We start from the raw sequence: 144,179 nt of genomic DNA on the forward strand, positions 1-144,179 counted from the left end.
CTCGTGCCGTTCTTTCCGAGGCGCTCCTCCTCCCCCTGCAGCGCTGCGGACGAGGCGACCACTCGGGCCAGGCCGGGCCGGGCCGGGCCGCAGCTGGCGCCTCGGACGCGCTCCACGGCTTCGCCCTCTGCCCCGCCTCACAGCCCACTCGGGGCGTAGCTTCGGCGCTCCTCCCCGGGGTGTCTCGAAGTGGGCGGGCGACTCCGCCGTCCTTCCCCGCCCCGCGGGCTGACTCCGCTCGGGTAGGAGGTGCGGTGCAGAGCTGCGGCGGGGTCGAAACGGAGCGCGGTAGAATGCGCGCGTAGCGGCAGCTCCGGCTCCGCCACCCTGCTGAGTGCAGGCCCCGCGGCCGCGCCTGCACTGCGGTGTCGGCCATGGAGAAGCCGGAGGAGGGAGAGCCGCTCTCCCACCCGCTGGAGCAGCAGCCCGAGCCGCCTCCGCAGCCGCCTGGGGAGAAGCGCTTCAGGCTATGGTACGTGGGCTCGGCGTGCCTGGACCGGCGCACCACGCTGCCCATGCTGCCTTGGCTGATGGCCGAGATCCGGAGGCGCGGGCAGCGGCAGGAGCCCGGCGGCGCGTTGGGCGGCGGCGTGCCGGCCCGCGAGGTGCTGCTGCTGCTCGGATCGCCCACGCTGCGCTGCGTGCCCGCCGGCCCCGCCAGCCCCGGCCCCGGGCGGCCCGCCAGCCCTGCGCCCGCCGTCTTCATCTTCGAGCACAAGGCGCAGCACATCGCCCGCTTCATCCACAACAGCCACGACCTCACCTACTTCGCCTACCTGATCAAGGCGCAGCCCGACAACCCCGACTCCCCCATGGCCTGCCACGTCTTCCGGGCCACCGACCCCAACCAGGCGAGTGGGGTTACGGGGCGGGGGCGGTGCCTGGGACTGCGAGGTGCCGAGCGACCCCCGCCCCGTGCAAGGGGTTCGGTCCGACCCTTGGTGGGCAGCTTGCGTTGCCCCGACCGCAGTGTGGCGTGGGAGCTGGGCAGTCGGGTGGTGCTGAGCACCGGTTGTGCGGAAACTGTTTTTTTGGGGCCCGGCGGGTCATACTAAGGACACCTGGCTGTGCTCAGGCACACTCCGGCAGCTCTGGGTCTGGGTGGAGGCATTGCTGGGAAAACGCCAACTGGGAAAAAAAAAAGCGAACAGTAGGGCTCTTTTTCTGCCTCTTGAACGGGCTTTGGCTCACGCATCACATGTGCAGGAGCAGCTCCTAGAGGTGTGACAGGCAGGTTCGACCATTGGTTTAGCATGGCGGCAGCAGAGGCCTTTAGATAAGAGTACTTGGTCTGAGAAAGGCAAGACACCTTTCCTTGTTTTTTCAGGGGCAAAGAAGTCAGTGCCAAAAAAACAAAACAAAACAAAAAAACCCACCACAAAACTTAAAAAGTGGAGGAAAACAAGAAGGATGTGGAAGGAGTATTGTGATATAGTGATAGGACAAGGTGTAATGACCTTAAACTAGCAAAGAGGAGATTTAGGTTAGGTGTAAGGAAGAAATTCATCATTATGAAGGTGGTGAGGCACTGGCAGAGGCCACGCAGTGAAGCTGAGGGTGCCACATCATGGAGGTGCTCTGTGCCAGGTCGGATGGGGCCGTGCAGCCTCACCTGCTGAGTGGCAGCCCTGCCCATGGCAAGGGGTTGGAACTAGCTGAAGGTCCCTCTAATGCAAACCATTCTATGAAAAACACATGCAATTAGAAATACTACTATTTACCAAAACCACTCAGAGGACTTACCAAAAGTTTTTAGTGTATTTATTTTTATTTGAGCAAAGACACTGCCAGAGCTTGTTATGTTGGAGAGATTTAGATTGCATGTGTAGCTGTGAATTGATCTGCCCTCTGGGACAGGACAGGAGGCATCCCAAGCAGAGGTGACTGTGTAGCTTGTTGGCAGCTGCAGCCCTGCTGAGCTCTGCCAGGAAAAGGGGTCAGGAGGGAGCACGCGTAAGGAGCGTGGAAAGGAGGCACCGTGGCTGGTGATTGTGCAGCCAAGATGTCCTTTTATGAATGTCGCCATATGGGCTGAAGGAACCAAGACTGCTGGCAGGACACATTGGATTGAGCATTATTTATTCGATAGCTCTGGTCTGGTGCCGTGACGTGGGACCTTGTGCTGTGAAGTACTAGCTGTAAATTACTCTTGCATGTAGTATTTCTCATGGTTGCATTTACACTAAAGGTGATCTTTTTGATTAAGCCATTTTAAAGCTTATAAAGCCATGTCTTTGTTCCTTGAGGAGAATGTCTTTACATGCGTAGTAATAGTGCAAGTTGATACAGTAGATAAAGACTTAGTATTGAAGAAAGGTATTCTGAATCCATTCCCTTTTGTAAGTTCCTATGTTGTTCTGACAACTTAGTCTAAGTTTTATCTGCAATATGTTTTTTTAACCTTTTAATCATTAATAAAGAATAGGAGGCCCTCAGACAAAGATTGTGTGGCTCAGGCTCCTAGACAGATGAGCCCTAACAGGGATAGTAGATGCACAGCCAGCATTTCAATTCATGGGTTTCTAACAGACATTTTTTTCAGGTACCAAAAAGGAAATAATACAGGAATTTATTTCCTTCTTAAGTTGTGCTACCAACTGGAGAGGCTTGGTTGGCTCAGTCAGTGCAGCTCTCTGTCCTGGGTCTCTGCTTATTCTCAGTTCTGAGTGGATGCAGCCAGGCTGCATCTCACCTCGTGTTGTTAGGAGTTGCTAGCTCCTAAGGTCTTCTTTTGGAGCTCATTTATTATAAAACAGGTGTTGTTCTTGCACATTTTCAAGATCTTTCCACGTGTACACACTTCATGAAAAGTGCATGCTTCTGATTCATTGTGGTTATGAGCTTCATGGTGCGTATTGGGTTAGAAATTAATTTTCATGTCTGTTATTTTAAGGTGATTTTGTTTTTGATCTTGGGCTGTGGTTCCTTCCAGTCAGCACAAGCTGGCACTGCTGCTGAGAGAAGGGGTCCTGCTCTCCTCCCCTCTGCTGCTCACCCTTTCCTTCTGGCCTTGTCCTTGTGCCAGCACAGCATGCACAGTGAACAGGGGATTTGCCAGGTTGGCTTTTGAACACTTTTCTTGAACCATGGTAATATTGGCACAGTGGTTTAGAAGCACACTGGGTCGCTCTGGATGAAGAAAGGGTGCAGGAGCTGTTTTGTGGTCTGTGGGTTAGAAGACAACTGCCCATTGTTTTCATTGGTGGATGAATGCATCAAAGTAAGATGGCAACAACAGGTTTTCAAGATAATAGTGCTGGTGAAGTAATTCAAGATGCGGCATGGTGGAAGTTTTGGCTTTGAGCCCATTGCTTTGCCCACAAGGTATGTTCCACCATGTCTGAGGTGCATGTGCATTCACCGTTCCCATGAAATGAGCTGCTATTCATGAAGGAAACCAATACGTCTTTCCAATTCCTGCACATTTTTAAAGTAGGTGATCAATCAAAAGCCAATGCAGCATATGTTCTGATAACATCAGGTAGGAAGACAGCATGTTATTTGTCTTGACTGAGGAAAATACTGGTGTGAGGTGGTAGGTCCTTATGTTCTAATTGAAAACCTGCAACTTGTGGTAGAGCAGAAAAGCAGGAGTCATTGGACGAGTTCCTGTTTTGGAGCAGTACCTTGGCTTCAGACCAGTTCTCAGCAGTCCGTATGGTGGTGAATGCTAAGATACTTTTGATAGGGGGTCCCTTTCTTTTACTCTTTTACTCCAAGAGGAGGGAAGCCTCTGGAGCTCTCTGGCTGGCTGGAGTGGGAACAGAAGGTTTTTTTATTCTTTTCCTCTGCAATTGCTGCAGTGTTTGCTGCTCCTGATAACTTTTGAAAGCAGCAGCCAGCTGAAGAGGATGAGGGTAGTTGTCTAGCTTAGTGCTGGCAAGCAGCTTCTTAACAGCAGCCAGAGATGTTTGTTCTGTGCTGCTGTCATTTGAGAATTAGGTAGGATGTACAGAGTCTGTCTGTAGACTTAGATGACAGCATTGTCTCTTTTTAAATCTGGCAGATTTTCTTCAGAACCACAGGAACAGATTGGTTTTTTTTTTTGGTTGTTGTAAAGCAAGTTAATTTCTAAGTAGAGCAGACATACCTTGCTATCAGCCATCAAGAAAAGCCCTTCTGAGTAGTGATTTCAACCAAACTGATTTTTTTTTTTTAACCACAGAACACCAAATTTCTTGCATAAAACAGATTTTGATTGAAGCAGAACGATATTGTTTGACAGTTGCCTTGAGTTCCCTGATCGCTGGGAGGAGGCAAAGGACTGATGTGCTTTTACACTTTTTTTTTCCTCACCCTTTTCTAGTTGTTATACTTTCTTCTCAATACATGAGCCCTTCAAATGAGCTGTTTTGTTTTTTTTTTTTTTAAAACTTCAACTTGCATCTTATATCTAATCATACTGTGAATGACTGTTATCAGCGAAGATACATAATTGTGCTTCCTCCAGTTAAGCAAAAACTTACTTGGTGCGTTTTGTTTTTATTGTAGAAACTTTTTGAACAGTGATCTGTGCATACTGCCATGGGGTTTCAGGACCAGTCTGAACTGACCTTGAAAGAAAACTTCTCTATTGAATGGACCTCAGTATGGTTGAGCTTCTGTGTGTCTTGAACGGTGGTTTTCTGCTGTAGCCACAAGTTTGTGGGACGAGGCTGTCTCAAGCCGAAGTAGAAGTAGTGGAGCATTTTGCTGACCAAGTAAAGTTGTGGTAGGAGCTGGAGAGGCAGAAGGCTAGAGATAAGAGCTGAATGTAGCCTGCCTGTAGCCCGGGTCCATGCTCAGTTGTCACTGCCCAGGGTCAGTCAGATTGGCTTGTCTATCACAAGTGAGTATTAGTTGTCTGTGCAAAGCAAGGCCATAGGACAGTGTGTTGTGAAAAGCAAGACAGCAGTACAAAATGTTTAGGTTTCGTTGTCTGAAGGAGGCATCTATACTATAATAAAATGACACCATGTAAGGTTTATGATTAGAAAAGACAAGTTAGAAACATTTGAAGAAGGTTAGTGAACTTCCTATTCAGATTTGTTTTGTGCTTTAATTTTCACGTGACTTAGGAGCATGGGTTGAATGCATGCAAATTTTTGGAATATTCAATTACACATGTACAGCATTGTTTCAATTAATATTGATGAATCTTGCACAGGTTAAGTCATCAGATAAGTTGTTTTTAATAGGAATAACAAACATGATGGAAAAAAAACCATGGGCTTTGACGGTAATGAGAGAGATGCATGGCTTGGTTAAAGTAGACTTGAGCATATTTGGATTGCAGAAGAAAGAGGTGAGCCTTGCTTTCCCAGTCTTACCATGAAAACAAAATTTGGAGAGATCAAAAATAAATGTTTTCTAAGATTATGTGGGTTAGAATTTAATTCATTAGTTGAGAAACTGACAAACTGTGGCTCAAAACAAAATGGATGCTGAAGACTTGCAGTGAATGCAGAATTGTTCTGCAAGCACCCTCATTATCTCCAGCCTACATGGGCTACAAAGGCTCAGATGCAGAGTCTTGCTGTCATTGCTGTGGTTTGAAAATGTCAGACAAAGTTTAGAAACTGAAAGTTGAGAGCTTAAGGTTTCATTTTTTCCTTAATGTCAGAATCAGTACTTTTTTTTCTTAATAGGGATATTTCACTTTAGGCTTGTATAGCTATCTTTAATGTCCAGTTCTGAAAAAAAAAATAAAATTGTCCATAATAATTTTCTGCCAAGTCTCAAATTGAGGGAATAATAAAACCAAATTTGTTAGCTGTTCCTTTGTGCTGCTGTGTAGCCTTTTATCTCTGATTAATGTTTAGCAAAAAGGAATGATTTTGAGTGCTCTCTTACCTGTTTAATTCATGTATTTTTCTTTTTTGCAGTTCCTGAGAACCACCCAATTATTTGGGAACAGAAGGAATGTTACTGGGGACTGCATTTTTCAGAAGGATAAAATAAAAGATAGAGTGATAAGTATATGAAATGATATAAGCTCAATGAAAGTGGCTACAGGCAACTTACTGAAGGCTGTTTGTTTTAAAGAAAGCAGCTTTTGTGCACACCATCAAATTTTATTCTGAAGTTGTTTCTGTTTTTCTATTCTGTTTCTCAAATTTCAAAAATAATTAAATAGAAAAATAACTGCCAGAAAGTTTGGCTACGTTATGTGTATGATGACAATGGGGAGAACCTGATTTCTAGGCTGATTTCTCAGACCAAAGTTGGTGTTTATGAAAGTGAATGTTTAAAAAAAAAAAAGTTTTTATTTCTGTCAGCCATTGTAGAATGGTAGCATGACTGACTGCTTCCCATCTCTGCTTTGTCTTAGAAGTTGGTATTGCTTTTGATGTGTGCAGTCCACCCTTCTTTGCATCTCTTCCACTCATTTTTCCAGTTAACTTGGATCTCTCTGAGCATCTTGAGTTTTTCTGAGGCAGTGAGGTGAACTCAGATGAATTTCAGAGGCCAGGCATGAGGGCTGCTGTCTAGGCTGTGGGTCCTGGAACTTTTAGCAGCGCTGATTTGGTCCCCTCATGGCGCCAGCTGTCTGTCCTTTGCCACCTGGTTCTGGTTTTGTGCTTTCACTTACTCTCTCGAATTCAGAGAAGAGGGGGAAAGGGAGAATTTTTCTGTGTAATAAGTTGTATTATTTGTCTCATCTGTGAATTATGGCATTGTCTACCTCCACTGGCTGCAGTGTTCTGGGGCATCTTTAGAGGCCACAAGGAGATCATGGGGTACAAAGGCCAGACCTGCTGGATCTCTTGTAGAAGTCATGAACTGTGGGCAGCCAGACAACAAAATGAAGGTTAAACAGGACCTGTGATGTTCTGTTCTGTAGAGTCTGTAATACCGTGCCTACCACCGTATTCTTTTGGGCACAAATAGGTGCATCCAGACTATATATAATAACATGCCTTCCAAATAAATCACGGAGTCAGTAATGCAAGAAACTGTATGGTTATGTCATAAACAATGTATTTGCTCTGAAGAAGTCTTCAAAATAGGAAGACAGTAAGGAGTGTTAGAAAGGAACCGAAAGCTTGAAATGCAGAGGTGGTTGCATCAAGGCTGCACAAAGGATGTGACTTCTTGTGGTTACCAGAGAATGCACATTGCTTTTGTGTATGAATGAGTTCTTTGGTGAGCATATTTCCCCTTTCCAGATGTTTTAATTAGGTGACAACTGGTAGATCAATGAGGCAGGCAAACAAACAGAGCGGTTGTCCTGTTGGTCTGAGAGTAGTCTGGTAATTCAATCTTCCTCTCAGCATTTGTCAGAGGTAAGCCTGTTTGTACCATCAGGGATTAGTTCTAGTAGTATATTTAGGGCTACAGGGAAAACAATGTTAAACAAACAAACAAGCCACCAAACAAACAAAAACACATGCAGACATCCCCAAGGGCTCATTTAGCCCAAATCACAGTCTAACTTTTTTAGTCTTTGCATGCTTTCAAGGCTTGAAAAGTGAAGTGACACCTACTTAAAGCCATCTCTCTTAGGAGTGAGGCCACTACTTGGTCCTGCCCTCCCTGCCGCAAGGAATTAGGGCTTCTGTGAAGTTAATTGCTCTGTTTTCTGGAGTGGTGGTGCTGGTGGGATTCTTCTGTTCTCTGAGTGTTCTCTCTGAGCAGAGAAGAATCATGCAGCAGAGCAATGCCCCGGTATCTTCTGTCCCTCCTGAAGTGCAGTGTTGTATGCTGACTTCAGCTGCAGTACTTAACGTATCTTTTCTGTTCTTATACCTGTCTTCAGTTCCTTAAGTCAACTGAATAAAAACCTGAGGTGTACATCAAAAGCTGTCATACCATGAAGACTGTTTAGACAGTGCAGATTATGTATAGTAAGTACATGTAAAACATGTCTTAAATTATGTTTTTCTGTTCAGAGCTTCTGAAAAGTGTCACATTAATAAGCAATTACCTGCATGCATTGCAATTCTCTTCAGCTTGAATAAGACAGGCAAAATATTTCAGCTGATTAACTGCAAAAAAAAAAAAAAAAGTGATGTTTTGCTTCAATGGATTCTCAGTTGCATTTAGAAATTCTAGTTATTGCCTCCAAGGAATTCTAAATCACATTTTGTGGCTTTGTTAGTTACTTGCAACAGTGAGTTATCTTCATCTCTGTTTAAGTGGGTTGCTTTCTCACAGAATTTTTAATTTGGTTTTCTATCATTCTTTTTCTTTGCACTTAAAGAATTTCAGATTTCTTCTGAAAATGTGAAAGGGTACCATGGTAAGGTTTACCTTGCTTTGCATTTCTGGAACCACTGATTGTACAGTATTGGGCAGGTATTGCACTTTACTGGGGGATTACATTAATTTAAAATGCAAACATGACAGAGGATCCTTGTTCAGAGTTCAAAGGCTATATGAAAAGGCTTGTAAAAGCTCCTAGATGGTGAGATAAAACCAATCCCATACAAGCTTGTATTTTTCCCTGCTTCCATTCTTGTCACTGTGGTTTCCCTCCTGCTGTTGCAACTTTTATTTACTGTGAATTTCAGTCACGTAGTTCATTTTTGTGCACTGATAAACCATAACAACTAGTCTGCTCAGTTAAAATGACCAGGGTTGTGTTTTAATTCATTAATCTTCTTGACAAGAACACGTAGATCTGCACAGTGCTGTTTAGAGATCTGCTGTTTAGAGATCTAAAAACATGTTGTGGTAAGAATATTATCCTCTGGGGCATAGCAATGACTGGCTTTCAGACCGTTCACAGTTTTGTTTTTCCTAGTGAGACTAATAAATATTTAATTTTTTAGGATGATGTTAAATATACTTCATGTACTCCGTGACTTGGATATGGGTTTCCTGTTGTGCTCATTTTAAACAGGAAGAAGTGTCCCATGAACACTGTGAGCAGCCAGTGGTCTGTGGGTTCTTGAGTATTCCTAAACCAGAGTAAATATTCAGACACAGAGCTGTGAAAGATTAGGATGTGTGATGTTGTAACTCATTGAAACATTTATATATCCCTTCTAATGGGTTGTTTCTTGCTTTGCCTTAATTATTCTTAAAACTGGAAATCAAGTTGTGCTGGAGCTTCCAAAGAATAATAGAACTAGGGTAGCACATACTAATAGGGCTGTGTTTGCCAGAGAGAAACAAGTTGCTTTCTTTAGGACCACTCTTCTGGAAGTGTAGAAACAAAGAAGCACACAGATTCTGGTTGTGCGCTGTGCTGAAGTTTGGTGTATGAAGTTGATGTGTATTGGGTGGGCTGCAGTGCCCCAAAAACTCAGCGATTCCCGCCTGCCCTACTCAGTCATAGCATGAAAAATTATGGACTTGGTAGTGTGTGATACAGAAATTAATTTTTCCTAGCACACAGATTTGAAAGAAGCAGTACTGTGTGTACAGAGTGCTTCTGCACTTGGCAGTGAAAATAAATATCAGACTGCAGTCAATATTATGGTACTTTTGTGGCAATTGAGGCAGTTTGGAACACAGATTCCCTTGCAAGCCTTTAGAGTTGCACCAAGGAAAATAAACCAGAAAAAAAACCTGAAATAAGCAGAAAAAGGTAATTTCAGATGTTGATGTCTTTAGTTTGCAGATTCTTTAGGATCTTTAGGTAAGATTTCAAGAAACATGCTATTCTTTCTGTAGCATTTGGTTTAGGCTTACATACAGGACTTAGTTTTTTGTAGAGGAAATTTCTAAACAACATGCCTTTTGTAGAAAAAACTTCTGGTCTGATTCCCCTCATACTCAGTGGGAGTCGCTTAATTTTCTGTGCAGCAGGACTGCCAGCTTGAGCACTGCAGAGCAGTTTGTAAATAGGATCATCTTTTTTTGTAAACCATCTGCAGGTTGGATGGGGCCCTGAGCGGCCTGGTTTAGTGGTTGGCAGCCCTGCCCATGGCAGGGGGTTGGAGCTCAGTGATCTTTGATATCCTTTCCAACCTAAGCCATGTCATCATTCTATGAAGCACACGCGGCCGGTGCGTGGCATGTGTGTGCATGTGCTCAGATTTAGCACTGAGGAGAGTTAGCACTGGGGAAATGTGCTGACCTGAAGATGAGAGCAATTTGGGTGCAAGGCAACATGACTAAAGCCAGCTCAGAAGGAGAGGGTTTACATCCTGGCACGATGCCTCCTCACGCCTCAGATTCCATCTCTGTTTAGTGCAAGGAAGAACTAAAAATAATACCTGCAGTTCAGTGTGGTGGCATGAAGTTTGCAAAATGAATGTGTTTCCCCCACAGCGACCTTCCCTCTTCAAAATCTTCCAAAGAAGAAGGAGATGGAAAAAAAAAAAAATTACAAAGAGCATATCAGTCCATCTGTATGAGCTTTGTTTCTTGAATTTCTTCTCTTTTGCTCAATCTGCAGTTGTCTTTAAAATAGACAGTAACACAGTTGGGGTATGAGAAATGTGGAGACCAACCCAAGGTGCTGAATTAATGGGCCTGGTGTTTCTCTGTTAATACTCTGTGTGAGTATTTTGTTTCTGTGTATTCATCCAGTGTTCTGCATTTCAGTAGTTTTATTTCATGTTATATCCTTGCTAATTTTTGTTGTTGCTGTGTGGGAATTTGAAAGTGAAAATTGTAGACAGCTTATGTGTGCCTACGCAGCCTCATATACCTAATAAGGTAGAAATGCACTGATAAATTGCTTATTGCTATACTACATATTTCAGTCTTTTTAGGTAATGTTTTGAAGCGTGCTCACATCTCTATAATAACTTTCATTTGGATTAGAATACTGGCTGCAAGCAATACTGTGTGAAGTGTAAGGTTTGAACTTGGGATCACCTGACTTTCTTGACTGAACATTCGAGTATTACATATGATATTCTTCTTTCCATCATTTTTAAGGTACTCAAGTCTGCTATTATTTACAAGATACAGAAAAAACTTCATTTTAGCCCTCTGCTGGCCAGTTCTGTGGCAATAAAGGACAAGCTCCAAGGTGTCCTGCTGCTGAAGTGTCATAATTCACTTGAGCATCCTGTTGCTATATGGGCTCCTGTGTTACAGAGAGCAGCTTGCGTAAATTCAGTGCATCCTTGTTTCTGCCCAGGGAGGTTGTGGATGCCCCGTCCTTGGACGTGTTCAAGGCCAGGTTGGACGGGGTCCTGGGCAACCTGATCTGAATGTGTATGTTTGGTGGCCCTGCTAGGCAGGGGGGTTGGAACTACATGATCCTTGAGGTCCCTTCCAACCCGGGTGATTCTCTGATTCTGTGATTCTGTGATTCTCAAGGGCTGTTGTTGTGTGGCAATGAGAATCTGTGCTAAGCTGTGCAGAATCTGCTTCATGCTTTCAATACCTTTTGGTTTCAGACCAGCACTCAGACAACGGCTTGAGTCTGTGTCTTGAGGATCCTGCTCTCAAATCAGGAGTCACTTCCAGTAGTCATTCTGCCAGAATTGTGCAGTGTTTCCCAATAAGTTCACCAGCTGCTGGAAGGTGATGTTTTACTGGTCTGTAGCATGTCTCAGTTTTTGTACTGCTTTAAATATTACCCCGTAGTCAAATACGGCAGTCTCTTGCTGCTACTCTGTCATAAAAATTATAGTCTTGATGTTTTTTGTTCCTTCTGGTGCTATTGCTATTAAAATGTCAAAATACCTTTCAGTTCTATTTGATAATCAGGTGAATAAGGATTTGACATGTTTCCAACTCAGATGCAGTGAGTGGTGTTACTGTCATTTGGAGCCCAGTGGAGACCTGGGGGAATGTGGCAGTTTCAGTTGGCACATGGATTAGCTGGCCTTGTTTGCAGGCACCAGGAGCATTCTTCAGCAGGAACATGCCTGCTGAAGGGTTGTTTTCTCTAGCTGATACGCATGAATGGCCACAGTGAAGTCAGGAGTAAGAACTTTATGGCATAAAGTTAGGGGAATCTGCTGCAGAAATCAGAGCTGCATGCAGAAAAGCAGGGAATGCAGATTGGCTGCATACTTGTTACCAACACGTGCATTAGTTTTCAAATTTGCAATTGTCTACAGTCTTGCTACTATATGGGCATACAAGGCTGCTGTTTGTTATTTTCTTGTGTTAAGACTCTTGCTCTTCTGTTTTCTCAAATCGTTGAAATTGTCCCAATCTAAGGACTAATCTATTTGATGCAAGAGTTTTCAGTAACTTCACATAGTACTGTTAGCTATGAATACTCACCTCTGTGCCTGGGAAGATCATGGAACAGATCCTCCTAGAAGCTGTGTTAAGGCACATATGAGACAAAGAGGTGATTCGAGACAGCCAGCATGGCTTCACCAAGGGCAGATCTTGCCTGACCAGTCTGGTGGCGCTCTGTGATGGAGTGATGGCTTCAGTGGACGGGGGAAGGGCAATGGATGTCATCTACCTAAATTCTGCAAAGCCTTTGATGTGCTCCCTCACCACATCCCTTTCTCTAAATTGGAGAGGTGTGGATTTGAAGGATGGACTGTTCAGTGGATGAGGAATTGGCTGGCTGGACACAGCCAAAGGATTGTGATCAATGGTTCTATGTCAGGGTGGAGGCTGATCACAAGAGGTGTCCCTCAGGGGTCGGTCTTGAGAGTGGTGCTCTTCAACATTTTCACCAATGACACGGACGATGGCATCGAATGCATCCTCAGGAAGCTTGCAGATGACAGCAAGTCAATACATTGGAAAGCAGGGAAGCCATCCAGAGGGACCTGGACAGGCTGGAGAAGTGAGCTGATGAAAACCTAATGAGGTTCAATACAGCCGAGTGCAGGATGGTGTACCTGGTTTGGGGCAATCCCAGGTATTTATACAGAGTGGGGGAAGATCTCCTTGAGAACAGCCCTGTGGAAAAGGACTTGGGGGTCCAGGTAGACAAGAAACTGGGCGTGAGCCAGCAGTGTGCGCTTGCAGCCTAGAAGGCCAACTGTGTTCTGGTCTGCATTAAAAAAAGGGGTGGCCAGCAGGGAGAGGGAGGTGATTGTCCCCCTCTACTCAGCTCTTGTGAAGCCCCATCTGGAGTACTGCGTCCAGGCCTGGGGTCCCAGTACAGAAAGGATGTGAATCTCTTGGAATGAGTCCAGAGGAAGGCCATTATGATCAGAGGGCTGGAGCACCTCTCCTATGAGGAAAGGTTGAAGGAACTGGGCTTGTTTAGACTGGAGAAGAGAAGGCTCTGTGGAGACCTCACTGTGGCCTTCTAATACTTGAAGGGTGCATACAAGCAGGAGGGGGAACAACTGATTATGAGACTGGTTATTGATAAAACAAGGGGAAATGGTTTTAAATTGAGGTAGGGGAGGTTCAGGTTAGATATTAGGTGGAAGTTTTTCACTCAGGGTGGTGACGCACTGGAGCAGGTTGCCCAAGGAGGCTGTGGATGCCCCATCCCTGGAGACATTCAAGGCCAGGCTGGATGTGGCTCTGGGCAGCCTGGTCTGGTGGTTGGCAGCCCTGCACATAGCAGGGGGGTTGAAACTAGATGATCATTGTAGTCCTTTTCAACCCAGGCCATTCTATGATTCTATTATATAATTCTGATCCAGGGGGAAAAAGGGAAGGAAATTTGCTTTTTCCCACAACCCTCCAGGATTCAAATTAAAAGTTGAAAGGAGAAAAAAAGCATTCATTCTTTTGTATATTGCTGGTAGTTGAGCTTTTCAGATATAGTTATCAGGATGATGATGATTTTGAGTTATTTCATGTTGCATTCATGAGGGTCATTTCTGTTTGAATAGCGGTGTTCTAATGTTTTACCACATTAAGTCTACTTTATGTTTGAAGTTTATATTTTCACCTTCACACCTATTAAAAAAAAAAAAAAGAGAAACAAAAAACAAACAAACAAAAAAACCCACTACCTTGGCATATTGTTATTTTTAAATCAACATCACGTGGCTGATAAGCGAAAGTTTGCTTCTTTTATGACCACATCACTCATATCATGTTTTAGAAAGTATGGTTAATAAAAAAACAGAAAACAAACACAACAGCCTGCTTTGGAGGAAGGAGATGCTGTGCTGTGTGTTAAAAAGCTGTTGTGTTAGCAGAGTAACTCCTGGAGCATGGCATGAACAGCTGAGTCATTTACTGCTGGTACTGAGACAAATTGCTGCTGAAGGATGCTTGTTACTGCTTGGCTGCCCCTGCAGCTGGTAGATGGCCAGGCTGAGAGTAAAGTAAACTTGAGCCTGGTAGGAGCTGCTGTGGAAAAAGTAAACCAGATAAGAGTAGTCTAATCTCTGGAACATTTAATTGGTTCAGCAACATTCTCTAATGGCTGAGCTTTTAAAATGTGCAAATATTCATGACATTGAGATAATCATGGATTTCTCATTTATTTTTCAGTATGAACTGTCAAGTAGTAGTAAAAAAGTACTGTTTTTTCCTTTGCCGTTTATGCAGTTACAGTTGGTATATTAACTTGTGTAATCATTGGAGGTATCTTAACAACTACTTCCGTGCATCTTAATGTCGTACTGAACGCGAAGAATATCATAACCCTCTGCCCCAGTGCACTGTGGCTGCAGGAGAGCAGTAGAGGTTTTCATGAGCCCTCTGTTCTTTCCCTGCTCTTCAAGAAATGTCCAAGTTCACAAAGAGCTGAAACAGCATATCACAGAATTTCAGAGTACCATTTCTGTTCCATTTCAGAGACTCTGTGGCAGAGTAGGTTAAAATACTGGGGGAAGAGGGAGCAATTAGAAATCTGTAATGTTTCTGTAGTTGTGTTTGTGCTGGATGAACCTTTAGAGTCAGCATGGAGGAAGGGAAGCTTGTAGTGTTCTTTTTGACAGTCAGACTCCTGATTAATTATCTCTGACAAATACATTTATTCCAGTTTTTAAATCATGTTATTGCTAAAAGCAGGCATGGTCAGTCGCTTGTTTGCTCACATAGGTAACATTGCAAATTTGCAGACTAAATAAAAACTGCATATGACTTCTTGTGAATCATGCCTCCCATTAACTTCAGTAGTTTATTCACATGAATTACATCTGGACCTTCATACCTTCATAGATTGAAGTACTGTGGAGAGTCAAATGTATGCTTATGTCCAGTAAGCTCAGAGTGCTACAGTAAATCTTCATCACACATTTCACCTAGTTACTTCCTTCTATTGACTAGGACATTCTCAGCTTGTAGTAGAAGAGCATGTGACATTATACATCAGTGCATACCTCTTACTCCAGCCCAGCTAGTAGGAATTAAGAAATGGCATAATCTGAAGAAAGAGAAGACAGTAGCTACAGCCATAAAGTGCATATTTTCTAAGGATGCTTTTGCATGAAAACATGCTTGAATGAGTCAGATGTGGAATTAGATTCATGAAGGTATTTTTTCTCCGTGACATTGCAATTTTTTTTTTTTTTTTTTTTAAGTTGGAAATAAGTTTAATTACAGTAGATACAATCTGTTAGAGCTGTGTACATTTAGAAGGAAGTAATAGTTTTGTGCGTGTACTCTTTGTTTTTTTTTTTTTTTTTTTTTTTTTTTTTTTTTCTTTTTTTGCTTACGTGTGCAAATGCTTATTAGGCCTTATAAAAAAAAAATAAAAATCAGGTATTTGCAGAAATGATAGTACCAGTAATAGTTAATATTCCAATGTAGCAAAAGTGGCTCTTTAGAGCCTTTAGGGTTATCTCATGCTCCAGCATTTCTCTAGCTTTTCTGTGAAGGAAGATTTTGTCTCTGTTAAATTTCTCTGCAGCTTCTGCCATTATATTTTCTTAAATAATTTTGACTTGCTTCTTTCTGATCCTAAATCTGTAACTTTACCTGAAAGAGTCGCACCCTTCCATGCATTCTCTGACAGAACAGCATAGAACAGAAAAGTCCACGCCTTGCAAAAACAAATACATGGGAACATCTAGAACTTGTAAAGTAATTTGAATGCTGTCAAGCATAACTTAGTGCACAGGGTTGATCTAGCTGGTTCTGTAGTTTAACAAAAAGGAGTCTGCAAAACGCAGTGCTTATGCCTGCTTTGAATGAATGTAGAACTCTTGCTTGTACAACAGATCTTAAAATGTTGAGCTCCCTGTATGTCATGTAAATAATTCCTTTCTGTGAGCTAGAAGTCTAGAACATGCTGCAGGAATTGTTTTTGTGGTTTCTAATACAGTATTTTATTGCAGGTTATTTCCCAGTTTAGAAACAACCTTCTGTGTGACCTTGCAGTCGTGCTGCCTTGTTCAGAGCTGCAGTTCCTGTTTTGACGTGATATGTAGTTACCCTGTGTTATAGCTGAGCTGACTCTACAGATACAGCTATTGTGCAGAGCTCTCCTATTTTGGCAATGTTTTATACACTTAAGTACTTAGAAGTGATGATTCTTTCAAAGCTTATTTCTAACGGTGCTGACCTTTAGGTGTTCTTGTGCAAGTCTGGTTGTCTTCAGGGAATTTGCTTATGGGTATAAATTTTCCAGAAATTGGCTGGAAGCCTGAGATTCAACTTGGGGGGTTAATCTGAAGAACAGTGTAGTTAGGGGCTCTTTTCTAAATAAAGTCCAGTAAGGTTTATGAAAGATTGTATTAAATCTTAATTTTTACAGAGGCTTTTAAAAATTAATTTATTCACTAGCTGCTTTGAAATATGCTTTAACAAGAATGTATCTAGAATTCTCCCAGAGAATGCATGGAAGGTTGCGACTCTTTCAGGTAAAGTTATAGATTTAGAATCAGAAAGAAGAAAGTTAAAATTATTTAAGAAAATATAATGGCAGAATAATCTCCTAGAATTCTCTTCACTTGAATATGAGTAGTACTTCACTATCACAGAATCACAAAGCTGGAAAGGTCCTGCCAGATCATGTAGTCCAATGATCCTCCCATCACCATTACTACTCACTAAGCTACTAAACCATATCTCATAGCTCCTCATCCAGACGCCTCTTGAACACTGCCAGGGACGATGACTCCACCACCTCCTTGGGCAGCCATTCCAGTGCCTGACCACCCTTTGAAAGAAAAAGTTTCTCCTTATGTCTGATCCAAACCTCCTCTGGTACAACTTGCAGCCATTTCCTTGGGTCCTGTTTGTTCCCTGGGAGAAGAGGCCAAATCCCTCCTCATTACAATGTGCGTTCAGGAAGTTGCAGGATGCAATGAGGTCTCCCCTGAGCCTCCTCTTCTCCATACTGAACAATCCCAGCTCCCTCAGCCGCTCCTCATAAGACTTGTGCTCCAGACCCCTCACCAGTTTCATTGCCCTTCTCTGGACATGTCCCAGGGCCTATGGAGTATTAACTTGAAGAATACTATGAAGTATTAGCTTGAAGAAAGTACAGAAATATTCTAAAAAGATGCTATTATTTGATTGAGCACAAAGTCAGGTATTCTAGGACGTACTTTTGGCTCTTTCTTCCAAATAGTGTGTGTTTGTGTTATTTTCATTTTTTTGGATTGCAGTTTTGTGACATTTTTATAATGTTGGGTTATCTGCAGACTAAATGTTTTTGATCAGAATTCTGCCATAGATGTTGACAGTGATTGTAGCAATACCTGCAGATGGCAGAAAGCACAAAAAAAAAATCCAAAGTGAAGCAAACCAAAACTGTAGAAAACAACTAGGAGGCTTTTTTTTTTTTTTTTAACAAGCATTACAAATGCATTATGCACTTATGAAGTGCCTCAAAGAAATTTCTGAGCTACTTGTTAGCATCTGGATGTTCTACAAGAACTTGATTAAATTCATTGTTCCATTTGTGGGAATAAGGGAGGAGGTGCCTCAATTTAAGAAAGAAAAAGAAATCTCAGAAAGGGATTTCTTTGACTGAATAGGCATAAAAAGTACCAGTTACTTGAATGCTTGACTTCAGGTGTTTAGGGACTGTCTTGTGAAAACAGCTTGCATACTCAGACTTTCTACCTTTGTCTGTTCCTTCTGTAACATCCCAGCTCAGACTTCAGGACTTCAGGTCAGCCACTTAAAATCTGAGAAGCTCTCAAAGCATTTTGAGCACTTTATTTAACACCACAGAGGACCACAGCAGTAGAAGTGGCATTCTCTTTCACTACAGTTTATCTTCTCTACCTACAAATTTCTGTTCCCTAGGCCGTGTGCAGCTAACTTGCTTATAACTGGAGCAAGAGGGTCGTCTTCCGATGCAGTTCTGGTTCTTTCACAGGTCTTGTCCATTTTTGTTAGGAATGAACCAGTGTTTTTGTGGGGAGAAAAGAATCTTTCTTTTAGCTACCAGTCTCTTCATGTGAAGTCCAGAGCTTAAGTAATCTCTAGCTTGATCACAGAATGGCTTGGGCTGGAAGGGACCTCAAGGGTTATCAAGCTCCAACCCCCCTGCTACGGGCAGGGCTGCCAACCATATATAATCCATATCTAATCACCAAGCTTTTAGAAAAAGAAATTTAGAAGAAAAAAAACTCAACAAAAACAAACAAAAAAAAAACCCTCAAACCACCAAACCTTCATGTCAGAAAAAGCTAATGCCCTAAAAAATTGTCAACAACCTCTCTGTGAATCTGTGTCCCTTTTGAAGTATTTGGATAGCTATTATAGACTGTCATCCTTCAGAGCTAATGGGGGGCGGAGAAGGAGACATTAATATTTTCCAGATGTTTGGTGAGAAAAAGCATTTCAGATCCTGGAGTGAGAATTCCAGCCTGCAGTAGGTTCTCCTTGTTCTCATGTAATGCATTCTGCTTCCAGCTTAGCTTTGCCTAATTTTATTCCTTTGTCATCATGCCTCCTTTTCTGTTTGCCGACTGCTGCTGTTAAGCTTGTTTGCACTCTGTATGACTCAAATGTCTCAGATCTTTTTCTGACCTCTGTTTTTGTCAGTGTTTCTATTTTGGCAGTTCTTCATCTGTTTCAGGCCCTCATCAATCTCTGAGGCTAATTTTTACCATATTCCTTCTGTGAAGTCTTTAACCAGTCTCTACTATTTTTCAGCTTCACCTGCAATTCAATGTCTTTTCCCAGTCCTCCTTCCCTTCCCACTCCTAAATTTCTGGACTTTCAGTATTATTCTGTGATTAATTTCACTCTCCCTTGTCTCTTCACCCTTCTCTTGCAAGTTTTCTTTTTCTTTTTCTTTTTTCTTAGCCATAACTTTTTTCCCCATATCTCTACATATTTGGTTTAAATCCTATCCCTGCAGTGCTCAAATCATATGCATTCTTACAGAAATAGATTGCTAAAGGTTGGCTGAAAGTATTTCCAGGGTCTAGTGAGCATCCAGGGCATCTTCCCACTTATACATATTTATTTATTATCAAACATCTGTTAGCTAATGTCTTGCCAAACTGAAGAGCCTGAGTATCCAGATGCCATGGAGGAGTTGCTTGGAGTGAGTTTTTAATGTGAACAAAAAACCAATGAAAAATGTGATTCTTTCTTAGCAGTGATTGAACTGTTTTGAAGATGTCAGTCCTGAAAGCTGGATAAAATTGTGGTCTAAATCCAGTGCCTTGCAGGATGTATTAATGGCTAACCTGAGCATGCTTTCATTGCAGGAGTCATATGCAATCCTGATTTTAAAGCTATGGATTGGAAAAAAAAAATCTAAAATGATGCTTTTTTGTAGAGAAATGTCCATTATTTTAGTTTGCTGAAGATGTCATTCTTCATGCAGATTGTCTGGGATGTGGATGCTGTCTCTTCCTCAAGACATTTTCATCTCAGAAGTGATGAGGATTTTACTAAAAATGTGGGGGGAGGAGTGAGGGGGAAGGAAGAATGAACATGAGTGTGTTCTGAATTAATTTAATCTCAGACATGGGTATGTGGAATGAGCAAGCATGCTTGTACTTGGATTAATATAGCAGATGTTTCCATTTTGTGCTTGAGGTTATGAAAGGACTTAGGAGGACTTGAAGTCCTACTGTTTCCCTTTAGTACTTTGAACGTTACATAAATATTTCCATCTCTAATACCAAATGCTCATTACTAAAAGACTCTACTTTTCCCTGAATTATGCTTACAACTCCATAATACAGAATGATAAGCCAATTTTTGAAACCTGACAAGTAAAATCAATTACAAGCTCTACTCTTTTAGATAAGATTTTCCATGCTGTGAACACAGGCTAAATAGAATTTCTGCTTGTTCTAAAATCTGGATGCTAGATGTCATGGAATCATAGAATCATAAAGATTGGAGAAGATCTCTCATGTCATGTAATCCAACCACCTACCCATCACCACCATGCCCACTAAATTACATCCCTGAGCGTCATATCTACACGTTTCTTAAACACCTCTAGGAATGGAGTCAAATGGATCTATACAGAGAGTTGAACCCATCAAAAGATAAGCAGCTTGTCTGTCTGGCCTCTTGTCAGAATGCAGGTTTCTTCTGAGAAAGGAGAGTAGCCGTTTATAAGGATTGGGTGTATTTTCTCAGATGTGGGAAAGGTGTGTGTGTGCCCACTTGAATCTCTGTTGTTAGATATGGTAGGGTTGCTCCCTAAGTGTGAATATGAGAAAGGGAGATGGGGAGGGGGCCAGAACAACCCTTATTTTGTCTCTTAAAAGACAGTGTTGAAATCCACAGATGCCTTTAGTGTTTGGAAACTAGCAGGCTGAAAACAGAAGTTATTCTTAAATACAGTGGTGTTTCTTTGAGTTCACCAAAGCGCTGCACCACTGTGACGCAGCAGCCACAGATCTGGTGAATGATTGGCTTTGTTAAGTGGGTCTTAGTGCCTGGCTTATCAGATGCCGAGATTTTTAGTGCTGCAGAAATTTATTGATTTAGAATTATCATTTCCATTAATGTTTTACAAGAATAATGTGCTTTCTGATGTACTCTGAGCAATAATTGCGTATGGTGTTTTAAACACTGGAGTGCCATATGTTCTCTTCACATAGACTAGCAGACCAGCTAGGTCTAGGAAGGAACTAGAATTTTCATTGGTTCATGAGGGTCTGGAAGCATTGTGGGATCACTTTCAGAAGGGACAGAAGATGATGATGCAGTTATCTGATTGTTTTACTGGCTGTCTGCTAGCTGCATTTTGGAACTAACACCAAATGGCAGAGCATCTTTCTGGTGTGACTGTGTTAGTAGAGAGAAGGGAAGGTCATCAGAGCTGAGCTCATCCCTTCTGCCTTTGAACTAGACATTGAAGATAGAATATTGGGTCTATATATTGTATGCAGCCTGGTGAGGCAGTGAAGCCTGTATATGTGAAGTCTGGTGCTCTTATTGAAACTAGAGAGTTCTTCTAAAGAGCTGCTTTTCAGGTCAGAGCAAAATGAGGTAACATGGGCTAAATGTATTTAGCCGTGAGCTAAATACAAGTTATTTATTTGGTGCATGATACAAATTATCTTGATTCATGGAAAATAGGAGAATCCAATTGCTTTCCATAATATAATATTTCAAAACAGCAAAACTGCTAATTTAGAGGTGCTGGGAGATACTACAGTTGATGAATCCTCTATTCAATTCAGTAAATATAATTTTGTTTTTAAGAAAAAAAGTATTCCGATAGCATTAAAAGTATTTTCATGTGTATTTTAAATTACTTGAGTCGTGCTTCTGTTAGGAAAGAGCTATTGTAGTCTGTAACAATTTCTCTTAGCTGCATTTGGATTTGAGACACTATGGTAAGACTGCTCCATGTCTAGCTGAAAGTAACCAGTCTCATTTTTGAGAATAGAGTTCCTAGTAAATACATGTTTATTAAACATAATTTCAAAAATGATTACTAATTTACTGAGTTTCACTAAAAAGGGCACCTTTTTGTAGCCCACCGCGTAGCGATTGGCCTAAATATGCAGTAGCTACTTTTAAAACTCTCAGTATGTTTTAACAGCAAATGTAGTTCTCTTTTAGAGAAAAGGACTGCCAACTATATTCTTTTGGGACAGCTATTGAATTTTTGAGACACATTTCTATCATTTTTTCAGATATCTTCATATCTCAATTGTAACAGCTCTAGATTGTATCTGTAATTACAGAGGTACCTGTCTGCACAAGCTTCATATCTCTTGGTGTCAACGTTCTACAGGCTGGTTCGGCTCAGTTCCGTGACCAGTGGGGTGGAGGAAAAAAATCCATGGCTCTGGAAAAAGGGAACAGGGGACCCCAAAATAATTAAAAACAGTGGCAACGATCTGAGGAGAAACAAACTAACTTAGTAAATATATTATTGGAATGGAAGATAGCACACTATAATACAATGTAATTAGAATTGAAGCCAATAAATCAAATATAATGAGAGAGAGAATGTCTGAAAGGTGGATAGGCCTCATCACAACGCTGAGGTGAGATGCGCAGTGCAGTTGAGCAGCAGGGAGACGGGAGGAGAGCCGACGAAGAAGAGCGGACGAGAAAGAGCGCATCAGGTGACCTTGCCAGGAGTTGTATCTCCTCTCTGTGACTGCAAAGTCCCCTGGGGAATGCAGTTCTTCTTCTCTTCTGGGCAGGTACCCAGGAATTGAGCATTAACAGTTAAACTCCCAGTGCCCCACATGATGTTATGATGTGGAATAGCGAAAAGCAAAAATCACAAAACCGTGACACTTGGAAGATTCCTTCTATATTTATTGGTATTGACTGCTCTATTCATTTTCACGTATGTATATACATATAATAAAAGCACAGTGGATGATGTTCTTTCATTTTTCCTAACTTTTGAAGGTCTCAATTGTACTACAGAGCTACATCAAGATGTTGCTGCCTTGCATCCAGCCAACACCCTACACTGCAGAGTACCATATCTTTATCCTATTAGAAATAATCAATTGACAAGGAATAAAAACTATCATGAGTTATGATTTCTGGGTTTTGTATGTGTGTGTATATATATATATATGCATATAATATATATACACAGACTGTGGTATATGAAAAGAGGAGACTGACCATTCATTAAGATTCCTTTACTGTGATTTTTTTTTTCTTTTTTTTTTTTTTTTAACAGATAATGAGCCAATGAGGTTTAGAAACCTTTGGATCAGGCTATGTAGTAGGAGCAGTTGAGTGTTCAACAGTTACTTACCAGGTTATCATTTCAGTTAGGAATGCAACAAGGAGGAGTTTTGTTTTGTTTTTTTTCATAGGAGGAGGCTGTGGATGCCCCATTCCTGGAGGCATTCAAGGTGAGGCTGGATGTGGCTCTGGGCAGCCTGGTCTAGTGGTTGACAGCCCTGCACATAGCAGGGGAATTGAAAGTAGATGATCGTTGTGGTTCTTTTCAACTCAGGCTGTTCTCTAAGATTGCCTTACATACCCAACAGATTATCAGTCCATTTTAGCTGCTCAGAACAAGTTCTATAGAGCCTTAGTGTAAGTCGAGCAAAAGTACTAAATCTCGCACAGACATTCTGCACAAAGTAGTCTATTCCAGTTTTCACATAAAAGATTGTGACAGAGATTTATCTTTTTGGGGAAATATCCCTAGGTATTGCTGTCAGAAAATAAATGAGCTTCATAGTTGGTATTTGTAACATGGGAGAGTCAGGGTGTTTTTCAGCTCATAAACCTGTTTTCCTCCATCTATGGGTTTTCACCACTTCTTCCACCTCCTACATCCTTTTTTTTTTTTTTTTTTTTCACTAGGCGTAAAGCCCACAGAACAGGAAGGGAGTCACTGTGAAACCCAGAAGATACCCTGGCCTGAAGCCCAAGTCCACCTGAGCATTCAAAGGGTGTTGCGGATTAAACCCACCTGGCAGGTGTATTACTGCTGTGTTGTCATGATTTGTCATGTGTTACAGAAAATAATCAGGATCTGCCTTGGGAAACAAGACATACCAAGATAAATCCCTCTTCCTTAGCAATTGGGCTTGTTTTCTGATCAGAATATTTTTCATCTGCTCTGCTTGTTTTTGGAAGCAGCTGTTTGGCAACCAGCTGCTCCCAGATTCCCAGTGTGGGAAGATCCAAGCCACATCCCATGTCAGTGATGCTGTTCTCCCAAGCTCCAGTCCGATCTTCAGAGCAGTGAGTCAGAGTAGAACTCCTCACGTGCATATCCTTAGGCCATCACTCGTATATTATGATTGATCAAAAGAAAGCCCCCAGAACACCAAAATACTTTTGTGGAACATAACCTCCAAGCATCCTGAGCAAGTATTCATTTTTATGCAAGAACTGTTCCTAATGTATTAAAGATTAATGTCTATATAGATATATAATCCAGAATAAACATCCTCTGGTGCTAAAGTAAAAAATTCCTCTCCATTTAATGATAATCACTTGTATTTTTAAGTGTTCCCCAAATAGCTCTAAAATTTAGTATTTAGCTGGACATTGTCCCATGGAGTAGCCAGAGAAGAATATGATACTGTTCTAAATTACGTCCATTTGCTTTGAATTTTCATCAAGGAAATCTGTTCATTTGCTTTTCTGTTGTACTTTCAGTGGTAAGGATAATTAATTATTCAGGCTGATGAAAGTACTGATTAATCTCAGAAATATTAACATAATTGAACTTTCAAATATTTGTTGAAGAAACTGTAAGTTTGCCCCAGAGCTTCTGGAAGGAAAAATATGCTTTAGTTTTTTATGTTGATGCCTTAAGGTATGAACTGTGTACTCCTATTCCTCAGTGCATGTAGCACACTTCATTTTAGGCTAATTTATTTTAAGGCAAAGCATGGGTTTAGGTAATGAGTCTCAGTACAGGCACAAATTACTAGCTGTGTAGGATTAGCTGTGTAGGATTAGCTGTAGTACCCACCACCCTGAAATTCGTAAATACAAGATAGCCATGCTGTGTCAGAAAAGGTGATGTTACTGCTTAGACTCAGAAAATATCAAGAATGTTTTTTTTTTTAATTATTATTATTTTTTAAATTAAAAATACTGAACAGGAAAAAATACACTAAGGAACAAAGAAAGTAATATATCCATATGAGTGAATTCAGACATCCAGTTTTTTAAGGGAAAAATACCCTGAAGTCTAAGGTAACATTGACTGTGATGAATTTTCTTTGACATCTGTAGCATGATGCAGCCTGAGAAACAATTTTTCATTTTGCAATATTAATTTGCATTGTATAGATCCCCATGAATTAGGGTTCCCAAAGTTTACATAAAAAAATAATATTATAATGTTAACCAATAAGGAAGCATTGGCCAGTAAGTCATTCTGAAGGGTTTTCTTTCAGTACAACTTGAGAGTCTGATCGTAAGATTATTAATATTTTCACAAGCATCAAAGCTCCAAGAATCCAATAAATTTTAACCTAAAATGAAAAGTTCATATATAATTAAGAAGAGTATGGTGTAGGAGTGCTTAGGTCTGATGAACTTTTCTTCGTCCATTTCAAGTATGTGACAACAGAGAAGTGATATGAGTGCTTACTTCCCAAATTTACTCAGGCTTTCAGCATCTTTGCTCACAATTAGCTAGAGATTGCAGGTTCTTTCACAGTCAAAATATACTTCCAGCTTTCAGTAGGGAGATTGAGGTTCGTCACTTGTACTCCCGGGGTTTCTGTGAAGCTGAAAGTAAACTGAAAATAAACCATCTCATTCACATAAGTAAGGGGGATGTTAGCATTAGCCCAGAATGGTAATATTTGCTTTTTCTCACATACAACAGTCATGAAATACAGCAAGTTCTGCATGTTTTGATGATTTTTAAATCCTCATGGATATAGCCACTTCCAAGGCAACCTTTTCGCTCACTGCTTAAATGTATGACAACACACAAAAAACAAGTGAGAGTAAGAGGTAGTTGGAGGCAGTGGATCTTGGAGCATTTTCCCCATCTGGTACCTGTAGGAGAAAAACATGTATTGCGCTGCTTACTGTTGCTACCTTTATTTCAATATTTCCCTGTTACAGCCCATATACTACTTCTCTGTTGGAAAACTTGGGAACATTGGTCAGGATTTTACAAGGAAAATACCTTTGGACATGGGGTATCTTCACCATGAGACAAGAAAAAGATCAAATGAACATCACTGGAGTGACTTCCCTTCAGGCTCTCTTTTACAAGGAAGATGCTGAGGGATGCAGGAAGGAAGTGAGGAAGGCAGAAGCCCATCTTGAACTCAGATTGGCCACTGCAGTAAAAGAGAATAAGAAATCCTTTTATAAGTATATCAACAGTAAGAGAAGAACCAGGGAGAATTTCTATCCTTTACTTGATGCAGTGGGGAATGTGACCACTGAGGATAAGGAGGAGGCTGAGGTTGTCCACACCTTCTGTACATCTGCCTTTAATAGGCGGATCAGGGCACTTTATCCTCAGGGCACTTTGTGCCTTGATCTGGAAGTCTGGGATGCTACACAGAATACACGGCTGGTGATTCAGGTGGAGACACTTAGAGAGCTCCTCTTCATCTGGACTGCCACAAGTCCAAGGGACTGGACTGGCTCCACCCTCGAGTGCTGAGGGAGTCGGTGGGGGTGATTGCAGAGCTGCTTTCTGCCATCTACCTGTGCTCCTGGTTGCCTGGAGATGTCCCAGAGGATTGGAGGCTTACTGATGTGACTCCCATCTACAAGAAGGGCCATAAGGAAGATCGGCCTGACCTTGGTACCAGGGAAAGTTATGGAGCAAATCATCTTGGGTGAGATCACATCGCACATGCGTGGTGTCCAGGGGATCGGACCCAGCCAGCATGGGTTCATGAAAGGCAGGTTGTGCTCGAGCAACCTCATCTCCTTCTATGACTGGGTGACCAAACTGTTAGACAAGGATAAGGCTGTTGATGTAGTCTACCTAGACTTTAGCAAAGCCTTTGACGCGGTCTCTCACAGTATTCTCCTGGGGAAACTGGCTGCCTGTGGCCTGAACAGCTATACCCTTCTTTGGGTAAGGAACTGGCTAGAGGGCCGTGCTCAATGGGTAGTGGTTAATGGAGTTAAGTCCAGCTGGTGACCCGTTTCAAGTGGTGTCCCCCATGGGTTGGTACTGGGGTCCATCTTGTTTAATATCCGTACTGATGATCTGGATGAGGGGACTGAGTGTACCCTCAGTAAGTTTGCAGATGACACCAAGCTGGGAGGTGGTGTTGATCCGCCTGAGGGTAGGGAAGCCCTGCAGAGGGATCTGGATAAGCTGGATTGCTGGGCCAAGGTGAATAGGATGAGGTTCAACAAGGGCAAGTGCCAGGTCCTGCACTTTGGCCACAACAACCCCATGCAGCGCTATAGGCTTGGGGCTGAGTGGCTGGATGACTGTGAAGAGGAAAGGGACCTGGGGGTGTTGGTTGATGCTCGGCTGAACATGAGCTGACAGTGTGCCCAGGTGGCCAAGAGGGCCAACAGCATCCTGGCCTGCATTAGAAATAGTGTGGCCAGCAGAAGCAGGGAGGTGATCATCGCCCTGTACTCAGCACTGGTGAGGCCGTACCTCAAGTACTGTGCTCAGTTTTGAGCCCCTCACTACAGGGAAGACAGTGAGGCCCTAGAACGTGTCCAGAGAAGGGCAACGAAACTGGTGAGGGGTCTGGAGCACAAGTCTTATGATGAGCTGCTGAGGGAGCTGGGATTGTTGAGTCTGGAGAAGAGACCTCATTGCACCCTGCAACTTCCTGAACGGAGGTTGTGATGAGGAGGGATTTGGCCTCTTCTCCCAGAGAACAAAGAGAACCTGAGGAAATGTCTACAGGTTGTACCAGAGGAGATTTAGATTAGACATAAGGAGAAACTTTTTCTCTGAGAGAGTGGTCAGGCACTGGAATGGCTGCCCAGGGAGGTGGTGGAGTCACCATCCCTGGCAGTGTTCAAGAGGCATCTGGATGAGGAGCTATGAGATGTGGTTTAGTAGCTTGTGGTAGCAATGGTGATGGGAGGATGGTTGCACTAGATGATCTTGCAGGTTTTTTCCAACCTTGAGATTCTATGATTCTCTTTCTTGCAAAACAATCTGCAGGACTATCTGCTAAGTTCCTAATATTTCTAACAGTCAGCAGGCTGCTCGCTGTGTTGTTTCAGTTTGTAATTCAAACTCCTGTATTTTGATTGAAGGAGAAGAATGTCAGTTACTTGAGACTTCCTCAGAAGTTTTTTCAGAAATTAAAATGCTTTAACAGCGATATCAGTTACACTGATAAATATTTGCGTTTAGGCAAAAGCCTTAAAAAAAGCCTGTTTTGGATATATTGATTTTCCTGTTGCTCTCAGTTGCCTAAGTTATTTGCTTGAGGGCAGTCAGGTGGCTTCCCATACTGGCCAAAGGCAGTATGTCAGCTAAATACACTGGAAGGTAACTTGACACTTTAAAAACCAAAGTTGTATGAAATAGGGATAAACTGTGAAGATGTTTCTGCTGTAGTAATTGAGTTGATGTTATTTATACATCTGCTTCTGTATTTAATTATATTGCAAGATAAATTCCAGTTGGAATACAGTTATAAGCTGACATATGATGCTTTTAAGCAATAACACAGTGCTGTGCTTTCCTGGAAAAAATAGAATATCAGATAAAAGAATATAAAATAATAGAATATCAGATAAAATATGCCATAGTTGACAGGCAGTATTAATTTTGACAGTAAGTTTTAAAGCTGTGTCGTTGGAAAGAACTCTAGCAGATGTGCACATTTGCTGAAGAATATGGATTTGCAGATTATCGCATGTGTTATGACTTGCAAATTGACAACTTGAAAGCTTCTCCCTTTGCTGTGCCTGCAACTGTGTTCTCAGTCTCCACGATCTGAAAAGCTGAAAAAATGCTAACAGAGGATCTCTCAGATTTGTTAGCTAGTTTTGTGATGCAGTTCCATAGCTTCAACTGAGTAATGGCACATTGCAAAAGGGTACATTTGCTTGTTACCATGCAAAACAACCCAAAAATGAAGAAAATATTTCTTTGAGAAGGAGAGAAAAGTGTTGGATTATATGATATCCATTATAATGTTTTTATTTTAAAATAAATTTGAGAGTTTCTCAGGGATAGACTGAGGTGGAGGGAGAATGAGCCAGTGCTGAAGATGGCAGGAAGAATTGTAACAGCAAATGCCAGAAAGCTCTGGACAGCTCAAGAGGGGAGAACAGCTCAAGAGCAGCTCAAATCCAAGTCTGAGTGTCCATAGACCTACTCACCATGACTCCACAAAGCTGTAGAGTAAGAGAAGTGCAGACATCTGTTTACAAGAAATGCTGAGATTCCCTAAGCTTTATACTTTACTATTTTTGTTTTTGTTTTTTTTTTTACAATATTATTTCATGTTCTTGTGAGTGTATTGGATATGTACCATACCTAATTAAAAAAAAAAAAAAAAGCTAAATGGTTGTCTTCAATCCAAGCTCAATTTTCTGAGGTTGACTTAGCAGCTTGACTTACTGCCAACTGGGGAAAAAAAAAAAAGAAAAAAAGAAAAAAAGAAAGTTGGATTAAATCATAGTATTATAAAGGTTGGAAAAGACCACTGAGATCATCTAGTTCAACCACCGACCCATTACCACCATGCCCAATGACCATGTCCCTCAATACCACATCTTAATATTTATTGAGCACTTCCAGGGACGGTGACTCCACTGCCTCCTTGGGCAGCTTTTGCCAATGCCTCACCACTCGTTCTCAGAAGAAATTTTTCCTGATATCCAATCTGAAAAGGCAGCTAGCCAATGAAGTACTCAAAAGGAAACTGCAACTTTTAGCCAGGCCCTTGGATTATCAAGGTAATTTCTTACTGCTGACAGAAAAGTGTGCATTTTAAGGAAAATCAGCTGAGACTTCAGGTGTACAGTCTGTCCGTACAGACAGACCTACTGACATGAAGAAGGAACAGTTGTAATAAACATGTCATATACAGATCCTGCACATGGTTGCTGCCATAGCTTCAAAGCAGTGAAATCCTAGCAAAGTAGATAAGTATCAGCTGAATATTCATACTTAATCATTACAAGTCCAGACTATACTTGAGATAAATGTTCCAACTGTTTTCAAGACAAGGCATCCCATGATTGCAAAGAGGATTATTATTTAATTTTTTAGGCTTGGGGTGCAAAGGCTCTGTAGAACAGTGTATCTTTTCAGTTGTAACTCAGACATTTGCCATAGCTTTTATCTTTTGGAAGTTTATACTTAGTCTTTCTTTCTTCCTGCAGAAACAAACCATTATTTGTTAATTCATATCTATCATCCAGCAAATTAAAATATATCAGTTGTATTTTAAAATAAATTATTTTTTTCTAAGCTACAGGACTTCACAATAGGAAATTACAACCAAATGTGTAGTTACTTAAATGGGTCTGGTATACTTAAACTGGGATAATATGGTGTCTATTCTGTAGTCGTATAGATCAATGGTTACCAGATCAAGAAATAAAGAATAGAAGAAGAGCCTATAAAGGATCGTATACTACTTAGAGGGAAAATTTTAGTTACCCATAGATGAGCTTAGAAGAGTTGAGAAATTAAGCAAGTCTTCCTAATAAATGTGGTTTATTGTTATTTAACAGCAGCTTGGGTGAATAATTAAGTAGAAATATTCCAGCTTGAAAGGTAGATTTTTAGCAGGCATTGAAATTTGATCATTGTAATTCATGAGTCCTTGTAGTACATTAACAATGTGTCAGCATGTCACACAGGGCTGTAGAACTAGTAGTAAGGCTTTTAGGGAATGAACACTAAGAGTATTTCTAGGATGAAATTCTTCAGGCTTGTTTCAGAAATTTGTATCTCATCATTTAGAAGTACTTAGAAGCTCAAAAGCCCAATTAAAGTAAAGGAAATTTAGTAAAACACATATTAGAATATAATCTAAGAATATAAGATCATTTAAACAACTTACCAACTTGGAAAAAAATGGAGGCATTGTTCTGAACAACTGAGGTGCAGAAGTATTTTCATTGTCACTGTCCTAGCAAGACACAGTTGGCAACTGTAGCAGAGAAATTGTAGTCACAAAAACCCACAGGACTGCAGCATAAAATAAGAAGTGTTTAGAAACATATTAAGTCTTATTGAGGCTTTAATTTTCAGAGGAGAAAGTAGAAGTATATTTAATTTTGTGATGATTTGAGTTGTGTTTATTTAGTTGAAAATACATCTCTATTTAGGGATGTAGCAGTAGGTCTTACATCAGTAAATTTTCAGGCCAACATAAGGAACATCATTTTCAGGTTAGTTTATAAACCACCAAGCTCTGAAAGTAATTCTACTTACAAAAATGAATAACCATAGCTTTTATAGCTTTTAGATTAGAGAGTTAAAATACCACATTTTCATAATTAATTTTGCTGCCTAAAAAAATTAAGTAAAAATTGTCTATTCAAGATGAAAAAAACAGTGAACTAAGTTCTCAAAGTACCATCTCAAACAAATATCATCTTTAGTAAATCCTTTAAGTAAGCCTTTGAATGAAAACATCAGGTGTTTTCTGTGTAAAATCATGGCCCCCACCTGAATGGTGTTCAATTGCCACCATCCCTAAGGAGAACTGGGGTATGTGTTAGAGTAAGTTTATGTGAGTATACTTTTAGGAAAGGGATTTCATCCATTTATTGCTTGTATATGTTTCTAAATGGAAATATATAATACTTTTTAGGATGCTAGTAGATATAAAAAAAAACAATTTTTTTAAAGATAAGTTTTTAAAAGATAATTTATTTTTTTTTTTGTGTTGTTTAGGTTGTATTTTAGTGTATGCTTTATAAGCCTGTGGAAGTTGTTTAGTTAGTAATTTAGTAGCTATTTATATAAATGGCCTTTCCTGGTTTCAATATTTTAAAGTTTCTTGTAGTTTTATTAGAATGCACCTAAAGCACTTGTTGAATGTCTTAGCTCTTTGCTCCTGTTCTTCTACTTCTCAGTTCTTTGCCACTAATAATGCTTTGGTGTAATAGGTCACTTATTTCTGTTTTTCTTCATGCAAATTGATTTATTTTCCTTGTGAGTACGAAGCCAAATTCTGCTTTTTACATTTTATTAATTATAAAAGCTATTGTGAAGAATAAATCTATAAATTTAGTGTTTTTATACTTAAGATTTGCTGTCTAAATCATTATTGCTACAGTATGGACTGAAGCTACAAAAAAAAACAGCTCTGGAATTCCAGTCACAGAAGTGGTCTCTAGTAGATGGTCTGCTATGTTGGAGCTCTTATTTTTTCACATAAACTCTGTTCTCTAGTCATAAAACTATTATTTGTTGTTTTTCTCTATTTGCCTTTATTTTTCTGCTCATACTATTGCTGAATTTCCATGATATTGCCCACATAATAAGACTATTCAGGGTAACAATGGCAGAACAGGTTCTTTAACTGTATGGGTTGTACTTGCAGCGCATTGTAGATTAGACCTTTCAGAAAGCAATCCTAAAACAACAGCCTTCGGTCAGAAACTTTAGAACAGTTACATTCTTGGGATATCTGTTATTTCTATGTGGATTTTGTATTGAATAAAAGCTTGTATGGGATGAGGAAAAAAAGAAAAAAAATTGAAAAGGTGTTGCATGTGTATTTCTTTACTTGTACAGATTTATAAGTTACCTAAATATGGAGGTTGGTGGGTACCTTGGTGCAGTGTGGCGTGGATATAGCTGGCAGAGCTGAGACTCCAGTGCAGTGGAACTAGTTCTTCAAGAGTCTGTGAAGGTGGGGGAAAATAAAAGGAGGACCACTTTATGCACTATGGTGTGTTTAGAAGGAATCTAAGTTCATATTTTAAGATTGTCCATGCTGTAAAGTAAAAATAAGTAGTAGATATCCTTCCCTTAATTCAGAGGTTCACAAAAAGTTGAACCTTATCCAGAAGGCTTAACGTTGCAATAATTGTTGATGCTGTAATGCTCTGTAAATGTAACAGAATTGTTAAAGGTTATTGCTGATCACCAACCCAGTCAGCAGGCTGGGGAATAAAAATGGGGTCCTTTAGTGTGGATGTTCTTGTAGTCCTGGAAGAGGACAAAAGCTGACGCTAAGAAAAAATTCAGCTGTATTGCAGACATCCTGAGTTACTGATCAATCTATTAGCTTTCTGGATCCAAAGAGTTGTTACTCACTTGTTCCAGCTTGTATCTCATATTGAGGCATATGTGAAAAATTAGTTTAAAATCTTATTGTTGTGCACTGTATTTCACAAAGTGCTACCTTTATAAAATAACAACTTCTTCAGTGGTCTAGGGTGCATTAGTTCATCAAACAGGTGTTTTGGTGTTCACAGAGGTGTACAACTATAGTATATTGTGAATCCATTGCCATTTAACTCAGTGTGTTACACGTAATGCAGTTTTGTTCTCCCCTCTGTACTGATACTGAAAAGCATGCAGTTTATCACTCATTTTAACGTTCTGGAAGGATAATGTTATTATGAACAGCATGTGCTGGATGTGGTGGTGTTTTGTGTGAAGTACAATCTTGAGTGGTAGATTAAATCTTATTACAATGAAGCTGATAGCATTAGCAGATGAGGACTCTCTTGCACAGCTGAACAGCTAGAGTCAGTGCTGCATTGCGGAGGGTGACGTGAAAGCATAAATAATGACGTGATACTGTCCTCAGAGAGCATCTTTTGCTGATTGATGTACTTCCTGCTGATGCCATCTATTCTGGAAAGTTATTCTTGAGTCCAACACCAAACAGATCAGAGGCCTGTGTTCAAGCTTGCCTGACTAGCTCCCTTGAAGAGGGAATGGGCAGTGCCCACACTGCTGTGCATCTGCTTGTAGTTTGGCCTGGGTTTCTTGTAGAGCAGGCACAGGGTAGGTAGGCAGGTAACACAGTGCTTCACAGTGTAGGTGGTTCACAGTGCTTCTAATGTGAAGCGTTCTGGGTTGGATCGCATAAGCACTATGATGGTATGGTGTTGAAGGGATTATATAATGTCCTGAAAATGGGATGAAGGGAGGATAACAAGTGGTTAAGGATGAAGAGCAGCAGTTGAGGGTTAGTATTGTGATACTAAGGGAGGAAAAAACAGTAAAATCTTCTACCATCTTACTGTTACCCTTCTTGTAAAGGGGCTCTGCAGCAACAGATTATTGTTCCCTAATGTCTTATGTTTGAGCAGGGCAACTTGGTAGGACTATGAGAGCCAACAGAGATCCTGGGAGTGAGTTTGTATACACTGCATGGCTGAGCAAAGATGAAGACTGAGACTGGAACTGGAAGCAAGTGCCAAATGGAAAGGCATCAGACAGTATTTCTAAGAGATTCTGACGGCAACTGAAATGTTGCAGTCTCACCTCCTGTCCTGTGAGCAAGATTGGGTGCACACAGAAGGGTGTAAAAGTACTAGAGAGCAAACAAAGGAGAGCTGCAAAGATGGTGGTGCTCCCTGTGAGGAGCAGCTGAGGTCTGCTCAATGCAGAGCAGAGGAGCTGAGGGGAGGTCTGATAGTGGCTGCAGCTCCTCACAGGGAGCAGAGGGCTGTGCTGAGCTCTGCTCTGTGTGACAGCGACAGGGCCCGAAGGAATGGCATGGAGCTGCGTCAGGGGAGCTGCAGCTGGGGGTTAGGGACAGGGTCTGCTCCTGAGGTGGGTCAGGCACTGAACAGGCTTCTCAGGGCAGTGGTTATGGCATCGAGCTGCTGGAGCTCAAGGAGCATTTGGGCTGTGCTCTCAGACATAGGGTTTGGAATTCTGAGTGGTGCTGTGTGGAGCCAACTGCTGGACTCGGGTATCCTTGTGGATCCCTTCCAACTCAGGATATGCTATGGTTTTCCTATACAAAAGATTTCCTCTCAGGATTGTCTCTTCAGAGGCTCAGTTCAAGTTACTGAATGAGCTAGAAGCAACTGTAGCCGCTCAAGACTTACGGCACTCAAGTATGTGAGGCAAAGGATTGAATTCATCATGGAAAAGTTTCTGGGTGTTTGGAGTGAGCTTTAGGTGAAGCTGACTATTGGAACTAATAAAGCATCTAAATCTAATTGAGTCCCCACACCACTGTAAATAAAATCTTTTTACTGATGAAGAGGCAGCTTCTTTCTCAGTGAAGAGAGAACTATAGAGAACAAATGGGTAATGCTGATCCATCTTCCTCGGTATGTGATAAATGTGTTTTGGCATCCATTTCTGTGGATCATTTCCTTTCATTTTATGTGTGAAGTAGGACATTAAGAAATTGTTCATTTTATGGATGCAAAGTAGAACAACATTTGTGAATCTGTATTTGGTTAGTAAAGCACTTACGTAGAAATAGTCAATCCATTTTACTTAGTGTTTGTACTCTTTTTGACTAGTTTTAACTTCATAGAAGCATAGGCCTGGGTTGAAAAGGACCACAATGATCACCTGGTTTCAACCCACCTGCCGTGGGCAGCGTTGCCAACCACCAGACCAGGCTGCCCAGAACCACATCCAGCCTTGAATGCCTGCAGGGATGGGGCATCCACAACCTCCTTGGGCAACCTGTTCCAATGTGTCACCACCCTCTGAGTGAAAAACTTCCTCCTAATATCTAAACCTCCCCGTCTCAGTTTAAAACCATTCCCCCTTGTCCTATCACTATCCACACTCGTAAGCAGCTGTTCCCCTCCTGATTATAAGCTCCTTTCAAGTACTGAAGGCCACAATGAGGTCTCCCCAGAGCCTTCTGTTCTCCGGTCTAAACAAGCCCAGTTTCCTCAACCTTTCCTCATAGGAAAAGTGCTTCAGCCCTCTGATCATCTTAGTGGCTCTCAAATGCCTCATGAGGTTTGGATTTCACTGCTTTTGCATTTAATTAATGAAAAAAATGAAGAGTCTGAATTTCAGAGCCAGAAATATTTTGCTAATAGTATCAGGAAATGTTTTCACAACAGGGCTGTCAAATTGCCTGCTGATTTCAAGTACCATGATTTTTTTAAAAAGTAATATTTTTCTGACAGAATGTGTGAAATTTCACACTGCAGTTTAATATTAGTAATGAAATCACTTCTCTGCCAGACTGAAAAATAAATCTCGAACAGTGGAGTCACAAACTATCCTTGAGTACAGCTGTGTACTGTGAGTGCTGATGTTCTCTTGTTCAGTGTTGGTTCCCTAATGCTTGTTTTTCATAGCCTGCAGGTAGAAATGTATGCATCGCTAATCCTGATGTTACAGCAAATGCAAAACATTAAGGAGATTTTCAGACTTTTCAAAATAAATTGCTCTGTAATAATTTTGGTATTTGTTTTCTTCTGTGATGTCTTGGTATTATGATTTGCCTCGTTTGTGATAGCATGTATGGAAGCGAGGCTCAGTTGCTCAGCTGCAGTAGTTACAAGGTCAAATACTGAATTCACACTGGGGCTTCATCTCCTGGTCTATAGTGGCTTTTGAGAAGCTGCTTGTAGTTAGTAGTTCGCTCCTCAGGTACTCGCATTTATTGTTAATGCAGCAAGTAGTTAGGTAGGTATGTATCACTATGTAGGGCACTACTTGTTTATTCTTGCCTGTGCCCTCTCCCACTTCTCTGAGAACAAGAAAGCTCCAATCCTGCACCCTCTCTTGCTGCAGCATCCTCATCCCACTGCTCCTGTATGGTGCTTCCTGTCCATCTCACGTGTCTATGTTTGCAAGTGTGGAGCTCGCAAGATGCTTCTAGCACTGTGTAAAAGAGGCCCTCGAGCTGCTGTTCACAGAGGTAAGCTGCAGCTGAGTATCTGTGTAGTAGCTGTTTTTAAAAAGTAAAGCTTTGAAGTGCTTCAAATAACACAATGGTGTGTGTACCTTTTGATAAAAAGGATGTTCGATACAAATAGGAGAAAATACTGAAATATTAAGATAAGCAAATTTCGCCCTTATGAACAATGATTCCCAAGGGAGAAGTGACAGTGATCAAAGTTTACCAAAGCAAAACTACTTTCTCCCAGTTCATAATGGCTGAATAAACAAATATCCTTGATTAAAAAAGAAAGTGGGCAAAAGCACACTAGTGGCTGTTGGTGTTACTGCCCAGTTCTGAAGGAGATGAGTATATTGCAAAGCCCAGGTCAGCTCTGTGCCCTGTGATGAACATCAGTTCAAGTATGCCTGGGTCTTCTTCTTAACTGTTTTTATTTAGGCTGTGTTTTTTTTCCTCCTCTGGAAAATGAGGGCTGGATTTTGGTCAAGGGGAGTGGTCCATAATGGGGCAGAACATAATTCATCTCATGCCAAATACCAATACTTGATATCAAATATTGCTCTTGGGTACATTTATCATTCTAATTCTTCTATAATGTGGCAGGAAAAACAGTTGTGAATAATTGTTAGCAGAGAAAATCTGCAAACATTGGGAGCTGAAACAGCTCTTGGAGCTGTGTAACGAAACCCCAAAATGTTGGCAGTGTTTTGGACCTGGAAGGGAATTTTTTTGTTGGTAAACATTAGCAGTGGTTTCAGAATGGCGCATGTTCTTTTCACTCTGTGTGTGATACTGCATTACACTGCACATGTAAAATGTAATCTTTAAAAGCTGTGTTTTCACCTCTCTCCACCCAAACAGAATACCTTGTGGGGAATGCATAACTGATAAATTCTCATGCTGTGAATTTGAATTCCACATTTGACTGACTAGCAGTGACACCTTGGGTGATCAGTTTCTACTCCACAGTCACATTAAGCATTTCTAACGTGGAGGAAACATGCCAGGTGGCAGCCCTGTTGTTGGGCTTGCATTAGGTGGGTGCCTAGGATCCTCAGACCTAACAAAGTAGTTTAACACCACCCTTGAGTGCATCTCCTCTTAAACCCAAGTTCTTGTCCATTAGACTGCACTACCTATTTGGAAAGCCTTCAGACCAGCCCTGAGATGGGTACAGGTCAGAGCACAATACATGTTCCAACTCTTGTTCAAACCTGTTGCTTTGCAGCAAAGGTACAGGGAAAAGTGCTCAGGTGCTCACTGCTCTATGGTTACTAAGAAATATCTTCTGGGTTTTGCTTAGATAGACTAACATGGTTGATCTTCAGCTGCAAAAATGTCAGTTGCTGAAAAACTGTGAGTTGAAGATCTCACAGTTTTTTTTTTGTTTTTTTTTTTTGTTTTTTTTTTTGAAGGTCTGATTTCTGTTTGATCATTAAAACACTTAAGTATTTTTTTATTAAGTATTTCTTCCATTTAAGCTTCTTTGGTAATATAGTTTGATTCAAAGAGGGAGGATTAGATATGAGGTTCTTTATTAGGAATTTTTGTACAATGTAACTTCATATCCAATATACACAGAATATGTGATCTTGTGAGTGACTTCAACTTAGTCATTTATTCTGTAAGTTATTTCCCTTCCGTTAAATTGGTTGCATGCTTCCTTTCAGATGCTTAGACTCATCTGTGGGATATACTGAAGGATCTCAAAAGGATCCACTGAATGGTGATATGTTACTCTGACTTCATTGTTCCAAGTACTGAGATTTAGGCAAGTTGTTAACTTTAGTGTTATCAGTAAGTATAGGTGCTGCATCTGCAAGCATAAACTTGTCTTCTCTCAATCTATCCGAAAACCTTTCTGTTTTGGGTGCATCCAACTAGTTCAGGTTTTGTACTTGAAGATACTGTGTTGAATACCTTTATCAGTACATCTCCTTGGTGCAGAAGACATCTCAAGTTTATGCTAATAGATTTTGGAGAATCTACAAGATCAAATTACTTATGTAGCAGTAATATTTTATAACACGGTGAGATAGTTATTTCCTTGACTTGTTACCATTTTCAAGAATAAAGAACTGGTAGATAGTTCTGTACTGCCAGGTAGTATCATAACTGCTGCTGTACCAAGAGCAGCTATGCTATTCTAGCAGACTTATTGGATGGGAACAAATCATGGCATCTTTTGGAATAGTTAATGGCATAATAGTTGGCTTCTGAGACTACTGTAAATGGATTTTCTGTTGTAGGTGGTATGATTGGGTGTATTCTTAGTCTGTTTTATTGGTGGTTTGTCTAACGTAAAACTCTTGGGTCTCAATGAAAGCCTGTGTAAAATGAAAGACAAAATAAGAAGTTGTGAAATAATGGAAGTAGACTCTATATATGTTACGCCCTTACCAGAAGTGCTGAATGGGGAAAAAAAAAAATTACTCTGCAGTGCAGTAATGGCTTCTTTGCAGGCATGATTTCATTGTAACTATTAACCAAATTGAATTAACTCTTTCTCTTGATTCTTAGAGTGGTAGATGTATAAAGGGAAGGAGTTTCTTCTACAACTGACATTTGTGTAGGGGTAGTAGAACTTGAATCTGCAACTGATTCTACCCTGTCATACTTTCCCCTCCCCCACATCTTTTTCTGCAGTTCCATTTTATTCATCAGATGATTAGTACACATGAATAAGTTATGATAATAATATTCCTCACCATCTTTTATTTACCACCCACTAAATTATTAATCCAGTATCATTATTACTGGGTATTACTCATAATAGTCACGTCTAAAACATAAGAAGTCAAATTTTGTTTGACAGTCCCAGAACTATTGCATTTGTTAATTGCTTTAGCTTGCTTTATCAAAATTATGAGACTCAGACTAAGTTTTAAAATGTTATGTGACTATCTTGGATTTGAAGATCCCTGGCTAGCCAAATGTAGTGGTGCTACCAGTGGCCTAAGGAGGAGTAGGTCAGGGAAGGCTTACACTTGAGAAATCAACTGATGACTGTCGGTCACTGCGTTGGTTTTCACCTGAAACTTATTGCCCAGGTTCTCATCAGATAATAAGAAAAGTCTGCATTGCTGCAAAACAAATACTTCTGCCATTCTGTGAGTTATGGACTTTCTCGTTTTGATCCACTTCTGTTTTAAAGAGATAACAAAGTTGTATTGTAATCTGTAGATCCTCCATTCCTGGATGTGTTCAAGGCCAGGTTGAATGAGGCTCTGGGCAGCCTGGCCTTGTATCACATCTGGAGGTTGGCAGCCCTGCCTGTGGCAGGGAGGTTGGAGCGTGGTGATCCTTGAGGTCCCTTCCAACCCAAGCCATTCTATGATTCCTGGGCTCTATTTAAGGGGAGGGGGAATCAGATCAAAGAGAAGCCTTTGAACTTAGACTTTAATAAACTATGAAGTACTTAAATTCTATTTTTTTTTTCACATTATGGCAACATTTTTTTGTTTATTTAAATGATAAAGTAGTGGAAGGGCAGCATTTGAACAGACAGGTTTGTTTGTTCCTTCTCTCCACTGTTAGCAAGTAAGAATAATTCCTCTCTAGCTTCCTAGCCAAACAAGTGCAGCAGCAGAAGAGAGAAACCTCTTTATTTAAAAAAAAAAAAAAGCTGTGTCCACTGTCAGGGATTAGGTAAGGTGAGTCACTTAAAAAAACAATATAAGAAAAAAATCATCTATTACCCACCCAAAAACTTTTGGGACATGTAGCAGGACTATTTTTGAACTTTAAAAATTTGATGCAGAAAGTTGTAGCCCAATCCTGCATGTTTTGGTTTTTTTTTTTTTTTTTTTTTTTTTTTTTTTTTTTTTCCTATTGCATGGGGTTTGCAATTACTGTATGGAAATCTTACTGCTGTACACTGATGTGTATTAGACCTAAGGCACTGCATGTAAGGCATATAAAATGCTGATCTTGTGGCTGAATTTGAGAGGTCTTTTTCATAGAGACCTGCTTACTAGGAACCATTTTAGAAAGCAGCTGATCTGCTGCTTTCATAGACTGAAATAGACTTTTTATAGACTGATCATAGACTTTCATAGACTGATCATAGACTTTTCTGGACATGGATGTGAAAGGAGACAGCTTACAGCATGCATCTTTACAAAGCAGAAACATTGGTGGGACAGGAGGTTCGTGGTTTACTGTCAGAATAAGCAGATGTTTTCCTTTTTTTTCATCTCTTTGAACACCTCTGAAAAGTGAGTTATTTTTCCTCCAAGCAGATAGACTCCAATGAATTTGATTTTATAACCTTCACCTTTTATAGGCAAACTTGCTAAGCAGATCTGCTAAATAAAACAACTTGTGCTTGTGAGTATAACGAACACAGTAGTAAACAAGTGCACTTTTTGCCCTTATTAGTATGATGAATAATACTTCCTCACTTTCCTCCTTGAAGATTAAACACGCTTGCACAGGGTCCTCAATCAACTTTGAGAAAGCAACAGAACAGTAGGAATGAAGCCGGGCATTGCAGCTGCTCAGCCACACCTCTGTTCCTTTGTCAAGTGCTCTGAAGCCCACTGTGCATGCTGCAAGGTTTATTTATTGCACTTTTGCATTTGGTTCTTGCTCTCTTCCTTGCTGACCTCAAAATAAAATCCCGCTGTCTGTGTGGGAAACTGGTAGCCAGTAACACGCAACTGACTGACTGCTGCGTAAAAACATGAAGGTTGAAATGTAAAAGGCTCCTTTCTGTTAGAGTAAAGCACTGGTGACGTATTGAGGCATGAGAACAGCCCTACAACTAAGCTACTGCTCCAAAGCAGCAGATGTGGAGGCAGCAGTTAGTGGTTGCCACGTGATCATTTTCTGCATTAAAGTTAGAAGTCTCCCCTGTTAGTGCTTCTATCAGTGGGTCGCTGTAGCAAAGGTATGCAATAGGACCTGTACTGTACTTTCAGTTCAGGGACTGCTACTGCATTGGAACAGTGTGATTAAATCTAGGTGTTAAAATAGGCTGTTTGAAGAAGAAGTCTGTTTTAGAATATATGGGTAGTAATGACAGTGTAAAGCATCTCTGTTTTTTAACCATCTGTGGTGGGTCAACCTTGTCCAGCATCCAGACACCCAGTAGCTTACTCATCCCCCTCCAAGTGGGAAGGAGGAGAAAATGAGATGGAGAAATGCATAGGTTGATCTAAAGTGAGATCACTTAGCAATTATCATCACAGCAAAACATACTGGACTGAAAGAAAATTGTATTTTTGCCAATTGAAATCAGTTTGGATGTTGAGAAACAAAGGCAAAAAGTAAAACCTCCCCTCTTCCCTTCTTTCCAACTTCACTTCTTCATTCCTACCATTCTCCACAGTACAGGGCAGTGAAGAATCCAGGTCCTGGTGAGTCTGTAACAGCTGCTCTTTCCTCCACATGCTTTGCCCATGCTTTGGTGTGGGTCCTTTTCACGGGCTGTGGGGAAATCCCTGCTCCCGCATCTGGATCACCTCCTCCCCTCCTTTCTCTGCTGCCATGGTGTTTGCAGGATTGTTTCTTGCACTTCTTACAGCAGTGCTTGTGTGGTGTTTTGCCCTTTACGTACAATTTCCTGAAGCACTACCATGTTGGTTGCTGGGCTCAGTCATGCCTTGCGTTTTTAATCAGGAAATGGAAAGGTCAAATTAAACCAAGCATTGGATACCTCATTCCTTTTAGGGGTCATCACGTCATCACGTCTGTTTGGTCTCCTTTGACTATCACTGCATTACCTGCAGTGTCTGTAATGGGGCTCAGTACATGTGCTCCAGGACTGTGGAAATGTAAGAGTGCCTCAGTGCAGAGTGTTTTATCATAGAAAGGCAGTGTATGTTATGCTAGATAATGGAGAGCAGTGTTCAGATAAGCAGTGAAATAATATAAATGCAGCTTTGTTCTTAAAGAGATTAAGGGATGTCTTCTATTAGAAAGGGCAGCTCCTTCTCCTACTCAATCTTTTAGATATTTTAAATGACCTATGGACTTCAGAGCTTTGAAACTCTATTTTTTGCCAGTTTTTGAACAGCAGCTAGAAAGAGTTTCCTAGCCATAGGCTTTTTACCTATATTCAGAGAAAACTTGCTCACAAAGCCTGTGAAGGTGCTGGGTAGCACTGGTGTGGGAAAACTTTTGATACTTGTAAATGAGCATTTGGAATTCTTTTACCTTTTATGGGCATGAGCTTTTAAGTAGACCCTGTAAAAAAAAAAAAAAAAAAAAAAAAAAAAAAAAAAAAGAAACACACATACACAAAAAAACATTAAAAAAACACACCACTATGATGATGTAGTATTATTTACAGCTGTAAGGCTGCAGAGAGACCTGATAGCAGCCCTTCAGTATCTAAAGGGAAGCTATAAGAAGGGGACAAACTCTGTATGAGGTCTTTTTGTCTTTTGTGATAGAACAAGGTGAAAGAGTTTCCATTTAAAATGGGAGATTTAGGCTTGATATAAGGAAAAAGTTTTTTATAATTAAAATGATCGAGTACTGGAACAGGTTGCCCAGAGAGGTGGTGTTTGTCCTGTCCCTGGAGACATCGAAGGTCAGGCTGGATGGGGCTCTGATTAACCTGATGGAGCTGTAGGTATCCCTGTTCATTGCAGGGGAGTTGAGCCAGATGACCTCTAAGGGTCCCTTCCAACTCAAATGATTCTGTGATTGTAGGAGGGACAAATATGGCAACAAACATTAGTGATGTGATATCCTGAGAAAATACCAGGGGAGATCTTTAGCATCACAGCTTCCAGGTGTGTCTCTTGCTTGTTGGCTCTGAGTTTAGCACCAACTGCTAAAGAAGGTTCTCATCTGGCAGAGGTTCTACCTTTCCTCTTGTCACTACTCATACAATTCTTTGTGCCAATTTCAGGCTTTGCCCTTGTGCTCCCTGCAAGCAAGGTGAAACAGACTGTTTTGCTTTTTGTTCATTAACATTTTGATAAATTCCTGGAGCGTGTGTGTGGCTTTAGCAGCTGGAGTTGCTTTGCTCTTCATCTCTTCCCCTAGCTAATTTCAGCCCACAAAATATCAGGATTTGCTCTGAAGGCAGAACTCTGCTTGGTTTGAGAGGATTGGTGCCATGTCAGTAACTACTTGCTTTTTGGGTATTACTGAGCCGTTAGCTGCATGTCAGCTTCCTGTCAGGTTCCTTCTGAGAACTGCAGAGCACAAAGTGGTGTATTCTTCCATGTTTTAACATAATAAGGGATTTGTAAAAGCTTAGTCTCACAAGAACAAAGTATGTGGTAGTTAAAAAGTCTTGGGATTTGACCGCTTCAATAGCTGCATGTCCTCTTTTCCCCCCTAAAAACCATGATAAATTAAGCCCTAATAAAGAAATCAAAGAACATGAATTAGAAGCAGTGGATGATAGCTTTCTCCATCAAGTATCCTCATCTGTTTTCCAAAGCCTTTTTCTAAAATTGGAGAAAATAGATATAGAAAATAGGGAAGCTTGCCACAGGTTATACAGAAAATTATAAAATAAGGAGTATTCTTATTAAATCCTCATGTAGTACGTAAGTCATCTTCTAAATATTTGTATGTGTTTTTGTTTGCTGGATTAACAATAGAGTATTCCATTAACTGGGTAAAAATTACGCATGGACTTTTATGTTAGAAGAGTGACAGCTCTGTTACTGTAGGCTTCCAGATTATGAAATGTGGTCATTTAAAGACTGTGGGGGGAAAATCCTGATTTTTGAGAGGAAGATGTGCATCCCTTAAGTTTTATTAAGGTGTAGCAATTTGTGAAGCGTATGTGTCATAAGCAGTTCTTAACTGCTTGGGAGTCTACAGCTGATAATTGCTGTAGCTATACGTTAACAATACAAGACTCCTAGGAAAAAAAAAAATTGCCTGCAAGGTGACTGTTTCTGGTAAAATAATTTTTACAGTCAGCTTATATTACAGCAGCATTACCTTACTTTAGTCTTTGTTTCCTGCCTATATTGATAGGCCCACAAAAAAACCCAAAATGTTAGCACTATTGTTCTTTACTTATATCTGAACTGTAAAGTCATCAAATATTTATCATTGGAAATAAGTCTTGTAACTCTTACATTTTGTACTGCGCTCTCATGTGTTACACCAGGATGTTATTATATGACATATTTGCTATTATCTAATGTGTCTCTTAGAAGTTCTGCCTTGAAATTGGCTTTCTGCTTACCTGGTTATCCACCTGAGCCAGACTGATTTCCAGAAGTGATGAGCACTCAGTCTTGATGCTTTAGGGAACTATTTGGAAGACTTGTTGTTCTTTGATCTGCGCTCGTACCTAAAACTTCAGGCCTGTTATAGCAGAATTTGTTCTGTGTTCCCGTAATTAGCTGAGCTTGCAGGGAACACTTTTTTGTAAGCTCTTATTTTAGCGTGTTCTTAACATTAACTGATTTCTAATGGGTGCTTGAAGTACTTTCCTCTTGTGAAGTTAGTACGAAAAAGGGCACAAGTTTGAATTTGCTGTTGGGTAGTATTTTTTACAATACATGAGAAAATGCTGTTGAGCCTTGTGATTTCCTTGTGGCAACTCTGTTCTTCTGAATTCCCTATCCAGGAGGCTGTGGTCAGCCTCAGGCATAATTTCAATTAGACTAACAATTATTATGAGGCTGCTACTAATGGAAAGTAATACTGTCTCAATTATTACATGCTGGTGAGTGATTTGAATAGTTCTTCATATGTAATGCATCTTTGAAGCAGTCACATAGGCTGAGCAAAGACTGAGATAAACAGGAGGCTCTTGGCATAGAATAGGTCCTTTCATACCTTTTCACTACTTGGGAAAAGTAAGCATGTGTAAAAACAGAAATCATAGATCAAACAGAAATGAAATCTCAGCTCTGCACAGTGTGTAGTAGAGGCAGTAGAAGCTCACTTACCATCATCTCATATACTCTTCAAAAAGCCTGTAGTAGTTTTACTGTGATATAAAATTAACCATCCAAGACTGAGCTAGTCATGCCCAATGTTCCCATGAAGGGAAACAAGATGTAAAAATCATTTTACAAGAATTGAACTGTCTGAGTAGAGCAGCCTCACCCAGGCCAGTGTCAACTCTGACTGCTCTTGTATACCACTTAAAAATGTTTTATATACCAAGCACTTTGTTTGGAAGAACAGACGTGTTTGCTTACATTTTTATATTGCTTTTACTTACAGTTTGTCATTGCATTAATATACATCATAATCCTTTTACAGTGGCCTCCTCACACAAAAAATAATCTAACATGTGTCAGCCTGATTCCTCTTTATCTAAAGATATGAAAATGCTAATATATTGAGCTTTACTCACTTCTGTTCATGTTACAGCTACAAATCCATACAAACTAAATTCCATCTTAGTCTTTGAATTTAGTTGACCTTCTTAAATGAACTGGACATTTTTCACATTTTGCTGACTAGTTGGCTTCATGTGAATTTCTGAACATTTGTAGTTTTAATAATGCTTTTTTGATAAGCCATGAATCATTTACTCCTGCTCCACTGTAAAACTCAGTTTTGAAGCATGTGAGACTGTTCTGCATATGATTGAAAAATGTCCTGACAGAATAAATCTAACTAGTGTTGCATGTTTCTGTCATGTTTAGAATAAACTTCAAGGTGGAAATGGTTATTGTATCTCTCTACAGTTCATCAATATCTACTGTATGGAAAAGTATGAAATTGTTTTAGAAGGTCTTACAGGTGACACAGCATGTGAAAGAAGGTATGCATGCCACTTCCCCCTCCCCTCCTCCCTTCCCCCCCACAAGAGACTTGGAGAGTAAGATGTATCTTGTCTTCCTAGAGATGATGAGCAGATATATAATGAAATGTGCTTACCCTCATTGAGACAAGTGGCATACGTACTTGCTTGATTTGCAAAACAAGTTTCAGCCTTGACTTCAGAGAGAACAGGACATCCAGACATAATCAAGAATAAATTCCATTGTAGATAATTCCCAGATAGGGGAAACTCCCCTGGGAGAGAGAGGGTAGATGAGGAGAAGGGGGAGGAATGTAGTTTACTCCTTCAGGGAGCTTATTTTTCTATTCCCATCAGTAGCCTCATGTTTACTGCTAACTCTCCTCAGCAAATTGAGTTGCAGTTGCAGAAAGTATTTCATAATCTGAACTGTCTTTAGTTTAAAAAAAAAAAAAGTAATAAATTAGTTTCAGCTGCAGAATGGTGTAACAGGATAAAATGAGTTCTAAAATCAGTTCTAAGAGGAAACTCTTTTTAAGAAAGAATAACTCTCGCTCCTGCTTCTTAAACTTGAAGTTACTTAAAGCCCACTCTTGCTTTGATTACAGCTGAGCATGAGAAGTTATATCCTAGCTGAAATGATTTAAGAAACTCCTGTGGTGTTCTGAAGCAAATGGGATTTTCATTATCCTTTAAAATAACTTGCTGTCGTAAGAATTCTGTGAGGTCAGTGGTGAAAGTACTCTTCCCTTCTCATTCATCCCTGTGTGAGTCCTAAAGTGAGCATTTAGATTAGAGGTTAGAAACAGCCATAGCACAGAAATTGCTCTGTTATGTCTAAATACATTTTCACCAAACCCTAGACACTGGGTCTCTGCTGCCCTTCCCCTGTACATGCAAGGAGTATACCTTCATGCATAGGTACCCAAGTAGGATTTGCTAATAATACTAGGAAGATGGAGATGCTGGCAGAAGTAGTGAAGCCATGTGGGCTTCCAGATTCCAGAAATCCTTGGAATATTTATGGTCTTACTGCTAGGATGAGATAAAGCCTTTCTTTCTGTGAATGCTGTTAGCAGTATTAGCTCTGTAAGTTCACAGAATCATAGAGTAGCTTGCATAGCTAGAAGGGACCTCAAAACCCACACAGTTCCAACCCCCCTGCCATGGGCAGGGCTGCCACCCACCAGCTCAGGTTGTCCAGGGCCCCATCCAACCTGGCCTTGAACACCTCCAGAGATGTGACATTCACAGCTTTTCTGGGCAGCTGTGCCAGGGCCTCACCACCCTCTGAGTCAAAATTTCCCTCCTAACATCTAAGCTAAATTTCCACTGTTTTAATTTAACACTGTTTAGTTCCAGCTGACATCTTTGTCTGACCTGCATAGACAGGAGCCAGTCCCAGCTGCTGGTTCCCTGAATCTTTCACTTACCAGGAGCTGGTGGATGGACTATCTTACAGTTTATGCTGTCGGGTAGTTGCTAGCTTAGAAATAACTGCCATGCCTACTGAAGTGAGAAAACAAAGATTAGTTGGGAGCACTGAGACAAGGAGTATCTATCAGCAGCAATTAGTGATGCATTGCAAACGTTCTTTTACCTGAGGTAAAATGTTTGCTTAAAAACAAAGCCTCCTGCCCCACCGCATGTTTTCAGCTCCCTTCCATCTGTCTTGGTTCTCTGTATTGATTGCATATTGTGTTCTCTGCCTTATATGGTAACTGCCTGCCTTCATGCCCTTTGCCTACAGTTTTACAGAGCTTAGTATAACAACCAAACCAAAACAACTGTTTCATAAGCTTTCTGGGAATATATGCAGATGCAGTCTCCTGGGTCTTTTTCCCCTTAGATTGCTCATTTTGTGTATCACTGTTGGTGCAGCAATCTTGCTTTACTGTTTTTTTTTACTTCTTTGACTGGCGTCAGAGCTTTCTGGGAAATCATCTCCATTTCTATTACCCCTGAGTCCTATGAGCTGTGCTCTTTTGATTTTTTTATTTTATTTTATTTTTTACTATTGATGGCAACTCTGTAGCTATTTTGGAATTCCTCTGCATAAAAAAAATAAAATAGTGCTTCCAGCTATTAAATCTGAGATACTCTCGTACATTCAGCTGTCGGGATTTAATTTTGAATACCTTATCTAACTGTATTCTTTTCATAGCTAATATAAGCTTCTGATGAAATCATAGTATTATAACAGCTAGAGATTGACAAGATTAGACTCGTGACTCCCAGCGAGAGTAGGGCTGGGTGTTTTGGGGCGTGCTAGCTATGCCTTTGGGCATAGTGTTAGTGCTTTTTCTATCCCCACCAGTCAGGTAAAGCAGTGATTCAAGAATTGGATTCGGGGAGTGGTGCTGGAGGAAACCAGGTTAAGTGAGTTCTTCCTGCTCCACCAGGTACCTTCAGCTCCAAGCAGCTGAGAATTCAGCATCTGGATCAACAGGGCTTCCTGAGGCTCTTTTATTCCTTGTATTTATTGTAGGGTCATTTGCTGGTCATTATCTGGAAAAATGATTGCATTGCTGTTTGCTTAGGTGTTTTATAGTCTTGTAAGATAAAGTAGTTCCTCTTGTAAGGTGTGAGATTTCCATGCCAGCTGGAACTTGCACAAGTGGATGCTTCTAAACTGCTAGAAAAGTAACGAACATTACTTGACAGGAGTAGAGAAGCTGCTGAAAAGCTGTTACAATCCATGTTTTTTCTCCCATGTGCACACTGGCTGATAAATACTGGTTTATCTTTCACAGTTTCTTAGTGAATGCCCCTTCTAGCAAAGGAGTCTTCAGAAGTTTCAAAAAAACTTTTGTAAAAGTTTGTAATCTTACTGTACTTTCATTACTGCAGTTAGAACTTTCTGGGAAAACATCAAGTTGGAAAAGACATAACTCTTGGGTTTCTGATGATTGGGTTGGATGATCTTTGGTGTCTTTTCCAACCTTAATGATTCTATGTTTTTGTGTCATTAAGGAATTTCCAGCATTGTTAAGGAGTTTTGTTGCAGTTATTGCAGTACCTGATCATGCCCTGGGTTACAGCCAATTCTCTTAGAATGGAATCTCATTTTCCCTCATTCCCTCATTTTCCATCTCCTGGAGTTCACGATGAATTAATAAACACATAGCGACGGCGTCTTCAGTGATAGAAGGGCAGCAGCTGTTCTAACAAATGAGTTGTAAATGTCATGTTGCCTCCATGGAGGTCAGATGCAGGTGGTTTTCAATGAAATGTGGGCTCATAGTCGTTTTAGGAGTTGTGGTTGAGGAGCACTAAAACCTTGATCTCTCAATTAGGGAAAAGCCACTTTACCAGGGTGTGCTAATTTCTTAGTATGTGAGTTCATGTTTTTAAAGTTAAAATCTTGAGAATTTGTCTAAGTTTACTGAATTAAAAAAAAAATCTGGCTTAAACATCATATATGGAGCACTTACTTGTCTTAGTACTCGCACCTTAAAGCTAGAAGGAAATTCCTTATCTTCCAATCTGCATTTGAGGACTTGCCATAAATGGGCAAAATGCTTCAATGAGCTTTTTTTTTTTTTTTTAAAAGGAAATGAATCACAGAATGGTCCAGGTTGGGAGGGACCTCAAGGATCATGAATCTCCAACCCCCTGCCACAAACAGGGCCACCAACATCCCTATTTAGTACTAGACCAGGCTGCCCAGGGCCCCATCCAATCTGGCCTTGTACACGTCTAGGGATGGGGCATCCACAACCTTTCTGGGCAGCCTGTTCCATCACTTCATCACTCTCATACTAAAGAACCTCCTCCCTCAACTTAAAATCATTTCCCCTTGTCCTGCTGTTATCCACCCTTTCAAAGAGTTCATTCCCCTCCTGTTTGTAGGCTCCCTTTAGGTACTGAGAAACTGCAATGAGGTCACCCTGCAGCCTTCTTTTCTCCAGGCTGAACAAGCCCAGCTCCCTCAGCCTGTCTTTGTAGGGGAGGTGCTCCAGTCCCCTGATCATCTTTGTGGCTCTCCTCTGGACCCTCTCCAACAGCTCTCTGTCTTTCTTATACTAGGAGCTCCAGACCTGGATGCGTTGTTCCAGATGGGGCCTCACAAGAGCAGAGTAGAGGGGGACAATCACCTCCCTGTCCCTGCTGGCCACCCCTCTTCTGATGGAGCCCAGGATATCATTTGCTTTCCAAGCTGCAAGAGCACACTGCTGGCTCATGTTAAGCTTTACATCCATCAAGATCCCCCTCAGGTCCTTCTCTCAAGGACTGCTCCTTCTAGTCTGTACGGATGCCTGGGAATCCTCCAGCCCAAGTGCAAAACCTTGCACTTTGTGCTGAACCTCGTTAGATTCACCCAGGCCCACCTTTGAAGTCCATTGAGGTCCCTCTGAATGGAATCTCTTCCTTCCACCGTGTCAACTGCACCTCTCAGCTTGGTGTCATTACAGACTTGCTGAGGGTGCACTCAGTTCTGTCATTGATGTCACTGATAATGTAGGGAATGTGTTAATTGCTTGAGAAGTCCACACGACCATCTTACACAGTAAGCTCCTTTAATAATAGGGCGTTAAAAAATTTCAGAGATCTAAAGAGCGACATTGTCTTTAGTAAATCTTTCTAAAAAATGAAATGCCGAGTGAAGTTCACAGCACTGTTTTGAACTTCATATTTCTTTTCTGAATTTGTGCTTTCATACTTGAGGAAAACATGGGATGAAGCAGTGGGAAAGTTCAAGATGAATGGATGTTGCAAGCATGCTGTAAAAGGCACTCAAGGCCAGGCTGGACGTGGCTCAGGACAACCTGGTCTAGAGGTTGGTGACCCTCCCACATAACAGGGGGGTTGAAACTAGATGATCACTGTGGTCCTTTTCAACCCAGGCCATTCTGTGATTTGTATAATCAATGAATATTAAGATGTTATCATTACAAAATAAACAAGAGAGTTAGGCAAAGCAGGTTATGATAACAAAAAGAGAATAGATAGAAAGCTTACCCGTATCCTAGGCTCACTTACAAAACTCCAGCAAAGCGGATCTCCAGACGAGATCCTTTCCCACTGGTAGCCAGCTCTTAAATAGGTCTAGGAGAGGTGGAGCCAGGCTCCACCCCTTCTGGCAGCACAGGTGAATTGCCTTCACCTGTACTCCTGTGGCTGACTCATGGCTTGCCTTGGGTGATTAATCAGAGGTTCAGGCCATGACCCAGCAGTTCCCATACAGTGGTTCTATGACTACATCCTGAACTTGGAAACAAGCCTGAGAATACTTGTGTACACTTACAGTATGTTACTGGTAGATTAATTGGGGCTTACTGTTTTACATGTTCTAAGGAAGAACATGCAAAACTTCAGACAGTTGTGTTTATCTGTACTGATACTTCTGCGGATTGCAAAGTATTCAAGCAGTGTGTATGTGAGCTGTCTCTGAAAGGTGGAAAAGCAGAAGTTTGATTGGCTTAAACTTAGGAGCAAAATACCATATGTACCTTCCTCACGGAAAACAATGTTCCTGTTGCACTGCCATCCATTCAGTTCTTTGATATAGCTTGGTGCAGTGCGAGCATGGAAGCATAAAAAAAGGCATCCGTTGTCTACTGAGGCATCCAAACAATCTTGTACCTCTTACACATTCTTTCCTGTTAAGTAACTTGATCCACCTTCTATCATTATACTGCTTATTTAAATTTGGATACTTGGCACAGAGCATCTTGTGTGCATGTCGTGCACAGAATGCGTTAGGTGATCTGTGAGTTTCCAGCAGCGCATTAGGTAACATGGCAGGTTCTCCAAGTGAAAGTTGTGCAGTTTTTGTAGGCTTTTCTATCTGGTGAATGCACTGAGACCAAACAGGGCAAGTAGTTCTTGGGTTGATCTCAAGTAAGATTTATTTTGACTAATGATTTTTTTTTCTATTTAATTTTTATCTTGCCTATCAAAATATCTCGCTCCTTTTAGACTGGTATAATGATCTTCAGGTCTGCCTTCAGCAGGAATGTGTTGTGTCCTAAAAATGTATCATAAGTTTGAATAGCAGAGTAAAACAAGTGCATTGCTTCATAGTAATCCTTTAGAATGATCTGGGTTGAAAAGGACCACAATGATCATCTATTTTCAACCCCCTTGCTACGTGCAGGGTTGCAAACCACTAGACCAGGCTGCCCAGAGCCACATCCAGTCTGGCCTTGAATGCCTCCAGGGATGGGGATTTACAACCTCCTTGAGCAATCTGTTCCAGTGTGTAGTAACAAACCTAACTGGGTTCTGAACGGAGACCTAGAAAACAGAATAGACCAGGCAAATAGGTAAACTGTGTCTCCTGTAAGCAGAACTTTACTGAGTGTAATCCTGAAAGGGTTTTTTTGGCTTATTCGTTGTGTTTTGCCGTAGGCTTTGGCATGAACAGCAGAAGTGTGGAAGCACCAGCTGCTAGAATGAGTGTCAGCTAGAAGCTTCAGAAGCTGTTTTTGGTGGCTCCTTCTTTGCCAGAGCCCATGTTCTGTTCTCCTTGCTACTGGCTTTGTTTTATGTTAGCGCAGACTTGCAGCAGAATGATCCAGACTTGATGGAAGAAGTTTATTGCTGGCTGCTGAGAGCGTGACTTGATGTTCTGTAAGCTGGTTTTTGGGGTTGTTTTTTTTTTTTTTGAAGTACATACACTAAATGCAGATGGGTTGCAGAAATGCTGAGCAGTTCTGTTATTCTTTTCCTTTGCAATAGCATTTCTCTTGATTGCAAATCCTCATTTCAGTAAAACTAAAGATGTTGGTAGTCCTTTAGTACTAAATCAATTGAAGGACACAAATTCTTCTGTTCCAGTTTCTAAATATCTGACATAAAGCCCACAAATCGATTGTGTGACTGCCTACATTGAATCACTCTGAAGTTGGTCTTTTTATCTCTTTATGAGAAAGATGCATTTTTAATAGCGAGCACTTGAGCAGCATTGTCCTCAGTGTGCGATGCAGCAGACTGCAGCAGAGGTAGGAGTGCAGAAGGGCTGTGTGATCAGTACGGTATTGCCTGGATGGGTCTAAAAGCATTTGTATCAGGGGAGCTAGCAGTTACAGCGGTTTGTTTCCTGTCTTTCTGGGTTGAGAAGAGTTATTGATATATAGGCTTCAGCTGGCATTTGGGTGTGTTTTTATGTGAGATTAAGAACCTTTCTTCAGTGTGGAATGCCCGATACGCAGCAGGATATGATACGTGGCTTATTTGTTTTAGCCTGTGCTTTGCTGCAGCAGCTGGCTTCTGCTCTCCCATCTTGTGGCTGTGCAGCTTAACCCTATCTGAAATGGGAGTAATGTCTGTCTGATTCCTGTAAAAATTTGCTCATTTTTGTGGTTTCTAGTCAATGGATGTTGAACTTTGAATAATGAACAAAACATTGAGTATGGAATTCTGGGACAGCATTTTGCTTCTCTTTGTTCCTCTCTGCTTTCTGTTTGTTTTCAAATAAGCACAGATCACCAGTGGGACTGCAGCTATTCAAATAGAGGCAGCTCCCAGTCCCAAGCCAGGAAGCGCTTGGCCCCCGAAGCGTAACGTCTGCTGCGCTGCCAGGCTGCAAGCTGAGCAGTAGATGTGCTCAGCGCTGCCAGATGACCACCAGCCCCTGCCGAGTGTAGATCTTCTCAACTCTCACTGATAGCAGGAATCTGCTGCTGAGTGTTTGTGCTCTCTGCACCAAGGTTCGGTGACAGCTTTGCCTGAACATGCCTCTGCTCCTGAGCTGGAGCCCATGCCGTAAGGTAATTACTACATGTGGGGCATTTGCTTCTCTCCTTTCCAAGTGTGCTGGTAAGATCTGATGCTAATGGGAACCGGGCGGTGGAGTGAGAAAGGCAGAGTGGCTCTGTGTGTAATCTCCTTACTAGAACTGCTGTCATTAGGCAGCCAGAGTTATTAGACTTATTTGTCAGATTAGTCCTTCATATTGATGGCTTTAAGCCTTGTGCTAAGAAGAGAGGCTCTGCTTTGTTCCTGAATTCCAGACAGAAATTAGCAGAGATCAGAAACAACTAGAAAAGTTGTGGCATAATGAAATCCTCTGTAGCTCTGGATGTGAAACTATCCAGCAAGTGCATTTTGCTTTTTTTGTGATATTCATAGAGTTAAAATGTTGCTTTTGCTTAAAATGGAGAGTGTTAATTACTGCTGTCTGAATGAATGATGACTCTCCAGCAAAAAGGTGAGCTCCACCTTTGTTTGGTGGAGGCTGCTGTAAATTCAAGGAATGTTTATTTTTTTTAGCGCTCTGACTTCTGTCACTGCTATTCAAGAAAGCGTGTGGTATCTCCATGGAGATACTCTGCCTGGAATTGTGACAAAAAAAAAAGCATGGAGGAGAACTGCTGCATGCATGATTTAGTAGACTTGATGTACTCTCTATTTTACAACTTCTAGCTATAAGTGGTAAGCACCTTATCGTTAAGTTTCTTGTTCTTTCTAAAGCAAGGTTGATAAAACTGGATGTTATTAAAGCAAAAATCTCATTGCGTGACACAAGAATTTCTAAGAAAGTTTCAGTTTGATGTTAAATATTTTCATGTGGTCTTCCTTTGCTGACTTTGTTGTTAATTAAGTCAGATGAAAGAAACTTGCATTAGAGCTGTCAGGTTAAATGATGTCCCTCCCCATCATGAAAGTACATTTCTGTATTGAACACAGTTATGCTTCCTGATGTATAGTACAACTTACTCTTACTGTATTTGTATGTACTTTGTACAGTTTATACATGAGGAAGGTGTTTGTTCTTCTTATGTAACCCTCTTGCAGGTGTGGTGTGATTTAACCTGCTCATCTTCATGCAGCTGTATGTTCACTCCCCACCATTGGGATGGGGGAGAGAATTAAAATAAAAGATAAAACTCATGGGTTGATTATGAAGACAGTTTTTGGACAGAAAAGGGAGGGAAAATAATAGTAATAAAATAATAAAAATAATAATGACAGTAAAATAGTAATGATAAAAGAGTATGCAAAGCAAATGATGTGCAGTGCAATTGCTCATCACCAGCCAACCATTGCCCAGCCATTCCCTGAGCAGCAGCAACCCCCCCTGAATCAGCTCCCTCAGTTTTATTGTTCAGCACAGCACCATATGGTGTAAGATATTCCTTTGGCCACTTTGGGTCTGCTGTCCTGGTTCTTTCTCCCCATCTCCTTTTGAGGATCTGAAAAGTGCTTGACTTAATGTAAGCACCACTTAGCACCAATAAAAAATGCTGGTGCATTATCAACATTAGTCTCATCTTAAAACGAATAAACAGCACTGTTATCAGCTACTAGGAAGAAAGTATCTCAGCTGAAACAAGAACATGTAGTCACAAAGGACAGGATTGGATGGAGACTCTGAACTGCAGAGCTGAAATCAGCAGATCTAGAATATATTCATATACTTTTTTTTTTTTCTTTTTTTTTTTCCCCTCCAAGGTTAAGTGCTGCAGCATTAATCTTAACTAGCTGGACAAATAGGTTAAGCACCACAGTAGTTCATAATGTTTGTATGACCAAAATTGTGGGTTGCCAAGTGCAAATGGAATAGCTTGGAGGTCCATGTGGCTGAAGTTGTTGCTTTTTTTTTAGTTTCAGCTTACCAAAGCCCTACAGTTCACTGGAAAGAGTGTAATGCCTATCACATTTTATTTCTTATGTTCAGAGCTGAATCTTATTGTAGATGGTGCAGAACTTGACTAGTGAGATCCATTCCGATTTGAGCACAGCTGATGTTCCTTATTGGATCAACGCACTGAATCAGATCTAACTGGGTAAAGTGATTCATACAACGCTAGGCTATTCAAATATGCATGATAACTGATTTAGATTCCCAAGAGGCTTTTTCCTTAATTAGACTTATCAGAGGCATCATGTTTCCTTAGAGTGAAATATTGTCTCGTTAAAGTTGTTGTAAAGTTATTCTTACTTTCCTCTCACCTTTGGACATTTTATTTTTGTGAAACTAAGTTTTGGAGGCAATTCTCTTCGCGCTGAGGATTTTTGGTATAGGCCCTGAAGAAAGACCACTGCTCTTTTGAGTTCTTGAGTTCTCTTGGCTCTTACACATTGCTGAACAATTGCTCTCAACTGTTAGCCTTGGATAACATCTCAATAATTCCACACAGTTACTGAGATTTAGAAGGAGTAGCTATGAACACGATTTCAAGAGTATTAAAGTTGAAGTACCACTTTTGTCTCTGGTAAATGTGTACATCTCTCAGCATTCTGGAAGGGAGCAAAGCTCATCTGAAGCCCACACATCCTTTTTGTGTGGCTGTCCTCAATTATTTTGTCCTCCACCTTGTGTTGGTAGTGGGAGACAAGCCATGTGTAAGACCTTGACTTTGTTGAGCCTCAAGAGATTCCCCTGGGCACACTGCTTGAGCCTATGTAGGTCTCTCTGAATGGCATCCTGTCCTTTGAGAATGTTGACTGTACCACGCAGCTTGGTGTCACCTGCAAACTTGGTGAGGATGCACTCAATCCCACTGTTGATGTCACCGATGAGCATCTATCTCAGCAGCGATCCCTTAAAGATACTGCTTGTCACTGATCTCCATCCAGACATTGAGTCATTGACCACCACTCTTTGAGTACGATCTCACAACCAGTTCCTCATCCACTGAACAGTCCACCTATCAAATTCATGTCTTTCCAATTTGGGGAGAAAAATGTTATGGAGGACTGTATCAAAGGCCTTACTGAAGTCCAGGTAAATGACATTACAGGATCAGAATGGTTTGAGTCAGAAGGGAGCTTTAAAGGCCACAGGGTCCAACCTCTCCGCAATGAACAGGGACATGAGAGCTCCCATCTCTGGCTCTTCCCTTGTCCACTGCTGCAATTACATCAATATTGACTACATAGAAAACTAGGTTGGTCAGGCAGGACTTGACCTTGGTGAAGCCATAGCGGATGTCCCATATCACCTCCTTCTCCTCTGTACACCTTAGCATAGGTTCCAGGAGGATCTGTTTTATGCTTCCCTGGCTCCGAGGAGAGGCTGACAGGATGGTAGTTCCCTGGGTCATCCTTTCTACCTTTTGTAAAAATGTGTGTTACAGTAATAATGTGACAGTGCACTTCTCATCAAAAATCTAAGGAAATTTAATGAGTGATAAATATAGGCATGTCCTGTATTACACTTTCGGTTCCTCCTGGTTTGACAGCAACTGTCCCAGAAAAGTGCCATAGAACTATCAGCTCATACTTTTTCACCTGAGAAGCCCTCTATGACTCCCTTTGGAATGTAGTCATCTGCTTTTCTGCTTAGCAGTATTGGGTGATGAGACATGAGAGAATTAATTCTCCTTACAGAATTCCAGCACTCTCTCCACTGGATTTGTTAGGGCTGAAAGTATGCCTCTGCAAATACACTGCCTATCTTCCTTTGCCAGTCTCCTTGCTTGAAGTAACTTTCTTTGAAGTTTCGTGATAAAAATTCAGAATACACAAGGTAAATTGCTCGTTTAAATACTTTAAGCATTTATTTCCTTTCAGTGTAGCTGAATGAAAAAAATTGCTTAACTTTTTTTGCTCTACTGTAACTGACTGCCAGCGTTTATGTCCAGGAAGATATGAAGTGTCCATATTTGTTTAAATAATAAGCATTCCGTTTCTCCCCTTTAGCTGCTTAATTTCATGAGACCACTGTAGGAAAGTATTAGAAGTTTGAAACACTTCAGTAAGTTTTGGGACCAGATGGGCTTCATCCTAGGGTGCTGAGGGAGTTGGCGGGGGTGCTGGCTTAGCACCTGGTTGACTGGAGAGGTTCCAGAGAATTGGAGGCTTACCGATGTGACTCCCATCTACAAGAAGGGCTGTAAGGAGGATCCAGGAAACTACAGGCCTGTCAGCCTGACGTCAGTGCCAGGGAAGGTCATGGAACAAATCCTCTTGGGAGAGATCTCACGGCTCGTGCACCACATCCATGGGATCAGGCCCAGCCAGCATGGGTTCATGAAAGGCAGGTCGTGTTTGACCAACCTCATCTCCTTCTACGACTGGGTGGCCAGACTGGTAGATGAGGGAAAGGCTGTTGATGTAGTCTACCTAGACTTCAGCAAAGCCTTTGACACGGTCTCTCACTGTATCCTTCTGCAGAAACTGGCTGCCTGTGGCCTGGACAGTTTTACCCTCGGTTGGATAAGGAACTGGCTGGATGGCTGTGCTCAACGGGTGGTGGTCAATGGAGTGAAGTCTAGCTGGAGACCTGTTTCAAGTGGTGTCCCCCAGGGTTCGGTGCTGGGGCCCATTCTGTTTAATATCTTCACTGACGACTTAGATGAAGGGATTGAGTGTACCCTGAGTAAGGTTGCCAATGACACCAAGCTGGGAGGTGGTGTCGATCTGCCTGAGAGTAGGGACGCCCTGCAGAGGGATCTAGATAAGCTGGAACGCTGGGCCAAGGTGAATGGGATGAGGTTTAACAAGGCCAAGTGTCGGGTCCTGCACTTTGGCCACAACAACCCCATGCAGCGCTACAGGCTTGGTGATGAGTAGTTGGATGACTGTGAAGAGGAAAGGGACCTGGGGGTGTTGGTTGATGCTCGGCTGAACATGAGCCGACAGTGTGCCCAGGTGGCCAAGAGGGCCAACGGCATCCTGGCCTGCATTAGAAATAGTGTGGCCAGCAGGAGCAGGGAGGTGATCATCGCCCTGTACTCAGCACAGGTGAGGCCGCACCTTGAGTACTGTGTTCAGTTTTGGGCCCCTCACAAAGGAAAGACATTGAGGCGCTGGAATGTGTCCAGACAAGGGCAATGAAACTGGTGAGGGGTCTGGAGCACAAGTCTTATGAGGAGCGGCTGAGGGAGCTGGGATTGTTGAGTCTGGAGAAGAGGAGGCTCAGGGGAGACCTGATTGCATTCTACAACTTCCTGAAGGGAGGTTGTGATGAAAAAGGTTCTGGCCTCTTCTCCCAGGCTAATAGTAGGACCCGAGGAAATGGCCAGAAGTTGTACCAGAGGAGGTTTAGGTTGGACATTAGGAGAAACTTTTTCTCTCAGAGAATGGTCAGGCACTGGAATGGCTGCCCAGGGACGGGGTGGAGTCACCGTCCCTGGCAGTGTTCAAGAGGCGCCTGGATGAGGAGCTACGAGATACGGTTTAGTAGCTTGTGGTACTGGGAATGGGAGGGTGGGTGGACTAGATGATCTTGCAGGTTTTTTCCAACCTTGCGATTCTATGATTCTATGATTTTGTATGTTTCCCTAGCCTAGTTATTCTTAATGCTACTAAACTGACTTCTAAAAATATTTAAGGAGATTTGTCCCATTAATTCACTATTTTTAATCTCCATTCGGCTTACTCATTTGTCTAACTTTGCTGTGCAATTTCAATGTGAACTACTAATGAGCTAATATTCAAATCCAAAAAAAGTTACACAACTTTGGTGTAATTGTGATGGTGACTAGGGCTTCTTGCAAAAAGAAAAAAAGTCAAAAAAAGAGAAAAACTGTCTCTTGGAAGATGAATCAGCATGGATGCTTTGAGAGATGTCTGCCTCCAGCTGAACTGACATAGATTGCAGGCTAGTGCACAATGGGCAATGGTAAAGCAGTCTGCCAGTGAGAATGAATAAAGATTAAATACAGCCTACTGTCTGCACTGTATCAAGACTAACTTTTGGCCTCATTGAAAACCAAGATGATGATGATGTCTGTAAGGACAAAAGCTAAAGGTCAGTAGATCATAGAGTAATTGGAATAATTTTGCAACAAATGAAGTGGAAGGAGATTCACGTTTGAATGCCCAATGGAGGAGGGGTGTGTAATGGGAGATGGTGATTGAGACCAAGTAATTTTCCACCATGAGTTGCAAAAGTGTTGGCGTACAAGATCACTGCCTAATTAGCATGTTTCAGATTGCATCATGACTGGAATAAAGCAACCCTGTAGGAAGCAAAGTTTATTTTCTAAGTTGTGGTTTCAGAATTACATTTTCTCTTTTTATTTTTCTTTATTTCTTTTGGAAAAAAAAAAAAAAAAAAAAGTTATACAAGTACTAAGAAGCTATATGAAATACAACATTCACTACTGATTGATTGCATTGGATAGGTAACCACAGAGAATTGATGTCTCTTGCAAGGAAAGTATTACAGATAGCCTCCCTGCATCTCATTGTAACTCACATCCTTCCAAATATATGTGCCATTTGTTATCCTTCTGGAAAAGATGAGAGCTGCTGACAAAGAGGCTGGGTTTATCCAGAGGTGGATACTGTTGAAAGAAGTAAAATCACTTGATGAGCTGTCGGTAGACTTACATGAATCTTGGTTGTTTTTCAGTGAAGGCCAAAAAAAAAAAAAAAAAGGGGAGGGGGATCTTGTACATTAAGTATGCTGATACTGAAGGCAGATGTTCTTTAAGGTGACTGGGATGATGGAGGTAGAACTTAAAAGGCTGGGTGATACAGGGCTGAAATTAAGAACTTCTGCTATAGTGATATGCAGTTTGGCCTTATACGGATATAGTAGGAACCTGTAGGCAAAAACAGTGGAGGAGAAGAGAGATGTAAGTGTTCTGTGATGACTGAGACAGCAGGAAAGTGAAACATTAATGCTCTCATAAGGCTGCAGAACAGAGAAGGCAGTATTAGTAAAAGGAAAAAAGAAGTAGATGCAGACATCTGTCAGTAGACTTTAAGCTCATTGATTTGGTAGTTTAAAACCTTATATTCTGAAACAGATTCCTGTGAAAAATATTAGAAATTATTTGCTCCGCTTCAGAAATAGTCTGTACAGAATTTTGAATTTGCTTTTATTTTGACAGCCAAGTAGTAGGGGCACTCTCTTGAATAACTCATGGGAATATTTACAGTAACAGCCATTTTTTCTTTATCTGTGCTCTCTTTTGTGCCTGCTAAAGAGACCTTTTAAACTGTCCTTTAGGTTCCTGATGTCATCAGCAGCATAAGACAAGTCTCCAAAGCAGCATTGAAAGAAGATGCCAAACCAAGTAAGGATAGCGAAGATGCTTTCTATAACTCTCAGAAATTTGAGGTCTTGTACTGTGGGAAGGTTACAGTGGCTCACAAGAAAGCTCCCTCATCATTAATTGATGATTGCATTGAGAAATTCAGCCTTCATGAGCGTCAGCGCCTGAAACTACTCAATGAACAGCGGAATAACGAGTCAAATTTGGACTTAGCTCTGTGTGAAGGAAATGCACCAGCTTCTCCATTGGATAGTCCATTTGAGGAGCTGGAAAGTCCAAATACCCCCACAGGGCATGCTGTGATGTTTACAATTGGCAGCCAGAACAATTTGACCAACCTGGCCAGCACTCGTAGCTCCTTTCCAGAGCGAATTTTGGAGGACTCTGGCTTTGATGAGCAGCAGGAATTTCGTTCCCGGTGCAGCAGTGTCACTGCAGTTATGCAAAGAAGGGTTCATGATGCAAACCTGAAGCCACGCAGAAGACATGCAAGTGCACCCAGTCATGTTCAGCCTTCTGATTCTGAGAAGAACAGGACAATGTTATTTCAGGTGTGTCCTAGGAGTTTGTCACTTGTCCAGTGTGAAGCTGAGACAAGTCTTGTAAGATTAGTATGTGTCCGGTGTGGTTTCATGATTTCTCAGAAATATTTATTCATAAATAATTGGAATAAAAGCAACTGGGTTTGCTTTTATTCCAAAAGGCAGTCAGCACTATTCACGAGCCCAGATAGATTCTTAAAGAAAAAGAAACTATCTGTGCTCAACAAAAGCTGAGTTTCTGAGGACAGATTTGAGTATTTCATATGTAATTCTGGTTGAGATTTGATGAGATGCTGGTGAGATCTGGGGCTCAGTTGAAAAAAAAAAGTATTTTATTCAAAAAGATAATCCGTGACAATTTCATTATAAATATATCCTGTTTTGTTGTCACTGTTCAATTAAAAAGAAGCTCCTATATTTGCAGCCGTATGCTTGAGCCAGCTCCTTTATGATAAATTGTGCTGATGTTAAACTTGTCTTTCCCAGATAAGTAATATTTCTACTTGCACTGAGGCCTTCTTGTTTCCAGCCTTTGTACAACCAATGAATGTACGGATGTTATAGCTATGAGGTATATCAGAGAGCTTGTCTCCATAGCTATTACACCAAAGCAGAAAAGATAGGATGCTTACCCATATCCTGGGCTCACTTACAAAATTCCAGCAGAGCAGATCTCCAGAAGAGATCCTTTCCCACTGGTAGACAGCTCTTAAGTAGGTCTAGGAGATGTGGATCCAGGCTCCACCTCTTCCAGCAACACAGGTGAATTGCCTTCACCTGTGCTCCTGTGGCTGACTCATTTCTCGCCTTACGTGATCAATCAGAGGTTCAGGCCATGACCCAGCAGTTCCCATACAGCCTCACATCCTTTCTTCTGTTGCCTGAAGTATGTTTGACATCTTCTGTGCTTGTATAGAGAAAATAGAAGGATACTTAAGGGAGGTGAGCCATAAAATGAAAGCAAATAAATTTTGAGCCTTAAAATAACAGGGAGCTACATGCTTGTTTTTTTTGTCTTTCTGTTTGCATTTAAGATCATTCTTGCCTTTATTCTCTCAGGTAAGTGCTAACTGAAGTGAGAATGTATTGCCCTTTGGTCCATGACTATCACTAGTAATGAAAAGGATTTAGTTGCAAAATCCCCTAAGCTCTATGGAGAAAGTTCTGTATGCTTGAGGAGTGGTTTGGGAAAACTGAAAGATAATTGGCTGCGGAACCTCTACTTTTTAATTCATAATTAGTATAAAACCTGAAAGAATCACTAAGGTTAGCATAGTATCTCAGTTGATCTGTGGAACTGTTGTGGTGCTGGTGGTTTTGAGGTTCTAGCTTACGATTTTTTATTTTCCTTTTTAAATCAAACCATCCACAGATTGTGTAGTTCTGCTGTTTTCTTTACTGGATCTTATCATTTAGCCACATTGTATCAAAGATCTTAATAATCTGCCAAATATGTGATCTTTTGACCAAAATAACTCAAAATGAAAAAGTCCACTCTCCACAGCTATCTTCTTTCTAAATCTTTTTTCTATTGAATGGAGTGTTTTGTTCTTGCTGAAATACTATTAGCCAATATAGACTTAATTATGGCAACGTTACTCCTACTGAGTGAGCCAGTATGCTGAAGGTGCTGTGTGAAATGGAAAGAGGTAGATTTTTGACATTTTTCTTGCTATTAGCACTGTGCCTCCAAGGCAGTCATAAACTAGACTTTCTTGTTCTTTCTGTTTTTTTTGTTTGTTTTTTGTTTGTTTTTTTTCCAAGGTTGGAAGATTTGAAGTTAACCTCATCAGTCCAGACACCAAATCAGTTGTGCTTGAAAAGAATTTTAAAGATATCTCTTCATGTTCTCAGGTAAGCTTTAATGGGAAGCAACGTATAGGTTATTAGAAAAAAAGGGCGAATGTTTTTAAACTGTGATGGGAGGTTTAGGGTTGGGGTTATTAGGAGGAAGTTTTTCACACAGGGTGGTGATGCACTGGAACAGGTTGTCCAATGAGGCTGTGGATGCCCCATCCCTGGAGGCATTCAAGGCCAGGCTGGATATGGCTCTGGGCAGCCTGTTCTAGTGGTTGACAGGCCTGCACATAGCAGGGGGGTTGAAACGAGATGATCATTGTGGTCCTTTTCAGCCCAGGCCATTCTGTGAAAAAGAATTGATCTGTTCTTAGCTTGGTTGCCTTACTAGCTTACAGAAAACTGAAAAAATAAGTTGTTTTTTTTTCCTTCAGAATTCTGTGCTGTTCTCCTTTATTCAGTCTCAAAGGCCACTTTTAAAAAGTTTATCCCATCTGTCTAAATTAGATTTTGAGAGGTTGTGATGAATGTGTATATTGACTCTGCACAAAGTTGACTGGAAAATGTCATTGACTTCTTTGGGGAAGAATATATCCAGCTGCAATGGCTGGGTATTAAATTGCGATTGCTTCATAAACAGTTGCAGCAGACGAAGTAGTGATTTTCCTTTACAGTACTGAGAGCTGTTATTTAAGTCAGGGACTATACTTGTCTGGTAGCAGCAATGAGTAGATTCTGCAAAAAAAAAAAAAAAACAACCCGACAACACCGTCATTCCCAAAGAGCTTAAATACAGAAATGATGAACACAGAATAATCAGCATGAGCTGCAGTAGTGGTAACTTTCATCACTGGTCAGAAAGCCAAGTATAAACTGTTCTGCTTTGGAAGAACATTGGATTTAATTTTGGAAGCAGCTTAATATCCATTCACGATGCTCTGAGAGTTCTGTTTCTGAGTAGCTGATCTCCTGAAAGCCTCTGGAGTGAAGGGAGAAGCACATCAGATCAGCCTTTCAGAAAAACAGATTACCTGCATCATTTCTTCTAGAGAATATGGTAATAGGTGAACCTAGCTTTCTCCAGCTTGTAAATGTGTCTTATGAAAAGTGGATCATGGAGACTGAGGGATTTGTTGTCCTATCTTGCTGTTGTTCAACAGCTGTTACTTGTGATGCTTTGTGTTTTGAAGCCTTTTTTTAAATTACCTTCTCCCATGCACGTGCATTATTTCAGGCCACCTTAAACGCTGTTATTCTAGTTTGAAGTATGCTTTCTGGCATACTCTAGGCCTGCATTGCACCCCTCATTTTAATGCTAATTAGAAATCTGCTCTTGTATGGCTGTGCTACTAGTGTTCATATGAATTAAGAACTTTTCACTTCTTGAAAATCAAAGGGGCATTAGACTGCCCAGAGGTCAAGGCTTTTAGGTGGTGGAGTCTGTCTACAGCTAGTAGTGGAAAAATGCATGTGCAAATATAGAGTGGAACAATATAATCAGGCAGTTATTTATTAATAACTGTACAGTAAATATAGATAAAATATTCTTAAAGCAGTGTTACAGAAAGCAGAGTTGGTAGATGGTTTGACTCTTTCTTCCATCTGATTGCCAAACTGAGTGGTGTACTGAGCTGAATAAAAGTGATGGTTATTATGTACTGGATTCTGGTGTTGTATGTACATACCTAAAATGGGCAAACAGAACTGTTTTAGACATGGACAACTTTTGTTCTGCTGACTTCAAAGAATCATATTTCAAACTGAGGGGCATGGTTAGTGGATGTGGTGGTTGATGGATTGATGGTTGGATTAGATCTTGGTGGTCTTTTCCAAATTTAATGATTCTATGGTGGAGACAAGCAAGACCACTGTAGACCTCTGACATCTTGCTTTTCCTTCAGTAAAATAATTATATATGGTCAATAATGTCAGGTAATGCTGCATATTGGGTTTTGGAAGTGGAGGATTTTGCTGTCATTTGGAGAAATGTTTTTGTCGTTTTGTGTGCCTGAATAACTTACGGACTGGTAATACTATGGGTTTCTCAATTAATGCAAAAAATACTTCAGAGAAGCCAGTTGTTTGTTTTTTTTTTTCCTTATGTTCAGTAGATATGAAATATGTAAGTTGTCCAAGTAAGGGTTTGCTTGCATAAAGATAATCAGTATTTCTTTCAAGAACTCTGCTAGCCACAGGGCTTCTCTGTTGTGGATTTATAGGGAAGTGATTTACTATGTGATGTGAGACTGCAGCTTATTAATGTTTGTTCTCCGAGCTTTGAAAACAATGAAAAAGATGTTCTTTTCAGCTTGCATTCTGGATTCTCTTAGTCTGGTGTAATAAAGCTGTTTTATTCTATAGTTTGAGTATGGTTGATTGGCTACGTTTAGTTCATTATCTGCACTTTTCATAATTGTCAAATCAGCAGATAAAACGGACAGGAGATCCCTGTGTGTGCACTGTCAGTCAGTTGAAGAAGTTTCCTTGTTTCAGCTTTCCTGATCTTGAGAGAACTGAGAAAAACGAGAAAGGTGTGTGTGATTTGGCATTCTGAGTCAGACTATTCTTGAAGAAAAGTGGTGGAGGGACATATTGTACTGTTTATGCTTTGGTGCAAGTGTCATGTCCTTCTCCCCCACGCATGTTCTCTTGCAGAGCCTGACAAATCTGACAGCAGTAGGCTTGTCCAGGCATGGTCAGCAATGAGGGAACTGGCATCTTTCTGATACACTTCAAGTAAACACAACTTCCTTGCAATACAAAGCAACCCTTTGCTGTTATATCAATTAAAAAGTGTGTATCCATCTGTTTTTTTTTTTTTTAATTATTCTTCTGTAGATATCGTGTGTTATTTGAAAATGGATTCAGTTAAGTCAGAATTGGTGTGGACTGTGGTAAAATAATGGAAGTTATACCCTCTTAGAAAGTCTCTGCACTTAAGTTTCTCTTCAGTGGCACAAATGTAACCTCTGGAATTTTGTTTTTAGTTTTAAAATCTGCTGGGATTAGCAACAATATGTTCAGTCTGTCACGTAGTGTGTTACCAGTTTTGTCTGGAGTGTTCTCTGTAGGGACAGACAAGTTGTTTGGCCTCCTCCCCTCTTCTATGACTTAGGTGTTTTCTTTGGAGATGGATCCAAGCAACCAAGTTGTGCTTTCTGATGTATTTGAACTTGAGAGATTAAGCTTTCTTCTGGAGAGAATCTGCTATTACCATACTTAGATGATAAAAACATTGGCAAGAGCTTTAACAATAATGAGTCATGTTCCATGAATTGAGACTGTGAATATCGTGCTTCTTAGGAAGCAGCTGTCTTTGATCTTCTCTGTGCTGTTTTTAGCAAGGCAGCGTTCCCTCTCAAGCAGTTAGAATAGTATCTTGAAATAAAACATCAGTAGTAATGCGTAGGAATTCATGAAACTTCTAGTATGTAACAGTCTAAAAACATAATTTATTTAAGAATCCAGTTGGAATTCTACATGCCTTTGCTCATTTCCTGTTCCTTTTTGTGTTGTTCAGTCTTTATTTACAGGAAAGAGAAGATCTGTTGCTACTTTGATGCTACTCCAGTCCCATGTTCTAGTGTGGGCTTAGTGCATGCAGCCTTCACTGTAGGGACTGTTCCAAACACAGAATCTCACAAAATCACAGAATGGCCTGAGTTGGAAGGGACCTCAAGGATCGTGATCTCCAACACCCCACATTTAATACTAGACCAGCCTGCCCAGGGCCCCATCCAACTTGGCCTTGGACACCTCCAGGGATGGGGCATCCACAGTCTCTCTAGACAGCCTGTTCCAGCACCTCAGCACTCTCACAGTAAAGAACTTCCTCCTGATATCCAACCTAAATCTTTCCTCCCTCAACTTAAAACAACTTCCCCTTGTCCTGCTGTTCTCTACAGCCTTGAACTGCTTTGTTGTCTTCCCTGAATATCTGTTCTCCTCAAGGAGAATACATTCAGGTCCAGATCTATTGTTTTGTAACTACAGCTTTATGTAATTTCTTAATCCAAAAAAGAAAAAATAAATAAAAATTAACTATTGAATTTGTACGATAGATCATTAGAAGGATGTATTTATAGTTTCTCAAATTTTTGTGTTGATTAGTATTGGAGTCCGGTGACTAGTTTTGGTTTCACTTTGAAAACTAAACATGTTTCTAAAGTAGTTCACTAATGCTGATTTTTAAACTATTTTAAACGCAATATTTTTTCATTAAAAAAACCTCTTTTTTAGGGTATAAAACACGTTGATCACTTTGGCTTCATTTGCCGGGAATCTGTTGAACCTGCTTTAAGCCAGTATGTTTGCTACGTGTTCCAGTGTGCAAGTGAGTCTCTGGTGAGTATTTATAAACTATCCCAACATCTCCATCAGATTGTGTCTAAAACATTTCTGAAACCGTGGCAATCTCTGTTCTACTCTGTAAAGTACGCCTCAGTGGTCATGTCTCACACCTCTGCACCTCAGTTGTGAATTTGAAACTAAGATACAGGAAGCACACAGGTTCTGTCCTACAGACTTATGCTGCTGCTCTGCTGATGTGGATGTCAATAACAAATAGAAAAAATAGGAAAAGTCCAGGGTTCATACATTTAAGCTGCAAGCATGTTTGGACTCTGTGTTTGTAACTCTTGCATTTCTAATTGTTGAGACGCTTGGTTCCCTATTAATCATACAATTACTTGTTTTGAATCAGTAACAAAGCTGATGATAAAACCCAAGCAGATTTTTCAAGATAGTATTTCTACAACCTGTTTTTGCATGTGGCTTCTGTTTTTTTTCTATATTCTGTTTCGCTCCTCAGGAGAGAAAAATAACAACATCTAATCAAAGAGGCAGAAAACCTGAATTCACACATGGTATGTGTGCAACTAAAAAATCCAATAAAAATTTCATAAAGGGTGTATTTGTTGGCTGAGCTACCTGGTGCCAGTTATTTAAATGATAGAGGTAACTGCTTGATGTGAGACTTATGAGATCAATGGAATCTCTGTTCTGACTTGAAATGCTAAGCGACTTACTGATAAATCTGACAATGCATAATTTGGTTCAGAGGCGCTTAAATTTTGTGGTCTGTGAAGAAACAAAATATCTGTGAATCCTTCTACATGGTCAAATACTGTTTTGCATGTGAATGTCCACATTGCAATATGAAGTGGACATTCCCAATCTACTTTCAAAGGCGATCCCTTGGACATCAGCAGCAGTTTGACTTTGGCAATGTAGAGCTGCAAAATGTTGTGTTTTCCAAATTCAGTGCTGTCAGGCAGGCTGTGTTAGTTGACTTTTCATTGGCTCTAAACCTAGTTACAGTTCCCATGATTTTGGTGTAGTCAGAATCTGTGTGCTTAGTACTGTTCTGTTTATCTTTCATTTGAGGCATCTTTGCTAGCTTACTCTTAACAGTTACATGTTGGTATTATGAGGTGGACATTCATTTTACCACAGCCTGCATTATTGCTAAAGAGAGCACTTAGGAAATGCTGTCCGTGCTTAAGACTCTTTTTAAAGAAGTAAATGGGTACAACCTAAAATATTGTCTTCAATCTTATTTCCTGCTGATGCAAAGGCATGGGTGAACAGCTTTTAATAAGGATAGTGTTAGCCTCAAATACAAACAGGGTGACTCAAGTGGTGGCCAGTCTAATGGTCTTTTGATCTGGAGTAAAGTGAATGTGGGGGAAGATCCTGTCTGCTAGCAGGGTTAGGTCTGTGAGGCTTTGTGCTGAAGGGTGAGTGGTTATTGGAGAAATATAATTGAGGGGGACTAATGTAATTTGCAGGAGAAACTTGAAGCTAAAGAGAAGAAATTAATTTTTTATTTAGCCAGTAACCGTGAGTATAGTTTGATATTCAAAGTTATGCTTTTAACTGAGTTTTAAGATGGTGAACAGATTATTTCAGTGGAGACTGAGGAAATACGGAATCGAGGATAACCTTTTTTTCAGGCCGAAAATGTGCTTGCAGTTGAACAGTAGAAACTTGGAAACGTAGTTTGAGATCCTTGCACAGAGTAACTGATAAATTCATTTCCAAAATAATGATTGTGTTATCATTTTTACTATTAGTGGAAACTTACTATCTGTCTCTGAAGCTCTTTTCAAACGCACTGGCAGGTGAATATCTAGAAGTATTCGGGTGCCTGTGGATGCAGATATATCCTAGACACAACGCAAGTTAGATGTGAAGGCTCTTCTGAATACAAACTTCTGTCTTCCACCCTTATGTGTCCATTTACCTTTTGAAATTATCTACATCACTAAATCCTCTGCGTCAGCAAAGTAGTTGGAGGTTTCAGAAAATTCCAGTGTTGAAGTTCAGGTAGCAAACTGTGTCTTTGCCTTTGTCTTAGAATGGGCAGAAAGCAGGGGATAAAACTTTGAACTCTAGAAGACAGCAAGCAGGTTGTTTGATGGCAAAGCACCTGTCTCTGGGTGTAAGGTATGAACCTTATTTGATGTATATGGCATGCACTGTTGTTTACATGTTATCTTTTTGCTCTTTTACCTTTAGGTTGATGAGGTAATGCTTACCTTGAAGCAAGCCTTTAGCACTGCTGCAGCTCTTCAGAGTGCCAAGACGCAGGTTAAGCTGTGTGAGGCCTGTCCTATGCATTCATTGCACAAACTTTGTGAAAGAATTGAAGGTAGGAGCTGAATTTGTGTTACAGTTTTTTTGCCTGATTATTCCAGAAATACCATACTGTACATGTAAAATTTAATTGTGTCAACCATGCACTTTTATTGATGTGGGAAGGGAGAGAAAAGTTTCCCAATAAGGTCTTTGCATTGCTTTCCACTCTGTGCGATTGAATGGAGGTAGCTGCAGTAATGAGCAACTGAGTATAATACAGATTGCGTTAAAAGTACATACTCTTTTATTGTTATACTTATCTTAAGCATTAAGAGAGACAAAAAAGACAACAGTTCTCCCTTTCCTGAAGATAAGCTGTTTCAAAATGGATCATGAAGAGACAGTGATCAAGAGAGGATCTTCCTTTCGCATGTATTCATTCTTGTGAGAGAAGAATAAAGTGGTGGGAGGCTTTTTTTTTTTTTTTTTTTTTTTTTTTTCCTTTGTTTTTTAAGTTTTGTGTCTATTCTCTTAGGTACTTAAAATGGTTTTCTTTCTATCATAGGAAATAAATGATTAAGATAGCGACTTAAGGAGCAACTTATGAGAAGGCCTTATGAGGAAGGACTGAAGGATCTGGGATTGTTCAGTCTGGCGAAGAGGAGGCTCATGGGAGACTTTATTGCTCTCTATAACTACCTGAAGGGAGGTTGTAGTGAGCTGGGGGTCGGCCTCTTCTCTTGTGTAACTGGTGATAGGGCTAGAGGGAATGGCTTCAAGCTGTGCCAGGGAAGATTTCGGCTGGACATTAGGAAATACTACTTTGAAAGAGTGGTCAGGCATTGGAATGGGCTGCCCAGGGAGGTGGTGGAGTCACCAACCCTGGAGGTGTTCAAGGAACGTTTGGATGTTGTGTTGAAGGACATGGTTTAGTGAGAGCTATTGGTGATAGGTGGATGGTTGGACTGCATGATCTTGTAGGTCTTTTCCAACCTTGGTGTTTCTGTGATTCTGTGGTAGGAAATAAATATCTAATAAAGTAAGTCAAAACAACTACTTGACTTTAAATATGAATATGAATAAATATGAATCAACAACTCTTTTTGGTTTCTGTGGAAGTGATGTATACCAAAGCCCGTGCAAAATATCTTATAAGACAGAATTAAAAAATATGAGTAGCAGCATTCTGTTTTTGTAGTCACTCTGATATGTCTCCTTCTGTGTCTTAGTGCCTTAGGCAAAAATAAGCAAGTATGATTTGTAGTAATCTTGTGACTCCTGGTCTGGTTATGATAATGATCATGATTGCTACTTATCTCCCTCTGGTGGATCAAAAGCAAACTATGAATCTTAGAGAAGTGACATTCAGTTGACTTTTTTTCTGGATTCAGCAGTAGATACTCGGAAGTGAAAATTTATCTGAGAAGGTCTTCCCTGAGTAGAAAACTATAGAGGCTTCCATCTGAGGCAGCATAATTATCTCCGTAGTGTAGACTTGCAAGACTGGGTTAAGCATCTGTTATCCAAGTAAAATCTCTCTTATGATAACAAATTGAATACCATGGTAGAATTTTCTTAAACTTTTGCTTAGTGACTTAAAGACTTCAGCGTCTCTTTTGCTTTCTTCTTTTAGGATCTAGAATTTTACCATAATCAAACCCAGGATTTCATTACTTTAAAACTTTTTTATCTGCTCTGATTGCAGTTCTGTTAGGATAATATATAGCTTGGGTGGATGAGAGTATATTTTTATCTGATCTAGGGTAGTTGTTTTCCCCATGGGTTTTTGTAGGTTCCTAGAATAAGGTCTGAGCAAATGTGGCCCTTTTTGAATATCTGAATTTTTTTCTTAATTTTTTATAGCTTTTATGCTGCTCTTGTTTTTAAAGGTGATGTTCTCTGCTATGGCCTCTATCCTCTCCTTGCCTTGTCCTTGGCCTCTGTCCTTGTCCTTTCCTAGAAATTCATCTAAACATTTCAATTAAAAGCCGCTGGTAGCTTCTTTTTGTATCTTGTGCATTGAGCATCTTTCAGACCTTATCTGTGGTCTGTTCCTCTCTTCCTCCCCTCTCGTACAGATGTCAGGCTTCCATCTCTTGATACTAGGCAGATGTCAGTGGAGCATCACAACCTTTTACTGAGGAACCAGCTGCTTAGTGGCTGTTAGTTCTATTTTTACTGCTTTCAAAAGGAGACAAAGCCCTGTGCTTTAGAAGGACCTAAGGCATCTCCTATCAAATATGCTGCTGATATACAAATATCACGCATCAAACTTTTATGAATTTAAATGCAAGTTTATATTTGTTTATACCATTGTTTTGGGTTTTTTTTTTTTCCAAAACTCTTTCAAAAGATTGTTTGGGAATCCAGAAGCTTTTAATATTATTCCTTTCTCTTCTCAGGACTTTATCCACCAAGAGCCAAGCTTGTGATTCAGAGGCATCTGTCGTCACTAACTGATAATGAGCAAGCAGACATTTTTGAACGTGTTCAGGTAATAAGTGAGAAGCCACTGTCTCAGATTTGAAAAAGCCCGTGCCAAAATGGACTGGATGTTTTTTCTTTTGATTATATGGGTTTGTTTGTTTGTTTGTTTTATATGTTGTTGGCATAGAATTTACTGTTGTTCCATCAACCATCATACTGAAATAGTATGCTTTAACCTAACCTAATGCGTGATACGCAGCTCTGAGACTATTTTTGGTTCCAAACTCTGCTGAGACTCCTTCTGTTCTTACTTAGAGGATATTTTATGTTATCTGTAAACATTTTTCTCTACCCACAAGTGATATGAGAGTGAATTGAGAATAGGTGAGATACGCAGGTGTCAGGCAACTGGTTGGCATTTTCAGAAGCTCTCTTTTGACCTAAATTTTGAGGCAAAAATCTAGTGCAAGAAAATGTACTCAAGTGAATGACCAATATAGTAATTCATGCTTCCAAAGGCTACACTTTCAAAGGCTTTCTACTACCTTCAAAGGCTTTCTAGCAGCCTCAAGAAGGGAATGCCTTTTTGATTTATATAGGTTCTTTTTTCCTTTTATAAGCTTAGACAACAGCAGACAACCTTTGAAAACAAAATGTGTAGTGTTAACACTCCCTCTCCCCTCCACCTCCACATCGTGCAGCATTTTCCATATGGAATTTTTTGGTCTATTTTACTTGTGAGTACGAAGGCACACAAACGATGATGTAATGTGACTCATTAATTGTGCACTTTGGCTTCTGGAGTGTCAGTGTGTTACCTTCAAAGAATGTATACAGATGAAAGTTAAAATAAGCAAATAATGACTTGAAAGACTAATTTTTTTCTCTTCTTTGTTCTGTTACTAACAGAAAATGAAGCCTGAGAATGACCAGGAAGAAAATGAACTTGTGATCTTGCATCTACGCCAACTCTGTGAAGCTAAGCAGAAAACACACATTCACATTGGTGAAGCTCCATCGGTAAAGCTTGATGTCATGTGATTCCTCTCCCTCCTCCCATTCATATTCAAGTGTAACCTAGACTACCAGAAAGGTTGCTGCTAGAGTTCATCAGGGATAGCTGAAACCGAGCATTGTAATTGAGAGAAGATGGTGGGAAAAAAAAAAGTAATTTGATTTAATTTGCTGTGACATGCTTAGGAGTAGGAAGAGAGGGAAGAAGACAATCAATTATTTTTAGATTTGTTTCTTTACAGCACAAGAATACCATATCTGTCATCTTTTCCTTCCTTCCTGATCTCAAAAAGTCATTTCTAGAGAGAGCAGAATAAGAATGAAGAGGGTGTTTGTGTCAGTCTAAACTACTACTTTATCTGGCAAGGGAAATAGATATCAATATTATTAAATGAATATTCTTTTTCAAGATAGTCTTTAGAGAATAGAACGTTCCTTTAACTTTTTTTTCTTAAATTTATATTTAGAATAAAGAATAGGGATGTATTGTCTATTATGTAACTTGGTTTAGTTCCAGTCTTTGGAGGTCTGCAGTTGCAAAAACAATTGCCAAAACTGAATTGTGTCCTTGCTCATATCAACAGACTGCGTCTAACAGCGTGATTCCAGAAAACACCACCAGTGGTGGCAGGTTTAAACTTGACGTTCTGAAAAACAAGGCCAAGAAATCCTTGACTAGCTCTCTGGAAAATATCTTCTCAAGGGTAAGATTAACAAATTGTTGTCAGCAGTTTTCCCAGATATCCTTGACAGTGAAGTGCTATCAAATTTTGTTTTGTTTGTTTGTTTTGTGGCCTCAGTTTAATAAATATGTGATGAAATTACATCACTGTTTTGATGTGCTGATGGTGTCTTATCTACACTAGAAAGCTTATGGTAAGGCCACACAAACAGTTAAAAAGGGCAAATTTTTGAATAATTTGCATTCTTGCAAGTGGCAAGTGAACTAGTGAGCAACCCTAATTAACACCTTGCTTCTCGTATCTAAAGCTCGTATCTATGTTGGTCATTAACAATCTTAGGAAAGTAGTAGCTAAGGGGTCCTTTTGTAGGACAAAAAAACAATTTGTTTAAGAAAAGGGGGGAAAAAGGTAGAAAAAATGGGAGAAAAAAAAAAAGTATTGCTCCTTAGTGTTGCTAACCTACTGCAATGTGGGTAATTGCTGGAAATCTCTTCCGTTAATTTGCTTTTTAAAGAAAAAGTCTGAATTGCAGGTTTTGCCCCTTGTCTATATGCAGAGGAGGGATGTACAGAGAAGTAACAGAAGAATGTGTCCTGTGTGTCACTACAAAGAAGGGACAGAGAGCTGTGATGAGGTCCAAATATAATTCAAGCAGTGAATTTGAGCTCCTTCTGTTAATAGTTTTAAAAGTATCATAGTACTGTGTCACCAGGGCCTAAGCTGCACTTGTCCCGTAAAGTAACCTCCAAACCTGAGATATCACAGATATTGCATATTAAGAAATCAAAACATTATTTGCCAGGGTGAGGCTTTAGAATGGCTTGTACTTAGGTGGAGAGTGAATTTAGCCTATGAGTGACTCTAGGATTAATACTCACCTGGTCAAGTCTGGGTTATGTTTTGTTGTGAATTTTATGCATTTGGAATTTGGTCTAGAAAAAGAGCAAAAGAGAGATGATGTTCAGAAGATCTGGATAATTTCATCAGTCTGAAATACCATCAGTTGATGACAGCTGCAGTCGTGCCTGTGCTGAGTCTGATTTCTTTCTCATGTCTAAAGGACACGTGACTGGAATGTGATCTGACAGTGGGGTATGAACTCTGCAGTGACTGTGGAAACAGCATACATCACTGGGAATAACCCATGAAAGCTGCTTGGCCGTGTATGGACACAGTATTTGTATTATGTGAAGGAAAAATCTTTTATGAGAAATGCACTGCTGAGTTGAAATCTCAGAAGGGAGATACTCATTGATTGCTGTTTCTGATACATTATGTTCCTTTCTCAACACAGCCACTGTGCCATGCTGTTCTCTATAGCACAAAGATCCACTTTCAGTCTGGGATTTAGTTTAACAGCAGTGGACACCCAAATCCATGCTGGGGCCATTTTCAGTTTGCTTGTTTGTGAAGAAAGCTTGCTGTTTGGATTGTCTCATGTTTTGCTTGTAACTGCTAGAGATCAGGAACAGCATTGTGTTGCAGTGAATCATGATGCATGGAGAGGTTCATCATTGCAGATCCGTTTAAAGGTCACACAATGCAAGAACTAGAAAAATACTTTACAGTGCAATACAGCCACTATTAATTGGTTAAATCAAGTAATCAATGGGTGGTGGGATGCTGGAACAGGCTCTCAGGGCAGTGGTCATGGGCCCAAACTGCCAGAGTTCAAGGACTGTTTGGACACTGCTATTAGACTTAAGGACTGATTTTTGGGTTGTTCTGTGTGAAACCAGGGGTTGGACTTGATGATCCTTATGGGTCCCTTTCAAGTGGGGACATTTGATGATTCTCTGAATGTATGATTGTTTTTGTACAGTACGTGTGTGCATTCTGTGTGTGATACATGTGTGTGTTGTATAATGGGTGTTTTATAGTTCTTGCTATTCATCAGACTATTACAACAAGTCTAATAGATCACAGTTGATTCCTAAAGGTATTTAGGTACCAAATACCCATTCGTGTAGTGGATTTTTGTTTTGTTTGGTTGGTTGTTTTCCCTTAAGCCAGCCACCAGTTACTTGGTGTTAATTTTATGGAATGTTAATTGTATGTGACTTACCATTTTATTTTAAAGTGTAATTATTAACTTAGAGAGTAGGAAAGAAAGTCAGTTCTTACAAAATTGGCATTCAGCATCTTATTGCATATTTATATATATATATATAGACACACACACATACACACAGCACATATACACATTCATATATATATATAGACACAAGTCAGTAAATGTGAGGTGAGATTCAAGCAGCCTTAATCTTAGCAAATTAGAAATAATTATATGGTGGTCAGGTATCTAAGAAGACTTAGTAAGTGAATAGCTTCATAGCTAGGATAAATAGAATCATGACATTTTAAGCTACTTGAATGAGTAGCTGTTCACCACTCACCACGGGGATACATGCTGGGTTTTGTGCTCTGGCATTTTTCTCCCAAAGGAATGCCACTTTTTCACTTGTTTGTTTTGCTGGAATTATCTTGTTTTTGTCAGGTTCGAACTGAAAACAGGCTGTGGTTTCCTAACACATTATCTCAGAAAAAATAAATATAACCTCTTTTTGACCTTCTGAACACATTTCTACTAGCCCATGCTGTACTAACTTCTGTTGTTGTTTCTTCTGAATCAAAAAGCCTTTCTTAGTGTGCCAAAAGCATGTTTTTAAATCTAATAAGAAACTTCCAAGTTATCTTTTGCTCCTATTTTATTGTGAGGGTCAGTGAAGGGATCCCCTTCAGGCAGAGCATTCATTGGTAATGATCTTAAATGGGATAATGTACTTAAAGGGCACTCTAAATCTTGAAAATGAAAATAAACCTTACCAGGGAAAAGCTGGCTAAATAAACATTGCTAATGTTGACAAAACTTCCCTTGTAAGTTACAGAAATACCAAGAAGAGCTACTGTGCCCTGTCTGTTTTATCCAAAGCCCAGACTTTTTTTTTTTTTTTTTTTTTTTTTTTGTCTGTTAAAGTGGTGGAAATAACTTACTTCAGCAGTCAGTAATGTCCAACATTAAATGCTGCCTACGTTTTGTGGGTGTTGAAGACAGATAGAAGAAAGTAGAAAACACTGCTGATCTGTAATCTCTTTCTGTGAAACCAGATGACTCTGAACATGTTTGGCCAAGATCTGTTAATGCCTGTTTCAGTCAGCTTTCCCTCAGTGCTAAAACCTCACTGCCTTTGAAAAGGATTGCTCATATCCAACCTTATTTGGTTGGATTTGCTGCCAAAGAGCACTTACCCACTTACTTTCTCTTCTTTTTCCCAGGTAGACTTAATTTGTCTGAGATCTCTAGATATGGTATAAGTTCTCTGAGATCATAGCATGTCGAGTGCATCTGATAGTTGCACTGCAGAGTGCTGTATGAAAGTTTGCAGGTTTTCTTAGTCTGACCAAGCCAGCTCAGATGTTCTGCTTCGCATGAATGCATATTCAGTTGCTTCAGACAAGAGCTATCTGGTTAAAACTCTTGGGGGAAGGAAAGAACTACTTGGAAAATCCAGTACTTGCCTCATTATCTGATGTTTTCCATCAAACATGTCACATACTTGGACTGTCCTGTACTCACCTATGCAGTTGCTTCCATCTTTGCTTAATCTTTGGAAAAGCAAAAAGCCTGGACTAAACTATTCACTTTTTTTCTTGCAGGGAGCCAACAGAATGCGAGGCCGCTTGGGAAGTGTGGACAGCTTTGAGCGCTGTAACAGCCTTGCTTCTGACAAAGTACGTAAGGAGCTTAGTTCAAATGGGCACACTTTCATGCATGGGTGGTAATGAAGCATGAGCATGCCTTCCTTCTTCAGTTTGAACGAAGTAGCACAGAGCACATCAATTTACTGAACTCAGATAAGAATTTCCAGTGGGAGGTGGAGGTTGTAGGAAAGCTGGCATATGTGTTGTCTTGGAGCTTCAATTTTAATCTGTTGTTTGATTGCCAGACTGGTGGTATTGCAGGTATTTTTCCTACGTTTCCTTTGCTTTTACAAAATGCAGGGAATTTTTGGTCAGCTTTGCTGAACCCATTGTAAATGGTCATATCTCACTGTAAGGAAATGCTCTGAAGGTGAGGAATCCTTTCTGTAAGTAAGGCAGTTGTTTTAGGGAAATTAAAATGCTGACCTAAAAACATCTGCTGGGGATGCTTTGTGAGAGTAAAAGGGCAGAATGCTGTTCAATTTCATTTTATTTCCTGTTTTCAATCATCTTCCTCTGACCTCATGCAGGGATTGGTTGCTGTTTTTCCCAGGAGATGGAGATTCTGTTATGGTTTTCCTGGCACAATTACTCACAAACTGGCTGTGTAATAACAGGCTCTCTTCCAGGATATCGCTGTGACGGTGCAGGAAGCATGCTCATGATATGTCGAGGAAACTATACCTCACAGCGGTTTCCCCAGTCTTTTCAGTCCCTGTTTTTTCCTGAAAGAGCCCCAAGCCCAGTAGCTGGTATGCTGATCCTTTAAGAGGAGGCCTGGAATAATCAGTATGATTTTGCATAGTATATACATTTTTATTCCTCTTTTCTTTCTGTTTTTGGTTGGTTGTTTTGGTTTTTGTTTTGGTTTGGTTTTTTTTCCTCCAAGAAGGACGCTGAGGTCTCAGTGTAACTTAACAGAGGATGTCTGTTTTGGGTGATAATTAGCATACAATAGGCCATGACCAAGAGGGTGGAGAGGCCCCGGTGCCCCAATGCTGTGTGTGGCTGGTGGGGCTAGGGGAGCTCCTGCAGGCCTCACTCCTCCAGTGCTTCCTTCCAGGACGCTTCTCCGGGTGACTCTCCACCGACCACTCCTCCGGCGTCCCCGGTGTCCTCAGCCTGGCAGCCATTTCCCGAGGAGGACTCAGACTCCCCCCAGTTCAGAAGACGTGCGCACACCTTCAGCCACCCTCCCTCCAGCTCCCGGCGCCGGATAACCTTCCAGAACGGCCGGTCGCTGAGCGCCCGCTCCCCGCTGCTGCGGCAGAGCAGCATTGAGCCCACGAGGTAAGTCCCATCTGTAGTGTCAGCACACCGACTTCTGATGTGAGCTGCTTCTATGCTGCTCTGGGTTTATTACTTAACTTTCAGCTTGTCTTCTCCACCTCTGAATAGCTTGGTGCAGTAACTGGCTGATCCCCAAATTAGTGACTCAGGGGAAGCAACAAGCCGGTGGATAGATAGCCAGGCTGCCTGCTGATCTGTGTGCTTGCTTATTGCCTTATTATAAGCTTCAGCCTTTTGGCTGTGCTGCAGGCAGGCCTTCTAGAGAAGAGATCCTCAGCACTTCTAACTGCAGAGGCTGTAGCTTGAGGATTTACGCTGGGATAAGTGCTGGCAGCTTTGAGTGCTAGTTGCTGTATTAGCCAGGCTCCTGGAAAGTGTGTCCAGAATTAAAACTACGGAAGAATCCCACCTGAAAGACTTAATGATTAAATGCCTCCTCTGAAAAGTGAGGCATGCAGTTTTGATTTTTGCCATCCGCAGGAGTTTCTGTCTGTAACTTCTTTCCCTCCCTGTTTGGAAGCTCTTCTGCTAATGTCATGTGGGATCCTTCTGCTTCAGGAGCCAAGCAGAGTTCTTTTGCTTGGGCAGGAGAGGTCCCCATAGTTCACTGTGGACCTACTCAGATTGCTTAACTTTCTCCGCCTCCATCTTGCTTACCTTCATCAGAAAGTCACCAGTCAAAACTCTAAAACCTTTATAATACAGACTCTTTACAAGAAGCTGTGACTTTCCCATCTCTGGAAGTGTTCAAGGGCAGGTTGGATGGGGCTGCCTTGGGCAGTCTAATCTGGTGGGTAGCAGCCATGCCTGTGGCAGGGGGTTGGAACTAGATGAGATTAAGATCATTAAGAACCCTTCCAACTGAAGCCATTCTACAATTCAGGCTGTATTTTCTATGCTCTCTCCAGACTGCTCATCTGTTGCAGTGCATGGTTGCAATTTAAGCTTTTTGAAGGCTCTTTCTAAAAATGATGTTAAATAATCACTTATTGCTTACTTGTTGTCTAGATTAAAACTTCAGTAAGAATGCCGCATCAGATTGTAGAGAAAAACAAATAATTTTATTCTTTTTAAGAGAATAGAAGGGGTCAAGTGTAAGAAACTTTCACGCAAGGCTTGAAAGAAGACTTGAAATAGCCATGTTATGCTTTGTTTCTAAGAGATAAATGAGTGGGGTTTTTTTGTTTGTTTTACTGAGATAAATTCCTTTTTTTTTTTCTTTTTTTTTCTTCACAGTCCTTGTTGTATGCAAACAGGAAACCCTGAAGGACTTGCTGACTTCACTTCTTTGTAATAACTTTCAAGAAGTGGATGATCAATTTGCATTGTCAGCAGGTTTTCAGTCCAAATTGCTTTGTAACAGCATGGTTCTAGGTTGGGGTTTTCAGTCTCCCTTTTCCTACTCAGGATTAATCAAAATGTTAAATAAGAGAAATTAAGTTGATTTTAATGTCTCCCCAGTACATTTTTTCTCTTTTTAAGTAGTGTTTAACTGTGTGGGAGGACTGTCGTCTTTGATTAAAATACTCAACAACAATTTCAAAAATTCCTTCCAAATTATTGCATTTAAATAATATCTAGTTTGTAGTGTGTTCTAGCAGTCCACTAAAGTCATTTCTGAAAGCAGGAAGCAGGGGAGGACAGAACCCACAATGTGATTCATGTTATTGGAGGCAATTTTCTAAGGTTATTTTATGAGTGTTTCAGAGACTATCTTTCTGAATTTCCCTTTGAGAATAATAAGGCTGAAAAAATAAGGTTTTCTGCGTGCTGTGCAATGCTATCAAAATTTTTCTTGAAGTAAATGAAATGTAAGCATAGAATCAATATCAGTATAAAAACTGCAGTGGTGCAGCTGATGTGCTTCATTTTCCAAGAACACAAAGAAGTTACTTAAAGTCGAAAGGAGGTACTTGGTCAGTGTTTTTAATTTGGATATTCTGTTGTATCTGATTCCATGCTGACTTGTCTGCTGTGTTTTCTTATTGCCTGCACAGTCCTATTGTTGGGATTCAGCGCTTTCACTGTGAGAGTGAATCTGCATCACCTGGTCTCCCTTCCTCTCTCTCTGCCCCTTCTTTCCTGAAAACTTTTTACCAGGGCTCAGGAAGGTTGCTCCAGCACTCAGAAAGTGACCTCTCCAAGAGGTGAGAGCACTGTCTCCTGCCTAGTTCTTCACTGCCAACGGCTTAACAACAGGATTCCCAGTGCAATGCAACATGTGGGATCCTTCCTACTCTGTCTTGTGCTCCTGTATTTCTAACACACTTCCTAAGTATGTGACACTGATTTGCACTGATGAATAGGCTTTTGGCCAAAAAAACCTGTTAAGAACTGAGGCTTGTCTGCTGACATCTAGGAACTGCATCTTGTTTCTTTTGTGGTGTTGCAAATCAGCTGCATTGGTTTGTTGCTTGAAATGCAGTGTTTTTTAGGAGTGTTATGCCAACTGGATGCTTTCTCTGCTGAATGCAAAGCAGCATGTGTGGCTGTAATTGTTGAGGATTGTTGAGAAAAGAGCAAAGTGAGAAGAGTACAGTACTAATACGGGATGTATTTGGGGAAGGGGGAATGTCAAGTTAGCTGAGTGATACTAGCTGTGATATTTCTAGGAAGAATTGCCAAGTGACTTCCAATTAAAGATGAGTGGGGAAGAAGCCAAGAGTCGAAGAAGGACTTCCTGACATCGGTGTGAATCTGGACGGAAGTCATATTTTTTTAGTATAAAGAATAGGCACTCCTTCAGAATGGTGCTTAGGAAAACTGCTTATGGGTTATTCTTCTGAAGTGGGCCCACAGTGATTAAGGTGGAACTGTTGTTTTATATTTCATGATGGTTTTTTGTCAGTTGCTCACCTCTATATTTTTCTTTTGTCAATGACTATTTCCGTCTGTACACTGACAGCTACTGTTCATTTCTGTACGCTGAACTGTTCTCAGGTTTCTGCTACTCCTCATCTCTACGTGGTTGTCCTCTGTCCATTTCCAACAGGAACTTCTGGGGCTATAGAATATGTTCATGTGACCACTTCTCCCTGAAAAAGTAACAGTAGATTGCACTTTAAATACAAACACATGTTGATGAGATCTTGTTTTTGGATGCATCAGGAGTCTGTTATATGGGAGTTTCAGTTGTGAGATGCATATGGAAGTTTTCAGGGGTGTTTAATGAAATTTTTTTCACTTTGTGGAATGCTGCTTCATTAAACTTGCTCACATAAATTTGTCATCTCCATTTTAGGAAAGGCGATAAAGAATTGTAAAGCCCTGCCCTGGTCTGATTAAGGTAAAATGATAAGCAGAGCTCCACGCACAATCATCAATTTCAATGAGAATCTATATACCACAGTTATCACAAAATATTGATAAGCAATTATCCCCCAAATATTGGCACTATAACGATTAAATCTATCTTACTGTGTGGCTAAACTAAACGACTTTATAAGATGGCATCTTATCACTTAGAATCAGTCTTACACTGTGCAGATAAACTCTGCAATCTTAAGGAGCCAAGATGTCTCGCAATTACTTAACAACTTGACAACTTAACAAACTTACAAGATATGGCATTTAGAAAACTGAAATAAGTCTTCCAATTACTTAATGACTTTTAAGAGAATAGGATTGAAGAGAGAACTGGAGATGGGCAGAAAAGAGATGACTGATCTCATTCAAGGAGTTCCAGTGCCAGCTCACAGTGCTGGATATGGGATGGTGTAGAGTGAATGTGTTTTATATAGGGGTGATAGCCTCGAACCAGCTGCCCATTTAGGAGTGCACCAACCAACACAGATTGTTGTACATGGCAGTAGAAATTGAGTTTTCTTTTACTTCTCACGTAGCTTTTGTTCAGTAAGCCCTGGAATAACTTTTGTGTTCTAACATGATAAGTAAGACTTGAAGTAGTGAGTAGCAATTTTGTTTGTTATTTATAGAAGCACGAGTTCTTATGATTATTACATCCAACTCAGTTTATTTCCAGGAGTCACTGGGCTGAAATACTTTTTAAAGACAGCAGTTTCAAAATTGATTTTGTAATCTGTATATTGTATTTTGTAGTCTTTGTGTGTTCATCTAGCACAAAGAATAGTTCCTCCTGGATTATATAAGAATTAGCATGGAGAGATTGTTGCTGGGCTTTGTTGCTATTTCAGTTAGTGCAACATGGGGTCTCAATTGAGACCGCCCAGCAGTTGTGTTGAGCATAGGGAACTGAAGCGCTGTAGAAAATACGTCAGGAGTGGCGAGTAATTCAGGCTATCTGTTATCCAGGGCTGAGTGCCTGTTGTGGTTTTTAGGGGAAAGCAGAGGTGGTTGACTAAGTGTGGGCAAATGAACTTGAGAACACAGTTATTTCTCCGCCAGTGACGTGAAAGCTGTGTTTAATGTTTGTGTGTAGTAGCGAGCTCAGTTTGCTTGCTGAGGCTTAGGGATATCAGGGAGTTGCTGTAGATCACTAGCATAGGAATAGCACTGATCACTCAACAGGTCTGTCTAGTTGTGTGGATAATTGTTCATCATGGTGTTCAGTGTGAAATGTGCCGCTCAGTATGGTGTAGCTGGTAGACTGCTGTAGCTGAAACTTCAAGATGTGGTTTTGCCTCCCTTGCAGGTGTCTCTCTTTTTGTGCAAGCCAAACGTGGAGAGCATGGCTGCACCTGGAGAACTGTGGTCATTTTCAACTGATTTACCGCTAAAAGCATAGCAAATGCCCAATTTACTGGGCTTTCCTTTTGTCTTTTTATTTTTTCATCATTTTTTTTCATCATTTTTATTGGAGTTGTTCCGTAACATATTAGTTCTTCACAGGATGAAGGTCTGAGTACAGCTGCTGGTGTGTTGAAATAGCTGTTTTCTCCTTCAGGGATGGTGGATTTCTCTGAGATACCATACCCATTCTTCAGTGTAACTGCAGTCTGTGGGACTTCAGCTTATCTACTCCAAACCACAGTGATACCTTGAGGCCCAATTAACAAAGGACTCTGTCAAATGTAGGCACCTTCAAGTAAAGTGATTTACCTTTGGGGAAATACAATTCCATATGTTATATGTTTGTTCTCTCTACTATGTTTAGTCTGTAGTAGATAAGTACTTCCATTTCTCAGCTTATTATTTTGTAAGAGGTTGGTACGTCCTCTCTGTCCCAGAGAGCTGCTCTTGCAGATGACTGCAGTGTTATTTAATGTTCAGTGAAAAAAAAGCAGCTGGTGAGTTTGTAAGAGGAGTTGATGTTATCAGTATTTCACATTGCTAATGTGTGGAAGGATGTGTGGGAGAGGATCAGTGTACCCATTGCTGTATTAGATCTAAGTACCTACTTCACTACTGCAAGGGCAAAATACTGAAATATTTCTGAAAATGGTTCAAGTACATCCAGAAGTTAAAGCTAAATATCCTTACTTCAGGCAACATTCAGCAGAGAGTTGTGCTTGGTACTCTATTAAATTTCTGGCAAAGCTTCCCTGCAGCTTCTCCTTGCTTCCTTCAGTAGCATAAGCTACTATTGAAATTACTGTGTAAATCTGTTTCTACCTGGTGTTTGGGGAGGATGTTTTTTCACTGTGGTGGGAGTTGAGCCTCCCTTTGCAGAGTTGTTCCTTTAACTGGAGATGCTAGTAAAATGTGAAGACTTTAGACTCCCTTTCTGCTAGTGGAGCATCCATTTCCTGAAACACAGGTAAGAGAAAGGCACAATACTGCCTTGGTAGAATACTGTGAGCTCATCATGCCATTTAAAATGGCACTAAATGGAGCACTGTGTTCTGTTCAAGTAACATCTGTGCTTTTAAGGGTATTACATCAGAGCAAACGTGTAAGGTTGACGTACAGCAAGGCAAGTTTTAGCGTCTGAATATTACCACTTTTTTTTTTTTTCCTGCTTGAAGTTTCCTTGGCTTTTAACAAACTTAGCTTTTATTGTTCTCTTTCAATTGGGCACTGTATGAATATTATGAATTATTCCCAGTGGATTGTTGAGCAAATTTAACAGCACTGTGCTACAAGTTGGATATTTCTGTGTTCACGGTGAAGCTCACACACAGCGCACTGCCTTCTAAAGCTTTCTAGCAAATGCTTCTGCAGTTCTTGTTGTACAGTAGGCAGATTTTTTGTTTGTTTCAATTTGTTTTTTCTTTTTTTAATCCAAAGGTGACTTGCTTTGATCACCCCACCTGTTTTTTTGTTGTTGTTGTTGTTGTTTTCTTTTTCCTTCAGTGATGGGGAAGGAAAGAAAAGAGCATCAAACATCTGCAGCAACGAATCTCTAAATGCAGTGGGGGCCACACTCACACCTCGCCGCATCTCCTGGCGGCAGAAAATATTCTTGCGGGTAGCTTCACCTATGAACAAATCTGCTTCCAAGATGCAGCATCCAGGTTTGTGTGTGCTTTCAAGCAGTTGTTGTTGAATAGCTAGTACTACAGTGAGCTGCAGTACGTAAAGATATTAAAGAAAAAGGGGGATTGGTTTGATGCAGTGTTCTTGCTAAAACCTCACTGGAGAGAAGTTGTACTTTTATGTTGATTTACTGTGTGACCCTAACGCTTTATTTAAAAATGACTCTATTACTGAAGTGCATTTTCTCTGTTTGGAATCAATGTCTCGTTGCTGAATGTGAAACTCAGCTATTTTTGTTGTGCTGTGACATAAATGTTCATGATGTGTCAGTCTGAATTCCCTCTAATCGCTTTCTGTTTCTTTGCAGATAGTCATGACGGTAGTGAATTGTTACCGCTGTCTCCTCTTGCTCCACCCTTGGAGGAAGACCCTCTTCTTTTAATATTGCAGAATGAGGATGGTACAGATAAAACTGGAGAGAAGAAAAACTCGGAAGAACTACAGAGTCTGTGGAGAAAAGCTATCCATCAGCAAATTCTGCTGCTTCGAATGGAAAAAGAGAACCAGAAGCTGGAAGGTTAGCTATTTAGAAAATACCTGTAAAGCTATTACAGATTCTGCTGCCTAACACTGAAAGTTGTACTGGTATCAGTACCTCAAACATTGTATTTCTGTATCTTCTGGGTTAACAGTGCTAGTCATGTGTCAGTTTATTGGGATCTCTGTCCACCTTCCAACTCTCCAAGCCACTTTAGTAAAAGAAAATGATATGGGTTGCTTTTTTTTTTTTTTTTTCCCCTTTTAGTGCATACTGGACAATAGTTGCTATGATCTGGCTGACTTCTCCTGGAATTCTAATGTGGAGTCAGGAGAAGGGATGCTATGTGAACATTAAGTATAGTAAACCTTGCCCTCTATATCTCATTTCAGTTCTTTGCAGCATGTGACATTTCTGACCAGACTTTTTGTCACCAGTTAACCGTATCACAATGGTAATTTATAAATATTTGTACCCAAATACGATTTTTGAGCAATTGGCTCTTTGAGTATGTCAAAAACAGATCTGAAGTCGGCCATGCTTATTTTTAATGGTCAGAGCTCCTGACTAAGATATTTAATTGATTGGTTAAGATTTACGCAAATGAAAATTGAATGCAGTATCTGTCCTAGAATAAAAAAAGTTCCTGAAATGAATAGCTTTCAGTGCAAGTTAAAAATTTCAAATATCCTCTCTACAATTGCTTTCCTCATCTCCTGTATGGTGTATAACCTCAATATATGATAGCTGGATTCTTCAGACATCATGATCTTTTAAAGGTCAGTTAATTGTTTTTCCTTTTTTAGTGATCCTTACTGAGAAGACAAGGAAGGATATGTATGTGAAAGTATTTTCTACACAAGTAGCATGTTATTGTGTACTCTCTCTACTGGCTGTCACACTGTGTTAGCACAAACTTCTGTAGGAGCTCATAGATTCATAGGGATCATCTAGAGAGATGTCTGTTTTAACTTCACCCAAATAATTATTTTAGCAAATGATCTCTCTATTGTTGTGAAGTACAGAAGTTTGGATGCCTGCTGTAGTGACTAATTTCATCTTAATTCCTCTGGTAATCTGAGTTTCAGATGGTCAGTTCTTTTCCATACCTTTCCCACACAGCTCAGTTGCTGAAAGCAATTAAAATAAGTCCAGTTCCTTAAAAATTCATCTGTAACTTATTTCTGTTCTGATACTTCTGTAGAAAAGAAGTTCTGCATGCTATAAGACAGAACTATAAGCTATTAAGCTTATAGGGAAGACAGGAGTGTCATAGAATCATAGAATGGTTTAGATTGGACGGGACCTTAAGAATCACCTAGTTCTAACTCCCTGCCATGTGCAGGGTTGCTACCCATGAGAGGGTATGAGGTTGCTACCCATCAGGCTGCCCAGGGCCCCATCCAGCATGGCCTTGAACATGTCCAGGGATGGGGCATCCACAGCTTCTCTGGGCAGCCTGTCCTGGTGCCTCGCCATCCTCATTGTGAAGAATTTCTTCCTTATATTCAGTCTAAATCTCACCCTTTTTAGTTTAAATGTTACCCCTTGTCCTGTCAGTACATGCTGTGAGTGTCAGCAGTGAGGACTCCAAACTGGGACCTATCTACTTATCCGACATCTTGGTTTGCACTCCAAGAAGCTCTCTTCATGTATGCAGTATCATAAGTACTGGTAGTGAATCTGGTCCTCTCATAATGTGCTCTGCATAGCTAGAATTTGCAGAATCACAGAATTGCAGGGGCTGGAAAGGATCTCTAGAGATCATCGAGTCCAGCCCTCAAATTCCTTATCTCTTTTTCAGAGGGTGAGAAGTAAATTGCTTTAATGCCTATCTCTGTGCTTCCTTCTTCTGGCTGCTGTAACATGAACCATTTTGTGGATGATACATATGCAGAACTGATGTGTGCTTAAAAATAAACACAGGTTCAGGCAGTGGTTGGCAACTTAACCTACAGTTAAGAGTAGATATCAAGAATGAAAAATGTGGTAACAAAAGTTCTCTATTTTATTAATTTTCCATTTCTCTATTAGAAGCCAGGTTCCTACTTGTGAATTTATTCAGCTGTATGTGAGTGGTTTTAAAGTGGAATTGCTGTAGACTGGTTTTCAGTAGTGTTCTGGGTTTTTTTGTTTTTAGTTTTATTTACAAAATGTTAATAGAACCTTTTTTCCTTTAATTTTTGCTGTCGAGGAGACTTGGATACTGTTAGCTCTTTGTTTTGCAGAAGGTAAGTTCTACAAATTGCACAAGCTTGGTTGGTTTTTGTATTTGTTTTTTTTCTGAGCAGGTAAAAGCTAATTTTCCTGATAGTCTTTCACAGATTTGTATACTGCATGGAAGAATGAGCATTCTCAAATGAAATCATAGAATAACAGGGTAGTGTTTAAAATTGGTCCAGTCAGACTGCAGATTCTTTTGGTGACACCACATTATTGATTTTTATGGAAGAGTATTGCTCCTTGCAGAACAGTTGCCTCTACACGCACTCAGGAGTCTTCAGTAAGTAGAATCTCACTGGTGTAGCATACTGTCAATGTTTTACAGGCTGGTTTGGCCCGGTTCTGTGACTAGTGAGATGGGGGAACCCATGGACCCATGCCCCAGAAGAGAGAAAAGGTGATGGGTCTAAAATATAACGATGGCAATGATTTGAGGAGAAAGAGACTAATTTACTAAATAAGGATGCAAGATAGCATATTTAGCACATTATAATACAATATAATACAATATAATTTGAATTGAAGGTAATAAATAAGATGAGAGAGAATGTCCGAAAACCAAAGGCCTTACTGTAATGCTTAGGTGAGCAGTAGGGAAGAGAGGGCATCACATGATAAGAGAACAGTTTTATCTTTCCCTCTGTGCAGAAACTGTAACGGAACAGCAAGCAGTCCTGTGGGAGATGTAGTTCTTCTTCACTTCTAGGACAGGTGCCCAGAACTGGAGCATTAACTCTTTAACTCTCAGTGTACTACATGGTGCTATGATGTGGAATAATGATAAGCAGACATGATAAAACCATGACACATACAGCTTTTGGAAATGATTTATCATCTAAATCTTCTGATCAGCTGTGCAGTGAGCTTACAGATTCATCAGCATTGCTTGCATGCACAGTAAGGTCATTATGTGAAAGAACAGATTGCATTGGTTTACAGATTGTACACTGATGTGAGAGTTTGCTTTAACTTAGAGGTGATGGTTGGAAGTGGGAATTCATCTGTGCAAAGGAGGGAGTCTCCTGCAAGGAGTGAATACTGCACACCCATCAAAGCAAATTTGGGATAAACTGGATTTCAGCTTTCAGAGATGATACTGTGAAATACTCTGTTCAGCTGAATGATAATTAAGCCTACCTCTGTAAATTAAGACACATTCAGATCTTTACTCCAGTTTGATGCCAGTAGTATGTGGAAACAGAACATTTTACTGTGTGCATATAATGTATAATAAAACAACCACATTAATTTCTCAGTAATACAAATGGAGGCTATTCCTCCATGAAGTTTCAGAGTAATGCCAGAGTAATTTACATCAGAAATAGGGAATTATCTGGATAAAATATCTTGCCCGTGGGTAGTGTTATGCAGTAAAATTGTTGAGTGTACAGTAAGGTGTGTTCTGTGCGTGAAGTACAGATGCATCTTTCTGCATATGGTTCTTGTTAGATTCTTCATTTTATTCACTTCTAGTCAGCCTGATGATGCCAGGCAGCAGTGCAAGAAACCCTAAAGACCCTCTTAGAGGATATGTGAAAACTGAGGCCAGTGTGACAGACTTCAGTTTAGAAGACTTGCCTAACTTGTTTCTTAAATCTCTGTTATAAAAATTCATGTTTGGGACTTTCCATGCTAAAACCATTCTGATGTTAGGTATTAAATGAAAAAAATCATTAAAGGTGTTTTTGCAGAGCAGTGTGTTGAGCAGGTTTTTGTTCTTGCCCCAAGCTTAAAAATGTTTTCGTGTACTTCATGAGTTACTAATGCTCAAGATCCAGTAATAGAAGCTAAATTGCTACCTGCAGCGTTTTATGACAGAGGATTGGCCCCATCTCAGCTGTTGACTGATGGATTGTAAAAAGTTTATTTATCTCTGGTGAGATTATCAGATGGACATATCCAACTTGATTTTTAATGTCTGGTATAATTATCTGATGTTAAAGTTTTTCCTTGTTCTCTCTCTCTCTTTTTTTTTTTTTTTTTTTTTTTTTAATACTTTGTGCTCTAGCAAGCAGAGATGAGCTCCAATCTAGAAAAGTCAAACTGGACTATGATGAAGTTGGTACATGTCAGAAAGATGTCATAAATGTTTGGGATAAGAAGTTACTTAACTGCAGAGCCAAAATTCGATGTGATATGGAAGATATTCATGGTATTTTGAAAGAAGGTATTTACACAAGATGGCTTTATTTATTTTATTTAGCTATCAAGTCTGAGGATCTTTTTTGTTGTTGCCTTTTTATACTAAAGGAAATCCACCAGCAGTACCCTGGTTTTGGTAGCAGAAAATCATTTTAAAAACTGCCTTCTTTTTGCTTGTATCTCCACATTTTATGGCTATCAAACTGAAAGTAGGTGGTTTTGTGTCTGAAAGATGTGGAGCTTTTGGAGAGTTGTAGAGGAGGACCATGAAGTTAGGCTGAGGGAACTGGGCTTCTTCAGCCTGGAAAAGAGGAGTTTGCAGGGAGACCTTGTTGTGGCCTTCCAGTATTTAAAGGGAATTTATAAACAGGAGGGGAATCAACTTTTTATACAGTTAGATAGTGATAGGACAAGGGGGAATAGTTTTAAATTAAAGGAAGGGAGATTTAGATTATATATCAGGGGAAGTTTTTTACTGAGAGTGGTGAGCTGCTGGAACAGGTTGCCCAGGGAAGTTGTGGGTGCTCCATCCCTGGAAGTGTTTAAGGCCAGGTTGGATGGGGCCGCGGGCAATCTGATCTCGTACTTGATCTAGCAGCTGGCAACCCTGCCTGTTGCTGAGAGGTTGGAACTTGATAATCTTTGAGGTTCCTTCCAACCCAAGCCATTCTGTGATTCTAGGGTATGTAGTCATAGTCCTAAAAGTAGCTCTTTATCTTGTTCTGGGTGGAGTTGTATATCTCTTCCTGCTGGAGGCTAACAGCCCGGAGGTAGCAAACTAAGTGATGTCTGTGCCTCAGTTGCCTAATGAAACTGCTCAGTGCAATTATCATAACTTTGTAGTTAATGTTGATTTAGTGGGACTGAACTGCGAAAATGCAGTGTGTAGTGAAGAGCTTCTGAAGGTGTAAGGGATCCTCTGAGCTGGTTAAGCTAAGACTTCATAAAGCAAATTCTTGCATGTTACAGCTCAAACATCATGCCCTGGCTTAAGCCTCTTGTGTTCTGCCTGACCTGCAGGTGTACCAAAAAGTCGTCGAGGAGAAATTTGGCAATTTTTGGCTGTGCAGCATCGAGTCAGACACAGACTGCCAAACAAGCAGCAGCCTCCTGATGTCTCTTACAAAGAGCTTCTGAAACAACTGACTGCGCAGCAGCATGCCATCCTTGTAGATCTAGGTATGCCTGTTGGTGGCTGGGAGACTTTTCTGATGTTTTCCATGTGTCTGAGAGTAAATACACCAGTCTTAATGAAAGCTGTTGCTGGAGATGGATGCTGCTGTGTGAGCACAGTTTTCTGTACTGTGAGAATATGTTCTACATGTGTCACTTAGAAATGACTTGCTAAAAGGACACTTAGATGATGTTATTCTTATTTACACTCTTCTACGTCTGTATCAAAAGAGGAAAATTGAGCAGTCATTTCTTCAAGTTATGTGTGGGAAAAGAATATGAAATAAGTTCAGTGGATACAATCTGAAGCCTGTGGTAAAATATGAATTGCTTTTCCTCAAATCAACCTGCATATCGAAGCAAAAGGAGGCGGCCTGTGGGAAGAGAGGAAGGCTGTTATATAATGGATCTGGTTTTTTTGTTTTTGTTTTAATTTTTTTTAGAAGCATTGAATATCAACTATTCCTCTCTCTTTACCTCAGGACGGACATTCCCTACACATCCTTACTTTTCTACCCAGCTGGGAGCAGGACAGCTATCACTCTTTAACCTCCTGAAAGCATACTCTTTGCTGGACAAGGAAGTGGGTTACTGTCAAGGTATAAGCTTTGTAGCTGGAGTGCTGCTTCTACATATGAGCGAGGAACAGGCTTTTGAAATGCTGAAGTTCCTCATGTATGACCTTGGCTTTCGTAAACAGTACAGGCCAGACATGATGTCACTACAGGTAAGTCAGATCCTTTCCTAAAGCAAACAGTTTTAAATGAATTCTGAGCTCTCTGAGGTTGCTCATGTTCTCCAGGGGCTTATGAAACTTCTTAACTCAGTTTTGGACATAATTAGGTACATAAAAATGTTACCATTAAACCCATTTTTGCCTCTGAATTTGCAAACAAAAAAGTCTGGAACTTGCAGACTTTTCTTGCCACATGTTCCTATGGTCTCCTGTTTGGAAAGTCTGCTTTTCTCTGCTTGCATATGTACAGGCAGAGTTTAAAGATAAATTTGATTTTGTTTTTCTTCGATTCATAAAGACTTGAGTTACAAAATTCTAAGTCAAGTCAATAGTGACACCCAGTGGCCAGTCTGTGTACTCCGTAGGCCATTCTGTGGCATCATACTTTTCTCTCATTGTCTTCTTCCCGCTACAAATCCCAACTCAGAATGAAAACAGACAAACAATGAATTGTGTAGCTTAGTAATGAAACGAGGTGACTTTTCAATATTAATCTTTACAAGCTATCTACAGATACTCAAGACTGCCTAGGAAGGAAACAGGGAATCTTTCAGATCTACATAACCTGTTTTTTCTCTAGGGAGATGACCTTTTAACATTTATATTGTATGCTGCAGTAGTAGACTTTAAGATGCTTTGAGAGTGACCACATGTTTAGGATTTCACTTTTTGATTTGTGTAAGTTTGAAACTTTCTTCATCGGAAACTTGTAGGAAGAAAGTTTTCTAATTTTGAGAACGTAGCCCTGCTTGCCCTTTGGATGATTTGATATCTCTTCCCACACCATTTGCTCTTAGGTTGTTAGAAGTACAAGTTTAATCTGCTGAAAACAAACTAAACTATTGAAGATGACTTAAAGAATCTCACTAAAGCCTTGTCTTTTGTTCTGTTTTTTTTTGTTGTTGTTGTTTTTTAATATGATTAGAACAGTTGTGAATTCTTTTGCAATTATATCAGAATGCATACAAGCTTACGTGCAACATGAAGAAAAATGTTGAATTTTTTTTTTTTTTTTAGGATAAAATTTCTTACTTGTCTTCTTAATTTTCAGGGAAAAGCAGTGATCTAGATTGTTCTTTCATAACAACCCCGCTCTATAACTGGTTTACTGCCTTTGTGATATTACTTAAAAATTTCCCACATGAAAGTGTTTTGTATTGACAGTGTTCAGATTGTGTTTAAATAGCATCCTTACCATTTAAAGCAAGGATTCAAATGCATGCACAAATATAGCAAACTTGCTAGAATGAGAAGCAATCCATCTGTGGACACTGACTGATAGTTTCAAATGCAGTATGTCCATGATAGAGAATAGTCATGAAGGCTATAAGTAGGAAAGCAACTAGATCCACTAAGTCATTTTCTTCTCAAGGAATAGAGTCGCATTAAGCACAAGATACTCGTAATAGCAGAATTGCACCTAACAAGCAATAAATATCTTTCTGCTCCTTATTTTCTGCTTTTTATGAACAACTTACTCTGGAATCTAAAATCAGTACAAAATCAAAATCACAAGGAAATAGTTTGCCAGAGTGCTATTTTTAGCATGGAATAGCAACTTTTAACAACTTTGCTTTGTACACTTTGAGAGGTTATATAGCAGCACTTTCTTGCATCAATATCTTAAATTTCTCTGGACTAGTGACATGAGCGAGGTGTGCTGGGAAATACTTACCTGGTACATCTCTACAGACTCATCTAATGTGTTGTGTGGGTATCGAAGCTGTCCAAAGCGATGTCTGTAGAAAAGGAGTCTTAAGTGCAGCAAAAATGTGGCCAAGCTTCAAAGGATGAAAGCTGAAATGGATAATTTCAGCCAGAAGTAGTTCGATTCTTTAACTAAGAGTTTTGATGTGTTGATGGTTTTACATTACTTTTACTTTCATTGATCCAAGATGGCAATTCTAGTGTGTTGATCCAATTAGATCAGTATGTTCTCTTCTTACCTGAAGTCTGTGAATCTGAACTGAAATGATACTTCTTTAATTAATAACGAGGTTCAAACTTTCATTGTTATTGATGACTATGTTGGTTTTAATTCATTAGGACTGAGTTGTTTAGATATGGGTGGATATCAACTGAGGCCCTGAGCAGCAATTTTACAATGCCATCTATATTGAAGTTAATATCTCTTGAGTGAAAAATGAAGGGTAAAGCTGAATTAGTCTTTTTCCACTTCCCTTTCCTCTGCTCCCCTGATGCACTGTAGATTCAGATGTATCAGCTGTCAAGGCTTCTTCACGATTACCACAGAGACCTCTATAATCATCTTGAAGAAAATGAAATCAGCCCCAGTCTTTATGCTGCACCGTGGTTTCTTACACTGTTTGCATCTCAGTTTCCATTGGGATTTGTAGCCAGAGTATTTGGTAAGAACGATTATTCTCTTGCAATAATAAATAGAATAACATTGTTAATTGTGTTTTGAAACTCTAAGGGAATAGTTTTCTATATACTAGTGATGTTTGGGGTGACTGTTGTGGGTGTCAAGTAGCAATACTCCTCATACTGGGATGTCATTTCCATTTTGAAGAGGAAAACCAAATGTATTCTTTCAAACATGAACAATTGATTATCTTCTGTTATTAGTCAGGATTTGAGAAGAAAGAAAAGTCTGTGGTGAATGCCTTTTGTGCATCTAGTGTTTAGTCAAATCTGTAGAAAAGTTCATCTCATGAAACTTGCAAATTGAACTTCAGCACGGTGAAAAAGAAAATTCAAGTTAATTTGGACTTAAACGATGTTTTAAGTATTCGTTTATATTGAAGTGTCTTAGTATGCCTCCTATTCTATTTCACTAGTTTTCCACTATACTCTTCAGATAATGGTACAGAAGTTTAAATATTGGTTATGCTTTGTAATTTTCAGAGTCAGCATAAGTAGTTGGTTTTATCTTCTTTTAATGTAGAAAAAAATACAGCTGAACCAAATCCCTACTAATGCAGCATTTTATTTTTTGTTTAGTTCCATGTGTAAAACTCACTATGTGCAAATATGCAACAAATATATACTTCCTCTTAAAACAGCCATCTTTTAATTTGATTTTCATTTTTCTATTTTTTTAAGGAATGTATATCTTCTGTCTCATATTTTATTACTAGAAGTTTTTCTTCTCTTTTTTTTACTTGCTTTGCAAGGATTTTCTTGTCTACTTTCTCTGTTTTGATATGTTAATTTCTGTATTCCAGAGTTGTGGGTTTTTTTTTTTTCTTTTTTGCAGCAAATGTTTTCTGACTACACTTTGGGTGAACAACTGATTTCTCTATTTTTCAGTAGCATTTGTGTTACGGATTCATGTCCTTTCCAGTAGGATTATCAAATTCCTGGACACTCAGGCATTTTTGTGTGTTTTCTTTTTGATTCTATTTTTCAAGACAAAAGTGTGGTGATTTTTTGATTGTTGTATTTTTATTTTTATTTTTTTTTTTAACCCCAGTTTCAGTGGGCATCTGATCTGGAAAACTAATTCTTTAGGTCAGAGTTTATTACTCTGTCAAATGAGCTGAGCAAGGCATGTTTTTATTTAAAAATTGAGAAGCCAACATGCTGTTTTACTTCCTAGTGCTTTGGATTCCTGCCTCTTCAGTGTCTTACACTCAGTTGTCGCATACTGATAACAGATGGCTGATGTCTGCCAATTACAAATTATATGCTTATAGAATGTACTTGTACTGGTTAAATGTGTATCCTAGACTTGAGAAGAGGAAGTTTTGGAAACTGTGTCTGAATAGTATGACTGCCTCAGTGGTGTCCTGATGCTACCCCATGTGTCAGACTAGGATCAGGGATGGCCTCACTGTATAACTGTTGGAGGCTGGGATGTTCAGCAGTATAGCCCTGCGCTTGGTGGTGTGATGAAGCCCAAGAGCAAAGGAGGCTTATCTGAACTGCTCATACATTGTGTTCATCTCAATAGCCTCTGTTCTGCTGCTGATAGTAAGCTTTTAGTTAGCAGTGAGATTTCTAATTTCTGTGCAGTCTCTCTCAACTGACTCACGCAGGGCCTGCAGTTCCCCTCACACCCATGCAATTACTACATAATTACCTCAAAATAAAGGTTTGAAGCATAAATTATAGCTAATGTGATAGTTATGATGGATTTTGAGAAAGGTATGGTTGGTAGTGGAAATCTCATGATCGTTTTTAAGGACTATTAAGGTCCATTGGGGAGACCTGATAGCGGCCTATCAGTGTTCTAAAGGGGGGGGGGGGGGAGGTGGCTGTAAGAAGGAACAGGACAGACTCTATAGAAGAGTGTATAGAAGAGTTGAGATAGAACAAGGGGAAATGGTTTTAAACTAGAACAGGGGAGATTTAGACTACATATAAGGAAAAGGGTTTTTTGTTTTTTTTTTTATAATAAGGTTGGTGAGGCACTGGAACAGGTTGCCCAGAGAGGTTGTGGTTGCCCCATCCCTGGAGGCATTCAAGGTCAGGCTGGACAGGGTTCTGATCAACCTGATGTAGCTGTATGTGTCTCTATTCATTGCAGGGGAGTTGAACTAGATGACTTTTAAGGGTCCTTTGCAACTTGAACCATTCTGTGACTAACTTCTGCGTGTAGAAAACAGCAAAACATCAATATGCTGTGATGTGATCCACTTCCCAGTTGTTTTTCAGTCACAGATGCATTTAAAATCAGCTAGCAGTTATTTAACAGTGTGTAGCAGAGTAGGTAGTAATGAAATGTTTATTGCAGACAACTATTGTAGACGTAGAAAGCATGTCATTTGCAAGATGATAGAAAATGCTCGTATCTGTTTTAGCCTCATGCTGAAGTAAGGCAGGTTGCACTTCTGAAGTGAATAAATCTGCGGTATGTTTGCTTTAAAATAAAATAATAAAGCTAAAAAAAAAAATCACTCATTTTCAATTATTTTCATTCATTTTCAATTATTTTCTTTTTTAGACATTATTTTTCTTCAAGGAACAGAAGTCATATTTAAAGTAGCACTGAGTCTACTTAGCAGTCAAGAGACAGCTATAATGGGATGTGAGAGTTTTGAGAATATTGTTGATTTTCTTAAAACCACTATTCCAGATATGACTCAACCTCAAATGGAAAAGATTATTACCCAGGCAAGTTTGTTTTTCTCTCTACTTCTTTTCTAATTTAGTTTACTTTTAGAAGTCTGTGCCTAAGGAAGGCTACAGAGTATGTAGAAGTCGTCTTCTCAGGATGTCCCTTTTTGTGTGAAATGCAATGGATTCATTTTCCCCGTAACTTGCGTAGAAATAGGTCATCAGGAAGCACTTCATCACTGTGTGAGTGATGGTGCACTGGCTCAGACTGCCCAGAGAGGCTGTGGAATCTCCTTGGAGATCTTTGAAAGCTGCCTGGATGTGGACCTGGGCACCCTGCTCCAAGTGGCCCTGATGGAGCTTGGTTTGAGCCAGATGGCCACAAGAAAGAACCTTCTGACCTCAGCCCTTCTGTGATTGTGTGATGATTGATTTTTCAGCAGGTTTTGAACTCCCATTTTAGAAAGACTTCAGTTACTACATTATTGTTAGTACTAAAGATACAAAAGAGGGTTATCTTTTCCTGTCCCAGCTGTTGGGAAAACATGACTCCTATACATTTCATCTTCAGAAGGGTAAAAGCAGAGTCACTGCGATTTGGTGGCAAAAATTGCAAATGAAAGATAGACAAAGAATTACTGGTGTTGATGTAGGAAAGAGCCTAGTTTGTTGTGGAGTACTGACAGTGCTTGGGTTCTTCATCTCTCCACATCCTCTTTCTCTGCAATGAAGATGCAAATTGAACGTGAATCTCAGTCTAGTACCTGAGCTGAGAATGGGTGAGCAGTTTTCCCTGTTCATGTGGCAACTAGAGATAATCAAAGAGCTCTGGAAAGCCATCTCTCCATGCAGGAGTTCAGTTAATACTGATGTATTCCTGTTGCTCAGTTAACATTAGAATGATTCTAGTGCTGTCAGTTAAGTCACTTGTTGATGTCATTTAAATCTTCACTTCCTCTTTGTACTGACTGTGATAGCAATGCTGAACCTGTATCAGACACTTCAGTGTCTACCTTTACACCTCAGTAATTCTGGCAGGGGCAGAGATGATAGTTCAGTGTTTTTGATACTGTGGAAAATAAATCTCTGTCCTGCAGTCTGTGTGCATTGCAGAGCAACCTTGCTATGATGAAAATGGTAGAAGTGGCTTTGTGCAGAGCCATATCTGATCAAGTAAACAGCTTATGTTGTCTCAGTGGAAATGAGTGTATTTATACATGGGTCAACATAGCTCTGAGATGAAGGTTACTTGCCTGCCTGTGGTGTGGTCCCATGCTGGTCAGCCTTCTGGATCTGCATTCATGTGCCCACTGCTTGCATCATATCACTCCTACCTGGGCTGCTGCAGGTGGAGTTATTTGGCTATCTTAATGTTGTCATTCTCAGGACCTTTGTTATTGCAGAGAATGAAAGAAAAATGCAGGATAATGAAAGATATGCACAACTACAGTGCACTGATAAAGAGTTGACTAGGTAGTTAGCAGAGAAAAATGGCATTTAGCTAGAATGAACACTTTTAAGTTCTGTCTCATTTTAAATAACCTGAAAAGTAGTGAATGTAGAGCAAAACACGGGGGATTCACGTGTTTTCTATTTGTGAAATGTTTGTGACTTCTGTAACAAGGAGCAGCATTGATGTCACAGTAGTCATCCTTCCTAGTATAAAGTATCTGGTAACTTTCAGAAGTTGAGATGTTGTGACCAAGTGTACAAACAGAGGTCATATGACCCTGATGGTTGCCTTGGATCACCCTTTTGTCTTTAATTATAAAAAAATAAAATAAAATTGTCTTCAACTTAGCACTCCTGCACAAAAGATCATAAGATCTGATAGCAAGAGGTGATATTTGGCAACATTGTAGTGATCAGATTTATTCTAAAGTCTATATGCTAAAATATTCTTGCTTGAAAAATAGCTTATTTTTGAAAGGTACAGGAAAAAAAAAAAAGAATAATCAAACAAAGTTTTCTCTTAGACAAACTTTCAAATAGAATAAATGTGCTGTTTCTGCAATGTAGTTAAAAATTCTTTTATCTCATGGCAGGTATTTGAGATGGATATTTCAAAACAGCTGCATGCCTATGAAGTAGAGTACCACGTTCTGCAGGATGAACTGCAGGAAAATGTAAATCTCTGTGATGATGGTGAACCCCTGGAGAAGCTGGAGAGAGCAAATAACCACCTGAAAAGGCAAAACATGGATTTGTTGGAGAAGCTACAGGTAAATGAGTGAAGATAACAAACTTGTGGAGAAGTCATTCCTATGGCTCAGCTGATAGCAAAGAATATTTTTATAACTGTACGAGAAATATTCTAATTGTGAGATCTTATGCAGCTAAGCTTGACAGTGATTTGCTTTTCAATTACAAGGATTTGCTTCTGCTTCTGTTAGGCATTTTTAACTTGCTTGTCATTCCTTACATTCTTCCTTCTTGTTTTAGATTCCTTTTTTCCTCAAAATATTTCTACAGTTCACATAAAAGTTGTTGGTTGAATTTTATGCATCTTGCTGAAAAAAAAAACAAAACAAAACAGTTCTGTCCCTTCATCACCTTGCTTCTCTAGTGAGAAGCAAGTTGCTACTTGCTTCTCTATTTCTGTTTTAAGAAATAATCCATAGTTGAGTAGGCTTACTTTCTCCAGATCTTTGTAGGCAGTATCTTTCTGTTTCTGTCTGATGAAGCTCCTAATCACATTCTTGATTTGGAAGATGGCCTCTTGTAGCAAACTTGAATAAAGCTCTGTGCCCGCAAAACTTTGCTTGATTCAGTCATGCTTTACAAAGACTTCTTTTCCTCCTTCACTCTTCAACCTTTCTCCAATAGCCTGACCAAGACTTTGTTTCAAGTTTTCTTATATGCATTGTCTTGCATTTTCTTGAAAGAGTAGTTCTTCTTGCATCACCTGGCCACTTACTGGAGTCAAGTGTTACTTGAACAAGCATAGTGAAAGTCTCAGAGAGCACCTTCATCTCAGGAAACCTGAAAATAGAAACAGGAAAAAAATAAAGTGGAGATCGGGACATTGTTATTTTTCTGTTTAGTGTGCTGAGATTGCTGTGCAGTGTTCTTCTGGTGTTGTTGAAAATAAGGATTACTTTTTCATTATCATTATTTTTACTATATATATATTTTTTTTTTTTACTACTGCCTGACCTTTTATCTCTGTTCTAAAAATGCACCAAGGGCATAGAATAATTACGAGTTAATAATTTGAAAGGTTCCTTGTAAGTTCTTCTATTCTTCCAGACTGCTGTGTCATAATGTGTCTTCATTCGTTCCTTACACTCTTTGTCTTTTTGTTTGTACTGCTTCTTCATTATTGTTCTTTGCTTTGGCCCTTACCTGGGAATAGTCAGAATTTCCTCACTTCTTATGGAGAAGCATTTGCATCTGCTGAGGTGCAGGGTTTCTGATTTCTATTCAGTGTCCTATTCCCAGAAGAAACTATAGGTCTTTTGTTGGAGGGGAGGGAACACTGTGTACTTCTCAAGTGAACCATTTTAAGGTTCATTTCCTCTCTCATCTCTCCACCCTGCTAATTTTATTTCATAGGGTTCTCATTGCTCCCACACTGTCAGTAGGCACTTTTCCAGTGCTATTAATGCTCCCAATTTTCTTTTTTCCCCTGTAACTTCAGTTCTTTGTTACTTCCAAGTGTTGCTTACTTGCTGCAGCTTGTGTATCTCCTTCCTTGTGTAAAGCTTTCAGAAGTCCTTCAGATTAATTTGGCATCTCTAAGGAGATTCAGTGCATGGTATACAGTAGAAGTCCTTTGTATCATCTGCCTACGTGGGTGTCTTTTAGAAACATCTATGTAGCTATGTGATGTTGTTACCAAACAGCATGCCATAAGAAAAATAAATGTTATTCAGAACATCTTGATTTATTAAAACGTTATTGTTTACAGGTTGCTCATGCTAAAATTCAGAGTCTGGAATCCAGCCTGGAGACTATCTTGACTCAAGAGAACAAAATGAAGACTGCAATTCAGTCACTGGAACAGGAGAAGATAACATATCAAAAGACTCTTGAGCAGATAATTAAATACTTGCCTACAGAAGCATTGTCTGACTGTGAACTGCTCTTGAAAGAAGTAAACTACAATCCAAATAATAAAACAAAATAAGGAATAAGCCATAAACCAGGGTATTGTAGGGCAGCATTTCTTCAAATATTAAGGGAATGAAAAGATGAGTATGCTGCTTTCAAAGGACTTAGCAATAGGCAATGTTATTATCCAAAACTAGTGCTGGGACACTTATAGCTACAGATGGGCCTTCAAATCTCAGTATGCAAATTCAAGCTATTAATTTTTTTTTATGATTATGTAAATAAATCACAAGGGGGGAAATAAAGGATTCTCACATGTAATTATGATGAGTAGATATATATTTAGAATTGACCTAAAGGAAAAGATAAAGTTGAGTACTCAAAGCCAAGATAATAGTGAACTACAATTTCACTCTGGATGTGCTTATCTTGTAGTGAAACGAAGATAGCGTGTCTTTCTACATATAAATATATATATATATATATGTTGAATAATACTTGAAGAAGAAAAAAAAAGAATGTAATTTCCCTCCAAAGAGCAGCATGTTTCACATCTTCTATGGAAAATCTGTGTGAACTCATGCGTACCTCTCTTCTAATTGTACTGACGGTTTGCTCATAGACCAGTAATGCAGAATAAGTATCATGGCCTGGTTCATGCAGGAGGAGCTCTAGTGCTATTTGCTGCTTGGGCTGTATCGGTCAGCAGTGTACATCCACATGCATGTTGGACCCGAAAAAAAGCATCACATCATCATCTCAAGCCTTTGTAACTCAGACTTAAGAAATAAGTGTACACAAAAGCAGTGATGCCTCCTTCCTAGCCTGCTTGCTTCCACCTGGGACTGGTCAGTGATGATGGGGAGATGGAAGTAAAGCTGTGGAGCAGTATTTATTCTGACATTAATTCCACAGGATACTTATGTAGGCATAGGTAGGTAAAGGGTTCTCTTCAACCAAAGAAATATTGCAAGAAGCCTTGTCTAAGCTTAATGGGAGCCAGAAAACTGTTTTTAAATTTAATTTGATAAGAAAATTGAGGTGATTGCAGGAAGAAGAGCGTTAAATGCACTGAGAGGACCGAGCAAGTTTCAAACATGACATAGCTTTCAATTTTCATATAGTGAATATGCATTTCAGAGGTGATTCTGAAGTTTGGGTGTGGTTTAATAATGCTTTTCAGATTTTTCATGTTTTAATCCTGCTTTGTGGTCTTCTTTGAAAAACAACAAAAAAGAAATCACAGATTTGTGTGTTCTGAGCAGAAGGCGAGGTAAGCTCTGGTCGCTTCAAGGAAGAAAATATCTTTATAACAGCTTAAAAAGATGTCTTTAGATTTGAAAACGTTTTGGAGTGGAACTTTTGAGAAATCTTAGATAAATTTGTATAGACACGTATTTTGGAGTGCATGTCTGAACTGTTAATGGGGTGTTACTGTGGCTCACGTTATCTCTTACCATTTATACTGTATTTCAGGAAACATTTTTAAACAAAAACAATGAAGCAAAGTGCCAAATCCAGCAGTGTCTTTATGCATAAGATTGTCCAATTTAGAAAGTGAGTACTTAAAAAGTATTACAATTCCACGTAATCTTTAACATGATAAAAAGGGAGGAACAACAGTGCTGATTTGCTGCACACTGCTGCGGAACTAAAGGGTTTGGGGTCTCTTGGTTTTTATTTTATTTTTTACTTCCATGATGTTTTACTTGATTAAAAATATTGATTTACTTAGCGGTTTTTCTTTTCACAGCTGGGGTGTGAGGTCTTAACACTGTATAAATTTATGTGGAATCTAAGTATTTACACACTTTGTGTGTTTTATTGTACCAGGTGGGGAAATGCCAAGTGGAAAGGCAGTTCTTTTGCTGTTTTGTTCAAAGTAAGTTTTAGCTGGTGTACATAGAGAAAACCAATCCCAGGAACTGCAGTAGTGTGTATTAGAAAGAATCAAGGTTATTCACCTTTTTTTAAGATGGGCTGGGTATGCTTTATCCTCTGTTTTACTTATCAAATTTTTCATGTGATGCCTGGAGAAATTCCAATAAATGTCATTGCTGCATTTCCCACAGCCTCTGGCAATTCTATTTTCTGTTAGACTTCAGGTACCAATCTTACTGTCAGTAGTGCCACTTACGTGAAAGATGAAAAGGAGCTGTTTAGTTTCTGGTTGTGACAAAACAGGATTTATAGAGGGATGTGGGGAGTATATAAATTCTTCCTGGGAAAATATTTTCATAGTTCTTAATGGATTACACGGTATTTTTCTTCTGTAAAACGTTTAGAGTGTAAATATGTTTAGAACAGTGATTTGATGAACTCTGTACTGTACATCTGACCTGGGAGGAGGAACGAACCATAGCAACAAGTAGGAGTAAACTATGGAATTGAAAATGCAATGAGGTAAGTGTCTCATGACATTAAGGGGTCTGTTAATATCCTTTGTGTTCTGGACACAAGTGTGGCTTGTAACAGAGTATCTCTGGGGTGTCTAGCTTGAAACCTACTCTCATGCAGATACTCTCCAGATTTCCTTCAGATGAAGAGCTAAAAAAGTCATTTAATAGACTCTGAATAAGGTGTGTGTTTCTCTCAATCTATTCTCTTATCTCTTTCTATCTTATAAGTAGTTTTATGGGGGCTATTTTTTTTTTCTGGTTGCAGCTGTGTTACTGTGGAGAGGGAAATCTAATGTGCAGTAGGCCAGAGGCAAAACAGCAAGCATATATGTGCATGGGAGAAGGGATGGTTAATGGGTTTGGTCCAACTGTTCCTTTTTTGTTTTTTCCCTTTATCTTTTTCTTTCTGTTGTGGAAAAAAAAAGTTTTTCAAAGTGTTTGTTCTGCCTCAGCTAAGCACAATAGAACTCTTTGGAGCAACTGCCTTGCAAGGAACACGACTTGCTAGGAATGCAGTTGAAATAGGTCAGTCTGGTAAGATGGGCTAACATAGGGAACTCTGTGGTATTCGCATCTTTTATGGATGGAAAACTTGGCCAGAAAGTTATTCTCATCCCCACCCCCCCTCCTAAGAGGCCCCATACTTACGTAAGGTGCCTTGAAGTTGTATTTTGTTCACTTTTCTGAAAAAGATGATCAGATGTTATTGAAAAAATTTCTTCCAATAAATGGCTTGTTCCAGTTGAAGCCTGGCTTGAAAGCACGATCTGATACATCCAGCTAATCTGAAGTGGGATGATTATCTCCTATTCACCATGACACTGCTTTGCTTAGTAACATTACTGCAAGAAAGCAGATTTGCAATTAGAGCAATTATAACAGTTTATTCTAAGAATTTAATATTGTTAGTATGGTCCAGAGGGTCTGAATTTGGACACTCAATTTAAACCTAAAGCTACATAGGTATTAGTGTGAATAGCTTTTGTGCTTTGAGGTGACTTAGCTAGGGCACAAGTAGTAGTGAATATTTGCTCAATCTGCATAATTGTTATAGGTGGTTATTGACAGATGTGTTAGATAGAGCTGTAAAATATGAAGCACTTTGTCATGCTGCATTATCACTTTGGAGGTTCATCATTGATTCTGTACTTCCATAGTTCAGCTTTTACAGTCACTGTTAGCTCTTCAGTGTATTTGATATATGTTTTGCCTTCCTCAGTTGTTTTAGAGACTGTAAAAGAACAAAATTCATCTTCATCTTCCAAAAAATGAAGTCAGGTGGGCTGCCTGAAATAATGGCAGTCCTGGAGAACACAGATAGTCAGGGGCACAGCATGAAAGCAGTATTCAGGGTAGCCAGAACCTGGAAGCAACTTTTTCAAAACTGTGTGACTTTACTAAGCATCCAGGAAAGGAGCAGAGGCTCTGTGTGGCTCTGGGAGGGCTGGACATCGCTGCACTGCATTTGGGAACTCCATGCTAAGGTGGGGACACGTCCATTCCTGTAATTGGGCATACGATATGGAATCATAGAATGGCCTGGGTTGAAAAGGACCTCGAACATCATCTAGTTTCAACCCCCCTGCTATGTCCAGGGTCGCCAGCTACCAGACCAGGCTGCCCAGAGCCACATCCAGCCTGGCTTTGAATGCCTCCAGGGATGGGGCATCCACAGCCTCCTTGGGCAACCTGTTCCAGTGCATCACCACTTCTATGTGAAAAATTTCCTCCTAATATTTAACGTAAATCTCCCCTGTCTCAGTTTAAAACCATTCCCCCTTGTCCTGTCACATGCAGGCTGCTGAAAGGCATCTTCCAGTTGGGTTTTACAGCACAGATGCAAACCAGATCAGAGTAAGTGGGGGACATTGGAGCCCAACACTAACTAAAATCCTGTCGTCACATGCCTCCTGTGTGACCATGTATTGATACTGTGTTCCCAAACATTGTCCCAACACTCAGTCAGGTTGGTTTTCCAGTGTGGCAAAACACATGTGATAATCTTTCTGTGATCAGCCTGCCACCAATGAGTGCTTCAGGAGAAATCTGAGCTATTAAATTTGTACTTGAGCGTTGTCCACAAGATGTCACTGTTGCTTCTGCACGCACATCTCCACGTGTGTGAGTTTCATGGTAGCACTGCTGCTTTGCCACACAAACATATGCAAGGAACACACCATGGCTCTGGGTTGAGAGAAGTAAATGATTTGCCTGCCTTATAGTGCTCTGTTTGCACAATATTTGTAACAAAATGAGATGCTCCTGGTTGAAGAATTTGTTGTAATGAGAAGGCTTGCTGAATGACAGATACGGCCTTCTTGGGTGCCCTCAGTTGTGATGTTTAGCCCCTTTTGTTGTGCAAGGAAACTGTGGAACCACTCTTACACCCTACAATGGGCACACTGTGCCTCAGCAATCTGATCCTGGGTGTCTCCTTCTAACTGTTCTAGCTAAGCAGGATTTATTTTTGTCTCTTGAAACCAGCCCTGAGCTGACCTACCTGCAGTTTGATTGTTTTGTTTTGTTTTGTTTTTTCTAATCAAGGACTTCCTTGCAGTAAGCTTCCCTAATTAATCTTACTGTGTTTTCAGAGATTGGAACATAAATGAAAGATTTCTTCTTATCTTCCTACTATCTTTTCTCAGAGCTGCAGAGAAAACATTACTTGCTAAATCCATTTTACACTTCAAATTTTTCCCTCCAACAGTATTGCTTTGAGATGTCACACTGAAATGCGGAGGATGCATCCAGCCACCAAGACACAGCTATTGCCAGATACCTCTGGACAATGCATGCACAGCGCATTCACCTACGGAGCAGAGCTTAATGTTCAGCTGTATGCAGGTGATTATGGCATCAGCATTTCCCTGGGGACCCCTGGGCATAAACAAAGAGACCACATCTCTTCTACAAATGTGTTTGCATTTCTAAAAGTGCCAAATTATAGATGGGCCTAATGGGTTGAAGGTGCTTAAAGCGGGGCCAGTACACTTCACGTGCGATATACCATCATTTGAAAAGCTATCACGTTGTGGAAACATCATTCAAGTGCTAATTTAAATAATACCAACATCTAAAATGAAGGCACGCTCTGACATTTATAGGTTTAATGTCTATTTCTGCACTCTACCAAAATAGATGGGTTGTGGGTGGATCTATGATTATTGCTGTGCATTAGCAAGGCAGAAATTGCATAGGCAGCTGGTATTATGCCTGGGTAAATATAGATAGGGGAGAATCTACAGAGTAATTTCTTGATGTCACATATTTACTTAAGAAACCATTAGAAAGTATTTTATTCAGCAGTGCTTAAAGCTTTGGAAAGTAGGAGAAGGTCTTCAGACCTCGATGGCTACACACATCTCCTTTCTGTACAGCCTGCAGCCCTGCTGGCAGTAACTTCGTGCTGCCCTTTGGCCACTGAGCAGTCACAGTTGGTGCTGTATGCACTGCCAACTTGTGATCTCAACTGAAATTTGTGATACTCGTGTCTTCTGCCATTGCAGTAATCTGGAAAACCTGAGAGAGCTTTCATGGGCTCAAACAAGTATTCATTGCTGACTCTTAGTACTGCTGTTGTAGAAGGAGCAAAGGTACCAGTCTTTCGGAAGGACTGATGTTCTTCCAAAATAGAACAGTAAAGGGAAGAGAGGTATGTTGCACCATTGAACTGCTCACAGTGACTTTACTGCTTTTATAATAATATGTGCTTGTGTGTAATAAATCAACAAGGTGGTACTTCTAACAGTTTTCTAATAAAGATCAATAAATACAGTTCTTGACTCGAAAGAATAATAAAAAATCTTTTTCTCTTTAGCTTTTTTGGCTAAAAAAAAAATTAGACAAGGTGGTCTGCATGCCTACCCACCCTTTCATGCAAAGATTAAAGCATACTTGTATGAAGCTTGTCAGTACCCTTGTGGAGGAAGAAAAACCACTTTTGTGTTTGAAAGAGAAGTGGGGCAGTTGAAGAACAGCCCGTGATTAGTGCTGTTCCCCACTCTCTTCCTTCTTCTGCCTTAGAACTTTCCTAGTCCACAAAAATTTTTGGTTCCCTTTTTTCTGTGCAAGACAGACAACAGACTTATCCTTATGGGAAAGACTTGGGTTATTTGGTTTTAACAGTGGGTGAGAGAGAGATTGATAGAGGAGCTAAATCTGGAAACTGTTCCTAGTCACACAAGAACAAGAAAGCCAGCAATGTCACAGGAGCCTGGGTTCTCCAGGGGAAGTCATGCTTGACCAGCTTTATAAGCTTCTGTGATGAAACAACAGGCTTTGTAATGGGCGAGAGTTGTGGATTTTTCCCACCTTGACTTTTAGTACATTTAGTGCTCTCTCCCTTAAGAAGCTCATAAGCTGATGCAGTATGGGCAGGATGAGCAGATAGTGAGGTGGATTGAAAACTAGTCTACCAGCTGAGCCTGTAGGATGGTGATCAGTGGACAAAGTCAAATTGGAGGCCAATAACAAATATCTTCATTAATGACCTGGGTGGTGGGGCAGAGGATATGCCAGAGAATCATGCTACTGTCTAAAGGGATCTCAAGAGATCAGAGACCTCATGATGTTCAATGAGAACTGCTAGGACCTCCACCAGGAGAAACTTTAGACACCAGTATGTGCTGTGCAGCATCCAGCTGGGAATCAGCCTGACAGAAAAGATCCTGGTGGGCACCAAGTTGAACATGAGTTAGCCATGTGTCCTTGTTGCTAAAAAGCTGAGAAAACTGGGACTGTTTAGCTTAGAAAAGAGAAAGCTTTGAGGGGGGCCTTACCATTGTGTATAAATACATAAAGATGCAAAGAAGACAAAGCCAGGCTCTTTTCAGTGAACCAATGTCAGGATGAGGCTATGGGCACGAACTGGAACGCAGGAGGTTCCCTCTGAACATCATGAAGCATTTCTGTCCTTTCTGGGAGATAGTGTACTGGCAGAGGTTGCCCAGAGAGGCTGTGAAATTTCCTCCTTGCAGATGTTCAAAAGCTGCTTGGGCTTGCACTCTGCTCCAGGTAGTCCTGATGGAGCTGGGGGGTTGGACCAGACGGCCTCCAGAAGTCCTGCAAACCTCATCCCTTTTGTGATTCTGTGAAACATGATGGTGTGATGGAGGGTAGCCCAGCTCTGATGTTTGGTACCAACTGTTTACGCAGCCTGATTTCAACTGTGCATCAGCATTGATTTTCTCCTCAGTGTAAAATACAAGACAATATTAAAGTTGGGAGAGAGGGGTCGTTTTCCCCCTACTTCCTCATCTACTTTTTTACTACTGAACTTTTTCCTTTTTTTTATTTTTTTCTTGATCATCAGTTCCCCTCCACCACTTATTTTTTTACTCAGTGGTTTGTCCCAAGTGTCCCTGCTTTATCCGTATTGCTTTGTGTATTCTTTTTTCCAAATGCCTTGCCTCTCTGCCAACTCCTGATCTCCTCAATGTATGTTCTTAAATGCTCTCTTATTTTGCTGCCTCTGCAGGAAGATGGGATTCTGCTGTGTATCTTGCTTTCCTTTCAGGCCAGCTGGTTCCCACGCATACAGCCTTTCCACTGCTGCATGCATTCTTCACCAAGGGTGGGACCATTTCCTTGGTTTATGTGTGGTGTGCTTCTCACTTTTTCTGGCTGAAGAAGCAGTGTCAGAGCCCTGTGGCTTCCTAATACGCACTTGTATGGATCTTGTGAAAAGGCAGAGCCTCGTATGCCAGTTCCTTGGAGTAAGGACACACGCTCCTGTGGAGGTTACACATAAGCAGTGCAAGAAGATACTTTATGTGCCTGACATGGCTAACTCCTTGCTAAAGGTCCAGGGCCTCAGGTTGGATGGGGCCCTGGGCAATCTGATCTAGCACTTAATCTAGTGGTTGGCAACCCTGCCTGTGGCAGCGTTGTTGGAGTATGATGATCCTTGAGGTCCCCAAGCCATTCTAATATTCTGTGATTTGGGTGGCTGTAAAACCCCTTGCATATAAAGATGTTGTTTTTAACTGTCCTCAGTGTAAGCCAGCCGAACACAGTTAAAAAGAGCAAGAGTAAACTTCTGCTTCGTTAAGATAGGGCTGGGGAAGTGTAAAGTGGGAGAACAGGAAGAAATGGAATTGTGACAGGAAATCATAAAGTGGATGTGGCAGACATTTCTGTCTTTTAGTAGCTTATTTATGCCAAAGCACATGGTAACTTGCCAATTTTTGAAGATTTCTGGCTTCTTGACATTTCTCCTACTTACTCTTTATAAAAAAAATGTGCCTCTTTTCTAGCAGTGCCTGAAATGATCGTGGCATCCAAGATAGAACCTACAAAAAGATCCAAAGCACTGAAATGATGTGAATTTGCTAAGTGATGAGTCTACATTTTGGAAACAATACTTACTGTTTGTGGTATAACAAAGCCAAGAGAGATGCTGCAACACAAATCTGGTAAGACTGCAAAAGATGTACAGCCTCCCAAGAGATTTACCATTAAATCAATGAGGTAGGAAGGAGGGTGAGAGTAAGTTGCTAAGAGCAGAATGGGTCCAAGATTATTAAGATCAGCTTGGGGAGACACAACCACATTGTGAGCACTGCTGTCAGAAGTAGGGAGACTTGATTCAGTCTTTCTTAGGCTCATCAAAGGCTTTTATAGAGACACCTCCAAAGAAGAAATCCAGTTCATCTCATTTTGATATCTCCGTCTTCCTGGCTGCAGTACGTCCTAATATGTTCACCAATTCCTCTCTTTTCTCTCTCGAGAAGGCATCCTAGAAAAAGCGTAAGTAAAGAGAAAACATGCAACAGTGACAGCCCACACAGTCTGTGTGTTTGTTATTATACTTGGAGATTCAAATAATGAGTGTGATTAGACCCTCAAAGGCTCTCAATTACTGACTCCATCTCCTATGGTATACTTTGAGTGAAATCATAATGAACACGCTATTAAACAAAACATGAACCCTCAGGCTATCTGGGATACAGCAGATTTTCTGCTTCTTGGCGTGTGCAAAAGCCTCTCTCCCTCCTCTCCGAGGTGAACCTGGATCCTGAAGAACCTTCTGTCCTTCTTTGCTTCTAGAGCCTCAGATTGGGCTTTCCAGCCACCATGTCCAGCTGGGAGAGGCAAGAAAGGGGGAGGAGGGGAGAGTGATGCTCTCAGTGTCCATGCTGGTGCCTGAGTCACTGCTTTCATCCAGTCAAGTTGCTCATCTTCTCCCTTTTTTCCCCACATCTCATAGGACTTGGAATCTGAAGTACACCTCAGTGTAAACCCCCGAACACAGAAATGCACTGTAATCCATCCTGTGTGTGATAGGAAGATAAACAGCAGAGAAGCTTTGTCTGGGGATGTCAGGGGTGGTGCGGAAGAAGGATGAGCTGCTGCAGATGCCTTGTGTAGATATAGAGGGTGCTGGAGTTTGGGGCCTGGTTCGATACATCTGTCATGAAATAGATGTGCTCTCTCCCACTGTATGTGATATGTGCAGAATCATAGAATCACAAGGTTGGAAAGGATCTACAAGATCATCTAGACCAACCATCCTCCCATCACCATTGCTACCACAAGCTACTAAATCATATCTCATAGCTCCTCATTCAGAAACCTCTTGAACACTGCCAGGGATGGCAAACTCCACCTGGGCAGGCCATTCCAGTGCCTGACCACTCTCAGAGAGAAAAAGTTTCTCCTCATGTCTAACCTAAACCTCCTCTGGTGCAAGTTGCACCAGAGGAGTCTTGTTTGTTGCCTGGGAGAAGAGGCCAAACCCCTCCTCATCACAGCCTCCCTTCAGGAAGTTGCAGAGTGCAATGAGGTCTCCTCTGAGCCTCCTCTTCTCCAGACTGAACAATCCCAGCTCCCTCAGCAGCTCCTCATAAGACTTGTGCTCCAGACCCTCACCAGTTTCGTTGCCCTTCTCTGGACACTTTCCAGGGCCTCAGTGTCTTTCTTGTAGTGAGGGACCCAAAACTGAACACTACTGTGTTCAGTACTCTTGAAGTGCAACCTCACCAGTGCTGAGTACAGGGCGATGATCACCTCCCTGCTCCTGCTGGCCACACTATTTCTAATGCAGGCCAGGACGCCGTTGGCCCTCTTGGCCACCTGGGCACACTGTCGGCTCATGTTCAGCCGAGCATCAACCAACACCCCCAGGTCCCTTTCCTCTTCACAGTCATCCAGCCACTCAGCCCCTTCTGAAGGGCCTCCCTACCCTCAGGCACATCAGCACCACCCCAACTTGGTGTCATCTGCAAACTTACTGAGGGTACACTCGATCCCCTCATCCAAGTCATCAATCAAGTTTTTCAAACAAGATGGGCCCCAGTACCAACCACAGGGGAACACCGCTTCTAACTGCTCACCACCTGGATTTAACTCCATTTACTTCTACCCTCTAGCCAGTTCCTTATCCAAAGAAGTGTATTCCTGTCCAGGCCACAGGCAGCCAGTCTCCCCAGAAGAAGCCTGTGAGAGACCGTGTCAAAGGCTTTGCTGAAGTCTAGGTAGACTACATCAACAGCCTTATCCTTGTCTAACAGTCTGGTCACTCAGCTGTAAAAGGAGATGAGGTTGCTCAAGCACAACCTGCCTTTCATGAACCCATGCTGGCTGGGCCTGATCCCCTAGATGCCATGCACACGCCATGTGATCCCACCCAAGATGATTTGCTCCATAACTTTCCCCAGTACCGAGGTCAGGCTGACATGCCTGACATTCCTGGATCCTCCTTACGGCCCTTCTTGTAGATGGGAGTCACATCGGCAAGTCTCCAATCCTCTGGGACCTCTCCAGTTAACCAGGAGTGCTGGTAGAGGCTGCAAGCATCTCAACAATCACCCCTGCCAGCTCCTTCAGCACCTGAGGGTGGAGCCTGTCTGGTCCCATGGACTTGTGACAGTCCAGATGGAGGAGCTCTCTGACTGTCTCCATCTGAATCACTGTGGGTGTATTCTGAGTAGCATCCCAGACTTCCAGATCAGAGCATAAAGTGCTCTGAGGACAGCAACCAGTTCCAGACACAGTGTGATGGCCAAATGCTGGGAAGGAGAAAGAAAGAGAAAGGACAGGTCACAAATTGCAAGAGGAGATCAGGACTGGGGTTGCATTGAGTGTAGTAAAAGAAATAGATGCCAGTTTTCTTTTGTGTGCTTGAGGTCCCTGTTGTCATGAAGTCCTGAGTCACAAGTCAGGTCCACAATCTCACTTTCAGGCTCTGCCAGAAACTTTCTCATAAACTGTAAATGTTTCAAGGTGTAACTGTCCCTCTCCATTTCTGTAGCACAGGAAGGAGGAAGAAGCATCTACAATCAAATTCTTTAGCATTGTGAACACAACTCTGCTCCTTCCAGTACACTGAGTTCAGCATCATTTAAGCTTTTGAAATCTGGGAAAGAAGAGATGAACTTTTGAACCAAGATGCGGTGTACTGAAAGCCCTCATCCATGGGCTTGGCTTCTGAATAGTGAATGAGGAACAGTTCTTTGTTTCAGAAGAAATCTAGACACTGAGGAGTTAGGCAGTTAGAGCACATGGCTCCTTGGGGCTGGCTTTGTTGCAACCCTACAGATACAACAGCATCTTCTTGGTTTCTTTGGTGCTTCTGCCTCTTTTTAATTGACAAATTATATGTTGTATCTGTGTGATACGTAAAACTCAAGCATAGAGAGCATATAGCATATTTCCGTAATTTTGTAGAAGCAGTAAGACTTGGGTGCTGAGAGTTGCTTCTTTGGGGCATTTTTTTACAATAGTGTTAATACTGCCCTTCCTTCCACATGAAAAGCCACACAGTCATGGCTATTATCCCATGCAGGATTAACTTTAACACTGATTCTGCAAAGGTTTGTGGTGTTGAGCTTTCTGCAAAGTCTGCTACCTAAGTACTGAAGCACTCTTCTCATTTACATAATCTAATTGTTACAGGCGTTAACAATTACTCTCTCTTCCAAATCCTCTATCTGATCTCCACAAGGCAAATTTTGTCAGCGCAATTAAATAGGAGCCCATTAGATGTAGGCAGAAGGAAAAAGAAAGAAAAAAAGGCAAAAAGATTATCAGAGTTTCTCAGCAGAGTTTGTGACTTTAACCACAGTATAGAGCTGGTTCAGATGCTGATTCTACTTCCTTCTTCTACTTCCTTCTTCAGTTTTGTCCCTAATAGCTATGGAAACAAAGAAATGTCAGCAAAAGCGTTTCACTTACTCGCTTTCTGACCGCAGTCTGCTCTACAAGCTGTGTTATTTGCTGTCTGCTGTGCATGCTGGAAGGAAAGGAAAATTACTGCAAAAAATTGCTGCATCCAGATGTGGAATCCTCAGAACAGGAGAGTGTCTCGCTCCAATTTATAGAAGGGAGATGAGGTTCTTTTAATATCTGTATACTCGGCGTGAGATTAAGAAACAACAGTTCATAAGTTAGTCCATCCAGTTTATTACAAATCCTAATCAGGGAGATGGGGAAGGGAAGGAGGGCGATAGAAAAGATAGGAAAGAAGCAAGAATTGCGTAAAGCGGGGATACTCACCACCAGGATCCAGCAGCGTCCCGTTGCGTGACGTTTCGAAGGTCCGAGGCAGAAGAAGCGTTGGGGGGGGCGGGAGGGAGGGGGAAGGGTGTAGCAGCAGCGTGTCTGGACTTGGGTAGCAAGCAGGTAGCAGCAGGCAGCTACAGAGCCAATGCGGGAGCAGCAGCGCTCAGGCAGCAGGCCCAGGAGAGTTCGTCAGCATGCAGGTATCACTTCGTGAGGAATCTGTTGTCTGAAATCCTTGTTCTTCTTCATGAAGAATCTGTTGTCAGAAATCCTACCCTCATGGTTTTCAGTTCCCCTTTTATCCTCCTTGTTCTCCTACCTAGGTGACAAGGATGGGGCTTGATCAAGAGTCATGTGAGTGACTCCTGAGTACCCCATGGGATGGCCGTCATCCTGAGATAAGTCCACACAAAAGAGCACTTCACAGCTATTTAGCTGCAGCTCATTTCTCTCTCCTTACCCCTGGCCTTGTCCATCTGTGTCCCCCAGACAAAGGATTTCTCAACCCCTGTCCAGGACTTGCCTGGACTTGAACAAGTCCGTCTGTGTCCCCAGCAAGCTTTGAGACACTGATGTTAACAGAACAATATCTTACAGAGAGACAGACCTGTTGGAGAGCATCCAGAGGAGGGCCAAAAAAATGATTCAAGGGATGAAACACCTTCCCTGTGAGGACAGACTGAGTGAGCTGGGGCTGTTCAGCTGGGAAAAGTGAAGGCTCTGAGGATACCTGAGAGCAGCCTTTCAGTATGTAAAGGGGAATGTAAGAAGGAAGGGGGCAGACTCTTTAGAGGATCTGTGGTGACAGGACAAAGGGAAGTGGTTTCAAACTAGCATGGGAGATTGAGACTGGATATAAGGAAGATGTTTTTTATGATGGTGAGACACTGGAACAGGTTGTGTGGAGAGGAAGTGGATGCACCATCCCCTGACATTCAAAGTCAGGCTGGACAGGTCTCTGGGCATTGTGATCTAGCTGTAGGTGTCACTGTTCATTGCAGGGGAGTTGGACTAGGTGTCTTTCAAGGGTCTTTTGCAATTCAAACAGTTCTGTAATTCGGTAAAGGAGAAACAAGGAAGCTCAAAGATGGCAAAGACCATCTGCAGATGTAGCAGGGTAAAGAGAAGCAGGGTACAAAGTTGAGATGGTGATGATTCAGCCAACTGAGAAATTAAGTAATCTTTAGAGAAATCAAGACCATCTCAGGGTTTCCTACTCTCATTCCTTATATTTCTGCCTGGAAACCTCAAGTGAAGCGTCATGTTTGGGTGATGGTGGAGAAAACTGGAAGCAGAGAACCCCACAGAGCAGTATGGACAGCAAAGTCAAGAGTGAGTCTTTGGGGGCTGAGGAGCAGTCTTGGCTTTCCTCTGCTCTCTCGCCAACCTCCTTGTAACCCCCAAGGGCTCGGAAGTTAAGCTGCAAGAAAGGAGTGGAATAACTTTTCTGGAAGAAAAAGTGTGAGGGGGCAAAAAGCAGAGTTAGAGAAATGTATGTGTGGGTTGCAAGGGAAGTATCAAACAGGACATCAGTGCTTCCTAGATGAAGCCTCCGCAGTTCTCTGACTCAAAAGTGAGATATAGCATGCTGCTACATATATTATATAAAAATAGGCTTATATTGGTATTTATAGAATAAGATGGTCATTTTCTGATAGCCATCAGCACTGCCAGACTATGAATAAAAATACTTGAAGGTGGTAATAAAAATATCTCCTGCTCCTTTTTGCAAAACTTCACTGTGAGCAAACCTGGTAAAAATAGTGATGCTGTTAGTCATTTTCTGTTTTGTTTCTATCACCTAACAGGAATAAGCACCAAAAATTTCAATTTTATCACCCTAACAGAGCTATGGGTATTTGCAATGCTGTTTTTGGAGACTGAAAATAATAATCATAATAATAATCTGGGCTTTGTGTAAATTTGCAGAATATATACAATGATAACAATTTGTTGATATATATATATTTAATTCTATGAATGTGGTGCTATGTCCTTTAATCACAGTGCTGTTGGCTGTAGTATCTCCTTGTTCTCCTCTCAATTTCAGAGAAATGTTTTCTAGAGATTCCTGCTGAATTAAGATACTGAGGCAAAACTGAATTTGCTGTGCACAGGCAGGAGATGTCACCAGTGAAGTTAACCACTAGAAACAGAGGACTGGGAGCTGACATCACTGAGGATTATTTTAGATTGTTGAGCCATGAGACAACTTTTTAAAATACAAGGGAGACAGGGTGCATGAGGAGAACGATTGCTGTTAGAAGCAGAAATGAAAGGTAAGTTTTAACACAACTGCAGTAAGTATATACACCAATGTCTAGTGAAATAATTTATAGAATATGTATTTATATTTATTAAAATATGTGCTGGAAGAGTTAGGCAGGGTTAGAAACCTTGGTTGAGTCTTGGATGTCCTTTAAACCATGACAAAAGAGAAAATCCGATCTCACTGCTAAGGAAAGGCCATGTGTTCGAGGAGAGGTATTGTCCAGATTTATTCCACAACATGCAACACTAATTAGTGTGTTTCTATGCATTCTCTGCAGGAGAGGAGGAGTGAAAGACCTCCAGAGGATAATCCAGATCTTATGCTAATTTTGAAGTAATTTAGTCTAAGACTGGAATTGCTCTCTGGAGGGATCTCTCTTGTTTCACTGACTTCCGAGGAAATGTTAAATTAATTAGGTGCACCTGACTTAGTTGGACAAGTCTGGGCCTAAATGATAGGATTTGCATAGAATCAATGATGTTGGAAAAGCCCACTAAGATGTCCCTCAGTACCACATCTACCCTTTTCTTGAACACCTCCAGGGCCAGTGACTCCACTACCTCCCTGGGCAGCCTGTGCCAGTGCCTCATCACTTTTTCTGAAAATACGTTTTTTACTAATATCCAATCTGAACCTTTCTTTCATTGAAATGGTGCTACCAATGCTTGCTGGGCCCTGTCTGATGAAATGTGACTGTCTACTGTCACATAGTCCCCCAAAGGGTGAAGTTTCTGGTTATAAGTAATGTGCACCTATTGATGGAGAACAAATGTTTGGTTGAAGATTTAGGACGGGGACCTCTTGCTCTTTCAGCACATGCTGACTGGGCTTACGTGAATGTTGAAGGGCTGTCACTAAAACGGCTGGATGTGTAGGGCAGTCAGTTCAGCATGAGTACTGCTGGTGAACTGGTGTGAAGATATGAAGGTCTGCACAGACAGGAAAGAGACTTGTGATATGAAAATGGCAATGAAAACACTCATTCTTTGCTGCGTCAGTAGCGGTGACAGCCATAGAGATTTGCCCTAATGTAACAAGTTACTCATAGTTACCTCAAGGAAGATGCCCCATCCTTACAGACTTTCAAGGCAAGGCTGGAAAAGGTCCTGAGCAACCTGATCTAGTTGTGATGTCCCTGTTCCTTGCAGGGGAGTTGGACTAGATGGCCTTCAGAAGTCTCTTCCAACTCCAAGGATTCTCTGATTCTAAGATTTCTGTGTGTGTATGGATGCCATTGGGTCAAATTTGATGGGGGTTTTACCAGTCCCTTTTGTAGCTCTGGTTGTATGTGTTGCCTCCTTTTCCAAAGCCTTCTGGAGTGCTAGGCTAGTTCTCCCTCCAGGTAGTGTGTTTTGGTTTTATGTAGCTTTACCCATGGAAAATCAGCAATTCTCACCAAATTTCTTAGGTTTCACAGAATCACAGAATCACAGAATGGCCAGGGTTGGAAGGGACCTCAAGGACCATGAATCTCCAACCTCCCTGCCACATGCAGGGCCACCAACCTCCCCATTTAATGCTAGACCAGGCTGCCCAGGGCCCCATCCAATCTGGCCTTGAACACCTCTAGGGACGGGGCATCCAGGACCTCTCTGGGCAGCCTGTTTCAGTACCTCACCACTCTCACAGTAAAGAATTTCCCCCGATGTGCAACCTAAATCTCCCCTCTCTCAACTTAAAACCATTTCCCTTTGTCCTGCTGTTATCTACCCTTTCAAAGAGTTGATTCCCCTCCCCTCTGTAGGCTCCCTTTAGATACTGAAAGGCTGAAATGAGGTCACCCTGCAGCCTTCTTTTCTCCAGGCTGAACAAGCCCAGCTTCCTCAGCCTGTCTTCATAGGGGAGGTGCTCCAGTCCCTTGATCATCTTTGTGGCCCTCCTCTGGACCCTCTCCAACAGCTCCCCGTCTTTTTGTACTGGGAGCTCCACACTTGGACACAGTACTCCAGATGGGGCCTCACAAGAGCAGAGTAGAGGGGGACAATCACCTCCCTGTCCCTGCTGGCCACCCCTCTTCTGATGGAGCCCAGGATATCAGTTTGCCTTCCGAGCCACAAGGGCACACTGCTGGCTCATGTTAAGTTTTTCATCCATCAAGACCCCCAGGTCCTTCTCTGCAGGGCTGCTCTCAAGGACTGCTCCTTCCAGTCTGTATGGATGCCTGGGATTCCTCCGGCCTAAGTGCAAAACCTTGTACTTTGCTGTGTTGAACCTCATCAGGTTCACCCAGGCCCATCTTTCTAGCCTCTTGAGGTCCCTCTGAATGGCATTCCTTCCTTCCACCGTGTCAACCGCACCACTCAGCTTGGTGTCATCAGCAAACTTGCTGAGGGTGCACTTGATTCCATCATTGATGTCATTGATAAAGATGTTAATGAGCACTTGTCGCAAGACAGAGCCCTGGGGGATGCTGCTCATTACCGGCCTCCACCTGGACATAGAGCCATTGATGACCACCCTCTGCCTGCAGCCTTTCAACCAGTTTCTTATCTATCAAGTGGTCCACCCATCAAATCCACATCCCTCCAATTTGGAGATAAGGATGTGGTGGGGGACCATGTCAAAGGCCTTGCTCAAGTGCAGGTAAATGACATTGGTTGCCTTTCCCTTGTCCACCAATGCTGTCACTCCATCATAGAAGGCCACCAGAATGGTCAACCATGACCTTCCTCTGGTGAAGCCATGCTGGTTTCTTAATTAAAGGATGTGAGTGGGAGAAGGAAGAAGTATCAGTGAAACTCCACTGTTCTTAGTTATACCCTGTCTCAGAATTTCTGTTCTGCTGCATGGGTCTAAACAGTGGCACTTACCTTTCTGTTCAATGGAGCCAGAGACAACAGAGTAAATATTGCAATAGGGATGAATTCAGATATGTTTGTGCATTTTTGAAAGTATCTGCTCTATTGCTATAAGTTACTTAAACAGGACTTTCTTGTTTCAGGGCCTGAAAACAGCATAGCAAAATGCTACTGGTTTCTTTTTCTTTTCTTTTTTATTTGTATTTTTATTTTTATTTTTATTTTTATTTTTTGATAACTTTAATCATCTTTCTGTATTTCAGGGCTGGAATGTAATCATAGAACGCAGCTCTTCAGATTGTTCTTTCTGTAAGCACAGCTTCATAATGGAGATTTAGTGGGCAGTAAACAGGATGTCGTATGGTGCTCTCTGTCAAAAATTAATGATGGCAATGAAGATTAAATTATTCTTCCGTGAAAACGCAGCACATATACAGCTATGTTTGCAAGCAGGCTTCAAATAGGCCATTCCCTGGGGACAGCCTGCAGTTCGCTGCCTGCCCCCCGCTTCCAGCCCTGGCTTGCCACTGAGGGGAGCTGCATTTAATGCCTGCCAAGGAGGCTTTTGTTCCCAGCCTTCCAGATGGGGGGAAGCTGAGCACATCCCATCCGGATAACCTGATGCACAGCTACCTGCAGTGAGCTCCCAGTGCTCCAATTTGCTCTGCTGGCAGCCTCTAGCCACCCATCCTTGTCAGAGCTCTGAGCTCTGCGACTGTGGGGATTCACTGTGTATTCAGTTCTGCATATTTGAGAGGGGTGGATGAAGAGGGAGGAGTGATTTTCCGCAGTTGGAAACCGAAAATCTACAGCATATCTACAGGAGGAAGGCCTCCACTTTGTCATCTGCTTCTGATTTTTTTCTCCTGGATGAAGCACAGAGGTGCCTGTGAGAGAACAACATATTGTTTTCTGAGACAGGTTTGCAACTGATGCTGGCTGGTATGGATGTCCTGGTGTGCTGAGCAAAGCTGTTTCACATGAAGCTTTCTGTAATGCAGCTCCCGGCTGTTCCCTGATTCACGTTTTGGCAGTAGGTGGCTGTCTGCCTCTGCAGAGGTTCAGCCAGGCCCAGTATTCCCCAGGCCACTTGCTTCTCCATTCCCCAGACCTGTTTTCTGTATCCAACTTAGTGAAGATGTAAATATTAAGCAGAAGATTTCATGCCTTCCACAAGCCGCTTTCTCAGTGAATTCATTCCCGGTACCAGAGAGAAAATTAGGAAAACACCTCTTGGAGGGAAGATGTCATCGTGGGCATTTGTTCCCTCATGGGAGAACTGTTACCTGTATCCTGATAAACTTTTGTGTTCTCACAGCTTCATCAGTTATCAGTTTGAATATTGGAAAGCATCTGGTTTGGGGGTTTTACATTTTTGAATGTTCTTCTGAGGCTAGTGAGTTGGCTTGATTTTCCCCCCTGTCATATCCACATCCATACCCTGTGTGTCTTCTCATGTGAATCCCCTTGTGGGGGATCTGTGTAACTGAACAATCCTGCAAGCAGTCCAGACCTGGCAAAGCATATCTTCCCTCTTGTTTTTGAAGCCTGATGTCTAAGAAGATACCGTTTGTGTATGCTCAGAATATATGAGCTTATTGAAGCGAAAGGGGAAAAAGAGTGAGTGCAAGCATGGTGCTGGACCTTTGACACTTGTGAATGTATAAACCAGTGTACACCTGACATTTTAACTCTCCTTGGGAGGATTTGGAGAACTCGTTGCTATGTGGAGCTGCAGTGTATGTGTTATGTAAAACCCATCTCCTCCTGTCTCCTCTCTAAGATCCCTTCTTCAATTACTTGTGTATTTCATGGAGAAAATTGCTACCCTGATACATTTATTCTTTCAGTGAGCAGTGAACATTGTTGTTGTTGTTCCCTGTCTCAGAAATTAGCTGGATTAATTACTTTGTTTAAGTTAATCAAACTAGCACAGCATGCAAGAGTATCTCTCCATTTCACCCTGTTGGCTGCATGACACCAGCGCTGGTGTTGAGGCAGGGGTGACCTTACCTTCTGAACCTGGCAGGGCTTCCCAGGTTTGCCTTTCAAATATGTTTGTCGTTCTACATGCACTCCAACTTTGCATCAGTGCAGATGCATAACATTTCTGGTATTGCTGTTCCTTGACATGAGATATGGAGTCTTTAATGATGATTTTTGCTTTTCCAGTTTTACTGGATAGAGCTGGTAACAGGGCATTAGTCACCTAACACAAACTCACTGGAAGATGGAGTAAAGTCAAAATAACCCCCTGTGCCTCTGTGAGCATTGTCCAGATTGCTGCATGCTTTCATGCTATATGATGGGGAACTGTCTGCACCTCTGTTCATCCTTCACCATTGACACACTTTGATTTTTTTTTTCTGGTCACCATATTGAGATCTCTCAGGGATCTCTTGGAAAGAGTCCAGCGGAGGGTCACAAAAATGGTGAAGGGCCTGGAGCATCTCTCCTATGAAGAAAGGCTGAGTGAACTGGGTCTGTTCAGCCTTGAGAAAAGAAGACTGAGAGGGGACCTGATCCAGGTCTATAAATATCTAAGGTGTGGGGGGCAGAATGGCGAGGCCAGACTCTTTTCAGTGGTGAGTGGAGACAGGACAAGGGGAAACGGCCGGAAACTGCAGCATAGGAAGTTCTGCACAAATGTGCGCAAGAACTTCTTTACAGTGAGGTGACGGAGCACTGGAACAGGCTGCCCAGGGAGGTGGTGGAGTCTCCTTCTCTGGAGATGTTCAAGACCTGCCTGGATGCCTACCTGTGCAACTGGCAACAAGCTGAACCTCCCAACACAGAGTTGTAGACTACTTTACTGAACAAGTAGAAGTACTGCTTTCAAATGAACCATATTTTTCTTTTCCTTTCTTGGACGTGGAGATCAGTGAAAAAGAATCCTAACAACTAATTCAAACCTGACCTAACTTGAAGGGACAACAGCAGAAAATATGAAATTAGTTGCCTTAACAGTAACTTAACAGTTGGAGCTGCAACTGGTGAGACTGCTGTCTCATGTCTCCACCTGCCTCATGTCAATATGAATGGCCTACATTAAATTTCTGTGAAAAAAAAAAAAAAAAGCCCCGTAATGGTAGTAATGGGCATAGATAAGGAGTAAGGACTGCTCACTACAGAAAGTCTGCCCAGACACGACCAAACTCAGAGATATAAAGAAAGACAACAAGAATAGTGTTGAAAATTTTATGCATATTTTAGTTATACATATATTTATATTATTCTATATATTTCAGAAAAGCAAGAAAAAATATAGGTGGTCATCTATATAAAGCATCCAGCTTTTATCTCCTATTCATCACTAATATTCATTCTGTTTCTTTCTTTATAGACATGATGCTGAACTTCTAGTAACTTAGTCATGATCAGCAGCTATCTCAAGCATAGGAGGAAGCAGTTTAGAGGAGATATTCTTTCTCTACTGATCTCAAAAGAAAAGACCATAAATAATTTTACAAGATTCCAATAGATAGGACTGCAAAAACACATACAGTGGAAAACATCTTATTGCTTCTTTGTACTTTCAAAGACTTTTTTTTTTAATATTAGAAATTGAATAAAAGCCATGATATCTGTTGCCTTGATACAACCCCTTTCCACAGTCCAATGAAGGAATCTTTCTCTGGGTTCCTCTGTTCATTAGCATAAACCTAGTGAATAAATTAGTCTGCACTACAAAGACACTGAAACAGCTGGGACGTCACTTCTAATAACCCTCTACTATTTGTATGTGTGGTGGTCTTAGAGAAGTAAAAAGGGAGATAAATATATCTCTTCTCATCAGTGTGGGTTATATTTGGAAGACCTCATGTGATGTAAATTTCCATTGTTAAATCACTGCAGAGAAAAAATAAAACATAAAAAAAAAACCTTTCAGGCTCTCAACCTCTGCAACGCTGATGAGAAATCATGATGTCCCACAGTAGTCTGGGAGTCAGTGTGTCCTTCGGGAAAGTACAGATACATTCTCCAACCAAATGAGACTTCTCTTTCACACTTGAGTTGCTCTTGAACCTCAGTGAACCTGATATGATAAGCAAGTCTACACCCCGGGTAACATAGTTGTCAAATGAACTAGCAAACTGCTGAGTTTATGTCAAATGCGTAACAGAAAATCTCGAAAGAAAACAAATCATAAGATTGATGCCTCAAACATAACTACCTTTTGCTTGCTCCAGATCTCACATTTTACTATAAGTGTGAAAGCCATGAGTTTTTGTTGTTTTTAAATTAAGTAAAACAAGCTCACAAAGGGAGCATCTCATTTTGGTGAAATGTCTCCTAAAATCTCCTCTTCATTCTGGAGCTAACAGATAGCATAGCCAATGCTTTGTTCTTTCTTTTGCATGTTGCAGTTTCATTCACACTCTCTTGCACTAGAAAGACCTAGATAAAGTGTAATTGATTCCTTGCTTCTACCTGCAGCAAATTATCTCATTTAAAATGTTAATTTTGATCCATTCATGCTCAGGTGAGAAAGTACAATTTCAAAGGTTGCTTACACAAGATGTGATATCATCAAGCCTCTTTAGCTCTGAAGTTCATTATGAGCACCAAGGTTTTTAATTGGAAATTTTTCCCCAGGCATCACATTGTCCTGTTATGTCCCTGGGTGACTGTGACAAGGACTATCATATGAAAGACATACTCATACCTGTGCAAAGCCCGGTGTGGACATGGCAACGTGGTTCACCACAGATCTGATCCAAAGTCTACAGTATGCCACCTCACTGCTGGTTTTTGAATTTTTGTCAAAGATCAATTGAGAGAAGCCCCACAAAACATGTCACAGGAAAAATAAGCATCACAGTCATATCTATATGATTGCCCTTACTTGTTAGGAGTAGCAAGTAAGGTTACTATTAAGTCCTGAAAGTGGAAAATAAATCCGGACAGGCTGACTCCATTCCCTTTTTTTTTTTTTTTTTTTTTTTGGTGGCAGAGTATTCTACTTCACAGTTTAGGATATCAGTTTCTGAGAATTCCAACATTTCCACATTTCCTTCAAAAGATGATTCTAAATGTTCACATTGAGGAACTGAGGATGGCACTGACATTCAGTGATCTGATTGGGTCCCACAGATACTGTGTGCAAACAGAGAATGCTAACTCCTAAAGAAAAGCAAAAAAGATGGAGCTGACTAAAGTGGGGAAAGGCAGTAATAAGGTGGGAAGGACTAGGTGTGGTTCAGAGCAGTAATGTAATTTTCTTTTAAATATAAAAGCTTAATCTAAACACTAAGTATCTGGATCCTCCAGAAACTGGGTCAGTTCCAACCCAGAATGAGTTGAATTGTCATTGGAGGTGCCCACCTTTTACCACTGACTATGAAAACAATCCTAGGCTTGTTATGAAAGAGTTAAAATCACTTTAAGCATTTGAATATTAACAAATTGATCCCTAGTGATGCTAATCAGAATAAAAATATCCAGATTTTTGCATACTGGGAAGCTCTTTCTAGAGGAGGACAGTGTTGTTAGTCCTTTTCAAGCTGAGGAAGATGCAGAGCAGCAAAGCAAGTGGCCCAATATCACTCAGTCAGTGGTGGAAGTGACAGGAATAGAATCCAGATCTCCCTCATTCCAACCCAGTGAACTTCATGCATATCACTAAACATCACTACTTTCATTTTTGGAGAACAAAAGCTGACCCTGAGTAAAAAGGAAAGGCATAGGAACAGTCCCAAGCTTGGGCCTGGTACTTGGGCCATCAGTGCCCCAGCTCAGAGTCTCTGAGGATTCTTCCATTCTTCACATTGTTATTTCTCTGCATTTCTGCATTGTCTGTTCTGTTATTCATGGGGGAAAAAACCCAAACCAATTGATTTTCTCTTCGGAATTGCAACCAGAACATTATGCTGAGCTGAGCATTTCTGAATTGAAGCAAATCCAACTGCAGTGGCCTTGCCATAGGCACACCCTATTAACAGCAAAAAATTCCATATGTTCCTCTTTCTGTTCAGGCATGACTGTTCTGTGACCTAAATGCTCCAGTTTGCCTCATGTTGGAGAGTTTTCATTCTGGGAGCAAATTTGTCTTGTGCCACCACCTACATCTGCTTACCTTTCAGGTTTTCATCTGCTTTTTCCCCCATCACTTTGTGGCTAGTTTTCAAAGGCATTTGTTTGCTTCACCAAGTATTTTTAGCTCCACAGTCTGTTTTCTCTTTCTTCATCCCACAGTAAAGTTATAATGCTGAATTTATGACATGGCAAATATTTTCATGGCAACAGACTGTGGCATCATAAAACATGATTATGATGACTTCACTGCAGGATCAAGCAGAAAAAATAGCCAGGTTCTGGATAGTGAAATTCACCAGTCCTAGAAAGTCTTTTAGGGCTTATTTGCTGTGTATTCAGAAATATTCTTTGCTCCTATAACTATTAGCATTCTATTATGTATGTGGAGTAAAAGGTATGTACTGTATATATGTAATCCCTGTTTGCCAGGGGAAGTTCATGTCGGATATTCTGAGTAATTTCTTCTCTGAAAGAGTGGCCTGGCACTAGAATGGGCTGCCCAGGGGGACAGCATTGATAATATATTGTTTTGGTAAACATACTAACATACAGCAAGCATTCTCAGAATACAGATCACATGAAAATGGAGGATTCCTGTAACTGGACTTCCAGTGCAGAAATGTCTCACTTCTATCGCTCTTTTATTTCTGACCAGTATTGGCTATTTCTTGTAGGAGAAAACTGCAATGATATCTCTGTTTATTTCTCTCTCCTTCAAGGTTCTAGTGATAACTGCATGTGATATGTTTCATTGTACTTGAAGATAGCATCAGTGTACCCTAAAACTGCACTGTATCTTTCTGAACCCAGTGGGAAATACTGTGGACAGCCAAGCCAGACTGCTCTTTTTAATGGAAGTATTTTTTTCTGTGCAAAGAATCTACTCTAGCCGGTGCTGTGGAGTGCATAACACAAGCTGTGAGGGTTTAATGAGGTGTTTCATGAGACTCAAGCTAGCCCCTGCCCCCCCCATAGAGATGAATTTTGCTCTGATCCTCTTCTTGCTAAACCCTATGCAAATATCACATTCAACATTTCCTTTCTCTCAGCACCAAACCACCTATCTTTATTTTTTAGTAACTCCCCAAAGCCCTAATTTGCTGCACTAGTATGAAAAATCTGACAGGAGCGTATGACAGCTCTGGCCAATCTCTCCCCTTAGATGTAAGCAAGACAGTTAATAACCTTTTTAGAAGGATGAGGCAGAAAGCCTGTATATATCATCTCTCTGTATTAATAGGCTACATATGTGGCCCATCCACCACATGCATCATGGGAAAACACAGGTTTCTGATTTTTCTGTTTTCACAGCTGAAGAAGATGTTGATGGCATCTCAGACCGTTACGTCAATCGGTCACCTGCAGTACCTCTGTGACCCACGCACCTCACAGTAACTTACAGGGATTTGGGATTTAGATTTAAGCAGAGGACATAAAGAGGTTCTCCAGACCGCAGATGCTTTGATTTTTCTGTGTATTTGGGGAAAAACAAACAAACAAACAAACAACAACAACAAAAAAAAAAACACCAAAAAAACCCCAAACCCGCACCTTACTGTTTAAAATAATTACAAATGGGAGGATTTTTTTAATCAAAACTTAAATTTACTACAGATGTTTCATAGGTATTCTAACAGTATATGTATCCAGTGACTAATACTAAAAGGCCTTCACAACAAAGCAGAGCTGTGTAGGCTTTTTTTTTGTGTGAGTCAGCCAAAGGAAAGGCAGATTCCTGGGAATGTACACCCAGAAGCTTTTGACAGTGGTCCCTCCCTGGACAAAAATGAGGTAAGATACTCGGTTTCCAGCCTTCTTTTAGAGTACTACAGCAGTCAGAGGCACCCTGGGCGCAGCCAGAAGTTTATCATCAGCCCCTGGAAGTGCTGCAGCCTTGGTGCTGCACTCCTATCAGACTGCTGGCTTGCTTTCTTGCAAGGATCTGGCAAGAGCCAGGGAATGAAAAAAAGAAGTGTTTCATTCAAGAAATACAAACCCAGCAAGTCATATTTAGCTAGATAATCCAAAAATATTAGCTCACATGCAGGAATAGAAACACTCCCTGAACAGAGTTCAAGAATCTTTGGCAGCCCAGCTTGGTCCAGGGCTGCTGATATCCTACATTAACTGAAATCAGTGTGAAAGCTCACATCCATGTTTGCTCATCATCCACAGACCATAGTCCATGGCTGATAGGTTTGCTGCAAATCCACGAGGGTCCCAGCTGCCCTTCTACAGGCTCACAGTGTGCAGGCCAGCTCCTCCAGCTCCAGCAATGAGCAAAGCAACATGTTACCTGTCTAGGTATCTCTGGCACAAGCAGTGGCTTCATAGCGGCTACAGATATTTCATCCCACAGTTTACCTGTAGCATAAAATCTATTCATGATATGGCTTCCTGGTTTATGAAGGCCTGGCATAGCTGGAACTTGTATGTTTGTCAGTGACATTTATCAAGCACTAATTTGGGAAAGGTGCAGGATGACTGCTCGTGGAAGGTATCTTTATTTTTTATTATAATGTATGAGCTAAGCCAGCAGCGTGATCAGTGTGAGGGCATCCTCAGAAAATGAGGAACAAAGAGAGACAGAGGCTCACATCTCCATCTAAGGCAGCTGGAGAAATGCTTGCTGATGATAGGCAGAACAGAGGCAGGAGGAGGCTGGGGGCTCTTAGCCCAGTGCTGGAGGCTGGTTGCCATGGATACTCCCACCTCCCATCACTGATGGAGGGGCGTGGGTAACGCTGTGGCTGGGGGGCTCTCTGGGGTGCAGGATGAAGCAGACACACTGTCAATGGAGAGAGCAGCAGCCAATTGGAGTTTGGGGACTTGGAGGAGGCCTTCCTGAAAGCACGGCATCCTTCTTGTGGCTGTGGTGGGTTGGCTGACATGTTACCAAGCTGAAATCTGAATTAGCTGTTCCCTGGGAGTACAGAGGGATATTACTGAGATTGTTCAGTTATAATTCAGATAATTCAGTTCAGACTTCAGTATTTTTCTGTCTGAGTGCAAAATTTGGCAAGGCTGGGTTTTGAAGCTGCTGGTTCTGCCCTCCAGTCGTGAGGCAGATGCAGAGCCAGCATTTGCAATGAAATTGGCAAAGCAGGAGTGCAAGTCTGCATGCATATGTATAGTGCCATGCTGTTGTTTTTGGGGTGTGCTGGGGTTTTCTTCTTGTATTTTTTTTTTTCCTCTCTCTTAAGTAAGGAATCTGGTTGTAAAACTTTGTTCTCTATTCCCTTCCATATGAGTGCATTAGGACAGATACAACTCATTCTCATACAAGTAAAGGCATTGTGCTTACCTGTGTCTGTCTTTATTTCTCTGCAGCCTACATGCTGCAATGTCAATCCTCTTCCAATCTGTCTCCCTGAAACAGTGAATGCCTGTGTGAAGAACCATAAACTGCAATTATTCTCCTGTTTTGCTGAAGTAGCAGTAATGAACTCTAAGTACACTCTTCTGCAATGATATTTAATCAGTAATTGTGACTAATGTTTTTCACAGCCTTGATCCTTTCAAGTCCTGTATTCACTGGGCTATCTCCTGCTGTAGTAGTCAAACCCAAACCTACCCAGTATGGTCCTATAAAAGTAGAATGAAATCTACCTGACTGGCTGACTTGAAATATAGGAAATAGGTTTGAAATTGTCTTCCACTGTGTAAACCCTGACAAGATACTTCTAACAGCTGTGTTTTCATGAGTAGAAACCAACATGGGACATGGAGATAAGTCTGACATGGGTCATGGAGATAAGTCTGAGGAGGCAGGACTGGCCTTAAGTGACTTGTGACTCATTTAGTTATGATGTACTGGTGATAAACCAGTCTCACAGAGGACATAGGATGGATTTATTTTCATTAAAAGAAAAGAAATGCATGCATCATTGACTCTTTATTCACTGTGCATGGAAGCACGTCAATGAAAATTTATTCCCGGAGGTGTACTCATCTCTAGGCAATGTTCCTGCTTCAGAATGCTTAGGATCTAAGACATGATCCAGTGGACATGAATATGCTTAACCTTAGGCATGTGAGTAATAGCCACATTCAAGTGTCATCAGAGACAAGCATTTGCAGGATCAGGGCTTTAAAGGATGCAGTCTCCTGGAAACACTTTACACATTCTTTTTGTAATGAATAGAAGTATTTATGAAAGGCTCACATTTAGGGTTAAAGATGTTTTATGATATAAAATGTCACCGCAGCTAAAGTTAAAAATACTGAGGGAGGCAACTGCCCAGAGTATATTAATGATTGTTTTCTATAGGAGTGATTATCCGTTCTAGCGGATTTTCAGTGAAAGACTTTGAGCTAATCACAGATATGACTGTCAGGTTACATTAATGGGTACCCACATATACCCTTGGTTAGTGCAACATGTGTCCTGAATGTCAGAAGGCAAATTAATTCCTGCTGTAATGTTGTTAATTGGTAGGGTTGTGTGAACAATTAGTCCATTATCATTCATGATAAATCTGTTCTAACAACTGGACAGATTTTTTTGTTTATAGGAATGAAAGGAAGCAACAATCATGTTTCCAATCTGCTTTCATGTCTAAGTAATAAGGTTAGTACTGAATTACGGTTTTCTGTATTTAACAGGAAAGAGCTCCATACAAAGGCCAAGAAAAAGGGAGATAATCCATCTAATATGCTAATTTCCTAAAACTAAAGACACCAAAGCTGTAATTAAAACAATTAAAACCCAGAAGTAGCTACAAGCTGATTCAGCTGAATGTTAAAAGTGGGAAACTATATAAGTTGGGAATTGATATATTTGTATTGATGCAACTGAACACAGTTTGGGCTATTAAAAATAGCATCCCTACTGAAGGAAAGTCTGGCAAAAGGGGAATGAATACATCACTATTCTAACCACCTCTTAAAAGGGATGAAACTGTGCTGTACCTATTAGAAAGTAAAGAACCCTGGGTAAGATATATTATAAAGGCATTTTTAAGAACTCCCATAGAACACATCAGGGTGACAAGGATCCTGGCTTTGAGAAGAAAGGGATGGCTGCAGCTAAGACCAGCCAAACATCGGAACATACCTAGTATATGGACTCTCCTGTATGTTATTGTGCCCATCACCACACACGGAAAAACTGATTGTTTTACACTATATTTCACTAGAACACACTTATCATTACTTTGGGAACCATCCGTATTAAGTTCTTTAGATAGTGTATGGCCTGTTGGAAAATGACATATCCATCATGACTGCAATAGGACTTACCTCCCTGTAGTTCCTAAATCGGTCCAAATTGGCCCACAGCCTTCTCTACTGCTGTTTTACTCATCACTATGTCATTATTCTGCCTACCTTTTCCATATTCCAGCTCTTCTTTCTGCCTATTTGCCATATGCAGTAATACATCTTATTAACCATGGGCTAGCATGCACAGAACAGTTCTGCAATGATTTAAACATTTTACATTATTCTTAATCTGCAAGGAAATCCAATATGAATCATGGACAAAAGGGAGATGAAGCTATGCTAATCTCTTTGGCATTTTTCATCAGCTGAAGTGTATGTTTGACTCATAAGCAGTAGTGTCCTTTCTCAACAGCAAGGACGAGCTAATGATGCAAAGAGCTAAATCATTTAGGTCTTCATTGCAGAAGCCTGGTTTCAGAAGCATAACATTTCTAGTCCGAGAGAACAGACTTAACAAATACAGAAATCAAGGGAGACAGTGAGAGCTGACAAGTAATCCTCCAATTTACAAAGCATATAGCACTGAAATCAAGTAGGTGTTTCTTGCTATATCTTTTGACCAGATAGAGTCATTTCTCTCTATAAAGAAAGATGCCAGAACACTTAGAGAACAGACTCTGGCACGGTTAGCACCTATACACTGTCCTGCAATATCCATAAACCTGTTTTTTGGCATAAAGGGAGCATTTATTACTAGTTGTTTGCTGAAACCACCAGGAGTATTATCTAGAGTGATTTTTAGTAGGGAAGCCAGTCTACTTTGGTCTGGGCTGAGTCTGTTGTGTGCACAAGAGATTTAATTACTCTTGAGCTTACAAAAGGTGAAAATTTTCTCTCAATCCTAGCGCCTCTGACTAAGTGTAATATTGAAGGCAACAAAACTGCAGACAAACAGCAGTGGTTGAGTAAGTGTTGCAAGTGCATCAAGGGACTCTCTTCCCAGTGCTGTTCTTCACAGCAAGAATGGTTTAGAGAAGGTAAGTCCTGCCCTTTGCCAGAAAAGTGTGGTTGCTATGCATTTCACAGTAAACAATGTCAGCATGACATAATAGCAACATTTTTCCTGTTTTTTTTCAAGGCTTTCATTACATTGCAGCATGCTATCACTCTGTTGTGAATGTTGTGACATTTGGGTGTAGGTAGCTGTAAAATCATGTAGGGATGTGTATCACAAGGCAACTACAGAGGAGTTGTTGCCTTATGAGACTAGCACATGAAAGGTATCGCTTTGATAAACTGAATACTCACATGCATAATTAAGCAGCTATGTGATGTTGTGTATCGTACAGTCTGATGATCAAAATGAAATGCAATGATTTTAAAAAGTAATAAGGGAAATATTGAGCAGTAATAATGTAACGATGTGCAGCAGGAACAAGACAGAACTAGCATTAGTCTTTGTTAGAACAAGGGAATGCCTTGGTAGATCCACAAACAATATGATCCCAATAGTTTCTGAACTTGGAAACAGATGTATGATATGTTCCCTCCAGCACTAAGATTTTGATTTTCAGCTCATCTGACAGAGAAATTGCAAACAATGAAAAAGTGGGTGGGATGGGAAGGAAATGAAGAAAAGCCTGTATCTCCTAGTGTTTTGCTGTGGTAGTATGTTTTCAGAAGTTACATTAGCTGAGTGACTCAGTATGCTCTGACATCTCATCCCTCACTGAAGAAAGAGCAAAACATGAATCTTTTTTTGTATCATAACTTGTACCATAACATGCTTTAATAATATGGCCGCACCTCAAGTACTGTGTCCAGTTTTGGGCCCCTCACTAAAGGAAAGACTTTGAGGCCTTGTAGCAGCTTCAAAGAAGGGCAACAAAGCTGGTGAGGGGTCTGGAGCACAGGGCTTACGAGGAGCGGCTGAGGGAGCTGGGATTGTTCAGTCTGGAGAAGAGGAGGCTCAGGGGAGACCTCATTGCTCTCTATAACTACCTGAAGGGAGGTTGTAGTGAGCTGGGGGTCGGCCTCTTCTCCTGCGTAACTGGTGATAGGGCTAGAGAGAATGGCTTCAAGCTGCGCCAGGAGAGATTTAGGCTGGACGTTAGGAAATACTACTTCTCTGAAAGAGTGGTCAGGCAATGGAATGGGCTGCCCAGGGAGGTGGTGGAGTCACCGACCCTGGAGGTGTTCAAGGAACAGTTGGATGTTGTGTTGAAGGACATGGTTTTAGTGAAAACTATTGGTGATAGGTGGATGGTTGGACTACATGATCTTGAAGGTCTTTTCCAACCTTGGTGTTTTTGTGATTCTGTGATATAGATTGCAAAGAATATACTAAGAAATTGAAGCAGAAGGAAGGTCTGGTAACATATTATGTATCCAACTTTAGGGAATACTTTGCCATAAGCAATGAAGCAGCCCTCCATTGCCAAGACAGGCTTGCAGTTCATTATGGGGTAGCTTTCAGGTTGCACTATTGAATATTTGGTCCTTGGAAGAAACAGCCCATGGTAGCCTTAAGACTGGTGAAGACTGATGTGCTGCAGCTCAGTGCACTATTTGTGCCATTGAAGTGGCAGAAGAAAGAGGGAGGGAGAGGGAAAGAAAGAGAAAGAGGGAGATGGGCTGGGCTTCTGCACATCCTGAAATCTGAAGGAAAATGGTCTGGAAATGCCTGATGCGGATAGTGAATTTCAAAGGCAAAACCACCCTCTTTTCAGAAAAAGAGAATCCTTCTTTATGAGAACTGTTCAGTACCATAACGAATGAGTGAGAGTCCCTGAGGAAAGAAATCTGGATTTCTCTTGTCTTTAGGCTTAATCCTCATATCAGACATGCATTTGCTTCAAAGCGCAGCTACTCACAGTGAATGCTTCTACTGAACAAGGCAGAGTCTACAGATGGCAAATCGGGTGCGTATATTGTGCTATGCTCGTCCCTTTCCTCAGAGAAAAAAAACATCCAATGCAACGCTGCAGAGAATGAGCAGTACATCCTTACTGCAGAACATGAAGTAACTCCAAGGTCAGCTCACGATACGTCATTCAGAGTTATGTTTCTGTACTGTTCTTGCTGGGGAGTTGCTCATATTTCCTTCTAAATCAGCGCAAACTATGGTTATATACTGTTACACAAAATATGAATGCAGTCCATAACACTACTGTGATATGTTGAATCACAGAATCGTGAAGGTTGGAATAAACCTTTAAGATCATCTAGTCCCACTGTCCACCTACCACCAATATTTCCCACAATATTGAAAAATATGGAATCTTGAATGATGTTGAAATATGAAATGCCTTTCATATTTCCAGAAACCGGGCAGAGTAGGGCCACATCACAAAGCTCCTGTCGCCACCTTCAGTCAGCCTGTTCTCTGCTTTGACCTGGCCCATTTTGCTCCCCTCCAGGACATGCTGCCATGTGGCACAAGCCAGTCCATACTGTTCACATTTCAAAGGATTTAAGATTACCTTCTGCTGAGTGACTGTGTGTCTTGTCCCAGGTAAAGCTATTCCCTGCATGGGCACCAAGAGAGTTTTCCTCCAGAGAAAACTGACAAGGAACACTAGAGGGGATTTTTGATCATAGCATAAGTTTTTACTTACTTTGATGACTGCGGGAATTGGCAAGTGAGCATGTATTTTAGTTTCCAAAAAAGATGTTAAAAAACAGTACAGGTGTTTACTCTTATGTATTTGAAAATTCATTTCCCATGGGTTAATGTCAGCTTTCTAATGGTTCAAAATGTCGTTCGATCCCTAATTCTCCTCTTTAACCACAAATGCAGCACATCAGGAGCTGACAGTGAGCCATACTGATACTTATGTTCAATGGACAAACCATGAAAGTTATCTGTCCAGAAGTATTTCAGCTGAGTGTCCCTCACTTTTCACAGTTCCCTTCTGAATAGTATTCCAAAGCAGTTTGGTCTGACTGGGAAAGACATCCACTCACACATCTGCATGACTTAGTTTGGTGTTTCATAGCACTCTCTAACAAAAGGCTAGCCTACCATACATATCTTTCCTATTAAAACAAATATTTATGATGGTATTCCAGCACTAACAATGACAATCATCCTGTCTAAGATCTCATTTCATGTTCAGCAACATTTTTTTCAGTTTGCTTGTTTTGTTGTGTGTTGTTTTTTTTTCATTCTCCTTTTAGTATCAGTCAGGGAATGAGAGGCAATTGAAAATCACTTGGAGTTTTATGATATTGTCTACTATTTGTCTTTAAATAATGCAGCCCTGTGTCCAAGGAATAGATAGATGTGTAGAGTCATAAAAGTGAAAAACCTGATTATCTATTATTTATAGCCATTCTCTCCTTACTATAATAATGTGTTAAGCATTGTTCCATTGTGTGTATTTGTGCCTCTGACAAGCTTTCTGGCACATCTTTTTTGTATAACTCACTCACCTTCAGCTTCTACAAAGAGGATCATCTTCTCTCATTCCATCATCTTGAAGGAAATTATTTCTTATGGTGTGTGGTAAAATTCTTGTTGTTAGGGGTGATGTGTGGATAAGGAACTGTGAGATTATTTATGACAGAGATAACAAAAATATCTCTTACCTAATCTAGTCTGTCATATTATCTATTTATTTTTTCAATGAATTTCCAGTCTACATACTTTTTAGCAGTAGGACCGTCAAATACAGTTTTAAAAATCCCACTGATTTACCTATCAGCCTTGAATATACCAGAAAGACTCTATCCATCATTGACAGCGACCAGCATTTATGAAAAAGGCCACATCTTCCTGACCAGAAGGAATAAGCAAGAATTGCCATTTTGGTGGCAGATCCTTCTTTGAGGAGGTGAATCCCATCCATGCTTAGGACATATGGAGAGTGAAATAACAACTAAGCAAGGATTTTCAAGGATGCAAGCATGAACTCCAAGCCAGAATCAGGGATTGTGCTTCAGAGTAATGTTATTACAGCAGTAGATAATCTATTGCCAACTACTTAACTGTGAAGAAAACCTGTCACAGATGCGAAGTGCCCACCAGAGACCAACACTTCCCTAAAGCACTTGGTCTTTTTAAAATAAAAGACAAATACATTACTTTAATTTTTCACTCATGGACTTTCCTTTTATTCGTAATTCTCCTTGCCCATAGAAAAGTTTGTCTGGGAATTCAGCTCCCAGAATATTTGTATTTCCCAAGAAGTGGTGAAGGTTGAAGACAACTTTGCAGGAGCTCTATGTATCCAAACTGTAGATCCCAGTCCTTCCGCTGCTTCTGCTGTGCATTGCTTTCAGCACACCTCACCCCAGCAGAGTGAGTCAGTGGGATGTCAGAGAGACATTAGCTAATGCTATCATTGCCTCAGAGCCACAGATGAAGAGGGATCAACTTTCCGGTCTGAAAGAGAATCTGTGAGGCCTTTGCTAGCTTCAATTAGGATGAGAAGAGAAGAGGGAAAAGGAGAAACAACTTAAAATAAAATAGAATTAAAAAAAAAAAAAAAGGACTGGACAATTTGGAAATTTTTATTTCAGATTTTTATGTTTTTTCTAAACGATCCTTTAGGAAAAGTTATTTTGATCTCCAGAAAGAAGCTATAAGTCCAATAAAAGATCAAACTGACACATATTAATAAATAAAAACTCATGCTTTCAAAATATTGAGAACAGTACTCAATGATCTGACATTTCTAAAGGGGAAAAGAAAAAAAGCCAACAGAGATAAATCCTTGATTAGAAATAGTAATGTTGCTCAAAGGTATTTGAGCACCTTAGTTAACAAACACATTCGCTGGTGTGACCAGAAGAACCTCCAGAGGAAGCAGTCCCTGCCTGCTTTCTCTTGCTCTGCACCCATCCTTTCTGGGGCTCAGGGCATGGAGAGGAGGATGGAAGGGGACAACATGAGTTTCCCAATGCAAACAGCCCTGTGAAATTGCAACCAGCTCAACTGCTGGACACTCCTGCAGGAGCAACTAGCTCACAGGAGGTGCTTATTAAAACCATTGGTAAGGTTCAGATGAGTTGACAAACCACTTTTGCTGATACATCCCACTGTAATCAACACTTTCAGCTGAGGGCAATAGAAGCAGCACTAAGGTGGTAGTAGGAAGAGCATGTACAGCCTTGGTAGATGTGGACAGGGAGATGAAGTGATTGATGCGGGTAAATATGTGCAGTGGGGAGGTGGGGATGGTCAAGAGATTTGGGATACTGGGAGACAATCTGGTGGGGAGGCAGTAATTTCTGCAGAGACAGAGAGAAATTGGAAGAGCCCTAAGCACGTCTGCTTCATACCCTTCCTCCTGCTACTAGGACCATCCCTCCCAGCTCTTAGGCCTGTAGATGATGGGGAGTGCATGCCTACTGGGAGCCCTACACCACTCATGAGTAGCCCAGCCTGGGTATGTAGGCAGGTCAGGTCCTGCTCCTGCATCATCACTGACCAAACAGCTCTGCCTTTGCTAGGTACATTGCTAGATCCAGCCAGAAGTGATTTTTCTCTCCTTCATGGAAGAGAGAAATCAGAATCAGAAACAAAGGACACAGCGGAGAATAAGAGTACTTTAGTTTTGTGAACTAAGATTTGTAATAGCATCTTGTACAACTTAGTTTATTCAGATAATTTTTTGGGTTTTTTTCTGTATGTTATAACAGAATATATTAATAACAGGGATAATCCATCATGACTCACAGTTCAAAATATGTTCTTGCTATGAGAAGCAGTACTATGAACAGCACATGACTGATCAATGGTTTTGTCTCAGTAGTTTTCAAGGAAAATCTGTTTTTCTCGGGTTTCCCTGATGCCTAAATTACAATCTCAGCCTGAGATTTGCATGATAGTTTGTACTCCGTTTAAAAACGATTATTATTATTTACATATCAACACTGCTTTATTTTTTTTTAAAGAGTACGACAGGGAAATTTTTCCATTTCAAATATTTGTCCAACATTTGTCTTTGGTGGATTGTCACAATAAAGATAAAATGTAGGTATTCTGTCAATGTTTCTTCAAACTCTTTACAAATCAGGCTACTGGGAAGAGTAAGGAATGAAGAGACCGATGTGATTTATTTCACAGGCATGCAGCAGATCAGTAGAAGAGGCAGGCAAAACCTGTATTTCCAGTATAATACCTTGATACTCTCTCATCTAGGTTGGTTTCTGCTCTTTCTCACTTTGGTGAGTTTGGTGCAGAAGAAAAGAATGTCAGCTTCTACTACAAGGAATAAAGCTCAGTTCAATGCAGTCAGCAGATTCATTAATATTGTGTCTTTTCAACTATAACACTGAAGCACTGAGGCCTGAACCAAACGACCTCTACATTAATTTCATAACCCTGCATTATATATCATCAGTATCTGATCATTAGTGAGATATGTACGATCATTAGTGAAATATATATCTTGGACAAAACATCTCATTAGCAATAGATGTAGCTTGGACAAAGCATTATGAGAATGTATTAACCTTTCCTTGTTTGAAAACACACTGTCAAGACCTCTGGTACGCAAACCTCCTTGATTTCTGTTTGGACCCCTGGACAGGCTTGGGGGGGAATCGACTTGACTTCCGAGGTTCGCTGCTTCGGAGCTGTCCCTGCCAGAACCGCAGCGACCGACCGCCAGGTACAAAGGGGTTTCGCTCGGTTCCTTCATCCAGGAAACCCCGAGGTAACAGAGCAGCCCGGCAGCTCTCGCGAGAGAGGCTGATGTGAAGTGGGTGTTGCCAGGGCAACGGCTCTGCATCCCCGCCCCCTGGCTAGAAAATGCCTCAGAGACGGAGAGGAGCCGTCAGGGCGTGTGGAGCACGTGGGCTGTTCGGAGGAGGAGGGGCGGTACGCCTCCCGTTCGCGGTACGCCTCCCGTTCGCGGTACGCCTCCCGTTCGCGGGACTACACAGGGAAAAGGATTGTGAAGAGAGTGATAAGTGCAGGGCACCCGTTAACAGGCTGGTAACGGGTCGAGGGCGGTGTCAGCACTACTGGCAGCAGAGCAGGGCTGATCAGTCGCACTCCATTAAGGCTATCTGGTGAGTGCTGGTGAGTCTGCTGGTTTGCCATGGCTGCACCCTGGTAGAAGGCTACTGCCGGGAAAAATGTGAAGACTCAGACTCATGTCCCGAAACAAGATACCAGTGTGTAGGTGAGGGAGACAGCACTTGTGTGAGGTGCGACCAGCTAAATGACTTACTCAGCCTTGTGGTTGACCTGAAGGAGGAGGTGGAGAGGCTGGGGAGAATAAAGGAATGTGAGAGGGAGATTGATTGGTGGAGCCAAACCCCATTGGCCCCGAGATCTTAGCAGCCAGCTGAAGCTCCATGTGGAGCACATCACCCCTGCTGCCTTGCAAGCAGGTGACAGAGGGGAACCAGCATGCAGACATCAGTGATCCTGTTACAGGGAGCCCCGTCTTCTCTTACTCCTAGCAACAACGATGAAGAATTGGGGGTGTAGGGTAGTGGCAAAAGCAGAGTAAGTCTCTCCCAGAAGAGCATCAAGGTGATCTACACCAGACAGTGGTGGACCTGCTGTTGCTGAGCAAAGCAATTTGAGAGAGGAGGAGGAGGAGTGGAAATGGATACTGGGTTGGTGAAGTAGGCATCCCCCATCCCGACCATCCTCGCTTCCCCAGGTGCCTCTGTGCAATAAGTTTGAGGCCCTGGGACTCGAGGGAGAGCTGAGTGAGGGTGCGAAGGGAGGTGTGGGCCTTGCAAAGACTGGGGTCGGGATCCTGAACTTTGGAAGAGCGAACTTTAAGCAATTCAATAGATTGTTGGCCAAGATCCCCTGGGATGCAGACGAAGATGTTGAGGAGAGCTGGCTACTCTTCAAGGATGCCTTTCTGAGAGCACCAGAGCTCTCCATTCCTGTGAATAAGAAAGTGGGCTGGGGAGGAAGGAAACCGGCATGGCTTAGCAAGGACCTGCTGGGCATACTGAATGCAAAGGAAGGTGCATACAAGCTCTTGAAACAGGGGTGTGTCACCTGCGAAGAACACAGGGATGCTGTCTGGACTTGCGGATATGGGATCAGGAAAGGCACAGTACAGGCAGTACAGATCTTGATGAAGGATGTGAAGAACAATATAAGATGTTCTACAGGTACATTGGCCAGAAAAGACAGGCCAAAGTGAGTGTACCTGCTTTGGTAAATGTAAAAGGAGAGCTGCCTTCAGCACTGTGGAGAAGGCTGATGTACCGAATGAGTTCTTTGTTTCAGTCTTCACTGGCAGCCAGGATTATAATATTTCTCACATCCCTGAGCCCTGCATCCCTAAACCTCCAGGTAGGGACTGGGGCAGTAATTCCCCCCCCCCTCTACCCCCCACCACTGTAAAGGCAGAGCAAGTTTGAGACCACCTACTGAGACTGAATGCGTATAAGTCTATGGGGTGGAATGGCATGCATCCCAAGGTTCTGAAGTAGCTGGCTGAGGTGGTTGCCGAGCCACTGTGCATTGTATTTGAAAAGTGGTGGCTGTCAGGTGAGTCCTGGATGACTGGAGGAAGGGTCACATCACTCCCGTGTATAAGAAAGGGAGCAAGGAAGACCCGGGGAGCTACAAGCTGGTGAGTCTCATCTTTGTGCCTGGGAAGATCATGGAACAGATCCTCCTGGATGACGTGCTTGATCACGTAAGGAATGAGCATACAATTTGAGACAGCCAGCACTGCTTCACAAGGGAAAGGTCATGCTTAACCAATCTGGTGGCCTTCTATGATGGAGTGACGGCACTGGTAGACAAAGGGGAGGCAACCAATGTCATCTACCTGTGTCAATGGTTTATGGGCTGGTTCGGCCCAGTTCTGTGACTAGCAGGGCAGAGGGATTTCGCAAAATCTGCGCCTCCGGAAAAAGGAAACAAGGAACCCCAAAGTAATTAAAGACAGCAGCAATGATTTGAGGAGAAACAAACTAATTTACTAAATTTAGTATTGGGATGCAAGGTAACACACTATAATACTATATAATCAGAATTGAAGCTAATAAATCAAATATAATGAATGTCTGAAAGGTGGATAGGTATCACCACAACGCTGAGGTGAGATGCGCAGTCCAGTTGAGCAGCAGGCAGACAGGAGAGCTGACGAAGAAGAGCGGACGAAAAAAAGCGCATCAGGTGACCTTGCCAGGAGTTGTATCTCCTCTCCATAACCACAAAGTCCCCTGGGGAATGTAGTTCTTCTTCTCTTCTGAACAGGTACCCAGAACTTGAGCATTAACAGTTAAAACTCCCAGTGCCCCACATTACGTTATGATGTGGAATACCGAAAAGCAAAAATCACAAAACCATGACAACTTGGACTCAAGCAAGACCTTTGACATGGTCCCCCACCACATCCTTATCTCCAAATTGGAGGGATGTGGATTAATGGGTGGACCACCCAGTGGATAGTAAGGAATTGGTTGGAAGGCTGCAGACAGAGGGTAGTAGTCAATGGTTCTATGTCCGGGTGAAGGCTGCTAACGTGTTCCCCAGGTGTCTGTCTTGGAACAGGTGCTCTTTAACATCTTTATCAATGACATCAACACTGGAATTGAGTGCACCCTTAGCAAGTTTGCTGATGACATCAGGTTGAGTGGTGCAGTTGACACCATTCAGAGGGAGCTCAACAGACTTGGAAGGTGGGCCTGGGTGAACCTGGTGAGGTTCAACACAGCAAAGTGCAGGGTTTTGCTCTTAATCTGGAGGAATCCAAGGCATGTATACAGACTGGAAGGAGCAGTCCTTGAGAGTAGCTCTGCCCAGAGAGGTTGTGGATGCCCCATCCCTGGAGGTGTTCAAGGCCAGATTGGATGGAGCCCTGGACAGCCTGGTCTAGCATTAAATGTGGAGGTTGGTGGCCCTGCCTATTGTGGGGGGGACGGGGGTTGGAGATTCATGATCCTTGAGGACCCTTTCAACTCTGGCCATTCTATGTTTCTATGAGTCCAAAAGGGAGAATGAAACCAGGTGGTTCCACCTAGTTGTCGTGTATGCTTGTTTATTCACCAATATAAAACCTAGACCTTCTTGTAGGAGAGTTGGAGGCCTCACCTATGAGTGAACACACTGCACATGACCTCCGGTTTTCCAAGAAAGGCTCTCCAAATCCTTGATAGAGTTCCCCAGCAACTGTGGATTGGATGATGGTGAAGTATTTCGGCAGCTGGTGATTTAACTTTCTTAGTCACTATTGCTATCCTCATGTAGTAATAGGTGCATCGCTGTATTCTGTTTTATTCTTGCTGTATCATATCACTTATTTTCTCATTGCTTTAAAATTAAGTAAAGATAAATGCACTTCTTAACTTAGTGTCTGTGACCTTTGTGCTGACCTTGTCCACTGGCAAACCAAACACCTTGGCAAAATGGAGCCCAGATTCATTTAACCAAAAATAAAATTTAAGGTAATATACTAAAAGATTCATTCAGTGGCTCTTGCTCAATTCATGCTCTAATTTGTTTTGTATGGCTATTTTAATTTGACCCTAAATAAATAAATAAATAAATCTGAGAATATTTATGTAAAAACTGATCTTAGTTTAGAGCTTAGTCTTTTAGAAACAGTTAACTTTGAATTATACGCTCCTGGAATGTTGAACAGCCTGAGAAATAATTACGCTTTGTGGAGGGAGAAATATGACCCATCTTCTTTCATGTTTTTGTGTTGTCTTTGTTCCTGTCCCTCTCATTAAATGTGCATCCCCAAGCATAAAGGAAACATTTTTGGTAAGCATTTTAAAAGGGTTCTTGGCAGTTCTGTTGTTAACTGATGATTCGAAGGTTGCTTCTTGGTTGTTAATGGAGAATGGTGGGTGAGCCAAGTCTAGAAGCAGCTGTCTCCTTCTGAAGTCCCACCAGAGATGATATAGCAGGCCCAGGCTCTGTCTGCATGAACCAGAGCAACTTTTTTTGTCCAAACTGAAGCACAATCCTAGCTCTAGGAGCTTACATAGCATGGTGCCTTGTACCATGTTCCATATACCTCTGCACAGAATTAAGACAGCTGCAAGTGCTATGGTCTTGCAGTCAGTAATTTCTGTGTTGATGCTTTATAGCAGCAGAGTAGATGTACCTTTAATTTTGTTAACATGTTGGGGAAAAGTAGGTGCTGAAACTGACTACATCTATGCCATTTCCCTAAGTGCCAGAGCCAGGTGGCGAGCCTGTTGCCTGAATCAAGTATTCCTACATGCTCTGCCACTGCTGGTATCTTTGTGGCAGGGGATGTAAGGCACCTTCTGGAAGGAAACCAATGGGGATGTGGTCCTGCTATCCAGCATGTGGCTGTCTGGTGAAACATGCTATGGTCATCCAATTGCCAGCTGCAGTTTCACCTTGATGGGCAGCTAAACCCTGCCATAACTGCTCTCATACTCTCTCTCCTCAAGGGAAGGGAGAGTGAAAAGAAGATGGAAAAGGGCTCAAGGGTTGAGATAATGGCAGGGAGGTCAGTCACCAATTACTGTTATGTGCAAAACAGAGTCAGCACAGGGAGATTAATATCAATTATTGCTTGATGATAACATACTAGAATAGTGAGAATTAAAAGCAAACTAACAATACTTTCTTTGCAAATCCATTCTCCTCTACCTCCTGTGCCCTGAGTGGTTGCTGGAGAATGAGGAATGGAGGATGAGGTCACTCCATAACAATCTTCGCTACTCCTCTGTGGTCATTCCCTGCCTCTGCTCCACATGGGTCCCTCTTGTGGCATGCAGTCCTTCCCAAATTGATTCTGTATGGGCTTCCTACGGGCTGCAGCTCTCCAAGCACTGCTCCAGCATGGCTTTGTACAATGGGACTCACCTTTCAAGCATTGCTCCACATGTCCCCATGGATGGTAAGTCCCCCAGTCCTCCTGCCCCACTACGGGCTGCTCTCCTCAGGCCTGGGGCTGTTCTTGTGGGGGTATTCATGGGCTGTGCCTCCTTCAAGTCTCATCCACTTCTGCCCCATTGGCTCCTCCACGGTTGAATGTGGAGATCTCTACATGCTCCCTTTGCAACTCACTGGAACTGTAGCACACCCTGCTACCAAGAACTTGGCACAACAACTTAGCACACCACTGCAAGTAGCTCCTTATCTAAGGCCAGAAAAAAGTTATAGCCTGAGTTTTCCCATATGAGCACAAGAATTTTTGCTCAGACTGTGAAAATATGGGAAATCTGACCTTGAGACCTGCTTTAAATACACTGCAGATGCACCTACTGAAAGAACAGTTGACCAAAACCCAACTCCCCAGAGCAAAATCAGTAAAGATTACTACTAGAAATTTTGTTTGAATGTTGGAAGCTTATGAACTACGGTAAACACTGGATATTTCCTTATTTGTAGCTCAGCTACAGTGTAGAATAAGGTTATTTCTTTGAGCTGGGCATGATAGAGTGCTATCCCTCTACTACATATCTCATGGAGATGTATTCCAGGTTTGACATGTGACACAACCATTTTGTTTCGTAGGGTCGTTGTGGTTTTAACATTTCTCAAGGCAGCAGGAAGATGTTGCTGATGTAGACTTTTGCTCTGAGATTCCAAGAAACAAAATCCTTAGGAAAGCAGAGTAGTTATAACGCTGACGCTTTGGGTTAGTTTACATCAGCTGAAAATGTACTGTAAAAATAATATCTGAGATAAGTTTGCCTTACTATTCTTCCCCATTTATAAGATTTTTTTCCACCATCATCCTTTTGGTAGTTTTATTATGCCAGACTTAAGATTTACTGTGTCAGTCTCAAAAAACAGCCACTTATGTCTGCATACAAAGTGAATGAGCTGAATAATGTCATACAAAATTTTCTGTGCTAAACATTCAAAATTCATGTCTTATTATTTTAAGATAGTTTGGATCAAAAGAAGACTCAGTATCTTATT

At 41.0% G+C, this 144,179-nt stretch overlaps 1 protein-coding gene and 2 long non-coding RNA genes across 3 annotated transcripts; 2 read left to right on the top strand and 1 right to left on the bottom strand.

Annotated features, from left to right (window-relative positions):
• The first annotated feature begins 226 nt into the window (after window positions 1–226).
• On the top strand, window positions 227–103,233 carry TBC1D4 (TBC1 domain family member 4). The gene is made up of 20 exons (XM_052705557.1): window positions 227–851; window positions 60,860–61,456; window positions 63,212–63,301; window positions 67,484–67,588; window positions 69,764–69,896; window positions 72,226–72,317; window positions 73,160–73,270; window positions 73,849–73,968; window positions 77,605–77,679; window positions 78,713–78,939; window positions 80,937–81,086; window positions 85,153–85,313; window positions 85,643–85,852; window positions 90,045–90,203; window positions 91,199–91,357; window positions 91,834–92,078; window positions 94,297–94,456; window positions 96,997–97,166; window positions 99,155–99,331; window positions 101,020–103,233. Exons 1-20 carry the CDS (start codon window positions 375–377, stop codon window positions 101,236–101,238), a joined length of 3,837 nt encoding a protein of 1,278 aa, XP_052561517.1. The 5' UTR covers window positions 227–374; the 3' UTR covers window positions 101,239–103,233.
• On the bottom strand, window positions 40,108–40,510 carry LOC128092144 (uncharacterized). Its single transcript, XR_008211660.1, has 2 exons — window positions 40,395–40,510; window positions 40,108–40,330 (listed from the first exon to the last, which is right to left on the bottom strand). It is a non-coding gene; the product is annotated as an uncharacterized LOC128092144 (long non-coding RNA).
• LOC128092134 (uncharacterized) lies at window positions 50,345–57,267 on the top strand. Its single transcript, XR_008211650.1, has 3 exons — window positions 50,345–53,720; window positions 54,223–54,384; window positions 55,633–57,267. It is a non-coding gene; the product is annotated as an uncharacterized LOC128092134 (long non-coding RNA).
• Window positions 103,234–144,179: the final 40,946 nt, after the last annotated feature.

The sequence above is a fragment of the Tympanuchus pallidicinctus genome, unplaced genomic scaffold (assembly GCF_026119805.1).
Source record: "Tympanuchus pallidicinctus isolate F22 unplaced genomic scaffold, pur_lepc_1.0 scaffold6, whole genome shotgun sequence".
NCBI lineage: Eukaryota > Metazoa > Chordata > Aves > Galliformes > Phasianidae > Tympanuchus > Tympanuchus pallidicinctus.

What these genes read in the sequence shown, in the direction of transcription:
- TBC1D4 (XM_052705557.1), top strand. Translation starts at nt 375, where the DNA reads ATGGAGAAGCCGGAGGAGGGAGAGCCGCTCTCCCACCCGCTGGAGCAG. An exon ending in ATATCTCTTCATGTTCTCAG is followed by an intron (nt 63,302 to 67,483) that starts GTAAGCTTTAAT and finishes CCTCTTTTTTAG; the next exon opens with GGTATAAAACACGTTGATCA. An exon ending in TTCCAAGATGCAGCATCCAG is followed by an intron (nt 85,314 to 85,642) that starts GTTTGTGTGTGC and finishes GTTTCTTTGCAG; the next exon opens with ATAGTCATGACGGTAGTGAA.